The sequence below is a fragment of the Cupressus sempervirens genome, chromosome 2 (assembly GCF_028749045.1).
Source record: "Cupressus sempervirens isolate cs-2001-9-10 chromosome 2, ASM2874904v1, whole genome shotgun sequence".
In the NCBI taxonomy this organism is placed as follows: Eukaryota; Viridiplantae; Streptophyta; class Pinopsida; order Cupressales; family Cupressaceae; genus Cupressus; species Cupressus sempervirens.
In genome coordinates, this window is record NC_143119.1 from 371,912,809 (window position 1) to 372,056,987 (window position 144,179).

Below are 144,179 nucleotides of genomic sequence, written 5' to 3' on the forward strand. Positions count from 1 at the left end.
TACTTAAGAGATTCCATACTTATCGGTTACAGAGATTATGAGTAGTGAGAGATGTACCATGGAAAAGATTACATATGTATGTAGAAGACATCCAACAGACAAAATCTTAGCAAAAATTTGATCATGAAAACATTTCAGAATGAGATGAAATAAAGATTCAGAATTGCACCTACAATTGTAAAAAGATTAAAAAATGATATATGTGTTATGGTTGATATAGATTTAACTCATATTCAAGCAGTACAACTTCGGGAAACATTTCTTGATCCCTTAGGTTATGAGTTAAGTGATGATGTAGCAATTGGATATATTGATCTATTGTCAAACTCCATAAAGGACCAAGCTAAGTACATATTTGGGACATATGAAGAGATTACCAAGTCAACTTATCAAGCATTCTTAGAGAAAGCATCTCACAAAAAGATTGAGACAATAATGAAGAAAGCTCTAATTGAGGCTGATATGGTAGAAACTGAGTCACAAGCAATTAGGTAGACAATGAAACAAGGAATAATGTATGTGCAACCATTATCAGTTGGGCCACCATCTGGTGTGTCAATTGTAGAAACACCTTCAAAAAAAAGCATTAAATATGTTGTAGTATTAGCTGAACAACCATGTGAGTTGAAGAGAAAATCTAAAAGATTAGTAGACGTTGTGACTACTAAGACTAAAAGAGTCAAGCAACAGGCTACTGGACCATGAAAAAGACAAAAGTCATTGTTGACAATTGTGGAATCCAATGAAGAAGAAGAAGAACAGGAAGTAAAACAAGTGGAAAATGTTATTATTTCTAATAGACAATAGGAAAAGTAAGACAACCTTGGAAGCCGAAGATTGAGAAGATCAACTCAACCATTGCAAATGAAGGAAACTTTGTTCAGATGAACAAATCATATGATTTATATAATGATATTGAGAAAGGTTATATTGATATCTACACTGTGAGATATATGATTACTAACAATCTAAAACTTGAGGATATTGAAGGTATAGTAAATCAAAAAGTCTATGACAGACTTATAGAGAAGAAAGCACCAGCCTGAGAAGAGGATATGGAACTTTAGAAGTCCATGTTAACGACTATATGCAAAATATATGATGAGGAAGAAGTCAAGAAATTGTTGGACAAGATAGCATCCTACTTGAGGAACAAGATAAGACCATTTCTAATTATGGCAGGTGATAAGAATACAATAAGGAGTGAAATAGCTACAACTATCAGTCAGATGATGATAGAATCAAAGGAAACACCTATAGAACCACCTAAATCTTCAAAAGTGTTAATAAGTGGTGATACTATGCAGATTGACCAAACCAATGTTACTATCAATATTGATGACACTAACCCTTTTGAAAGTTTCAATCAATTTGGACCTCAGGTTGAGGTCATTCAAGATCAGTTGAAACAAATTGAAGAAGAAAAGAGGCAATTAGAGGTAGAAAAGAGAAAGATTAAAGAAGCCAAGCAGAAATTGCTTGAAGAAGAAATGAAAAACAGAGTAGAGGAAGAAAAGAGTAGAGGAAGAAAAGAAAGAGAAGGAAAGAAAAGAAAAGGAGGAGAAAGAGAATGAAGAGAAAAGAGCTAAGGACGTAGCAAAGAAGAAGCAAAAGGAAAATGAAACTAAACCATCTAGTTCATCTACTCCACTTTCACTTGCTGGCCTAACAAGTGATGATGATGATCAAACTAACTTGATCTCATCTCTGACAAAACTAATTGAGAAGAACATAAAAGTAAAGAGCTAACAAAGAAACTTAATGGAGGTAACTGACAGATAACACAGTACTCTGCCAATCAAGCATACAGAGGCAGATCCGAACAGAGGGCACAAGCAGTGTTAAATTCTTTTGATGAGGAATTAAAAAATTTGTTGAATGTTGCAGAGTCCAATGCCCAAATTTCTCATGATGCTAATTTATTTAGCACCATTTGTCATAATATCAAGAATGATTTTCTAAGTCTTGATACTTGTATCAACGAACTTCAGAGATGTCAACAAGATGCAAAAGGTATTGTACATGAAGTGTGCTTTATCTCATAAGTTGACCAAGGATTTTGACAATAAGATTTAAGGAAAGTTGAGTGAACTAGAAGCTCTAACAAGCTAGATACAACAACCTTCCAAAAAAGTTGATGACTTTGAAGGACAAGTGGCTAGTGTTCATAGTGATATCAAGAAACTGGAACTTGAGAAAGAACAAATTTTAAAGAGATTATCAAAATTTAGAGAGTTTATCGCTCTGAAGATATCAACTATTGAGAGACAGTTGGAGGAATGTGTCAAAGTCAAGGACACCTATTCAAATTTCTTATACTTTGATCTCAATGCAATTGAGATTGCATCATATGCTCTATGTGAAATTCTCACTTCTACTGAAACAACCAAGGACACTTGGGTAAAAGGTTTGAATAGTCTCAAGGAAAGTTTTGGCAATTACATGAAGGTGTTATCAACTTAAGGTAGATGAACAAAGTTTTTGACAACAGATGAATAGTTTTGATAGTTTTTGACATTCCGACCTTGGTCATTGATGTCAAAGGGGGGAAAAGGTGCATAATAAAATTGTAAGTAAGGTAAAGTACGAAATCATATCAAAAGGGGGAGCATGTGTAAGATGGAGCAGTTGTAAAAGATGATTAATGTATTGATATTGTAATGTTTTGGACAAGTTTTTGATATTTAGCCAATTTTCCCTATTTTGTTGCCATCAATGCCAAAGGGGGAGATTGTTGACAATTGGCTAATGAAGATAAGTAATTTTTGCCATTTATGGAAATACATAATGTACATGCTTGTAAAAAACCTTGGAAATAAAGATACTTAGCTTTTGGTACCCATTAAATTGTCTAAGTATGAAATTGGTTTACAACAATGTATTGTTTCATATGTAAAAATTTTCTAACATCATATTATGATTAGCGAAGTTAGATGGAGATAGTATACCAGTGAAACAAAACAATGAAATTAAAGGTAAAGAAATTATTTTGTTTACAAAATAATTACTTGACCAATTAGGGCCAACATCCTAAATGTTTACTCTAAGTTGGAAAAGTGTATTGTGGTCTTAGTTGACCCGACATCAATTTGTGAAAAGGCATGGTATTTATGCAAAGACATCTTGCAAGTTTACTTAGAGAAGTAGTGTGCAATTGTATTGTGATAAGTCATATGCAAACTTTTTGTGAAGCGATATATGCGAAGTTTTTGAGAACCTAATTTTGTGATTTGAGATTGAGCTCAGTTTAGAGATTAGTGAAGAAAGAAGTTACAACACCTATATACCTAAGAAACAATTACTTGTTTGGGCGGTGAGTTCTTTTTGTAATTAGAAGTGCATGTTTGGGCAGTGAGCTCTTCTTGCATCTACTATACTACAACTCCTAACAGGGTTGGAATCTCCTAATAAGGATTCAAAGTCTCTTAATAGGGACTCTCTATACTAAATTTTCTCATTGACACCTAACAAGGAACATATATATCAGTATATCAATTTCTAGGTTCAGATCTTTGTTCTTCTCTATGCTCAATAGATACATCATTCTACAAGTCATTGTTAGTTTCAAAAAGAACTTCAACATGATGTCTAACAATTCTAGAATTATCCTCTTCTTCGTTAGAATTATAATCTACCATCTTCTCTTGTCTTATTTCTATAATTGAAACATCTATATGCTTTACTTTTTAATGAATAACCAAGAAAGATACCTTCATCGCTTATAGGATCAAACTTACTAATATCATCATCTCTCTATATGGAACTTACTTCCAAATAATTTGAAATATTTGACTGATGGTGAATGACCAAACCATAGCTCATAGAGTGTCTTGCTCATCCCTTTTATGATTTGTACTCTATTTTGAGTGTATACTGCAATGTTAACTACTTCTCTCCAAAATGTCTTTGAGACATCATTCTCAAATAACATTGCTTTTATTGATTCTGCTACTAATTTGTTCCTTCTTTCAACAATCCCATTATGTTCAGGTCTTCTAGGTGTAGATAACTATCTTTTGATTCCATTCTCTTCACAAAACATGTTGAACTCTCTGGAGGTAAACTCTCCTCCTCTATTTGATCTTAAACATTTAATCTTGACACCAAATTCAATTTCAACTCTATTCTTGAATATCTTAAGTTTCTCAAAAGCTTTAGACTTCTCTCTAAGAAATGCTACCCACATCATCCTAGTGAAGTCATCAACAAAAATCATATAGTATGTTTCACCGTAGAATCCTCTGGTTCTTGTAGGACCACTTAGATCTTTGTGAACAATCTCTAGTTTCTTTGTAGTAGAGAACTTCTTGCTAGGAAATGACACTTTCCTCTGCTTAGCCAAGATACACTCCTTGCAAACAACATTAGTAGGCTTAATAATCTTAGGAAAATCTCTTACTACAAATGTACTACTAACCTTCACAATGTTATCAAACTTTATATGATAGAACCTTCTATGCCATGACCAACTGTTATCAACCTTTGCAACCAAACATGTTATTTCAATAGGGTTCAATTGAAATAGATTACATTTGGATCTCTTTCCAGTACCAATAAGCTTACCATCTTTGTCTTTGATAATGCAAGTCTTCTCTGTGAACTGCAATAGATAACCCTTGTCTATCAATTGTCCAACACTTAACAAATTATGTTTCAAACCATCAACAAAGTAAACATCATTAGTGCTAGTTTTACCATCAAGAGTAATAGATCCAATTCCTATGATATAAAAGGATGCATTGTTACCAACCCTAACAATACTTCCATCATGATTTCTAAACTTAACAATTTTTTTCATATCACCAGTCACGTGATGTGAACATCCACCATTAGTTATCCAATTTAATTTCTTCTCAACTTGGGTAACTAAAGCTCTTTGTTCTCTAATTTCTCTATCAAGATCATCTTCCTTGATAGCCACAAATCCTAATTTATCATCACTTTCACTCTAACTTATTTCATCAGATTCTTCATCCTCATTTGCACACAAACAATTTCTATCTTTATCTCTTCTATAATTTTCCTCTAACTTTCTCTCTCGTTTAGAACATTTAGATGCATAATGACCATATTCATTACAAGTCCAACATTTAAAGATTTTCTTACCATCTTTTTCTCTTCTTACCAGTAGGGCTATTCCTTCTTCAATCTTCTTATCTTCTTCAAATCTACTACTACTAGCAAAATCTCCTCTTGCACTTGTACTTCTTGATAGATTAGGTTGAATGTTTAGGGCACTAAAAGCTCTCTCAATTCTGGCTAATTCTCTAGACTGTCTCATTTCTAATTTTACTGATTCTAATCTTCCAAGCAGTGTTTCTTTAGTGAAATCTTTGGTGTAGGGCATTACTAGTTGAATAATTTGAGTTGTTTGCTTGAATGGTGGTATCAAACTTTTTAAGATCTTCCATATAACTTCATCATCTTGCTTAGTTCCACCAAGAGACTGAATTCCTGCAACAATTTTTGATATTCTACCAACATAACTTCTTATAGATTCATCTTCCATTATCTTATCATTTTGAAATGCACAAATCTAATTTTGCAATTTCATTCTTTTTGCATGATCATCACCTTCAAAAGTAACTTCTAATGCTTTCCAAATTTCATAATAAGTTTGAAATGTCTTTACCTAATCATGTTCATTATCCGGAAGAGCTGATAGTAGGGCTTCTTTGGTTCTCACATGAACAAATCTCTTTCTCCCTCATTGCATTCTTCAAGCTTTGATTCTTCAATAATTGTCTTCTTAGCTTTCATCAGAAGCCAATATCCTGGACTCGTACATAACAGATGAGTCTTCATCTTCTCCTTCTAGCTATCATAGTTGGTCCCATCGAATCTTGGACTATCCTTCCTAAACATATTCGTCATTGATCTCCCAAGGTTGTTAAACCTTATCTTTAAGGACATGAAGTTTTGATACCAATTTTTAGAATACATAGTCCATTGATATAACTGAGAAGAGGTGGGTGGGGGGGGGGTGTGAATAAGTTATCCAACTATTATCTCAATCATTAACCCTAAAAAAACTTATCTATGTGAGTAATATAAACTGAAAGCACAACAAGATACTCATACACAATTAACACTAGATATGTTAATGAGGAAAACCCTTGATCAAAGGGAAAGCCCCAGTGGGGATGGTACCCACAAGATGATGTATTAACATAAATATTCCTTGTTAGAGGGTAGACCCTGCGAGGAGTTTGTTACAACACTTAGTACATATGAGTCCCTGTTAGGAGACTTTGAATCCCTATTAGGAGATTCCAACCCTATTAGGAGTTGTGGAAGACAACTAGACCCACTACCCAAACAACTTCAAGGTTAAGATCAATGAACCCACTGTCCAAATGATCTCTATATTATTCCTTGCACAATAATAGAACTAAAATGTACTTCTTCCTTTATCTCTTTCCTGTCAACCAGACTTCTATTCCTTTAGATCTTGTAACCAAATCTCATACTAGGCATTTAATGATCCCTTGGATCGCTTATACACATTCAACAAGTATTATGCTCATTCTCACTCTACACACTAATACTTCACATACCACTTGGTCCTCTAATCCAAGTTCACATTACAAACAAGGAAAACAACTTTCCTTTATACTGTATCTTCATAATAATTCCTTGAATTGACTTTGAGGCTTTCCCAATTAATTAAAATAAGATAATTAATTAATTCACAATTACAATAACACTGTTGGCTCACAGTCTATACAAATCTTCATACGTGTAAAACTATGTCTTGTGCACATGCTAGCGTCACCACATGACTGTCCTCTATCACATATGTTTGCGCATCATCTTCATTACATCTCAGATGAAAGATAGTGATAGATCATCTAAACTGTGTTTTTTAATGCTTTGTTTCTGCACTACTTCTAGTAAATCAAGTGTAACTTCCATACACCATCGAATCAAACTTAGTCCTTTGATCACATCATTAGGACAACCTCATGAACATGTCCTCCACTGTGCATCATCTAACACTTCCTCAGCTTCTGCGCATCATAAGATTACTGACTGCTATTCTTCCAATCTTTATAGAATTACTGCTATGTTGACATCAATGACAAACACATTCATGAATGCAACATATCAATACTTTCCAATGCTTAGGACTATCCTCTAATGTAGTATCATCAAAATTCATGCTAACAATTTGATCATAATCATCCGCTTTTCTATATCCCTAAATTAGATTATAGGTTAGAATGTAGTAGAGAATGAAACCCTCTACATCCTTGCCACAAAGACCGAGTTCTTCAACTTGTGTAATTACGAGAGAGAGTACTCCCATGTCAACATTTTCTCCATTACTTGATCCTCATAGATAAGAGAAAATAGAATCAATTTAAATTTACTCATAAATACACAAATAACACAAGCTCGCTCTACTTTCTTTTTTATCTTAAAAGGAAAACACAGAAAAAAGCATGAGAAACCCTAGGTTTGAAGCCCATGTCATGCATCAAAAAGAAAAAGCCTATAGGATTTTTTTATTATGATTTGCATATTATAGAAACCCCTTGACAGTACAAAGTTAAGTAGCGCTACAAGTAACACAATTAATGATTTATAATTTGCATAAATTGTCTCATTTTGAGACATCTAGATACAAATATAAGGAACTCCAAATTTCTCATGAAAGCTACATTGACGTATGAAAGAAAATACAATGAATATTGTAACCAACATAGCTACAAATGTAAACAATAGGAAAACCCTTTTAAATGTGTACATAACATATGCAATAGCAAAGAGGCAAAATATACAAACATATTGTCCAAGTTTCAATAGTGTTCAATCTCAGGGATAGAAAAGAAAAAGTATTCATTTTTTATTGGTAAGGACTTTATGCTCAAAAGCAATACAACACCCATATTTATTAGCGAAGGGCCATGTAATTCAAAATGCTTAGTTGAGAGTCAAATCTATAAAGTTCTCATAAAAACTAAAAAAAACCTCATTTCATTTTTAAGGAAGAGGGCTTTGTTAAAGAATAAAAGAAACCTACATCTCTGAGGTCATAATAGAAAATATTATATTTTTAATTTTTTTTTATAAAAAAATAAATATTGTGAAAACCCTTGTTAAAGATTACAACATGTAGGTATAAGAGATTTACTCTACTGACAAAAACATATCAAGCATAGTTTGTAGAAAAAAGGAAAACCTCCGATGCGATCACTGAGCATTAGATATAATAAAGCCATGAAGATTGCTGTCATAGATAGTTCATAATTTTACACATAAGTGAATCATAGTATCAACAGTTTTCCAGATACAAAAACTTCCAACCACAGTTTGTTTGTGCCCAAGTGAATTGATCCTTGCAACATGGATGCTAAGAATACAAAAATTGATGCAATGAAATGCTAATTTGGAAAACTTCTCATTTGGCATATTGAACTTGTAATCTTGTCAATGGAGAATGTCCAGTACTAATTTATAGTGGGCATTAGAGAGGTCTAGAATGTTAGGGAGAAGCCTTGTAATTTCTTTGTTTCCTTGGAAGGTTATAAATAATAATAGAAATTAATAATTTTATGATTGTTCTAGATTGTGTTCTATTGTTAAATGAAGAATTTCTAGAGAGTTCTATATTTGGCGATCAATTCTTATTAAAGAACATGGACAAGATATTTGTAGACATTGTCATACTAGCTGGTACAATTTTCATTTTATTTATCTCATCTTTTTTGCAACTTGAGTTTTGTGAACAAAAAACTAGATGTCTCATAGACTACTGCAACATGAAACAACAAATATTTTTCTTTTAAATTTTCAAACATGCAATATATATTAAAAATTTATAGCTGAAAAACATTATTGAAAAATAGAGTACTATGATTGGACAATTAAATTGAAAAGTTGCATTTTAATGAATGCTATAGTATCTTGCCTACAACATGAACTAATAAATGAGGCTACAATTTTTGTATGTGGACAAAAAAATAAATATAGGAAAAATAGTAAACATATAAATGCAAAATAACTTCACAGACAATAGTAAACCACTTTTCTAAAAGACAAAATTGATGCAAATGCTAATAGATACTAGATAAAAGAATAATTGTTTTAGATCCTAAGGTTACATAAAATTGATATCATTCAGTTAATTTTTAAACTATTAGTTCGTTGCATCAAATGAAAACAATTCAAAATGTCGATGACATAAGAAATCAAGATTCACAAGTTCAAATGGAAGCACACATGACTACAACATTTTAATGTGACCCTTGATACAAAATTATTTATAAACATACATAATTATGCATATATATTTAGGCATGGATAAATTATATTTTTAGCCCTAGAAGCATAATTTATCATTTTATTGTAACCCTTTATGTATTTATATAATCATTTAACAACAAATTGAAACCATCAGTGACATTTGCAAAATAAAAAATCATTTAAAGGAAATGGAACACTTTCAACAAATGACATCAAAAGTTACCAAGTTGTAGGAATGCGGAAGAATAATACATCATTTTACTGTACCGATTAATGCATATAGATAATCATTTAACAACAAACCGAACCCTTAATGACATTTGCAAAATTAGAAAATATTTATAGAAAGTTGAATACATTTCAACAAATGATGACAAAATATACCAAATTACAGGAATGCAAAAGGATAACACATTATTTAATTGTAACCCTTCATGCACCTCAATAATCATTTAACAAAAAATCAAAACCCTTGAGGACATTAGTAAAATTTGAAAATTAAAAAAAAACATTTAAAGGAAGTAGGACACATATCAATAAAGGATGAAAAAATGTACCATATTATGGGAACACAAAAGTAGAATACATTATTTTATTATACCCCTTTATGCATATGAATAATTATTTAACAACAAATTGAAACTCTCAATCACATTTGTAAAATAATTTTTTTTGAAGGAAATGGAACACATTTCAACAAATGATGACAAAAGATACCAAATTGGAGGAACATGAAATCAAAGTACATCATTTTATTGTAACCCTTTATGCATATGAATAATCATTTAACAATAGACAAGAGTGTACAACACAATAATAAATTGTGAGCCTCTTATTTGAGAGGTCTTGGGTCGAGTCTACTTGAGCTTAATAAATAATAATAATAATAAATCTTGGCTTTGACCTATTACCAATAAAATAAAATAAAACAATGATGCAAAGCGTCAAAGTTCTTGCCGAAGTTAAATGTAATATGTTGAAAACCAATGAATATGAAATTATAGTAATTTAAGTGTATTTTCAAGATAGAAAATATTAATTATAGTTGAACACTTTGTGATTGGACATTATCATACTATAATATTTAATAAGATTGAATACAATATGTTGAAAACTAATTAGTAAGAAATTATGGGTAGTATAATTAAAGATCTTTAAAGATTTTACAAACTTTCTAAAAGTAAATTTGGTTTGTAGATTTTTTAATTGTCTTTTTCACAAATGTGTATTGCATAAAGTTGTCAAATGAAACATTATTGAACAACAATAAAATGCATAAAGTTGTCAAACAAAACACTATTGAACAACAATAGTAGTATGCATAAAGTTGACAAAAAACCATCTATCAAATAAAGTTTCTAAAATAAATTCTTGATTTTTCTCAAGGAAAAGACAAAAATTCACTCACGACTATAGCAACAATCAACCAATAATACTAGAGATAAACATTTTCTATTAGATTATGAAAAAATGAAAAAATATTAAAACTATATAGTTACAAAAAGTTCTTGAAAAATTTAGTATTGTGATTGGACAATTAAATCAAAAAGTTGCTTTTCAAACACGATAGTTTTGTGCCTATGACAAGAACTAATAAATATTTAACAACAAACTGAAACCCTCAATGACATTTGTAAAATAATTAACATTTGAAGACATGGAACACATATCAACAAATGATGACATAAGATACCAAATTTGGGGAATACAAAAGCATAATGCATCATTTTATTGTAACCTTTGTGCATAAGGATAATCATTAAACAACAAACTAGACATTTGTAAAATAATTACTATTTTAAGGAAATGGAACACATTTCAACAAATGATGACAAATGATACCAAATTGCAAGAACATGGAAGTATAATGCATCATTTTATTGTAACCTTCTATACATACATATAATCAATTTACAACAAACCAAAATTCTCAAATACAATTTTAAAATAATTAACATTTAACGAAATAGATGACATTGAGACAAGTCCATCACTACACATACAAGAAAGGAAGCATGCTTGAACGACATAATGTCACCTAGAATTTGTAGAGGAGAGCCAAAATAGTTGTAGTTAAATAGAGGTTTGAAGTTGCAAAGCTAAGTCAATGCAAAATAGCAAGAAAAGAGGGAAAACATTACATAAAAGAGGGAAAATATTCCATTTTAGGGTTCGAGAATGTCAGACATGCATTCGAAACATAACCCTGACATGGCCTAAGGCGAGTTGACATGTGGCCACATGGGATTAATTTGCCCCACATTCCTTACACACATATGAAACATGCGAATGGGTCCATAAACTTAAACACTTGTAAATAGGTATTTATAAATTTTGAAATTGGTATTTTTTAATTTATCAATGCATATAATATGAACCACTATTGGGGTTATTAGTGTTTAGTATTGATTGACACTTTAGAGTCACTTTTCGACCTATATGCACATAATACTCTCTACATAATGGATGGTTTTTGGTGAAAAAATGTAAATTGAGATTTAAGTTAAAACACCAAAAGTAATCATAAAATTTTGACATTTAATAGCTCAATTAAATGCCCAAAGTTAACTATAACGATTAATGTCCTTTCCCAATTTTGATACCCTATAATATAGACTCCCATATTCTTATCAAATTTAAAAATAAATAAAAAATAATCCCCTTCTAAACCCCTCTTAGTACCCCACATTCATTTCACTTGTCGATTGAGCAATAAGTTAATCTCATAAGAACGCTATACCTAGACTTCCATATTCCTATCAAACTTAAAAATAAATCATAATCCCCTTCTAAACCCCTCTTAGTACCCCCAACTTCATTTCACACGTCTATTCAGCGAATAAGTTAATCTCATAAGGAACGCTATACCTCGGAGCGACCCTCCGTAGAGGAATTCCTTTTATTCTCTTTCTGGAATTCAGCGGATGGGCGCTGGGAAAAAGATAAAGGTTTTTTATTGGCAGAACCATTAAGTTTTCTCAGCTTAAGCAGCTAGATCTAGTCTGTACCAAACTGCTCCAAACCCTAGTTATGTCTTATATTATACAGGCGCCTGCATTTTTGAACAGGAGATCCTTCGCGGGGCATGTTGCTTGTATCTTTCCTGTTGGTCGTATGAGTAGGAGATGGACTAGAAATGCGTATTATGCACTATGTAGGCGTGGAATCAGTTGTAGAGTAATCAATAGTAATAGTGTACCAGGTTCGAGTATATCGTCTTGGTTGCCGATAGATCCTGTCCCGCAGAACGACGATGCTGCCTATGGCGGGTGGTCTCATGGTGGAATGGCTATTCAGACTGAAAAACGAGAAGGTACTTTCCTTAGCTTTCGCATTCTTAAGAACTGATTGCCTTCACAGCGAAGCCTTATTTTTGTCATATTCTTATTAATTATTAATGCGAAAGTCTTGGTAATTTAAAGGGATGACAGTTTCTTTGGTTGATGAGTCTTGTTTCGATGAAAATTAGGAAATATATGTTTTACATGCTGAACTTAATGTTTAAAGTTGAAAAAATTGAAATCCTTAATATTAGCCAATTCTATAAGCTCATGTAGATTTTGTCCAAGGCTAGTGTGATTGTGATGGGACCACTTGTTTGAGCAACACAGGGGTTTCCTCTCTTTATCAAAGATGGCCAAGCAAGATAGGGGTGAGGAACTAGTAGTTGTGCTAGGGTTCAATATTCGATTACCCTCTTGTGAATATGTAATGACCCTGCTCAAATCTGATTGAAAACTTCTTATTGAAGGCTCAATAAATTTTGTCAAACACTTTGCATACAAGGGTCATATGACTGATATAACTTCAGTTTGCCAAAATGACTTTTTTCTTCAATTTGCATCAATAAGAATGCTCACAAGAAGACTCTAGATTGTCTAAACAATGACCTAACATGAATGTGCAACTAATTTTGGCAATATCCAATGCATATATATGATCTAAGCATGAGGAATGAACACCTACAGCTGACTAGCATTTTTACAAATAGTTGGTATGCAAACTAACTAGCTGATAATAAATGATATTGAATTGCTCAAATGACACCAGCAATTATTATCTCCTTAATTGCAATGAAATTTCTAATACAGTGCTCATGAAATATGGCCAAGACTCTTGGCATTTACATGGATTACAACAATGACAATGTTGGTATAATGCACACCTACAGCTGAAACTTATAACACCTAAAGTGCAATGCTAATAAAGGAACTTGGTTGTAGATGGCTGTAATAATTTTCATCAATGCTGTCTTTTTGCTTTGCTATTTCGGATTTGGTTTTTCGCTTTGCTTTTTCGGATTGTTTTTTTCGGACTGCTTTTCGGATAGCTTTTTCAGATTGTGTTTTTTGGATTGCTTTTTCGGATTGCTTTTTTTGGACTGCTTTTTGTATTCAAATATTTTTTCTCAATGTAGCACAAATAGAAGATTGAAGTATCTTCCTCCCAGCTGCGATAATTCAAGTGATATTTCACACCCTCAAAATTGCTATCAATAGGGAGTTTTCGTTTCTTATGACAAAGAAGTAATTTGCAGAAACCCTAAGCTCCACAAAGTGAAACAACAACAGCAATAACATCAAATCTGCTTGCTGAGAATGAAGCCCAGGGTGCCTATTTGTTCTTTTTTCTCCACTTTCTCCATAAACTTCTAGAACATTATTTTATTTATTAAGTGACTTTATAAAATATTTTATAATTCAAGTCACTTTATTACATTAATTAAATATAAAGTTACCTTTTTATATTTGTTTATTTGATAATTTTATAAATAATAAACTTAATACCACTTATTTATTTAATTAAAATAATTAATTAGTCATCCTCATAAAATATTCATTATTTTGGACAACTTAATTAATTAAATTAATTAAATCAAATTACCTCCAAAAAGGGGACATGGCAGTCCGCCCCCCTTGAAATTGCTTGTCCTCAAGCAATTCACCACCTGGATCCCACAAGAAGTACTGCATAATGTCCCTGTCATCACCGAACAATCTTTGCAACATTTTCCCAAACTGAAACTGTCGTACCAACTCAATATCATCATCAAGTGTTGCAGAAGTATTAGCCTCAAGTGGGAGCAAGCCAAGAGACTGATCAACCTTGCCTCCAAACTTTGTACTATCATCCCAACTATTCAACACATGCACTCCTGAATTGTGTATCATGAATAGGTCATGTACATGAGAATAAAAAATGAAGCTGTGAGCATTCCTCACCATGTACACCTTTGCAATCTCCTCTGTGAGCCCCGTTTGCAATCCCGATGCACTAGTAGGATCACTAACACTATCAACAATGCTCATCTCAAGACTGGAATCAAGAGAGCTATCATCATCCAAGCCATAGAGTGGATTGTCATATGACCAAGCAACTTCCACTTCGAACAATGGATTGAGAATCATCTCATGTTTCTCCTGAATCACTTTTTTCTTTCTCTTACTGTCCAGCCCTCTGATAAAATGCAAGCCTCCATCCGTAATCCCCCTCAATACATGCCTCCTACCATCAACCTCAAAAGACATTTCCATCTTAGGTACATTGAGGGTAAATACTCCCAAGTCTTGGAGCCACTTCATTCCCAAAATTATGTCCATCTCTCCCATGTTGACCACATAAAAATCTGAATTTAACTCATAGTTGTTCAATCTCAAGGTTAGATTAGCAACATTTCTAGTGCATGCAAGAGTATATCCATCTGCTACTCGAACTCTGAATCCACCAAAATCCTCAACCTGAAGTCTGCACCGAGCTACAAAATTTCCATTAATAAAGTTATGCGTCGCACCAGTATCAAGCATAGCGATGCAATTCTATCCATCAACTGTCCCCCTGAGCCTGAATGCAGTCTCATCCTGAACATTGGCAATATATGCCATGGGAGCAGAAGTCTCCTCACCCTGATTAAGTTCTGAAGCAACCTGCTGATCAATTTCATCAGAATCAGAGTCCTCATAATATGCCCACATGAAACGGTTCGCCTTGCTCTTCGGCCTCAAAGGGCAATCGTGATCCTTGTTGTAAGGCTCCTTGCACCAATAGCATAATTTCTTCTTCCTCAACTCTTCTCGTGTCTCCTCTTCCATCATAGGTGCTGATTTATTTTTCTTGTTTGATTGTTGGGGAGTCTCATTGCTTGTTGAAGGGATTTCCTTATGCAAGCTCTTGCTCTTTGGTGTTGCAAACTCCATGCTCCTAGCCTTCTTCATCACCTCCTGAAGAGTAGGAGGATCAAAGGCTTTTATCCATCCTCTCATAGGCTCCAATAAGCCTTCCATGAATAACACCACTAGTCGTCTCTCTGAGATATTGGGAACCATTACTGACAATCTCTGAAAGTCCCCAATGTAGTTCTCCAAACTCCCAACTTGCTTGAGTTGTGCCAAATCTCTGAAGTATGATTCTGGGTCTTTCTTGTCAAAACGTTCCACCAATCTATTCACAAACTCTTGATAAGATGTAATCTGATTATGCTGCAATGTAACCAATCCATAATACCACCATTCGTGTGTTGTTCCTTCCAGGTGCAAAATGGCAAACTTGATGGCTTCCTCTTCTGTCATGGGTCGAAGAGCCCAGAAAGTATCCAACTTATGAATCCATGACTGTGCAGTAGATTTGCCACTTCCATCAAACATTGGTAATGTCAGCTTATTAGTAGCTTGCTTGATATCCTTATTCTGATTCCGAGGTCTCCTCTCCTGTCGAGATCTGTAGTAGTCCATCCTCGTTTGTACAAAACGATCAAAATGCATGAGCTCTCGAGCTCCTGGTGTCAATCATTGCCATTCATCATGAGCAGCCATATATACATCAACAAAGGTAGGCTCCTCAACATCTTCATCATTCTCTTCTATTGTACATTCTTCTCTCAATAAGTTGGGTCGTGTAGGCCTATTTGCTGTTATGGAAGGAGTTCTATGAACTGTAGGTGATCCCACTGCACTCCTGTTATCCGCTCTTGATTTTGTTTGTTATATGTGTTCAGGCGCTCAACCACAGTGATGAGTGCCTGCAAAGCCTCAGCCATCCGCTCTTGTCCTGTAACCATTGCTCTGTAAAATTCCCTTGTTTCCTGATCCTCATTCCTATTGTCTCTTTGTGGGCTATGCTCTTGCCTGTCACCCATGTTGTCTGACTGCCTGTCAAAATCTTGTTCTTTGTCAAACCAAGCTTGCCTGCAAGTGTAGAATCTGGGTGGCTGCTTGTGATTGCTAAACCCTCAGGATGGCAGGAATGTAGCTCTGATACCACTGTAATGACCCTACTAAAATCTGATTGAAAACTTCTTATTGAAGGCTCAAGAAATTTTGTCAAACACTTTGCATACAAGGGTCATATGACTGATATAACTTTTCAGTTTGCCAAAATGACTTTTTTCTTCAATTTGCATCAATAAGAATGCTCGCAAGAAGACTCTAGATTGTCTAAACAATGACCTAACATGAATGTGCAACTAATTTTGGCAATATACAATGCATATATATGATCTAAGCATGAGAAATGAACACCTACAACCAACTAGCATTTTTACAAACAGTTGGTATGCAAACTAGCTAGCTGATAATAAATGATATTGAATTGCTCAAATGACACCAGCAACTATTATCTCCTTAATTGCAATGAAATTTCTAATACAGTGCTCATGAAATATGGCCAAGACTCTTGGCATTTACATGGATTAGAAAAATGATAATGTTGGTATAATGCACACCTACAGCTGAAACTTATAACACCTAAAGTGCAATGCTAACAAAGGAACCTGGTTAAAGATGGCTGTAATAATTTTCACCAATGCTGCCTTTTCGCTTTGCTATTTCGGATCTGCTTTTTCGCTTTGCTTTTTCGAACTTTTTTGGATTGTTTTTTCGGACTGCTTTTTCGGATTGCTTTTTTTGGACTGCTTTTTGTACTCAAATATTTTTTCTCAATGTAGCACAAATAGAAGACTGAGGTATCTTCCTCCCAGTTGCAATAATTTAAGTGATATTTCACACTCTCAAAATTGCTATTGATAGGGAGTTTTTGTTTCCTATGACAAAGAAGTAATCTACAGAAACCCTAGGCTCCACAAAGTGAAACAACAACAGCAACAACATCAAATTTGCCTGCTGAGAATGAAGCCCAGGGTGCCTATTTATTCTTTTTTCTCCACTTTCTCCAGAAACTTCCAGAACATTATTTTATTTATTAAGTGATTTCATAAAATATTTTATAATTTAAGTCACTTTATTACATTAATTAAATATAAAGTTATCTTTTAATATTTGTTTATTTGATAACTTTATAAATAATAAACTTAATACCACTTATTTATTTAATTAAAATAATTAATTAGTCATCCTCATAAAATATTCATTATTTTGGACAACTTAATTAATTAAATTAATTAAATCAAATTACCTCCAAAAAGGGGACATGACAAAATATATTATCTTGTCTCACCACACATTTTTACTATATATTGTAACTAAATAATCTACATATAAACATTTTTTTAATGTTGATAAAAATAGACCAATACTTGAACACATGAAAACTAATAAATGTTATAGTAAAAACAAATAAAAAATTCATTAATAAGTGAAATAAAAACTTTTTCTCTCACATAAAATATCATAGCTATCTATTATATGTGTGTGACTTAAAAAATAATATACCCAATTGATAAAATAACATACTCACTTAAACAAATATTGTTATCTTAGTGTACAAATACTATTTTTATGTGTACAACTACTGGGGTAGCAATGTATATGCATTAGAGTATTTCATATTAACAATTTGTCTTATCACAAATATAAAAGGTGAATACAATAAATGCCTTGTATTTTCCTATGAAATGTGTGGGATTATAAAAAATAATTAGTGTTCAACTACTGGTCCCTTTGTGTTGGATATAAGTTGTATTTTATACTAAGATACCAATTTGTCCTAGACCAAGTGGATTTGGAGGCAGATACGTGCAAATTCTAGATGCGTTCGGATTCGTTGTGAATTCTAGTCGGAAGCCACCCATAGGACTCCGGATGCGTCTGGAAGCCATCCAGAGGCTGTGGATGGCTTCTGATCAAAATCCACAAGGATTCCAGACGCATATGGAGGAATTCACGGGCCTAGTGCCCAAAAAATTAATAAAAAATGTTCCAAGCTTATAATGTTGAATAAGCACATATTGATATCATATGAATTTCGAAATATCTTCAATTTTGATAGAGGGTGAAGTATCATAGTCATACTATCAAATTATTTGTTTTTGTATATTTCTTGCATTTCTTTGGAGTTTGCAATACACACACAGATGCTTCCCGCATCTGCATCCAAATTTGTTTTTCCCCGGATCTCGTATTTGCTTCCAGAATTTGCTTTTGAATCTGCATTCGAATTGGTAACTTAGATTTTATGTAATAATGTATTATTTTTATAACAACTAATTTTCTGTGCTGAAGTATTTGTCTTTTTGTGTTGAGTACGAAAGTTATATATAACAAATATTTATGATTACTGTAAGAAATGATAATATTGAGCAAGGAACGAGAAACAATCCGAGTAAGTTAAGTGTGAAACAATGTTACCATAAGATAAGCAAAATCCAAGAGCATACACCAAGATGGTTCAACAATGGAGACAAGGATTTATAAGGGGAAAGCAAAGAAAACCCCTTGTGAGTATTATGAATGAAGGCAAATGCCTAGAAAAGAGAGAGAGAGAGTGTTGGAGCAAAATAGCTCAATACAATAACATCAAAGTGATAAGAGTGAAGAAGAAAGAAGGAGGAGCATCTCTTATATAGAGATGAGAAAGGAGTTGCATTTGTAACTCCCATTTCTATGAATGCGACATTCATAATAGGTGTGTGCAAAGTGTCACAATCCTCTTAAGGAGGATAAACTAAATAAAGAAATAAACAAGAGTTGTCCTTACATGTGGAATAAAGGACAAACAATGACATGTCCTCCACATGTGTACAAGAGGACAAACTACATTTAGGGACCCTTGGAATATCCCAATTAATATATCCAAGGAAAGATTAACCTTTCTAACACCCCCCCTTAATCTTTACTTGGGGAGTTTACATCAACGGGTTGTAAGCTCAAATTTTTACAATGGAACTGAAATCGCTCTTTAGAAAGTGGTTTGGTTAAAATATCAGCCACTTGATTTTCGCCTTTACAATAAAGAAGAGTAATTTGCTTGTCTTCAACTTGTTCTCGAATGAAGTGATGTTGAAGTGAAATATGTTTGGTTCGTGCATGATAAACTGGATTCTTTGCCAAGGCAATAGCACTTTGATTGTCACAATGTATAGGTGTAGGTGATTGTTGAGGTAGACCCAAATCATCAAGAAGTCTTCTAATCCATAAAGCTTCCTTAGCTGCATTGGTACAACCTTTGTATTCAGCTTCAGTTGAGCAAAGGGAAATAGAGTGTTCTTTTTTGCTTTTTCAAGAAATTGCACCTGAACCAACAAAGAAACAATAACCACAAGTGGATTTCCCATCATTGGGATCTCCACCTAGATCGGAATCAGTATAGCCATGTAAAATAAATTCAAAATTTGCATCATAAAATAATCCCATATTAATAGTTCCTTTAATGTACCTTAAGATGCGTTTAGCAACTTTAAAATGAGTTTGTTGAGGTTTAGACATAAATCGAGAAACTAAACCAACACTATAAGCAATATCAGGTCTAGTAAGAGTTAAATAATTTAAACTTCCTACCAACTGTCTATACAAAGTTTCATCAACAAAAGGAGTATTCATATCATTCATTAATTTAGTACCTAATTCACATGAAATTGAAACATGGTTAGAGTCATTCATCTTAAATTTGTCTAAAAGATCATAAGCATACTTGCTTTGAGAAAGAAAGATACCCTTAGGAGTTTGGCAAATTTGCATACCTAAGAAGTAATGTAAGATACCTAAATCAGTCATCTGAAATTTCTGTTTAAGTTGAAACTTGATATCAGAAATCAAAGCGTCTGAACTAGAAGTGAGTATTAGATCATCTACATAAACAATAACAATGATAATATCATCGTTAGTATGTTTAATATACAAATTAGGATCATTCTGACTTCTAGCAAAACCTTGAGAAATAAAGAAAGAATTAATTTTAGAATACCATTCTCTAGGTGATTGTTTAAGACCATAAATAGATTTGTTCAATTTGCAAACCAGATTTTCACTCCCTTTCTTAACAAATCCAGGAGGTTGAGCCATATAAATTTCTTCATGTAAATCACCATTTAAGAAGGCACTTTTAACATCCATTTGATGAATGGGCCAATTCATTTTAGATGCTAAAGCAAGAACTAATTTGATAGTAGGCATTTTAGCAACAGGAGCAAAAGTTTCATTATAGTCTAATCCTTCAATTTGTGAAAAACCTCTAGCAACTAGTCTAGCCTTAAATTTACTAATTTCATTATTAGTATTCAATTTTGTTTTGTATAACCATTTACATGAAACTATATTCTTGCCATGAGGTAATTTGACTAAGTCCCAAGTTTGATTAGCTATTAAAGAATCATATTCCTCTTGCATGGCTTTCTGCCAATGAGGTTGAGAGTTAGCTTGATCAAAGGACTTAGGATCATTAGAATTCATAATAGTAGTCATCAAAGCACAATTACAATAATTAATCCTTCTATGTTTAATTCCACCAACTCTAGAAATGTAATCATCACCTTCATTGATTAAGTTTTGAGCCCATTTAGGTTTACGTTTAGTTGTAATGGAATTATCACTAGAGGAAGAATCATTAGCAATAAAAGCATCATTAGTAGCTACTTGAATATCATGAGTTGTAGGAGCAGAAATAATAGGTGGTACTTGAGTTGAAGGGTTAAGAGGAGGAGTAGGGTTAAGAGAAGGAGGTTGGTCCTCCACCAACACAATTTTAGTGCCACTAAATTCTGCATCATGTGTAGTAGAGCAATCATGGGCTCCATTTTTTGCAATACAAACATCTCTAGCAACTTGAACTTTGTTAGTAGTGGAATCATAAACACGATAACCCTTAGTGTTTTCATCATAACCAACAAACATATAAGGAGATGACTTAGCATCTAATTTATGCCTTTTCTGTTTAGGGGTATGAACATAAGCAATAGAGCCAAAAATCCGCAAATGATGTAAATTAAGTTTCCTACCAGACCAAGCCTCTTCTGGAGTAATAACCTTGAGAGCTTTGGTAGGAGTCCTATTAAGAATATAAGTTGCACAAAACATGGCTTCAGCCCAAAATTGATAATGCAGATTCTTAGCATGCAACATGCTTCTAGCCATTTCAACAATGGTCCGATGCTTTCTTTCCGCCACACCATTTTGTTGTGGTGTATAAGGAATAGTAAGCTCGTGTTTAATTCCACATGATTTCAAATAAGAATGAAAAGCATTATTCACATATTCCTTTCCATTATCAGTTCTAAGAATTTTAAGTTTAAAACCAGATTGCCTCTCAACATATAACTGAAATTCAATGAATATATCAAGAACTTGATCCTTGCTATGCAAAAAATAGATCCAAATTCGTCTAGAAAAATCATCAACAAAGGTAAGTGCATACCGAGAACCTTGGATGGAGTTATTCTCCATGGGGCCCAAAAGGTCACTATGGACAAGATGCAACTTATGAGTTGCCCGCCATGATTTTTCACTTGGAAAGGGCTCCCTATGCATCTTACCACTCATACAACCTGTACAGGCAATCTTAGAAGGAATAATGTGAGGCAAGCCATCAACCATATTGTGCTTTTGCATAAAAGTAATATAATCTGAATTTAAATGGCCAAGTCTTTCATGCCATATATTGAAATCAATAGAAGTATGTAATGAATATCGTGAACTAGCGAATTCATGGAATTTAAACAAATTGTCATTATCCATTTTAGCATGAGCAATCACTTTTTGAGTTTGAGGATCTATGACATAACATGTATCTTTGTAGAATTCAACTTTATAGTCCTGACATAATTGTGAAACAGAAAGCAGATTAGTTTTCAAGTCAGGTACATATAATACATCATGCAATTTACCATTAGGAATAGTAACATCACCTAATCTTTCAACTTTACAAGTCTGATTGTTAGCTAACTGAATAGAAATGTTAGCAATATCAGGTTGTAAAGAATCAAAAATTTCTTTATGAGAAGTTACATGTTGTGATGCACCACTGTCAACAATCCATTCTAAAGGTCTACAAAGAGTAAAGCTACAAGTAAAAGCATGACGAGAATTAGAACCAGTAGAGTTACCTTTTTTATGATTTGAGTTTTGATTATTGTTACTATTATTCATAGGTTTTTTATCATTTTGCTTTTTAAAACAGTTATTGACAATATGACCATCTTTGCCACAATAAGAACAATGAGGTTTGGAATTGGAATGATTCCTTTGATTATTAGTATTACGAGTGTTATTATGATTATTACTATTATTATTATATTTCGCATGAAATTTATTGTTGGAATTATTTGAATTAGTATTATATTGTTTGTGGTTATTATTATTATTGGAACAAAAATTATTATTTGAATTTCTAGATACAAATGCATGTTCAGTGGATTTAAGAGTACCAAACTGAATTAGTTTAGCTTCTTCCTGTCTTAGTAAAGTTTGAAAAATAACATAAGTTAACTGAGAAGTTAAAGTAGGAATAGCAAGCTGAGCATGAATATTAGCTATAAACTGTTGAAACTGTCTAGGAAGACACTTTTTAAGAATAAGATGAATTAAACAAATGTCCTCTAATTGAACACCTAAGGCAATAATTTGGCTTTTAAGAGAGTCAAATTTTAATAGACATTCATCCATACTTTTAAAATCTGCATACCTGAGATCTTCAAGTTGATCTTGCAACTGTATTTTGCGGTATTCATCTCCACTGTCATACTTGGTTTGCAAAATTGACCATGCATCATGAGCTTTAGAACAGTGAGCAATTAACACATATAAATCTGGAATAATAGAAATACCAATTAAACCTAAAGCTACTTCATTTTTTAGATTTCCAAGTATCTTTCTCGTCTTGGGTAGCCGCTGAACCAAGTTCAAGAGAGGGATCAGTGGCTATTTCGAAGAGGTGTTTAAAACGAAAAATGAATGAGATATGAGTTTTCCAAGAATGATAATTAGAAAAACTAAGTTTTATTTCCGGAATTAAGGTTGACATGATTACAAGAATGATGAATTTAAAAAAAAAAAAAAATTCCTTGATTAGAAAATCAAATTAATTGAAAGAAAAAACCTCGACTTTTATATATAAAATTAATAATGTATTGTTTTATTTATTTATTTCAAAGAAAACAAAAAAAAATTTAATGAAATAAATTTTTTTTTATTTTATAAAAAAATTGAATGTAACAACTCTTTTTTTTAAATAAACTTTTTAAGGTTTCTTTAAGGAAACTTCTAAAGAAATAAATTAAACAAGATTTAAAAAAACATCGGTGAAAGGGCGGGCAGACAGAGCGGAGTTTTTAAAAAAAACGCGCGATCCAATCGGAAGAAGATAAGGGGGGAGCGGAGCGCAGGCGGCGGGTGACGCGTGGCCTGAACGCAGGCCGCGGCGGAGGTGGTTGGTCGGGCCGTGCAGGCGGCAGGTGACGCGTGGCCAAAGCGGCGGATGACGGGTGGTCTGCACGCAGGCAGAGGCCGTTGCGGTGGGTCTGGCCGCACAGGCGGTGGATGACAGGTGATGTATTTTTTTCAGGCAGCGGCGAGAGACGCAGGCTGAGCGCAGGTGTTGCGCAAGCTGGGCGCAAATGGTGCGCAGGTGGCGCAGGCGGTGCGCGAGCTGGGCGAAGGTACCGCGCGGCGGTGTAGCTGGCGCGTCCGCCCAAAAAATTTGAATTGAAAGACTCGCGCTATGCGCGATTTAAAACATTTAAATGATATGCATATGGATAAGATTTCAAAAGAATTTAAAATACCAAATAGATATAGATTATAATATATAAAAAACAATATATTAGAATTTTTTTTAAAAGAGTAGGAAAATTATATACTTATTGAAAACTTAACCCATGTAAGTTCTAAGAGTATTAATAAATATATACAATATTTATAAAAAAATTGCACTGAAGAATATAAATAAGTGGACTGAAGTAATACTTCTTGTTTTGGCGGCACGCCTTCCAAAACAAGAAAAAATTGAAATTTTATAAGAAAACCCTTTGGCGGCAAGCCTTCCAAAGAGGGTTAGTAAAAAATTTAATATGAAACCTGCATACACAAGAGATGTTAAAATGAGCTAAAACCACAACACAAACTTCTTCTCTCAATAACGTCTCCAAATAAGGTGTGCTCCAATGAATGGCAACCTTCAACACAAAAACTTAAAACAAGGATTAGATAGCCAAGCTCTGATACCATGTAAGAAATGATAATATTGAGCAAGGAACGAGGAACAATCCAAGTAAGTTAAGTGTGAAACAATGTTACCATAAGATAAGCAAAATCCAAGAGCATACACCAAGATGGTTCAACAATGGAGACAAGGATTTATAAGGGGAAAGCAAAGAAAACCCCTTGTGAGTATTATGAATGAAGGCAAATGCCTAGAGAAGAGAGAGAGAGAGTGTTGGAGCAAAATAGCTCAATACAATAACATTAAAGTGATAAGAGTGAAGAAGAAAGAAGGAGGAGCATCTCTTGTATAGAGATGAGAAAGGAGTTGCATTTGTAACTCCCATTTCTACGAATGCCACATTCATAATAGGTGTGTGCAAAGTGTCACAATCCTCTTAAGGAGGATAAACTAAATAAAGAAATAAAAAAGAGTTGTCCTTACATGTGGAATAAAGGACAAACAATGACATGTCCTCCACATATGTACAAGAGGACAAACTACATTTAGGGACCCTTGGAATATCACAATTAATATATCCAAGAAAAGATTAACCTTTCTAACAATTACTAATAACTATTTGGTCCATTTAAGTTGCATGTATGTTATATTTCATATAGTTATACCATATTCTATTAATAACAAATGATATTTTTAAGTTCAATTATTAGAGATTTTTAGATTAAGTTTTGGTCAAATCTTTAAAAATCATTTCTTGGACATGTTTCACTAGGTGTGTTATTTTAATGATTTATGCAACGAGTCGTGCCTTCAAACCTTAGTTGGAGGTAGTTAAGTGCTCATTTTACGTACCTAAAAAAACCAAAGGTCTTACGATATTCCATGCAATGAGTACATGTTGACAAAGTTGGTCCTCACGACTATTGGTCCCTCTTCCCTAATTTGGTGTGTGAAATTGTCTTTTAACAGTTAATAGGGCCATTGATTTTTGTTTATTGAATATAGTATTCAAAATTATTTCCTCATGACTATTCTCTGTTGTAAACAACCCAAACTTACTAATCCACCTATATCGAGAGTAAATAAGATAATGTGTGGCTGCTCTATTGTGTAACAATTATCGAGATTTAGTTAGGCTTTATAGATCTTAATAATGTGGTCTAAACTAAAGGTGACCTAGGGCTTATAAATCCTAGGAACATGGTGATAAACAATCATGACCAAGTGTTTGTAATTAATTTAGCCCAAGCTAAAGGTGACCCAAAACTTCATTTAAAGAAAATGTAGATTTTGTTGTTTAATGTCCATTTTTTCTGAATTTTTTCTATTTTGTTAGCCTAGTTTGATAAAAGAACAGATTGGCTAAAGGAAGGAGTTTATAAAGCATATTCTTGTTCGATGTTAAATAAAAATATCTAGTAGGGTTTCCAAATTTACTTCTGAAATAAGATATAGCTGGCTATAAGGTTTTTTGGTTGTTTAGAAAATTTGATGAGTTTAAATCTATTGATTACATCGTTGAAGGAATTAAAATTTAACAATATCATTTCTCAAAGGTCAGCTGTAGTTGGAGACGTGCTTTTCATTTTTTACTATAATTTACTTGTGCGCTATTGAAAATAGCTCCAATTTTGATAAATCAACCTATTCAGCTAACTGAATTCTGCCACAATCAGTGAAAATGCTGCTGCTGATTAGGGAAGGAGAAGTCTAAATTAGATAACTGATAACTGTAGTACTCAATAACCTAGTCATGGACAAAACCTTGCTAAGTGCAAGCAACAATATTTTTCTGGAACAATGGAATAACATGTTAGCAATTTACAAAGAATAGAGGAAGGAATTTTAATATGTGTAAAATGATTAGGTGATGTGTATCTTCATGTGGTAGACCCTACATGATGTTGGGAGTACTATATAAATGGTAGGGCATTGATGCATTTAATGCCACAGGGGAGCTGCATCATTTCAATGACCGCTCTCCTAGGTTCTAAGTGACACATAAAAAAGCCATGTCTAACCATGACATCAGTTTAATACAAATGCATCACAAGCAATTGCATAGATCTGTTGTGAGGTTTGTAGACCATCATTCTATTGCAAATGGGAACCCCCGTCCTTTTTCTTTTTCTCCTATTTGCTTGGGTGTAGAGAGTTAGCTTGGCAAGTCTATTTGGTCAAATGTAGGAGAATTTAGTAAAGTTAGGGAGAGATAGAGTTTGAAATCAGTCAAGCTCTTGAGTAACATGGATCGTTTTCTGCAAATGTACTAACATGGCCATTATAATTGGTGTGTTTCAAGTGCAGATTTGGATCTCATATAAATATGCGAGAAGGAGACATATCTGATAAAGAGTGACGTTGCTAAGGTTCAATCATCGTTTAATTAATATATTAAAAATAATAATTTATATTATATATATATATATATTTATGTATAATATATATCTACTATATATAATATGTATCTATATGTAAATATATAATATGTATATATATATATTATATAATATATTATATATATTATAATATATATTTATATAACATGAATAAGTATATATAGGAAATGATGATTTACCATTAACAACAATGTATCTTAGATCGAATTAAGCTACAACTTTAACACTCCCTCTTAGCTAGGGAGGATTTATAGAACACATTATGCTTTCAAGCATATGGAGAGATATCATCTCAATATGATATTTTTGGAATGGCATATCAACATATATCCATGAACTTGGATGTTATCTTTCAATATAATTTGAAGTATGATTCAACAGGAAATGTCAATCATATGATGTTTGTTATACTTATATTCTTTTGGGATGTGCACTGGCACCAAATCCTTGATGCCTACCAAAATATCCTAGTAGGATATGAGTTATCCAGATTTCCGGCACTTCGGGACAACAACTTAATGAAGTCGATTAGATAACTTGAAATCACTATGCAATGAACTCTATCTTGACAAGTATCATGATATCCGACACTTTGGGACAAGAATTTAATGAAGTTTGATCATGATACGTTCGTTATCATGACTTCCAACACTTTGGGACAACAACTTAATGAAGTCTGTCGTGATAACAGGACTACCATTTATAAGATCGTCACCTTACAATGGCTACCTTCTGTTTATATATGTCAATGAAAGATCGTCACCTTTCATTACATATCATATGCAAAATAGTGACCACCATGAACCATGTCAGAGGGTGATATGAGGGCTTTCACCTCAATCCTCCCTCATAGAGAAGAATATATTACAATGAATTTCACTTAGAACCTCTCCCTCAAAGAGAACATATCATTCACAAAGGATTGCACCTCAAAAATTCTCCCTCTGAACAATGTTCTCGGGAAGCTAGGTCCTATAGTTACTCCCTTTTGAGACTCTCTTCACCCAAGGATGCCTATTGGACTAATCTTTCAACCTTCAGTTGACAAGTTATTACTTCCTCATGATACACTTGAGTAGGTCCATCACAATCATGTAGTCATACACATGTATGTTAGACTTCGTCTATGTATCAATCTTTTGAGCTCTGTGTATAAGGTTATCTCTGATGAAGTATTGAACTGCCTCTTGATATGAAAGGATACTCATAATCTCAATCATCAAAGATATTCGCTCCAAGAGCCCTACTTTATCCAACTTGATCTTCAGACGACTAATGAATTCTAGATCACAACTTCTTTGGAGCTACTGTCAAAAGGTTGAGTCTACACAATATTTGGTAGCATGTGTAGAGTACCAACCTTCTTTTCCTGGAAGAACATCCTTAGACATAAGGGAAAAGATCAAGGCAAATATCTCTTATAGTATGTCCAATTAAGAGAGAGAATAGAGTGAGAAGATAAATGTAATACTCAAAGCTAATGAATACTTATCTGTGCATCCTGATACAAGTTTCTTTAATGAATGTCCATATCATTCAAGTCATAAAATGCCTCCATATAAGCATTTGTTAAACCATGGGAATGGAACATTGGTTATTATTCCTCCCCATAATGTAAAATTCCCATTCTTATATCATTGAATGGTTTTGCATCACATCAAGTATGGAAAAACTTCTTGCTGTATGTTAATTCCTCCTCTTTTGAAGAAACTCATCACAATCTATACAGATTCTTTCTCTTTGACAAGTGTCTCAACTTAGTTCTTAAGACAACATAGGTAGGTCCCTCTCTCTTCAATTTGAAGACAACCATCCTTCTATCAAGTTTGTGTACTTCCGGATTAAGCTTGATGTGCTGGAGAATGAGTCCTTGGCATTGCAGATTCCTTCAAGAAATTAAATTAATTGCATGTGGTAATAATATTTTCTCTTGCTTCTTCTACAACATAATTCAAAGCTGTCATTCCGTTGTTGGCACCACTTAGCAAGAGTTTTAGTGAACTATCTATCAGGCTCATGCTTGTCTTATTTGTGTTTGAGCTGTAGGAGCTAGCATTTGGTTAATGGACTTTCTCATGTTTGAGAGTTGTTGTTTTGAGCTGTGTCTTTATGGTGTTCCTGCTGTTTCATAACGAGTTCGAGTTGTAGCAACAGATTGTAATCTTTCATCCTCTGAAGATATAGTGAACAGAAATGTTAATATCTTTCTATTCCGATCTTAGACAAAATTCCATATTAAATTCCCTACACACTATAACATCCATATTTTATAAGCTCATTCCTCAAGATGGTCATATAATTTCATCCACATATATGAAGTGAGATCTTCCTTGTTTGATGAGTATCAAATTTATTATATAAATTACTCTTTTCCATGATATATATTCTATTCGTTATTTCATTTCTGCGTAGAGACCATATCGTTTTTACCCATCCTATGGATTATGCCAAATGATGATAGTATGACACCGTTTAATTATTAATAATAGCCGTAGCATTACTTTGTTGACTGAGAAACTCTCTCTCTCTCTCTCTCTCTCTCTCTCTCTCTCTCTCTCTCTATATATATATATATATATATATATATATCAACTTTATGCTTCCACTGATTAATAATTTTGGAGATGTGATTTCCACAAACAAGGTGTTATCTATTCATTTTTGACATGGTTAATAAATATTATTCTGGGAGTTTAGCCTTGTTGATGGCAATGGGAGGTGATGGACACACAAATCTTTTTGAGAGCTCTCTAATATGTAATTCTCTATGCCAGAGGGCCATGATTATCTAGTCACGATAATTCCTTCCATTTGGGTTCTCTTCCTTAAGTCCTATATACTCAATGATTTTCCATAGTCCTTGTGTATGAATTACCCCATTGATTTCTCCTCTTTATAATTTGACGATTGTATTCTATGCTGACTAGTCTCCCTTCACAAACACCGAAATATGTGTATCACCACCATAACTCATGGCTGCCAAATACCAAGATAATCATGACTTTTCAATTACACCCATCATCGCTTCCTTATCGATATGAACAATGCTTCCATATGCAGATTGCAAGAATATCAATTGCTTCTGGATGACAGCGCTGCTCATGCTGTGACTTATTCAGATAGAAGCTTGACACACTACATAAGAATACAAGATCCACATTCTTGCAAAACCTCACAAGTTAACATGACAGTGTTGGAGTCCCTCCGCAGTAGTTTTGATAACATCGAATATTCCAATGAAACATTCATGAAAACTCCAAGAGGATGAATATAACTATGCGAATATCATTCATGGAAATGATTTAACATACTCAAATATTTTTAATAACAAGGTGATGCCAATAATGTTTGAATCCAGACCCACCGAAAAATTTGAAAAATTCACTATAGAGAAGAACTGCTAAGGCTTTGGCATTCACGATACCACATATTTGATTAAATAAAAACATTTGCCCATAATTTCCTCTAGGCAGCAATATTTCTTTGATCAATAACCATTAATGTCTCAGTGTATTTCACAGCTTTCATACAAGAACTTTGCAAGGACATCTTTGCAAACAGGAAGCTTCATATGCACAAATGATCTGTCAGTAGTTGAAGAAAGCAAATTCTGCATCCCAGGGGTCTAGAAATTTCTGTCAAGTTAAATTTTTAAAGATGCCCTTGCAAAATCTCTTGGATTGTGAGGAAGTGGAATCCAAAGATAGAGTTAACTGCCACGAAGCTCCTCTCTACCTAGAAGAAGTTGACGATGAATTCCTATTCAACAATAGCGTTAGCATCGAGATACCTCTGATCTAGATATATATAACTAATTCCTTAACAGTCTCATCTATCACAGTATGTTACCCATTGAATCCAAAACAAAAAAAAAATATCAATTTAAATTTCCTTCAGACTGCAATAACCTTTTGCACTACTGTCGATGGATTTTTATTCCAATGCATTGTGTTGTGTTCTTTCTCATGGAATCATGATCTTCAAAGACAATCCCCTGTCCAAGCACTCAAGTGTGATTCTGCTTTATGCCAACTGATCATGAAAGCTTCAACAACCTTTTTTTAAATTATGAACTGTCATGGGCAGGACTGAAATCTGCTTCAACATCTTTGCATCCCCCATTATTGATGTTGTAACAACTTTGGTATTAGCTGCAGTTGTCATGTGGAGATAGATTCACGCTTTAGGCATTGAAGTATAGTCAGACTTTAAGCAATGTGGATTTCAACATAAAACTGTTATTTATCTTTCATTGTTTCTTAAATAATTATTTAAATAATAACATGTTTCCCTGCTTTTGTATGCATTGATCCTGTTCCTTCCTAAAGTATCCATGAGTGTCGTCAGAGATGTATGAGATGATGGGTGTATAACTTTTGAGCTTGGCTGGAACTTCATTTCCTACGTCTACTCTGTAATATTCTTTTACGTATATCTTCATAATCTGATCTATTTTCTTTTCTTCCTTGTATAAATTCTTACATTTGCGGTCTGACTCTGATACCATGTTGAGCAATATGGATTGTTTTCTGCAAATGTACTAACATGGCCATTATAATTGGTGTGTTCCAAATGCAGATTTGGATCTCGTATAAATATGAGAGGAGGAGACATGTCTTTAAGGTTTAATCATAATTTAATTAATATATTAAAAATAATAATTTGTATATATATATATAACATGAATAAGTATATATAGGAAATAATGATTTACCAATAACAACAATGTATCTCTCAGAGTGAATTAATCCGACTGAAGCTACAACTTTAACAACTTTGGCAAGTGAGCATGATAGATGGATAAGTGGGGGTTGTTAGGATTCAATTTGATCAAGTGTAATAAATAGACAAAACACCCTTGGCAAATTCACCTCGAGAGAGCTTGGGAGAAGAGCAAAAATGATCTCAGGGAGTATGAGGCACAAAAATGTACAAGAGAGAATTCTCAGGGAGTGGTATAATCTAGACACCCTTGAGAATTCAAGATCCTCTGTTACCCCAAAATTCTTGCCTCTCCCATAAATCTAATCTTGTACTACCCTCAAATCCCACCTAGAGTTGCAAGCCACAAGGTCTTCAAGTTTGGCATAGTTTAAGGCCCAGATATCAAAGGGGATGGTAAGAAAAAAATTGAATGAGTCAAGATAAGCACTAGATCAGACTTAAAAATTGCTTGATTCAGATTGGAATAGTTAGCAATTTACCTTAGAAGCAAAACTGGGGACTTGACAACTTGAAATGTATGGAGTAGCTTCGAGTTACGCAAGCGATAAACTTTCAAGTCAATGAAATAACCCTCTAGAGGTGGCAGAATCCATCATCGTCCTAGGATTCTTTATCCTAGTGAGGGTCAGATCTTCACCATCTAGGTGAAGACAATTGGAGCCAAGATTTGTGGATGATGAAAGGCAAGTATAAAAAGGTAAAACCATAAGTTTCAAACTAATTTGCAAGTAAATATGAAGAGAATGAAGATGCGACAAAATGCAAGGTAATGATTGGATGAAGTTTTGAGACAAGGAAAATATCCTCAGGAGGTAAGTGGGGGTTGTTAGGATTCAATTTGATCAAGTGTAACAAATAGACAAAACAAACTTGGCAAGTTCACCTTGAGAGAGCTTGGGAGAAGAGCAAAAATGGCTAAGTATGAGTCAAAAAAATGTACAAGAGAGAATTCTCAGGGAGTGGTAGAATCCACACACCCTTGAGAATTCAAGATCCTCTGATACCCCAAAATTCTACCCTCTCCCATAGCTCTAAATTTGTACTACCCTCAAATCTCACCTAGAGTTGCCAGCCATAAGGTCTTCAAGTTTGGCATAGTTTAAGGGTTAGATATCAAACAAGACAGTAAGAAACAGATTGAATGAGTAGAGATAAGCATGAAACCAGCCTTCAAAATTGCTTGATTCATGTTAGAATAGTTACCAATGCACCTTAGAAGCAAAAATGAAGACTTGACAACTTCAAATGTATGGAGTAGCTTTAAGTTACACCAAGGGATAAACAAGTCAATGGAATAATACTCTGGAGGTGGCAGAATCCACCATTGTCCTAGGATTCTTAATCCCAGTGAGGGTTAGTTTTTCACCATCTAGGCGAAGACAATTGGAGACAAGATTAATGGATGATGAAAGCCAAGTACAAAAGGGCATAACCATAAGTTTAAACCTTAGTTGCCAATTCGTGACACGAATCCGATTAGGGCACGTGAATCGGATCCGTAGATTCAGGATTTTTTTCCTCCCGATTATGATTTGTGGAGGATTCGTGCATATATATATATATATACTAAAAAAAAAGAGAAATGTACATAAAACTAAATCATTTCATAGTATGAATCTATGATTCTAGTATGCCTCTATGAATCTAGTGTACTTGAAAATTAGTCTATTTTCACGATTATAAAGAAAATCAACACATTCACATTGAATTACTGAAAGTGAAAGTTTGTAACATTCAAAATATAGATCATTAAACTTAAAGTTTGTAACATGATTTAGTCATAAAAGAGTCAAGAGTCAAGGCTAAAGTTTTTGATTTAATCGTCAAATGAATTTTCAAGAAAATCTGCATCAGAGGGGTACTAATGAGCTGCAAGTGCTGCATCTGTATTAGTAGAGGAACCCAAACCACTAGTAGTAGAGGGGATTGTGAACTCATAATCCTCCTCATCATCCACATCAATCAAATTGAATCTAGCAAGATCCTGGAGGGTCATATCTAAATCAGGAGTCTCCGGTGCTACATCCCAAAGCTTTTTGGGTCCCTTCTTGTACATTGGATCCTTCTGTGACAACAAGTGCAAATTGTTGTGAATGAACACAAAGTCTTCTGCTTTTTTCGGAGCTAACCGATTGCGTTTGACTGAGTGGATAAAGGAGTAAGTACTCCAATTTTGCTCAGCTGCAGAAGAGCTAGCAACCTAAAGAGAAATAAAAAATTATCAATACAACAATCAAGATAAATTCAAGGAATTGAGAGTGTTAAGCTTAAGAAATCAACTTTAGGTGCTAAATTTTACAAACTTACTTGGGATAGGACCTTTATGGTAAGAGGTTGGAGGTACATGAAGGCTTGCCCATGAAGGTACCACCATTTGATGACATCCATCATGCTTTGGTCTGCTATAGCAATAGGGTGGAAATTCTCACTTGAGATGAAGGCAACAAATTCACTCCTCACAATTGCCCCAATCTCTGGTTCTTGGAATATTTTAGCTAGTGCTTTTTGATACCCATTTGCAACCTCTGCATCTCTAAATGGTGGCACTCTATTTGGAAGGCGAAGTACATCTGCACTATAGTACTTGGGGATGACAAAAGACAATTGAACACTATCAAATATCAATAGCACAAACACTTCATAAGCACAAGCATTTGATAAGCACTATAGTACCTCGGGGATAGAACATATGCAAGGAGGTGCAAAGGTGTGGTCATCTTGTTCCATCAATGATGAACAATTGTTTCCACCTTGTTGTAAAAGGTGTCTTGAGGATCATTCTCCCTCCTCTATATGACCTAGGATATGAGATATGAATAATAATTATAATTAGTGATTATGTCAATTTAAACTTTAGAATTTAGATATCTCTCAAATAAACAATTGTTGTAAAAGAGCGTAGAACTTACCATTTTAATTTTTTCTAACATAGTGTCCATGGAATCATAAATATCCTCATGGCATGGCTCTCATCACTGTCTGCAAAGCAAAGCATTGCCATTATTGGTTCGGTGACTTCCAAAACATAAGCCACAAGACCCCACCAATCCTCATCTAGTATCATTCTTCTCACATTTAAGGCCCTTGCTGTATTGGAATTCTTCCAGCTAATGACCATCTGTTTCAATGCTTTCTTTACCTCCACAAGTTGTCTCAAGATGATTGTGTGAGAGGCAAAGCGGGTTTCAACAACCTAAGAACATGTTAAACTCAAGTTAGTAATACATTTAAAAATTAAATCAAGTTAATGTAAACAAAAAATAAATAAATATTATGGAATAATAATATATAATTGAATATTAAATATACAAATTTACCTTCAATAATTCCAAGTCTGAGAAATTCCTAAAAATTGCTTGTGACATGTGGTGATTTGTTACAAACATTTGAATCTGTTTAGCTTCCTCATATATCTTTTTCACCCAATCTATTTTGGTACCTATTGATTTCATCACCAAATTGGGAGATTGGACGGTGCACGGTGTTCAAAGGATATGATCATATCTAGACTCTCCAATTATCCCTGCAGCCCTGTAAACTTTTGCATTGTTCGTGACCACTTGGACAACATTATCAGAATGCACTGATTCTATGGCATCAATGAGAATGCGTGAAATAAATTCTGAATCTTTCACTTGCCCTTCACAATCAACTGCCTTCAAGAACATTGCCCCCTTAGGGCATACAACAATAACATTGATCAATGGACGGTTTCTACAATCTTTCCACCCATCTGAAATGATAGACACACCCGATTGAACCCAAGAATCTTTTATTGTTTGAAGTTCAGCCTCTGTAGATTTCTTCTCATCATGTAATATCAATGTTAACCCAAGTTTCCAAGACGAGGAGACGGGTAAACGGGTTTCCGCCACGATTATTTTTTTTTTGCTGGAACAAGGGATGGCAGGGGGCGACTTTATATATATATATATATATATCTGAATTTTCAAATATATTCATCAATCTACATTCATCACAACATAGTTAAAAATCATCAATTCCATTCATCAAATAATGATTCATCAATGATCATAGAGCATAGCAATCAGCATCTAATCGAATCATCATAGAAAATTCTAAATAGCATCATTTTCAATCATCATTTAAGTACTTAAAATACCATTGGTACATAATGAAATGAATCAAATAACAGAATGAGAAACATCAACTCCGAATAAAATGGAAAGGTTGAATAGATAAAGACCCAAACTTTAAAGTTTTAAACTTTTAAAGTATCAACTATAGTGTATCAACGATCATATTGATATATAATCATTCCATCAATGTATCAACTATCAATGATCATATAATATTATAATGTCAAGACAAAACACTTCAAAGTTTGAAACATCAAAGTCAAAATGAAAACAAAAGATACTAAGGTAGCTGCCCCTAATCATCCATATCAAAGTCACTATCACTATCGTCTCGAGCCTCAAAATGAAAACAAAGATACTATGACAATTGCACCTAATCATTCATTTTATAATATGTTTTATAAAAAAATTGACTTCCACAAGTGCGGGCCTACAAATGATTGGAAAATCATTTTTTAATGGTTTTTTTGAGTTTAATAAATTTTAATAGGAAACTTTTTATGCAGTCCCTGGGATGTTAGGAAACTTTTTATGCAGTCCCCGGGATTTTAGGAAATGGAAAAACAATCAATGTGGTTCGGAAACTCGTTGACCGTTTTCAAAGTTTCAGGGACGCATTTTGTATTTTCTTCTCTAGGTGGGGACATTTGGGAAACGTCCCTTGCCATTCCCCCGTCCCTAAAACCATCCCCGTTTTCTAAACTTAGGGTTTAGGGGTGGAAATGCGTCCTCAGGTAACATAGTGTAATATGGTAGTGCACAACTTCTCATAACCAATTGATCTGTAACCACGGGTGCTTCATTTATTGCTTGCACCGTCTCCCTAAAATAAGGTGATCTCACAAAATTAAATTAAACACCATTTGCAATTAAACAACGTCCAATTTTATGATCAGCAACGTCTCTCATTTCATTTTGGAATGCCCTCTCTAGTGGGCCTCTCTTGTGGGTGAGTGGAAATTGGTCGATATCTTCATCATTTGTAGTTGGCATAGGCAAAAAATGGTGTGTTCTTGTGCTTGTTTGATTGGATGGTGGTGCTGGTGTAATTGTTCTTTTGGAAGCACCACGTTTTGCTTTTGCAATTGTTCTATCAACATCTTCTTGCTTTTTTTCTAATGCTGCTATTTGTGCAGCTAGTACTCCCTTCTTATCTTCCCCACTACCCTGACACATGTTAATTCCTTCACTTGTAGGGCCCAAAAAATGTAGTTTCGCTCGGGAATAGGAGCTTCTATGTTGTACATAGCAATAATTACATTTCCATATGTATGCCCTACCCCCAGGACTTTGTGTGACTCTTGTTGTGTGTCTCCATAAAGGAGACCCCCATCAATTTTGAAGCTTGGTGATCCAGCCCCACCTACTGAGCCTTGACTACTCATTGTTCTGTTTTTGCAATCTAGAAAAAAAATGAAAGAAAACCATGCTTGACACTTACACAAAAACTTGAAAATTTGGAAAACTAGAAATAAATTAATAATTTGTGAAAGAATTCAAGAATATGGTTGAAATGGATACCTTAAATACTTCTTGCAAGGTATTTGAAGCTCCACAACCGATCTCATTCGAATCCAAGCACTTTACTTCAAACTAGCAACCATGAGAGATCAAAATAGAGAGCAAATGTGAGTGTAAATGAACTTGCATAATGACTTGAAGGGTCGTTTTTAGGGTTTGGACCAAAAAAATATTAAAAATTTCATTACACTCACTTTTTAACCTATTTTATGCTCCATTTCATGTGGATTCACGTGGATCCTTAAGGATCCGAGTAGGATCCTCGATCTTGCCTGTGGATTCGTTAGGATCCCGACGGATCCACAAGCAGGATCGTGGATCTTGCCCAAGACCTGAATCCAAATCTGGTGTCCGACATGCGAATCTGGTAACTAAGGTTTAAACTAATTTGCAAGTAAAGATGTAAAAAAATGGGAGGTAATGTTTTGATGAAGTTTTGAGACAAGGAAAATAATCCTCAAGAGGTAATGAAATCTGCCCACCTCCTAGGATTCCCAATAATCCGAGAAGTGAAATTTTGTGCCCTCAATCCGATCACCATAATTAAGACAATCTGGAATGAGAGTCTAAAACAAAACAATAGTAATCAACCAAGAATGCATTAAGAAGGAAAAACAGTGAATTCAAGAAAGTGAAGAAAGGTGATCAAGAAAATTCTCGAGACAACAAGATTTTTGTCCTCAAATGTGAGCAGTCCAATGACTTGCTCCATTAAGACAAGAGAAGATCAAGCAAAAGGGGAAGTAATGGAAGGTTGAAGGCAAAGGTGAGTTTGAAGAGAATAAAATCCTTGAGGAGTGGCAGATTCCACCATCCCCCAAGGATCCAAAATCCTCCTCCATCCTTAAACTCCACCTTGGATCCTTATCTCATGAAAGGCATTAAACTTGCCAGCTAAACAAAGCTAAATGAGAAGTAATGACAAGAGGATAGGTGCTTGGCTAGAAGGCAAGATCAAAATGCGAGGGAAGTTTGGGATAAAGGAAAATCCTTGTCCAAGGAATCATTATCCTCAAAGCCCTCCCTATTCTGCCTTGTATTCGTAAGAGCTAAAATATGTGTTAAGCCCCCTTAATTTGCATGATGAGAAGCAAAGTGGAGAAATGAGGAAACCAAGCTGTAAATAAAGTAAAGGATAAAAAATCCTCCCTCCCCTTCAATTTCTGCCTTGTCTTCATGTCAAATTAAGCACCCTAGATTGCACAATAAAGAGAAAAGGAAGATCAAGGAACTTGGAAACAGTGATTCAAATCAAATATTGGTTGAATTCTAAGAAGAAAAACAATGAGTTCAAAAAGATGTGAAAGAGAATTCCTTGAAGGATAGCAGAAGCTGCCATCCTCCAAGGTTTAATAATCCTCTATAATTGCCTAAATTCTGGCTAGAAGTCAAGAACATAGATGTAAAGATGAGGGTGCAATTTGATAGTTGATAATGATGAAAACATAAATCAATTGCCTACTAAACATGACGGCCTGCATAGGAGAAGTAAAGGAATCAAATAAAAATGTTTTATGGGTTTAAAAAACAAGGTGGCCCCTTTTAGAGACATGCCTTTTGAAATGGCTAATCGCCTATATAAGGAGAGTGACTGTGAGAAATCATTTCAACATCAAATGAGAAGCAGATTTATCTCTGGTAAGGCAGTGACTTTTGTTCTAATAAGCAATTTTTATCTTAGGGCAATGACTTTCATTCTAAAAAGCAATTTTTATCTTAAGGCAGTGAATTGTCTTCCTCATAGGCATTGAAGTATCATAGTAACAGAGTGAATTGCCTTGAAGAAGAGTAAACCATCTTGAGAGAACAATGAAATATCTTCTTAAGGTAGAAAGTTATCTTGGGGAATTAGTGAGTTGTATTGTAAAGACAACAATTACATATCTCTGTCAGCAATTTGAAACATCAAAAGACCTCAGTTTTGCATATTAAAGGCAGATTTCTTCCAAGAAGTCAGAAATAAGGGTGGTAAGAGAAGTAAAATCTGGGCACGCAATGTATTGAGAAACTTATTCATTTTTCAGATTTTTTGCAAACTTTCATTTCAAGTTACAAACCTAGAAGCTTTTTAGTCAGTAAAATGAGAATTTCAGGCAACTATGTGTTAATTCAAATTGGTCAAGCTTGTTGTCTTTACCAATTTTCTCGTAATAAAATGATTAAAATATCATAGGAAAGAAATTATGAATGCATAAGGTAAAATATAATTGTTTTAGGTTGAATGAGGTATTTGAAATGGAGACTTTCAAAGTGAAAGAAGTCTAAATTCTTTTATCAAAGTTTAAAATCCAAAATCAAGTCTAACTAATCAAAATTCAAAATCCAAAATCTAATCTAACTAATCAAAGTTTAATACTCAAAACTAATAGTGAAATTTTGATGGTAGGGGCAAACATGTCAAGAGCCAAAGATGGAAATTTGAAGAAGGACAACTAAGTTCACGCGAGGATGACATGAAAGACATGATGCTTGAGACATGTTTCACCACGAGGAACAAGAAGATTGGGGATACCAATCTAGGACCTATCGACATGCTTGAAGTGAGAGATTGAATGTATAGAGGTAATCCTTCTAGGATGGCTAGAAGAATGATCAAGAATGGAATAGTGTATGCAACTACTTTTCCTCCCACCATGCAATGCATTGAGCTAGTACTTGAGTGTGCAATACTTTATAATCCTCAAATGAAGAGAATACACTATGGAAATGAAAAGAAAATATTGACTCTCCTATCGACAATCAAAGATACTTTCATCATACCATATCACAATGTCGGAGCCTACGCCACGAAGGAGCAAGCCTTGAAGCACTACAGTGATCAAGTGGATGCATGTGCCAAGAGATGAATGAGGAGTGACTAGTTCAACCATGGAGCCACCATTCCAAGGTTTTGAAATTATCCAAGATAACTAGTTTAGATTTCAAGGAAGATTATGTTGACCTCATCATCATGTTAAGCTAGGTAGTGAGAGAGCCTCAAGGATTGATATTTCAACCTTGGACATTCTACTTCCCAGACATCTACAAGAGTGATGTTTGAATGAGCTGAGATAATTAGTGACAACCTTGATCTTCAATGGAGGATGGCAAAGAGCACCAAAGGATTGCACATGACATCCTATTTGGTCTACATTTTGGCTATGGTACTTAAATTTCAAGAATTAACAAGCTTGGGAAGATGTGGAGTGGTGATAAGAAAGTTTCTAGTCTCATGAGTGCCACCAGAGTTACACCTTCACAAGAACAAGCATTTCAAGATTTTCAATGATGCATTTACCATGAGAGTTGTAAGAGATCACTAGGAGGCTCCAAATGTGAGGCTATCCGAAAAGACTAAGAAATTGATCAAGAAGCATAGGTTATGGTACATCCAATACCCCAAATTCATATACATTCGAGTATCAGGAAGGACTTGTACTAAGAAGCTCCTGAGATATCCTTCAGACGAGATGGTGATCATGGAGGTAACTAGCAATTGCTTGCCTATGACAAGATTCAAAAGCATAAACACAAGGTAGGGATTGGATTCCACTATAATCTTGAAAGTGAGACTTGCCCATCAGAAGTAGTGGTTGAGGCTACAAAAAAGTAGTATTAGTTCTATGGACTAGGATATTATGAGGCAAGAGAAAACTTTGATCTTGAGAAGAAGATAAAAAAAGCACATGGAAATAGATATCTCCACATTCAACTTATAGAAGATTATTGGGCAAACGTGGAGGATGATTTGGAAATCAAAAAGAGGATGGTCTCACGGCTAATAATGGACATGATTGGAAAATACAAATGAAAGCAAATCAAGCAAATCCAAGTTTCTAACCAATTGGAGGAAGATGATAACATCATTAGGGGTGATTTCAAGATCACTACAAATCAAGAATTGGAGGTGATAGATTGATATGATGATAAGGCAATCAACCTAGAAGCATTGATGGTTCCAGTTACTCTTTTCACGCAAGAATGGTTAGATAGGACGATGGCAAGTTTAGTAAGAAGAGGAATCCCCTTGACATATGAGAAGATGGAGGTGGAAGGGGTTGAAGAAGAATCATCCAAGAAGCCTCAAGCTTCACGTGGACAACAAGGTGAACTCAACAAGAAGAGGAAGAGTGTGGGAAAAGCTCCACCAAATAAGAATTTGAAGGATAAGTGGACAAGGATTCAAGAACTACAAATCGACAAGCAAAAACAAATTGCTCCTCCATCCAAGGAAAGTGTATAATGTCTTTAGCTAGGAGGCTATCAATTTCCATCTTTTAACTCTCATTACTATGTAACCAAATTAATTCGATTTAAGAAAACAATATATAATTCATAATACATTTTATAAAAAACATATTTAAGCTTCGATTCCTTACCTCCCTCCTAAACTCAACTGTAAGGAAAGTGCGGATTTACTTGTGGGTTGCTTGACACCAATTTGTAATAGGTTCCCTTAAGGCTTTAGGACCTCATCCCTATCCTATCTTGGGATTCACCTACCTTATTGTGGATTTACTCCACCCCTCCCTACTCAAAACCAACCTATTACCTTTCGGGCTATAGCAAGAGATCAAGGAATAGGCTACAAATATTTTAATTCTTTTGTATTACAAATATATATTCATATACCATATAATTGTATAATTCTAATTTTTATTATGAGGTATGTGTTATTTATGTCTTGACATATCCCCATCTACGATAAAAAATGAATTTAATATATAATATTTTGTAGTTGAAAACAACATGGATTTTGTCAAAAGATGCAACAAAATATTTTGTAATAGAAAACAACAAAAAAATCACTGCTTATTTGTGAATTTGAAAAAAACAAGTTTTGGCTTTTTTTTGGTCTTTGGTGCATTCTGTTCGGAGATTAGCCAACACCAATATCATAACGGCCATAAAAAATATAATCCTCTCTATATGATGTAGTAAATTAGAAGAATCGGTGATATTGGGAGTAGTACTAGCATTCTCAATCTCATGATCACTAGGTGGCTCATAGTCATTATCAACTCCAATTGCAAAAAAGGTGGCAAACTGAAGCATCCAACTTAGAATGCTGGCTCCATATCCTATTGCTTTGTCTCCCCTTGTTTGTAGGAATTTTCTTTGTGTGTTAGAATGCACAAACACCAAGCCCTCTGCCTTTTTGGTTTGTAGTCTATTTTGCTTTAGTGAGGGGACAAAGGTGTATATGCTTCAATTCCTCTAAGAGATGATAATAAACTAGTAAATAAATATAAATATAAATAAAACAGTAATCTTAAAAGCACGATAGAAGATTTTTTTATAAATAAAATAAAACCAAGTACTTACAATGAAGTTTTGATTGCAAGAGGCTATAGGTGCTGGTATGATTATAAATGGAAGTACCACCAACTATGAGAATAAACATAATTTTTTTAAAGAGCTTAAAGACCACAATCTTTGGTGCTTGCAAACTCATATTCAGCCCTCGTTATAGGCCATATGTCATCGTGAAAGAGTCCGTGAAGTGCTTCCTTGTACCATTGAGCAACTTTTGGATCTATATTTGGGACAACTCTTGTGCCAGTAAGGGGTTGTTGACTACAATAGTTAGAACTCAATGCAAAGGCAAGAAGATACTTGTCATTTTGTGTGATGTCCCCTTCCTAATCTGCCCTGAAAATCTCACCAAGTAGAGATTCTTTCAATATTGTGATCTTGGATTTGTTCCCTGGAATAATTATATTAACAAATGTATATAATTATACATCTATTTATCCATTCAATGTTTAGGGTAGGTCACATCACAATCATAATCTATCAATAACATTATGTAAGCATATTAAAGATTGAAGGAAGAAACAACATGGGTCCACCCAAAGCCAATTCTACACCAAGTCCAAGAGTGGATGTCTTCCACAATCCTCTTGCGTGCAGTTTGTATGTGCTTCCCCAGCTATGTCTGACATCTTGTGGAGTTGGGTGGAGGTTGTAAAGGGTTAGTTGATTCTGCAAGTGCCCTCTTTGACCTTGGCCACAATGTTCTCTCTAGGATGGCCTTGTAAGTAGCCTGCTTGCCACCCTTCTCTTACCCTTAGCCCCTCTCTTTTGTAAGTTGGATTTCCATAGTTAGCTCCTAAGGAGTTGGTTGAAAGGGGTTACTTGACTTTGTAAGTGCCCTCTTTGCCTTATGCTGCAATGGTCTTTCTAGGATGGCCTACATAGAAGCCCACGGCCGCCCTTCCTATATACCTCAGGCCTTCTCTCTACAAGGTGAATATTGGATAATATGATTGTCTATTTCTATTATAGAAGCATAAACTACAAATTATTCTGACACACTAAATATGTATTTATATATAGAATTCACACATAGGATTATTTATACCAAGATGTTGTAATGCAATTCCTCAAGTACTGTCTATTGATGAATTGTATTCTCCTGTCCAATCTGAGACTATACATTGGTAGTAGGTACTAAAGGCTATGCTGGTGAGTGGATCTCGATGTCAAATGAATATTCAATCTGCAGATTCAATACTTTTATTTCTGCAGATGGAATGAAGTCTTGATTATGCTCGAAGGCTTGGATTATGCTGCTGAGATGAACTGTTGGGTGTATCTGATGGCTGGTTGATTAATACTTGATTCCTCACTGCTATTGCTTCCTTCTATTCATCTCCTATCTGATGGATTGATCCTTTGCCTTTTTTGATCGTACTCTATATATATGCCTTCTCTCAGATGGAAGAGTCATTTCTGTTGCAATACATATCTCTTCACTAACACATTCTTTCATTTGTCATAATCGCACTCCTCTGAAAACCACCACTGCTTATTAATATATACTCCCTAATGAATAGCACCCCTAAAGTTGAATTCCTTATTAGTTTGACAAAGTCACATCTTTTGGGGAAATGATTACCAATGCATTGTTTTCTTAGTGGACACAATTGTTGTCCACTACACCATTATGTTTTATTTCTGAACCTTAGTCTCCCTAAAGATAATCACTGTGTTTCTTAACCTCCTTATCCTTTATTAATTTTTCATGGAGGCACTAATGGATCTGTTATTAATGGAATTCTCTCGTCTGTTCCCTGTCTATATGGATTGCTCAACCAATACTGAGTCAGCTCATTTGGTTGTCCCAATATTATCAATATATATTTATGCTAAGATATTGCAGGTCTGTTGCCTTGGGGACATTTCATTTTGTTCCATCTCTCCACTGCGATTTGTTGTAGTTCTTTGAAGAAAGTTTCTTCTTGATCTTTGCCCATTTTCAGTTATGATGACTTTCATCTTCTCAGTCGTTGAGTCAATGCCATTATATACCTCACTCAATCAAGGCCTATCTATGTCAATATAATGAATCATGCTCAATATAGGCTTGGTAAAACTTAGGAGGTATGTAGCACGATCCCACCAAATGTTATCTAGTATCATTCTTCTAATATCTGCTGCCCTTGTGCTAATGCCTCTATATGTAGGGCTGATTACCATGTTACATTGTGCCTCATAAACCTTCAGAAGTTGGCTTAACACAATTGTGTTGGAAGCAAAATGGGTCTCACCAACGTATTTTAAAATCAAACTAATAAACATAAAAATAAAAATAAAATAAAAAATGTGTACTGAAGTAATTATCTTTTAATAATTTAATTTCCCTTCAACAGCTCCAATATTGAGATTTGTCTACACTCTAAATATGTCTTATGATATATGATGGTTGGTGATGAACATTTGGATCTCTTGGACATCAACTTACAATTGTTTGATCTTTGCTGCCTTGTGCTGAGTGAGTGGACAACACGTCCAAAATAATGTGTAAATAACTCTCCTCAACCGATAACCCAACAACCCTATATATTTTCCATTGTTATATCCTAAACAATATTTTTTTGGTCCAACTTCGTCGATGCTTGACAAAGAATGTTAGCAATAAATAGACTACCCCTCACCCACACTTCCAATCCACTACTATAGAAAAACATTGCCCCTACAGAGGACACTTAAATAAAATTGATAAATGGGGGATTTCTTGCATCTTTCATCCATCATATATGATAGATGCCCTTTTTTCACCCCATAGCTCCTTGATGGGCCTCAAGGAGTCCTCTACATGTTTCATCTCTCTGTCTAACAAGGTCATACCCACCTTTTCATAACCCAAACCCTTGAACCCCGTTGGAGCCTAATTAATGATCTCACTATTTTTTGTATGTGCCCTTTTTGAAATAAGATATAATTATAAACAATAACAATAAATTTAAAATATACAAGAAGAAAAAATTATAAATAACCAAGAGATAAGAAAAAATTATTAACGTCCAACAAAGGACCAACAAAAAGGTCTAAGGGACTGCCTGAATCAAAGCAACAATCTAGCATACAGTGGGAGCACCAAGCTGTGTTGGGAAAAAGACAGAGCAACATAGCAAAGAACCAAAAAGCCAAGACAAGACAAGAGGAAACCACCAAACCAAACCAAGCAACCTAGCAAACAAGCTGCTTCGATTGATCATGAAAATATCTAGAATTGACGGATAGGTAGTGGGATAGGAGATCTCAAGATGTCTCTGAGAGTCCTGAAGGTGATAAAAGAGGAAAAATGTTGTTGAGTGGAGGATCTACGTCATCTCGCAACTGTGGGAGTTCCCAAAGGGGGGTCCATCTCCAACTTGGTACTTCGCGTGGGGAGAACCACTGTAAAGAAAGAGGTGATGAGCTGATTGTAATGCAATTTCGGGGAAAGAACCCATTGCACGATATGGTCCTAAAATCTTCATGCCTCCGAAGATAGAACAAAGGACACCTCTAATCTATATACGTGAAGAAAGATGGGAGATTGAGCCTCCCTAAATAAGTAATAGAATCTCCTGCTAATTTCCTAGTAGACAGGACGACAAAAAATGAAACGAGTCTCGGTCTCTGCCTCCCCCAAATCACAAAGCTAACATATCCTATTCTCCCTAGCCAAATGGTTGTCAGTTTAGATGCGTAGCTGATGGGACCCCACTTTGAAAGAACGAAGACGGATACAAGGAGCGCACAATGACCCCGTCCTATAACTTGAGGAAATGCTCCACTTGGAATGCCATCTTAGGATGAAGCCCCTCAGGGGGCAGGTACAAATAGTACGAATATATTGCACAATGATCCCATCTTGTAACTCAAGGAAATGATCCGCATAGAATGCAATCTTAGGACGAACGCCCCTAGGGGGCAAGTCCAGGTAGTACAAATATATTGTGAGTAGATGTCTGTCTTGATGTGCCTATGAAGCTCTCGTTGGGGGGGCAAAAGATTAGCCACAAAGGGAGCATATGAATTAAGGGAGGACGAGTGGAGGAAAGGAATGGAATAAGGAAGTGACCTTTTAAAGGACAACAATGGTGAAGAGGTCCCTTTCACATTGGAAGATATAAAGGGGAGAAAAAAAGTTTCATTTGAGGACATCAAAGGGAGATCAATTTGGCAAATAATATATAACTCTCAAAGGCAACAATGAAAAATGGTAACTCAATACCTATAAAAGGTGGTGACCCTTTTGCTAATAAAGGTGAAATCTTTCCAAGCATTTAAGAATCACCTATCTATAATCACTCACCAATACATCTAATCAACAATTACTCAATCTCCATAGATCACTCTATGAATTTCACATTCATTCAATCATCATTCTTCGATATATTAATTTTATAAAAGAAAGTAGTTGCAAGGGGGCAATTAGTAGAATTAATAATCATACCTTAATTTCTTTTCTACATCGGAGGGAAACATTGTTCACTAGGCTCAAGTGCTAAGTGGATGCAAATTTCCTTTCGTTTGAGTTGAAAGTGGATTCAAATTTCCTTTCGTTTCAATGTGAATGATTTGCCTTGAATTGAATGCTTGATTGCTTTAATGCTTGCTTGGTGTAGTGATCGATAAATAGACCATGGATGCCAAGAGAAAGGAGGTTGTATTGATTTTATATTTCTCCAATCCATTTCAGGGCTCTAAACTCAAGGAGGGTTAACATACATTGCTTTTATACCTCTCCAATCCATCTTGGGGCTCAAAACTTAGAGAAGACTGATAGGGATTTGAATATCCCACTACAAACTCAAGTGCTTTCTTCAAATTAAATTTGGGCCACATTTAAAGTGCATATCACTTCTCGAGGTATGGGGAGACCAATTTTGCCCAATGCATTACGTGGTTCCTTTTTCCAGGCAAAATGGGTCAATAATTAAATTGGGAGCCAATTTGGAAATAAGAATGTTGAAACTTCTCATGAAATTGGGTTTGGAATTGAAATAAATACTAAAGGCCACCCAATTTTGAAATAGGGCCTTTGTATGCAAGAATAGGGAAATAATTGTAATAATAAATGGGACACACCCATAATTAAGGGGTCCCCTTAGAGATTTAATAACTTTAAATTAAGAAATCTATTTTATATTAAAATTAATTAATATACAACCCATTTCTTAAATTGAGAAGGCCACAACATAATTAGAGGTCTTTTGTGTAAATAAAATATTAATTAATTAAATGGATAGGAGCAAGACCAAACTCAAATTAATGCGTGAAAGTCTTGGATACCAAAATGGGATCTAGCTAAAGACTAAAATTGTATCACTTACAATTTAGGACACTACAACTAGTCATCAAATCAAAGAAAACTACTTGGACTTGGTTTGCCATGTTTTCATGTATACTATCTCCATTTGCATTTGGCATTGTGTTTTGTAGAATCTAGTCATTCAAGAAAATGGAATTTTCAGCAATATAGCAACACAACATCAAAGTCTTTTATTCTTTTGAATTTGAAATTCCAAAAGGAAAAGGAAAAAAATGAAAATGAACAACAAGGTTGAAAATAATAGAGTTTGTAAGCAACACAACAGAGCTGAAGTGAATAGAGAACAAAGCAAGCACACTAGGATTGGGAAGATTTGATGTTCTTACAACTTACTTGTGTCCCTTTTGACAAAGGATAGCTTATCTTTATTCAACTTCAATACTCTCTCATTTCTCATTTATTTTGACTACGTTCAATGATGATAAAATTGATTTAGAGACATAACTAAGCACTACCTACTTAATCCCCATTTTTGCGCCATCCTAAGCATGAGTCATTTTCAATGGCTAGTTTATTATCAATGGTCCCTATATGCTGATGTGGTTATTAGGGGGTCCTTTGATGACGATTTAGGGTTATTTAGCTAACGCTTTGGATGTTTATTTCAATACTCTCCATCTCAGTGCATTAGTTCATTTGTAGTTTGCCTTTGAGAGGTCTTTCAAGCTTCATTTGTCTACAATATTTTTAGTATGCCTCATTAATGGGGACCCACTACTTTTTGGTCCTTGGTCTTTTTGGATTTGATACCTAGCATTTTTATTTACAATCTCTTGAAGTTTTAATGAAATGGTTGAGTCTACAAACATTCTCGAAATATCCATAAGTGGGTAAAGCTTGAAAAATAGTTATTTTTGAAGAAGATTTATAAAAAGCACGTAAAAGAATGGGTTGAGAAAACTCGAAATTTCACAAGTATGGAAAATTCTTCATTACATGCTTGTCAACACCTAAAAGTGAGATTGAGTGTAAATGTGGAAAATGGTTAAGTGCTGATTAAATACGCAGAGGAATAACAAAAATGGCTTAGACTTTGAAGAGTCAAAGCATCGAACTTCAGAGGGAGGTGGAAATGTTGAAAAGATTTTGAAGTATGTGAAAAATTCTTGAGCAAGCTTTATATGTACTCTAGAGTGCTAATTTGCTATATGTGAGGAATTCTTAAAAGGTTTGAAAATCCATAAAGCTCCCCTCAATGCACTCTTGAGCAGATGTTCTCATGTGCCAAGAAATTCCTCTCAAGATTAAAACTTCTTTGCAAGGTCAAATCCATGCCCAACAATGCTAAACACAAATGGCTAAGGAATTTGTTCAAGTTCTAAAATCATCCATAAGGACTAATCTATGCCCATGTGCGTGAAATTGCACATGCTATGGAAATAGTTGCAAGGTATAAACTCCTTTGATAATTTTCATGTGCACCCATGAGCGCAAGTTAGTGAGGTCAAGGAATTGTTTAAAAAAAGAATCCCTCCAATAGGGCAAAATGGTGCTCATGAGCATTAGTTTGTGCTTTTCAAAGAATGGTGCTCTGGGTTGAAAATCTGTCACCTAGTTCAATATGTGCCCAAGGGCAATGAGCGATGCTTAGAGAATTTAGTTAAAGTCCAATTTTTTCCTCCCATGTTGAATGTGCTTATGAGTGCTTAATCACAAACGTTAAGGAAAAGTTGGAATGCAAGTGCTATGAATATTATTGCAAACTTCAAAATCTTTCACAAGGTCTAATTGTGATCTAAGGTGTTGATATATATCACCTAAGGAAATTTGTTCTAAATGTAAAAATCCTCGTCCCTTCCTAATATGTGCTTGTATGGTGGATTGTTTGTAGTCAAGAAATTTGTTTGAAAGGATGAAACCCTTCACCATGACCAATGTGCGCTTGAAGAAAAGGTTGAAAAAGATGTATACAATCTTTTAAATATTCAAGTTCCAAGTCAAGGATACATGAAACTTTGAAATGGGATGATTTGGCCTAAGTTTGTAAAATCCTCTTGGTTACTACATTCAAGCCCAAGCTATTGTGGTAAATAAAATTTGAAGATGGGTTAAAGATTATTTAAAGTCTGTGCCCATGTCTTCTTTGCACTTGTGGAGGAAATTGCAAAGTGTGATTTTTAATGAATTGTGGAAAATGAATCAAATGTTGGGAGTTTTTAGAAATTAGTTTTTTAGAATTTAAATTCCCCAATCTATTTAATTGGTGCATAAAGAGTTAAATTGCAAACATTGGAATAATTTAAATTATGTGCAAGTATTAAAATTCTAACCTCTATTGAGTGAAGGAAGTGCAATGATGGCATTAAATGCCTACAAAAGAGTCATTGAAAATCAAAGAAAGGTGGAGCAAGAATTTTCAAGGGAGAAGGTAAGTTATAGAGAGATTAAATTTATAATAAATTTTCAAATTTGAGGTTTCCTTTTTCAAAATTCGAAATTCATTCAAGTATAGAATGAAAAATATGGAAGTGCTTTTACATGTTTTATGTTAAATTCCTTGCATGATTTTAATGTCAAATCATTTTATTTTTCAAGAGAAAGAATTTTGCCTCCAAATATTCAAGGAAGACATTCAAATCCCAAAATTCTAGTTCTAGTATCGAAGACGTCCAAGTTTCAAGAATTTCAGTCAGATGCACCCTAGATTCAAGACCTCAAATATCTAAGTTCAAGTATAAATGAAGAAGGATGAATGTAATATCTTGAAGTTCCTTCGAAAATCCAAGATAAAAAGTTAGGTAGTTTTTTATTACCAAGGTAGTACATGGAAAGAAGTGAGTGATCAAGGAAAGGTAGTTTCAGAAGAGAATCAAAGGCAAACCTTGCTTACAAAATGATGCAGTTAGAAAATTCCTGAGCCTGCATAGCACCCATCATGTTGACATGGCACTTAGTCATCTTCTTTGGCTAATCTCAGGTCTTTAAGTCAACATGTTTAAATTCAGTGTAGTTGAAGGGAATTGAGCATAATCTATTTTGGGTAGATGATCATTTAATGCTTAGTAGGCATCTTGCCTCATTATGGGTCAACTTAGACCACTCTTGCCCTACGTGGGTGGCCCTCTTCTAAGTGGTTTATTTGGACCATCTTTTTTATGGAATCTCTCTTCTTAACCAAGCCTAATTATGGTTGAGGTTGCAAAATTTGGGCCCTCGATGTTGTTTCAATTTGAGCAGCACATTGTAATGTGAAAACCTATGTAAAGGCCTTGCCTTCTCATTTGTAATGCATAGGATGGATAGATAGTTAACTCATTAGAAGTAAAGAGCCTTTTCTCCTTAGAGTACAAGCAGGCTAGGAGAAAGAATACATTGTTATAAGACTTGGGGAAAAAATATTTTGTTCTTTCAGTTTCTCAATTGTTAGATAAAGTGCTTTAATTTCAATGGAGAATGTAATGGTGTTTGTTGAATCTCTTTGATTCATACTTTTTGTATCTTTTTTTTTTTGATAGGTAATATTTGTTTGTATTGATATTGATAATGAGAGTACATTATGGCAATATGGCTGAGAGCCTTACAGTATAAAACTACCCTTACTCTGCCCTTACATATACCATTAGATAAAACAAAAGCAGAGCATTAACACTCTGAAAGTACAAACCACCCACCCATACATTGACCTGAACTCTAAAACAAAAGGAACCACCACCACCTCTATTATCAGCTACTTCTTGAACCATTTTTTTGCTTCCTCATGAGTGAAAGTTGGGGTTGAGCGATCATCCTTCATTGAGAACCCCTTACTCATCTTGCAGCGCTTTCCACTGTTATTCCCCTCATCAGGAAGTAGAGAGGCATCTGCCCATATTCCCTTTGTTGTGGACGCGCCTTCATGTAGATGGTATTTCTTCGCAAGCTGATGGTGAAGTTGTTGTCCAGGGGCCATGGTGCTCTTCCTTGGTGTAGCCTTTATAAAGCATTGCTCCTCCTCCTTTGTCAACCAAATATGCTCAGCCAGGTATTCCATGATCATTCTCCACCCCTGTTCTGCTTTGGGGATATGTAGGCCTGGTGGATTTGAAGAAGCCTACACCACCAGTGGTTGAGTGGAAGAATCCCCTCCGCCAATCAGCCACCATGGTTTAGTACCCATCTCTATTTCTACACCCAAAACGACTCGCTCTATAATGTCATCCAGTCCCAGAAGCCATTGCCTATCCACGCTTGCGGGCACTACCTGACGCACCTCTTCTTTTGATCCCCCCACCATCAGTTCAAGTGCCACAAATAGCGATGTCACATCCAAATTCGACCTCTTCCAGAAATCCTCCAGATGCTCTGGCCCTAATAACTGTTGAACACCTTTCAAAAAGCTCGGGTCATCAATAACAAAAATATGTTTTAGGCGCCGTGTGGATATCCAGCCTTAATAGGTTTGTATTTGAGAATTTGAGCCAAGAGAAAAATTCGCCTCCATTTTTGACTTAGAGAGAAAAACTTTCCTTGCCTTCAGCTTGAATATAAACGCCTAAAAACTCTCTAGAACAAAGTACTGGAGCAAGCCGAACACACCTTTGACACACACGAGAGATACATTAGTATCATGAAAATCTCTGCTTGCCATGGGATGATTAATGTCATTGTAAGTCGAAATCATGATGCCATACTTTCCAGACTCCAAATTGAAGTACCATGGGTCAATTATTAAATCTAATGGCCAAACAAATTTGCTCTCTTTATTTAATCTCCAAGGTAGCAGAAGTCCTCAAAAATTTCATATTGAGGGTCCAATGCTGAATTGACACCTAAATTGGCTAGCCAATCTGCTACTCTATTCGCTTCTCTAAAACAATGTGAAACTTTAAAATCATCAACGTCTAGAAGCAACTCCTTGATTTGTTGTATACTTTGATCTAGATGCCATGCCTCTATCGTTCCTCTCTTAATGCCATTGATTATGATTTCTGAGTCTCCTTTCAAATGTATACGTGTGTATCCAATTTTTACTCCTAATCCCAAAGCTTCTCTGGCAGCAAAACATTCCGCTCTTGCCTTGAGTTTAGTCTTAACCATTTACTTTAATATAATTAATAAAATAAAATAATTGTAATGTCCTTTTTATAGGACATTAGAAATCAAATGACTACTTAATAAAGTATTAAAGTGACTTTATTGGAGTTTAATGAAAATTAATAAAATTCATTCTAATTTTGAAAAGGAGTTTTAAAAATAGACAAAAAAGAAAGGAAATGAAAAGACAAGGAGAGGGACAATGAAGTCATTACATTGGGCTTTTAAGAAGAATGATAGACTCATTCAGTTATGTTGGGTTTTATGTTTGTTTTTTCTACTGGAGAATTCTGGGAAGCTTTGGCTTTCAACAGGTATGAGGACAAAAACACTTGAGCTTGGAGGTAATGGACGGAAACCTATTGTCTGCCAGAGATATGGCTTAGGTATTTGTGCTTCACATTCATGCTTCTAGTTCTCCAATCTGGCTTTAAGTTTTGTGGCTACAATTGGATATTCTGTTGTTGCTCTATAGAAGATTTAAAGGCAATATTCATATTTTATTTCGAAATCTCTATTCAGTCTGATATTTTATGATATGCAGTGTAATTTGTTGGATAAATTGAAATCACTGATATTTTTGTGGTTCATTTGGTTGAAAAATCCAAAGATAATATCTTGGGGGGCTATTGCAATAACTTTATGATTAAAATTAAAAGGGGACATAAGAAGTCAAGTGTGCATTTAATATATTGATGTCATAAAGTATTTAATTATTAAGCCAAATGCAGTGCCAACATATGAGGTATAAGGATATTAAAGTGACTTTATGTCAATGAAGAAATCTTATGAGGGAGTCACTTATTATTATTTCCCATGTGCAAGTTAAATATAAAATATTAAAAGTGGGAAATTTCAATAGGGTTTCTCAAAACTTGATGTGAGGATTGTAAAAGGAGATTTGAGGAAATCATTTAATATACCTGGTTTATTTTATTTCTCTCTAGGAAGGTTGGGAGCTTGGCATTCTATATAGGATATCTGATGATGAAAACCTTTTGAGTTTCTTAGTGGTTTAGATGGAAGCCCTATTACATATTAGATGTGGATTCATCCAAAATTCACCATTGTGCTCATTATTAGGTTTTTGGAGGTCTCAACTAGAAATTTGTTTGGAGTGTTTGACAGGAATTAAAGATAATTGTAGTTTTGACTGTGACACAGCTATAGCATTCATTTGGCATTGTTTTCATGGTGTTTTGACAAGGTTTATGGACTGAAATGATTTTATGTTGCTAGAGCTAGGGACTCAAAAACCTATTTTGGTGATTGTTGCAATCTTTGGATAAGGATTCAACATGTTTTGGTAGTGTTTGGCATTGTCTAGCTAGGTTTTGGAAGATAGGTTTATATACTAGATTTTTAGGAGTCATTTGCTGCCTAACCAGGCAACCACTTCATATTTGGTCATCATTTGAGGCAGTTGTGCTTTCCACTTGATAACGGACTTCTTTTTTTGCATCTAGGTATGTGTGATCATTTTGTTTAATTATAACCTTGTATTTGAAGAAATTTGTTTGTTTTTGTAGTATATTAGACTCATCAGATCTCATGTCACTATATTTGTCATTGTTATTCAAGGAGAAATAATAAATTTGTGATGCATTCCTTCGTCATTTGTTTCCCATGTTTTTTTTTGATAGGTAATGGGCCGAAGCCGAGATTAAATATTATTATTTGTTGAGATTGATTAAGCTCGAGTAGACTTGAACCCAGGACCTCCCAGATGAGAGGCTCGCAACTTACCGTTGTGCTGTAGTATGTTACCTAAATTTGTTTCCCATGTTATTGTTTATCATTTATATATGCTTATCTATGATTTGGCATTGAAAACAAATATCAAACACAAATTCGAAATTCATAAATCAGGTTCCAAACTGTTTACTTGGAAAGATTGTAATGTCCCTTTTTTGGGACATTAGAAATATTAAAAGACACATTTATATGATATTAAAATTGACTATGAAAGTGTGGACTCCTATTATAGAAGGTCAATATAAAATTCAAAGTGGGCTAAAGATGACAAGGAGAGATAAGATGAAAAGCCAGGAGGGAAGTCGAAGAGTCACAGCTGTGAGAATAAAAGGACAAGAGACTTCATTTGGCATGCTTGATTTATTATTCCGATTTTAGTTCTCTCTTGCGAGAGTAAACAGAAAGCTTCAGCTTTCAGTCAGTGTAATAACGTAGCCCCTCGTGCCAACATAAAGTGGACACAAACCCATTGTCTGTGGAGACGTCATTTCAGGTGTCTCGTTATTGGGTGGGCAGTTGGAAAAGTAACAAAAACACAGAACAACACAATGTGCTGCTGCACAATAAAATATATTATATTTCATTCACCGTGATCTCAAATGAGTACATAGTGCCTTTTTATAGGCAAGCATACAATATTCTAGAGAAATCTAGCATTAGCCGAGAAGACAAAATATCTACAAACTTTTGAAAAATATTACAGCCGACTCAAACTTCTAGAAAATAATTTAACCAACACACCCTAAACCTAAACCTGATAATATAGAAGCATCGGATGATTTGTAGAAATTAATATATCTAACACTCCCCCCTAATTTCTACTATCAAAATTTGTAGCATACAAATTCCAATGTGCCATGTAATCTTCATATATGTTAATGGATGAGTAGTGTCTTTGAAGGCTATGGCCTTTAATTTCTACAAACATTTTGTCAACAATTGGCTGCCAATGATTTCCTCTTTTCATAGGATCCACTGATAATCTTGATAATCTTTCCTCATCTGTTACAAATGCCAATGACAGGATTTACTAATAACCTTTTGGCTCTTTGATGTCTTGCTCTAATCTGTTTCCCAATGCTGTTGGATTCCTTCTTACACTTGAACTTTTGTACCTAAATAAACCTTTGATCATTCTTGCAATTCTATGCCAGTTTGATCCATAGCTCCATCCACAATCCATTTTGATGCAACCTGCTATAAAATCTTTATTGCACTCTCTATTCCAACATGTCTTATCACAATGATTTTTCAAGCCACAAATATTACAAGGATTTATATCCCAACATCTATCCTTTGTATGCCCTTTCCTGTTACAATGTGAACATTGCACAATCTTTATGCTTTCAATTGATTCTCTTGAACCTTTATTCATTTTTCCACTGCTTGCATCATATCCAAGACCTGCATATTTTGGCCTGAGTGTAGTCTCAATCGGATTCTTTAATCCCTATTCATCCTTTCCTAAACCTTTACTTTTGAAACCCATTCTTTCCATAATCTTCAAGCCAATACTATTATTATCATAAGAAACAAAATCTGCAAACTTCTTGTCATTTATTTGCTTACACTTTTCATCACAAACACTTTCAGCTTCAGAAAAATCACATTTCTCAATCCCATAATCACTCAAATCATTTGTGTCACAAGATACATCACATACAAATGGTTCTACATTCAGACATTCTTTCTCTTGTTTCAAAGTAGACAAATCCTTCTCTAGCATACTATTTTCCTCTTCCAATTTCTTCACATTTTCTTCTAAAACTTTGTTCTTTTTCTCAGCATCATCAAACAAATTTAACTTTTTTTCTAATTCTTTATTTTTTTCTCTAAGCTCACATGTTTCCTTCACCTGTCAATTATGTACTTCTTCCACAAATTTTAGCCTATCCTCTAGCTCTTCAATTGCCTCTATATGGACACTAATTTCATTTAACAATTTAGACTTTTCTTCTCCCATTTCATTTCTTACTTTATCCAATTCCTTTTGCAAAATATCTTTTTCACACAATAATCTTGCATTTTCTTTTTTCACCATCACTAATTCATCTTCTAACTTATTTGTCTTCTCTTTCTGAACTCTATCAGCTTTTCCCATTGAAACAAAAGAGATTAAACACACTTTATCCTTTTTCAACAACTCACTATTGTATCCTTTCAAGATTTCTTTATGAACTTCTTCCAAGCTTTTGTCACAAATAAATATTTACCCCTTTCAGCAATTAACACATGAAACTTCATTCATTCATTTTCTGCAAACTAGTATAATAACACATCTGAAACAAATCAAGTCACGCATTTTCCTCTTCATAGAATTATGATTTTAAACAACCATTCATTTTCAGCCTTATCTACATTTCTATTTGCCATCTTAACTTCTCAACACAAAATATTAACAAAGCTTCACACAAGCTCAAATCTTACCATCATTTTTCAGCCATTGACTTTGTAGTCTTCAACTCTCTAGGATTTTGATCCTTGTGCTCTGAAATCTTTACCTTTCCATGATCTTTAACCTTGGGCTCTGATACCAATTTGTTGGGTGGGCAGCAAGAAAAATAACAAAAACACAAAACAACACAGTGTGCTGCCCCACAATAAAATATATTATATTTCATTCATCGTGATTTGAAATGAGTACATAGTGCCTTTTTATAGGCAAGCATACAATATTTTAGAGAAATCTAGCATTAGCCGAGAAGACAAAATATCTACAAAATTTTGGAAAATATTATAATTGACTCAAACTTCTAGAAAGTACTTTAACTGACACACCCTAAACCTAAACCTAATAATCTAGAAGCATTGGACGATTAGTAGAAATTAATATTTCTGACGCTCGTATGCACTTACAGGTTCTTCTCTGAGTATTCCAATCTAACTGTAAATTATGTGTTTGGGATTGGATTTTGAGTATTGGTTATTGTATTGCTGTTGTATAATGCAATAACGTTGTTTAAGGAATTTTATGAGAGTTTATCTGGTTTTATATTGTGGGTCTGTAATGCATTTTTATAGCTTGAATTCTGACTATCATTTTGAGAAAGAATGGTTTAATATCTGTTGGAGATTCTGCTGGTTTTTATTGTATTTTGTAACACTTCTGCACATGTTTAGTTCTCAACATATTTTGAGGAAAAATCGAGTAAATATCCGGTTTGGGATATTTCAAAGATCCACTTCCTTCAACCAGTCTGGAAGCAGAATTCTCATCATATAGTTTCATAGGTTTTTTTTTTATTGGTTAGTTTCTAAGAATTTAATTGTGCATCATTTCATGTGGATTATCTCTAAACCCATTGGACCCAGAATAGCTTTCACCGTGCACAAATTCATAGCTGAGTATTTAAAAATGTTCCTAACTTACCACTTGACATCAGGCCCCACCTTAATGGGCCTCTTCATTTCTGCTTGCTATCACACAACAGATTAGCAAATCCAAGTCAAAACTCTTGCAGCCATAAACCTAAAACAAGCAAAGTGTATGCCATCGGCCGTGGCATCCTCCTATTACCATTGTAAAAATATTGTATTGCAATCTTCACTCTCTTCAATACTTGATGATCACAGCCCTTTACAAACTAAATTATTTATTTCATTCAGGATCTCTGCTTTCAGGAACAAGAGAATTGTTTGAGAAAAGCAATGGTTAGCTAAGAGGTCTGTTGCTTGAGTTCATTCTTGAGTACAATTGCAAAATTGGAGTGGAGTCTAACTTTGCTGCCTCCACAAAAATTCTTTCAATATCGGTTTTAATTTCCAATTTAGACAGGGCCTTTGTTGATTGTGTCCACCATAATTTGAGTCTCCCTCAAATTCAATTTCCCTATACCCTTTTATAACAGTTTGCAAGCTCAACAAGGGCGGGTGGTTCTATCATATTATTGATGGTGTCACTCAAAATCTGAGATTCCCTTAGCAATAAAACTGCATACATCTTTAATAACAAAGTAAGCATTTTCCAAACTTAGATTTTCCCTTCAAAGACCATCTAAATTAATGGGGTTTTCCAGATGTTTCTAATTCTTAAGCCTCTTTTATCTGTCCTTGAATGAGATTAAACCAAGTGTTGTTATTAGTTGTTTTTGGGGATTTCTTGGCATCTTAATGATGTTCAAGGGACATTGGATGTCCCTAAATCGCCCCTGGGATGGCAAGATATCTGTTCTCAAAGGGGAAGGTCCTCTGAAATGTTTCATCACTGTACTGCCACATCCGGGATGTTCCTGTTTTTGAGGATGAAGAGGAGATGTTCTTTTCCTGTCCTGATGCATCTAGGACATTAGTGTTTTGGTGAACATCCCAAAATCCTTTGGGGGTACCCTGGATACCATCTACTCACCCTAGCCCAAGATGGATACTTCTATTACATTGTCAGATCATAAGTTGTTAAACTCTAATAATTTTCAATCGTACTGATGCTTTATTGCTACAGATATTTGGAACTAAGAGTTTTATTTGTACTCTTTGTGGTGATACATTTTAGCTCCCTACATTTTTAGGTTTTCTGGTCTACCTTGTTTGTAGTATCTTAATTTGTTGGCTCTTAGCAGTGCCATTCACTGGCGGCAGTCACTTGTGGACATTAATGTAAGTTATTTTCTCTTTCACTCTGTAGTACATAGTATGCAGGTGAGGAAGTCCTACTACCAGCCATGAAATACAGTAATCACATGTGGAAATTGATTGATTGGTTCAAGATTTGATGTAGCCAAAGTTTGAAATTTCAGATGAGTTTGGAAATATTTGGAAAGTGTTTTAAACATGAAGATCATAGTTGTCATATTGTTGAGAATAGGACCCGAATGAATCATCATCTTTTTAAAGGATCAAGTAAGTTTTCATTGTGACAATTAGTAGAAAAAAGTAGCTGACAACAAGCTGAACTCTTTAAAGGAAATTTGCCTTTATTAAAGAGTAAAACACACTAATTTAGTTGTCAATAATGTTGATGACGACATGAGATGAAATGACACATCAAAGGGGATTGGGATAAACAGTAGAAGATATGTAAACAACAAGATGATATTTTAAAACTAATTAGATTGACAATATAAATGAAGACAACTTGAGAGATACAATTGCATGTCAAAGACTAATCTGCAGTTGTAAGACAACATCTACTTTGTGTAGGAAAATATAAATGATTTCCAGTGCATGTGTATGTTTCTGTAGAGGAATATTTTTGTTTAATGTAATAAATTTTAAGGAGCCCATGAGATCTTTGCTTTGCATTTATTTGATTTCTCTTTGTTTGCTATTTATGGAAACATTGATTCATGCTGATATTTTGGCTAACCTGAAGTTTAAAGTTTGAATGGCGGCAGTAACTTTGGTGTACATAAGTTATTGCAACTATGCACTGTCACAACTGGTGTAATGTCCTTTTCTTAATTTGCACTAGAATCATGATTGGAACAAATTAGGGCGGGGGTTATATAATGAAATTGTAGATTTGAATCCTGCAATCATAATGCCATGGTAGGAAAGAGCAAATTCACACACACACACACACACACACACACACACACACACACACACATATATATATAGATTCAATTATTTGGGTTAGATAAGATCACATCATAACCATATACTATCAATAATATTATACAAGAACATTGGGGTTTGGAAGAAGGAACATGATAGGCTTAACCAAATCCATTTTATACTAAGCCGAAGAGCGGAGTGAATGGCTGAGTCCTTGGCCTCGGTGAGCAGTTAATATGGACATCCATTGAGATGCCTACTCGGTTGCTTGTACCTAAAGACAATTGCCTTTGCAGATCCAGGATGAGGTAGTAAGGGGGTTTCTTGGTTCTTCTATCTAAGCTTTAGAGCAGTATGAATGCCATGTAGCCCTCTTGGCCCTAGGAGCCAGTTGTATTTTAGTCTCTAGGGTGGCCTATTTCGATAACCCTCTTATAACTCTCTTCTTACACCCTATGTTCTTCCTACGAGATGGACTTCAGATAGGTTGGCATATGTTATATTCTATTATATGAGTATACACTAAGAAATATTTATTTATGCATAAAATTTTATTTATGAAATATTATCCATACACCCCCTTTCAAATGAGCTCTTCTCCCTTTTATATTTTATGTTGAGGAAATCACAGCTCTTCTTTACATGCCTCTTGATCTTTGATTAAACTTAACCAACTTGTGATTATATTTTATTATTATTTATTTATTTATATTTCAATAACTATCTATTATTAAATCCTATTTCAGAAAGGCTTTTAACATATTGAGTTTTCAGATATGCCAGAGATAATTGGGAAATATTTTGAACTATTTCATCTACTCAATAGTGGAACAAAGTTCTAGAATCTACAACATTTTCCCGCCTTATCAAGTCTGATATTGACATCATCTTGGCTTTTTCAAAACTGATAATTAAATCATCTGGGATTCTTTTGCAAAAATTGTATCTTAGGTGTTACATTACAATTTGTGAGAATGCTAAAAAAATATGAAATATAATGAATAAATTTGATCACCTCAAGTATGTTTGACAATACACTCTAGCTTGAGAATTTTTTTCTCTTCACTTATAATTTTATTTTAAAGGCTATAAAGATTTCTTATAGTGAAATTGAAATCTTAGTAATGTTCTCCTTTATTGATATGGCTATGAAACTATGTTGATCTTTGATAATGATATTATTATTGTAACTGTGATTGCCGGACTTGCAGGTTATCCATTTCTCATCTTTATTGGAGGAAGAAAATTGTTGGGAATCAGTCTTGCTATATTGTTGTGCTTGGCTTTCCTTAAAAAGGGTAACTATGTGTTCTAGTAGATCATTTTCGGAATGATTAAATTCATGAAAACATATACTTTGGTCATGTAAGAATATTTTTCAATTCATTATTTGCCTAGAAGGCTGATTCTGTACCTTATGAGATTAGCGTAGGAGATAACTGTTCTGCTACAGTTGTATTCTTTTATAAGTTCAATCTTAACACTATTTTTTATGGACTTGTTATGTTTTGCAGGGTTTAAGGCTCACCTAAACACTCCAGTTGCTCAGACTTATCAGTTATTAAAGCCACTAATTGCAAGATTTAGTTCGGATGGCCCTATAAAACCCTTTTACACAACTTCTGCTACTGAGAAGGGCATTTATAGCAAGTTGGAGAACAAAAATCTGGGAGAGAAGGATACTGACTATGATTATGCTGCTTCTAATGAGGTTATACCTAAAACCTTAGAGAATGAAGATCAAAGAGAAAGTAATTCTGAGGCTACTGAAACTGAGGTCAGCTATGATCAAAGAGAAAGTAATTCTGAGGCTACTGAAACTGAGGTCAGCTATGTGTCAGGTCTATTTCATACACCACATTAGAATATAATATAATGTTGCATCTCTAATGATCTATAACAGTGGCTACAGCTTACCATCTTAAGCTTGAATTGTTGGAATGTATTACTGTTTTATTTACACACTGGGATTACTGTTAATTTTAACATTGTTTATGTCTAGTCAAGAATTGGTACTTTACCATTCTCTCACGAAATGACAATTGTCTATAGAAGCAATGCAGTTATAAGCTGGATCTTAGTTACAAATTTATTAACTTCCAATTACTATGTCCTAATAACTACTAGAGCACACGAGGACAAATGTTCTAAAGTTTTAGTGGTTGAGTTACTGTTATCATGACCTGTGACATGCTTCAAATGTCTTCACAATATTTAAGTTAGTGTTAGAAAATTCTCATTTAGCTTTTAAGATGACAAATATGGGCCTTCTACAATATTCTTTTTAAATTGAGTTTTATCAACTTGATCATTCAATATTTTTGCCTCACAGGTAAAATATGGTATGTTTCATGACAATTCTAGGATGGGGATGATAGGGAATTGCTTATATATGAACTCATTTTTTACAAGTTCAACTTTATGATAGAACTGTGTGGAAATAGAATGGTTACCCTCCATTTTTTGCTTCTTGGAGCTTTGTTCACTAAACGTTTCCTAGATCATTACTCTTCGTCATGATTCTGTGGGTGGTCCCACAATAGCAGGTTACACTTTTTTGCCAACTTTGACACTGAAATGAATATTTTGAATTTTTTTTTTTGCTTTCAGACAGCTATTGCTGCAAAACCATTAGGAATTTCAAGATGATGTAAACTAGCGATTTTTAGCATATTGTGTTTAAGATTATAAATATATATATTTTTTTGATTTTCTGTAATTGATTTTTATCCATTTTTCTAGCTCCTTCAAAAATTATTTTTGAATGTAAATTAGCATTTATAATGAGTGACATTCATTTTGTAATTCAATTTTTTTTTTCTTGAAGGGATAAAAACCAAAAGGGATTTTTTTGAATGTAGATTTGTAGCAGCAATATCTAGTAATTTCAATTGGTCTCATTTTATTATGACAAATACATTATAGTTTTTCAAGTATTCATGTGAAGCTAACTATAATTTGGACGTATGTTCATACAGATGGATGACCTATGGATGAGTAGACTCTTTAAGTTTATATTTTTGCCTTTGTGTTTACTTGCAAGATAAATTGATCGACATAAGTTTATATTTTCTTCTACTGGACAGCGAATGCTATGTATGTGCATGTTTTGGTTTGCCTGGAAGAAATTGTAATTTTAGATAGTTTTGCAGGGACACTTTTTTAAATGTCTGTTTTTTTTCGCCTTTTTTTGCATCAGAAACAAAACTTTGGAGAATGCTTATTCCTGCTGTTGTCGATTCTGCACAGTTTGAAGCATTATCAGCATTGCAGAAGTTGAAGGTATATTATGAAAGTTTACTTTCTCACTACATTATGCAAATAAAGCTAGTTGTTTTTTAGGTGTCTGTGCAGGTTCCCAGGATGAAAATCATTGGTTATTGACAAAAGAATCTATTCCTAAGTATCTACTAATATCACAAGTTTTGTCCACTGTTTACTTTTTAGCTGTGAGAATGCTCTATTATGTCTCGAAAGCTCAATATTGTTTCTTTTTAAGTTAGTCAAATGAAGGTGTATCTCTCAATGCAGACATTAACATCAACAAATGTTTGTGGGTTGAAGGTTTGAGTCCCTAGTTTGGGATCTGTTAATTAAAACTTGAGTATGTATCACAAGAACTCAAGATGTAATGGAAGCTTCCACTGTTGTCCAGACTGAGTATCTTTAGGCCTGCTTTCTATTGTAACAGACTTATAGCTGTGGGTTATTCTGTTTTAGAAAGTAAGGGCACCTGTTGATGTGAGCTTTGTTCCACTGCATCATGCAAAACTGAATATTCCAAGATGAAATACCAAATTTCCAACTCTATCTTGAATAAGGATTCAAGAGAATCTTAATAAGTTTTCTCCACATTCTGAGAATCTTCTTATTGCCATGATTTTGAACTTGCTTGTACTCACAAACTTGATGCCTTCTTTGATGCCTTGACCTCGATCATCTTGAAGTGATGGAGTCTTTAACGTAGTTGGATCTTTTAAAGTGAACTTGGATTTCCAGAGAAAATTCAAGTTGGCGATGATTTTCTTTCAGTTGTAGGTTTACAATTTATTTTTTTTGCTTGGTTCTGTGATTTTGAACTCCATCTTGATCTTGTTCTTTGAATTTGCACTTTCAGCTTTGAGTATTAACTTTCTTGTCTTTGAGCATCTTTGCCTTGTTCTTGATCTCAAACCACATCTTTGTTTGAAGTCTTAGAAATGGATATGAAACTTTTACATTCTTATCCCTAAATTCTAGGATCATAGAGTTGGAATCAACTTGAAAATTAGCACTATTAGCTCAATTCTAAATCATTTTGATATATATTTGGGGAAAGGCATTTCGTTTCAAGATTGCTTTGGGCCTATATAACTTGGCATAGATTGGAGGTGTCTTGGTCATTAGCTAAGTTACCAATGCTGGTTCTGATGCTGACGTGTGTGCAGGGTGCTGATGCGTGGATGCATGGATTTTTTTTTTTGGGATTTTGGATGTGTTTGGGTATATATATATATAAATAAAGTTGTAAACTATTATTTATGTATGCAAAGAAATACAAGAAATGTTCAAAAATAAACCATTCATTGAATCATTATCATAATCAAATTGAAATAACAGTAATGTCTAATTAATAAATTACTCAAGTTCAAGATTCCAATGCAATTCAAATTACACAATCAAAACATAGTTCATGGTTCAATGTTGACCAATCGAGAGTTAAGGCTCAAGATTCACAAATCACATTCAGTCAATCAGAATCATAAGGATTCTCAAAAAAATTCACATTCTCATCATCTCCTCCTACTGCAACACTTGCAAGTTCATTTTGAACCAAGCATGGTTCCAATTGTGCTAGATGCACGTGCTATGATGTTATCAACATCATCATTCGTGATCACAGTAAAATCTTGAAGCATTGCATCCAAGTTTGCACATTCAGGGGCTATATCCCAAAGCTTAGTTGACCCTTCCTTGTATCCATCCTCCTTACGTGACAAAAGACGCAAGTTGGTATATATATAAACTAAGTCCTCAGCTTTCTTTGAGCCTAATGGGTTGCGCTTCATTGAATGGATATAAGAATATGTACTCCAATTCTGTGCAGCAGAAGAACATGCAACCTGAATAGTGTTCATAAAATTAAACATACAAATGAAAAGCAAATTAGAGAATGTTAAACAGTAAAGTGCAGAATACAATTGCTAAATCAGTAAATAAATAAATGAAAACTTACTTGTGAGAGGATCTTGATTGCAAGAGGTTGTAGATGCTTGAATGGTTGACCATACATGTACCGCCATGTGATAGCTCCCATGTCATTTTTGTCCTTTGATTGCATATGGAGTAAATTTTGATCCCAAAGCAAATAAGCCAAATTCTAGCCTCAACTTTTTGTGCATTTCATCATCTGGGAAGATTCTTGCAAATGCAATGTAGCACCCAGTAGCAACTTCTTCATCCGCATATGGTGCAATTCTATCTAGCATAGCAAGTATTTTTTGTCTGTAGTACCTTGGAGATAAGGCATATGCAAGGAGGTGCAATGGGGTAGTCATCTTCTCCCAATGATGATGAATGATATCCTCCACCTTTTTGTACAAGGCTTCACATCTTATGGGGTTAGTCTCGTGTGCTTGTATGGAAAGCTTTACCTTTTCAACCATGGTGTCCATGCCATTGTACACATCCCCCAAACATGGTGCATCTATATCGGCAAAGCGTAGCATATTCATGATAGGCTTAGTGAAATCCAATACAAATTGCACACGAGTCCACCAATGCTCATCCAAGATCATACCCCTGACCTTCAAGGCTCTCTCTGAATTCGAAGCCTTCCATATAGTCCATTGGTTACAGATAACCATTTGGCCCAATGTTGATCGCTCCTTGAGGAGTCATTTTAGAACAACATTATGAGATGCAAATCTAGTCTCAGCAACCTATAAGCAAGTTGACAATATGACATCAAATATAAAACTAAGTTATAAACAAGAAATAATTTGATAATTGAACATGAATATAAAATGAATTCAAAATAACTAAATAAATGAAATTAAGTAATTACAATTTTAAATCTACTTTCAACAACTCCAACTTGGAGAATGATATGAATATGGATTGTGACATGTGGTGGTCTGTCACAAACATTTGTATCTCTTCACCCTCACGGTATATTTGCTTCACCCAATCTATTTGGGTGCCAATTTGTTGCATGACCAAGTTGAGAGAGTGTATAGTGCATGGTGTCCAAAAACTATGGTTGTATTGAGACTCAACCAAAGCACCTACACCCCTACAATTCGTGGCATTATTTGTGACCACCTGGACCGCATTCTCACTACCCACTATCTCTATTGCCTCAATGAGAACTCTAGAAATGAATTGTGAATCCTTAACTTATGCTTCACAATCAATAACCCTAAAAAACATTGCCCCTTTGGGGGACATTGCAGTCACATTTATCAATGATCAATTTCTTGTGTCTTTCCATCCATGAGACACAATAGTTATGCTGGAAGTTTTCCAAGATGTCCTAATTGGTTGAAGAGCTTTGTCTATAGAAATATTTTCTTTTTGCAAAAGAGTTGTACGCACCTTTTCAAACCTGGACCTAATGTAATCAGCTGGTGCTCTAAGGATGACTACAATCATTTCCTTCCAATATGACAATCTTACCAAATTGAAAGGAAGACCATTGGAATAAAGGCAACGTGCAATTGCTTCATCAACAATCTCTCTTGCCTCCATTTTGAATGCTTGATCCAACGAACCTCTTTTGAGGGTAATAATTTCTACTTCATCATCCGCCTCTCCCACTTCCAAGAATGGATGTTTGGAGGATGCAACATGATCGGTGGGCACATTCACTTTGCTCTTTGTAGATGAAGGTTTGTACAAACTCATTTTTTATTTTCTCACTAAACCATCAGCAACTTCTTGTTCTTTTATAAATTTGGCTAATTGTGCATCGCTCAACCTTTTTCCATCTTTACTTCTCTCGTACAATACTATTCCTTTACCAGTAGGGCCCATAAATGAGCTTTGACCCGAGAATATGAGCTGTTGAATGGTTTACTATGACATACATTGCATTTCCAAATGTATGACCCACCTCCGGAAACTTGTGATGATCTTGTGGTGTGTCTCCATAATGGAGATGCCACATCAATATTGAAGTTATCACTTCGTTCAGCTTGCCCTGCTGCTGAACTTTGATTACCAGTAGTGGCCATTCTTGCACAATAGAAATTATGAATCTAATAAGAAAATAGAAAATAATTAACTTAGAAATGTTTAAAAAAACTATGAACAAGTGCAAATATACAATACAATACAAAAATACTAAAAAAGGATGGCTACACTAGTGCATTTCTTTAAAAAATTAAATCGAAAAATCTTGAAAAAATTCTTAATGTTGATAGATAAGATAATAATATTAATGTCCAACAAAAGACTGCAAAAGGGTCTGTGGGATTGAGAGCTTACAACAAGATAGCAGAGAGAATTACTGGAAAATTACAAGGTCTGCCTATGATCTCTCAACAATTTCTATACAAAAGTGTACTAGACGGTTAAATAAGAGAATCATTTCTTTCCTTTCTTGTCAATGCTTGCTTTATTTGGCAATATCAAACATTTTTTTAATTTTTTTCAACACAAACAGCATTTTCTTTTTAGCAGCAGCATATTCTTTCCAACAACAATTTCTTATATCTTTTTGCATGTGTCAAGTTTTGACATAAATGACAATTATCTATCTATCTACCTCTTTGTCATTGATGACAATTCAAGCTTACAAAACTGAAAATGCAACCCACAATCTGCTCCTCCTCCCCGACTCTGATTCTGTCCTTGACATCAATGGCAGTAGCATATTACCAAACCAAGAAAATAAGACATCTCACCAAGTATTGGCATTTTGAACTCATTCTGCATGGTAGTGGCAAATTCTTTGCATATTGGCAAACCAAGAAAATAAGACATGTCACCAAGCATTGACATTTTGAACTCATTCTGCATGGTAGTGGCAAATTGTTTGCACTTATTTTCACCGGTGCCTGCAAAGATGATATCATTTATATAAGCAACAATGATTACCATGTTATTGCCTTCTTTTGCTGTTTGCAAAAGCTCTTTTGTAACCTTGCTACTTCAAGTATTTGTCTAGTCTAGAATACTAAGCTCTGGATACTTATTTAAGCACACACAAAGCCTTCTTCAACTTGCAAAGATAGTTCCTATTTTCTGAAATAGTAAACCATCACACTGTTCCATGTATTTTTTTCCTCTAAATTTCCATTCAAAAAGGTGGATTTTATGTCTGTTAAACGACTTTGGAATTCTTGAAGCTTGCAAAAGCTAGTAACTTTCTTGTTGCTTCTAACTGGCAAGTGCTAAAGTTTCTTCAAAGTCAACGGCTTCAACTTGTGCGATTCCTTTGCACACAAGTCTTGGCTCATTTCTTACAATTTGGCTAACTTCATTTAATTTATTCCTGAAGATCCATTTAGATACAGTGACATTCTTTTCTTTAGGTTTTGGAACAAGTTCCTAAGTTTTATCCATTTAGATACGGTGACATTCTTATCTTTAGGTTTTGGAGAACGTTCCCAAGTTCTATTCTTCTCAATTTGATCAAGCTCTATGTCAATTCCTTCTATCCAATCTTCTCTTTACTTGCTTCTTGAACAGTCTTTGGTTCAATTTTGGATAGGAAAGACAAATCTTCATTTTTATGAATGATCTATCAATCGTTTTGTTGCTTTTGGTCTATCATCTCTTATTATCAGATCTTCTAGATGATTTCTTTGTATACATTTAGGTTGTGTTTCTATGGAAGCTCTTCACAATGTCTCTGAAAGTGTCTTTGATGGTGTCTTCCATGCAACCGTTTCAACTGCATCTCCTTCTACACTTTGTTTATCTTCTTTAAAATCCTCTGGATCTATGATCATCTACTTCTTGCCTTTGTATTGGAAGATTTCTATCTTCATCAACTTTTACGGTTGCGTTTTTAGCAATTCTGTGCAAGCCTTTACTGTAGGATCTATATACTTTCCTCTTGGAAGATTATCCAAGAAATATTCACTCATCTATTCTCGAGTCAAATTTACCCAAATTGTCTTCATCTTTTCTAATATGATATGGACTACGAGCACTTTGAATTACTTTTCAATTGCTGGCCTATCTCTTATAATCATAAAGAGTATTGTTGCTATTTTTATCCATGATTCTGAATGTAAATAACAATATAAACTACTTTCTAGAAAGAATCAGGGACTTAGGACTCATTCAGCATGATCCAATTCATTCCTTGATCGGTCCCACTTTTCCATTCCACTTTACCATTTTGCTGTGGTGTTCTTGCAGCTGAAAATTGTTGCTTTATTCCATGCTTTTTGTTGAAATATTGTTATTCACTTGATGTGAATTCTTCTCTTTTGTCTAATCAAAGACATTTAATCTTCCTAAGGCTTTTAAATGCCTTAAATTTGTTAAGAGCTTCTATTTTTTTTCTTAAAAAGGCAACTTAAGTCATTCTTGTAGAATTGTCAATTAAAATCACAAAATATCATTTACCTTGCTTGCTCCTTGTTCTTGTTGGCCCACATAGATCTGTATGAATAGGCTCTAGAGGCTCTGTAGTAGGATACTCCTTAGATTTGAACCTTCCTCTAGTTTGCTTTTTGGATTGACATTCTTCACATATCATGTCTGAGGGTTTTGAGAGCTTTAGAATATCTCCCACTGCTTCTTTGTGGCTGATTTTGACAAGGTTGTCAAAATTTAGGTGACCCAACCTCTCTTTATGCCACAATCAACTTTCATTTTGTTGTGACATGCAACACTTATCACTCTTGGCATTATTAAGAATGTAAAGATTATTGCTTACTCTAGTAGCCTCAGAATTAGATCTGCCTTCTTTGCTTATTTCATACTCTTCAGAATGGAAATAGTTTGTCCTTGGTGAAGCATCTGACTCAAATTCAGAAGATTGTGTTTCAGACTTTCATTAAATAATACATTTCTATTGTTCTTTCTTCCATCATCAAGAAGACTGCCTTTTTCTGAAATTTTGGCTGAAGCATTATCACCAAATCGTATTGTACCTACTACCATCATTTGTTTTCTTTGAAGTAAGAAACTTTTGTCACTTATATGCCTTGAGCAGCCACTGTCAATAAACCATACTTCGCCTTCGTTCTGTGTATGCAAGGCAGTTTGAACTATAGAAGCATAAATTGTTTTGGGAAAAATTGGAAAACCAGAGTAAGAATTTTAATATTGAAATCGTTTACAAATCTTGTGTTCATTCAAACAACAACATGAGAATTACAATCTTATTCAAGCGCCTTTTGAGCAACCACACTAGAAACAACATTTGGAAGACCAAGAGTCACAACTTAAAATCCACCTTTTACAATGAGACAAATACAACCAATAGAAGACCAAGAGTCACAACTTAGAATTCCACAAAGATGTCCCTCTTGGGATTTGAACCAGGGTCTCCACAATGAGAACTCATCGCTTCAACCAAGCTAAACCTCTTGGACTAAGCTAATTTGAGAACACTCTTTGGATCAATTTTGTAGAACTTTAAAAGAGAGTAAAAAGATTCTTCTTTTTTATATTAGAGGACTTTTCCACATTATAGATATATTAAGAGCCAATAAAGCATAGAATAACATATACAAAATATTTACAGAATATGCAGAAAATATATGGAATACATATAAAATATTATACAGATTCCAAAATATACAGATTATAGAATATGCAGGCTACAAATTATAGTAAATTGTAATATACATATTATACAGAAGATACATAATATAGATTCTTCTTCTAGAATATATAGAATATACTTAATAGAGAATATGCAGAAATTTTAATACAGATTCTTTATATATATATTTTTATTATTTAATATTGAAGATTTTTATACAAAAAATTTAAAAATTGAAAAAGTGGAGTTTCATTTTTTGTTTGGTTTCAAAACACTTCAAAGATATTTATTGGGCTAGCCTATTTTGGCTTTTGTTTTGACCATAAATTATGCAAAATTGATTAAGCACATAATGTGGTCTAGTCTTATAGTTTACTAGACCAAAATGGGGTGATTACAGTGAAGAGATTGAAAATAGTGGGGTTTCATTTTTGTTTGGGTTCAAAACACTTCAAAGATATTGATTGGGCTGGCCTATTTTGTCTTTTGTTTTGACCATAAATTATGCAAAAGTGATTAAGCGCATAATGTGGTCTAGTCTTATAGTTTACTAGACCAAAATGGGGTGATTACATTGAAGATATTGATATATGTGAGGGTCTAGATAAGAAGGGGTCGCCTACTATACAAATAACATGATTTATAAAAGAATAAGAAGATGCTGACAAATTGATTGGAAAAGGAAAACAAACTGGTTATAATTCTGGAAAGGAAAAAACAATGACATTACCCTTTTAAATAGTTGCAGCCTCCTAACATCCCTTCTTGCATACACCTTTTACAAAGATGACGATGAAGAACTATAAATCCCTGTTGAAGATTGTAGCTGCGATAGAGATCTTTATCTCTGATTTTGCCATTTGTTGAAATAGAGATAATATTGTGTCAACAGTTGGAGAATATATTTATGATAAAAATTTGAGATAATGCTATTTGGAGAGACGTGTCATGCGAAAACTCGTGTTTGGAAACATGAAGAGTCATTTCAATTTATATATGTGATTGCTTAGTGTAATGATATATCACATCAAGTGTAACTCCTCTCCCTTTTGTTGATTACTCAACTAACTTTCGTGTAAGAGCTTATTCATTTTATTGTCGATTCTATGTATCTTCTTGAGAAGTTATTTGTCTATGTATAGAACTTTCGCTAGCCGAATGCAACTGTTCTCAGTTTTGTGTATGATCTTTACATGCGTTTATTGGGCTTGTTTTGCTGATAATGACTGGTGTGTGTTGTTGACCTATGTGCTATCTTTACATTTGTTTTGGAATGCTTGTCTGGGATAATTGTCTTCTCTTCTTTGGATTACTATCAATTATGTTATGATTAACCCTGTGAGATCATTCAAGATTTTATGTCGAGCTACCTTTTTTTCTTTCCTTTTTCTTATTTAAAAGAGTTTTTTTTTCTTGTGTCTATAGCTGATGTCATGTCACCACATTCAACTTTTCGGCATCTAGTGAAAAGTTTCCTATCAAAACTCAAAATATAGCAGTTAGCAGTTCTATTATCTCCGTGTTTATTATTTACTGTTGCGTGATATGTATTCTATCCTCATATTGTGCATGACTTAGAGTTGGTGTCGTGTGTGTGCTGAGATGGTATCATGTGTGTCTCAATGTTTATGCCTATACTTTTGAAGGTGATCATTTCATTTATGGAGCTTAACCATTCACCTTATGGAGCTCAACCATTTGCCTTATGGAGCCATCGATTCTTATATTATTAGTTGGCATGTGTGGTTAGTGATTGTCGATGCTTGATATTTGATCAACTACCTCAGTTTTGGTGGCATCAATTCCCTTTACTTTAATCGTGATCAAAACGTTGGTTGGGGATTTGTCATTTAGTTTGATATTTGTCATTTAGTTTGATGTTTGTAGTGTTGTTCTCTTCAATTAGAGGTTCAAATTCTTGCTCAAGGCACTTGAGACACGATCTATTTGCATTTTGGTCGCAATTTACATATGTGATAGTTTTTGAAGGCCGTGCATACCATAGTTTAAGAAAAGCAACGATTTCACTTGATTGGAGGTGTCTATATATGTGATCAGCATGGTGTTTTGGCTTTACGATTTGTGTGGCCTTTTTTATCACTGTATATTGTATAGACACTTTAATTCTCTTTTGAAGCTTCCCTTAAGTAGGTCGCGATTCATAGTCTTGGGAGAAGTTTCAAGTGAAAGTCCTCATTCCACCCTCAGCGAGTAGGTATGGTGGATCCATCTTTCACAAGTAGACGTGATGGAAATGTATTATTCTCTAGAAGAAGTCTGAAGTGAAAGCCGTCATTCCGCCCTCTATGAGTTGGTTTGGTGTGATGGAACCCTAATTTCTTGTAAAATTTAAGGCATCAATTTGAGCAAAAGCACTAGAAGTCAATTATGTCACAATATGTGATGTATGTGATGAAATATTATCATTAATCAAAAACACTAATGTATATGATTAACAGAGGCTCCCAGGGGTCACATCCAACAAATGCACATATAAGGATATCAAAGACACCACGAAGACTGCATAAATATTATATGTGAGCTATAGAAGACAAAGGCATGAGCAGTAACAATGTGCTATTGATATAAGAAAGATAAAAAATAATAAAATCGACAATGACTTTCAGCAACACAACAGTAATAAGGAGATTATGTTAGGCAAAAGATATGATACATGTATCAGGAGTATGCAACAATCATCATGTTTGGGAGAAAGTAACAATTAACACAAACAACAATGAGCATATTCTTATTTCAAACTTTAAATCAAAAGAAACATCCTAAGTTGTGAAATAATGAACATTGAGTGACTTGCCTTGTGAACAGTGAGGCTATACACAATTTAATATATGAGAGATTGGTTGCGAGGCATGGAGTAAAGGTAGGGGATTTTCTTCATTTCAATGTGCCAAATGCAGATGAATTTACCTTGTGGTACACCGGGAGAGTATCACAACTGAGTATACTGATTCATGCTTAGACCTTGACAGATGACTTCTTGATCCTATGTTCCCTTTTCTAGGATGGTATGTAGCTGTTAAGGGTTGGCCTATTACTAGAGTTCCCAAAGGCCAATAGAGTGTGTAGGAGACTCATATAGGGCATAACGAGCCTAACACGAGCTTTTTTAGGTAGTTTGGACCAGTTGACAATGAGTTCCTAAAATTTAGGAGGAACTCCTAGTTTATTGACAGACATCCTAGAGATGCACACAACATAGGAGATTCATTAGGACTTAGTTTTAGGGTGACATGTCTAGTCTCCTACTTTTTAGGAGCATCACTAGATTTTAGGGGAAGACTGTTGATTTTGGAGTATGCTGCAAATGTATTTGCATTGTCATGCTTGGTATGTGTGTTCCAAGTGCAACGATCTCTGTTTATATTGTGGATGAGATATGGATAGACATGTCCCATGAAGGGACATGTCTATTCATTAATATTTAATTAATATAATAGTTTATTATTTAACTACATGCACACACACACACACACACACATATCCAATTGAAGCTACCAAACATTAACAGAGTGCTCGTTGACTCAGATAGTTTAGGCATCATCAAGAGTTGGGTGGTTTCAATTGTTTTCTAATTTTGAGCTTGTAAAAATGGATCAACAAGATATAGGTGTATCATTTTGACATTAACTATCTCAAGGGAAGAAGAATGTTGCTCATACACTTTCTAAGAGGCTTGGAGTTGCTAGACTTCACTCCTTGAGCAAGCTTTCAGTAGATTAGAAGTCTCAACTTTTAGTTGAGTATAACAAGAATCATTTTGCATGTGAGATTATGGATGGTTTGGTTTAGGATGACAAACGCTCAGTGATTGATATATATTACAAGAACATGATCTATTTGGTATTCATATCAAAACATAAGGAGCTGTTTTTATGAGACATCCATGACACACCACTTGCAAGTCATTTGGGGTACTTCAAGAGATGCAAGTAGGTCATAGAGAGGTTGTCATGGAAGGGCCTCAACGGTGTTGTCTTGCAATATGCATGTGAGTGTGTGACTTTTTACCAGAATAAGCTAGTGCAACGCCCCGCCAAGGGATCCAAAGAATTAACCTAAAGTTTCACTAAGTTTGGTAGCATTTTTTTTTTGAAGCATGAAAGTAACCATTCATAACATAGTAGCGAAAGCAACAACAACATTCAACTGAAAGTAAACATAAACATACATAACAGGTTACATTCTTTAAGGATCCCTTAATGTTGAATCACATCTAATTTAACTATTAATGTTTCCATCTAACATCACATCCTCATGGAATAATAATGATAAATCCAATATACTTTGTTCCAAATGTTCTTTTAGTAAATTACATTTCAGAATGCTCAATCATCCAATGTACATGTCACAGGTATGAAAGGCTTAAAAGAATATACATGTGTGAAAATAAAGTACATCATCATCTTTATTCTAGTCCATGATGCAATAAAGTAAATGTAATCACATGTCATACATGAGACATCATCATAAAAGATATAAACATTCATCATAAAAGTTAACCATATATTATCAAACATAATTGACTAAGTGCATGGTTCCTCCCAACCGTAAATAGCATCATTAGACCATTGTGGGCCTTAGCCATCCCTCCGTGCGTAACATTCCAAATCACCGAAGAGATCACCGATATTAACATAGTAGGAATGTCACTCCTAAATCATACTCCAACATATGCAGAAAGAAATCTAACATGTAGAATAAAGCATAAGATAACATCATGTAACATGTGCAAATCATCAATATAAGGATACGTGTCCACCATCAAAATCAAAGAATGCATCAGCCACGGTGTCTCAAACGGATCTCAAATGGTAAGAATGAAAAAGCACTACCACCCGACCGCGTGTAACCTAAATGGTCCACTCCCACCGCGTTGAGGAGATAATCTCAAGTCCCAAACAGGTTATCAAATCACATAGCACAAATACTCTCTAAGTCCAGGAATCTTAAAAGTATACTAACTCAAAGGTTCCAACACAAACCGACATCTAATCCCAGAGGCACACAAAGACATGTAGGAAACCTACATTGCAAGCGGGAAAGTGTCATCGCATGGATCACGCTAGAGTTACCCTGGTAGTCTCCCTATAGACCTTGGTCCCCTTGTGATCCCTATGCGGCCACTAGTATCCTCTCGTACTGACGAGGCATACTATGGAATGCAAGGTTGCAACCAAGCGTTCTCTCTACTCCCATCCTAGTCTACACTAGCACTTGAGGCATGGACGAGAACAAACAATTATCTTATTAGGTTCATTTAAGTCAGTATTAGGTGTAATGTTTTCACTTATTAAAACAACTTACAATGAGTTACCCTGGCAGCCTCTTAGGGCCCCGACCCCCATTGCAAGCCACTTCTCGACACTACAAGCAGATAACCTACCCTAAGCTTATGGAATCATAAATCACAAAATCACCACAGTCCTATACAAGCGACTGGAAAAATACCAAAAGATAATCCACAATAAGAGTATCAAATCTCCATGAGCAACTGAAAAGCATCCATAGATAATCATGACCACACAGTTCTCTATTGACAACTGAAAATGTCAATTATAATCACTATATCCATTGGTTCTCAACAAGCAACCAAAAAGTATCTCAAAGTAATACTGATCGAGACTCCAAAATGGTCGAGTCAAAACATGTCACAACATGACATCATCAAGATCAAAACAAACACTTTAGTCGCATTAAGGCGACTGGAAAGTAACCCAAGTATAATTGATCGATGACTCAAAAATGGTTAAGTCAAGTATCTCAAATACATACACCTCAGCTTCATACAAGAAGACTGGAAAGCAATAACAATCAGTAAATACAAACATCTCGTAGAGCATACCATCACATTACCATGGTTGGGTTTAGAAAGATCGAGATCAAATAACATCAACATGCCATCACAATCATAACCCCCGAGCCTCTGGTAGACGTCCTATTACTGGTCAACCAACTAGTCAACCCAAGAACCCAAACAAGAAGCATAGAGAAAACACAAAATGCAAGCACATGTTTTGGTTTGCTAAAATTGCATAGTTGAATTAAGTGTGGAGGTCTCAGTTTTCATTTCAAATTTAGATTTCGAGTGGAGAAATTTGTACGTTTTACCTAACCCATGTATTTGTTTGATAGATAAAAGTATTTTCCCCATAACCCATTAAATCTATATTTTAAAATGTTTCTAAGAGTATACAATATTTGAAAAAAAAACACCATCGTGTTCCATTAAGACACGTAGAAAATTCAATGTAAACAAATACAATTCATTTACATTTATCTATCCTTCATTTAAATCCGATTAAATTAGATTAAAACATTATAAAATGATTATTATTAAAAGAAGTAATCTATTAATCAAATTTTATTTAATTAATATATTAATATATTACCAATTATTATTAATTAAAAACTATTATTAAAATCTATATATAATAATAACATATATGTTTTAAATAAACATAATGTTAATATTATATATTAATACAGTTCAATAATACATATCAAACATTATAACTTTAAACAATTATACTAACCCCTTGCATGTACCGTCGAACTGCAATGATTGCAGACCGTACCTTTGAAAATTACATATATTAATAACTTAATAATTTTTTAATTGCGTGATGTATTAAAAATGGAGGCAATCTTTAAATTTTTTTAAAAAATTTTAAAGTGGCATTAATCCATTGTCGGTCCTTTTAAAAGGGTCGTGCGGCCCTGTACCCTATTGCAGGGCCTGTGACAGCGGTATAGGCGACCGCTGGCCGTAAGGCTTAAGATGGAAGGTGGGGGTACGGGGTGGGTAATCCCGCCCCTCCCCAATTAAATTGTTTTGTTTTTATTTAACGTTTTCAAAAATGTTTCTCATATATGTTATTCGGATTTTTAATAATGTTTCTCACTACAATTTTAATAATCAACGTTTCAATGAATATATATATATATATATATATGTGTATATATATACACGCAGAATGTTATCAGACACTACAACATTTTAATAATAAACATATATATATATATATATATATATATATATATATATATATATATATATATATATATATATATATATATATATATATATGTACGCAGATCTGTATATTTAAAAAGAGAACATATACATAGTTTTTAAACAAAAAGGGCTTTCTAATTGTATAAGTTAAAATTTTTTCTTTAAAATAATTGTTTTCTAAATTTACCCATTAATTTCTTTTAAATAGGTTTGTCCATATGCATTTGAAAACCCTAACCCCATAGTTTCCTCAGATCTACGCATATGAGAGTTTCTCAAATAGAATTTAACTACCCATAACAAAATGCATACAACCAAGATATTCAATATATGAAAATCCTCAGAAAGCATTCAGAAGACACGAAGAAGACAGGAAGTGCGAGAAGTGAAAATAACATATGCAAAAATCACGAGTGTCTACCTGGACACTGATGCTAAATCACTTCTCCTCAGAATTTGCAGAGCAAGCTTCTTCCTTCTCCAACGTTCTCGGATCCTCCAAACATGCTCCCCGAGCTTCTAAGAGTGCCTGAATATAAAGAACTCTCAAGAAGCACCTAGAATGTCTTTAGAAACAACCAGAAGGTGTTGACAACTAAGCACGAGTCTTTTCCAACCTTCTAGATGAGTCACAAGGTTGTAGACACCATGTGCTTAATTTGTGCGCTAACTCCTATTTTGTTGACAAATGTGCAATCAAGAGAGGCGCTTACTCCTAGGTAGACTTATAACTTTTATTTTAATTCTTTTTCTCAATTAATTCCCATTTAATTAATTAAAATCAAAATATCTAAAGATTGTGATATTATATTAATCTTCCAAAATAATTAAATCATTAATTAATTTTTTTAATTTAATGACTTAATTAATAGAAATTTCACCATAGACCTCCAAGATAAAATATGAAAACCCATCAAAGAAAAATCCACATAAAATCATTCTAAAGGGTTAAAATCACGAATTTGTCATCCGACACATTCGGAAGGTAAAATATCTCGGATACTTGTCCTATCTTTCTAGGGCAAATGGTTTAAGGGCTTAGGATTTGCAGTTGAGAATTTATCTCCCCTCTCTTCCATTGAGATAGTGCGATAGGGTACGCTCATCTTAGCAATTCAGAGAAGTCGATACCCGGTACCTACAACCTGCATAAAAACCATGCATGTACATACAATATATATATATATATATATATATATATATATATATATATATATATATATATATATATATATATATATATATATATATATATATATATATATATATACACACGCGCTAAGCTAAACAGGCAATGGCAGGAAGTGGTGCATTGTGTAGATCGCGACTAGCTGGTGACTACGACTCTCTTCCTTAACCACATTAGAAATGCCATACAATAAAAGAACAAACACGCACACCATACACATGCGAGTATGGGGTAAGTATCCATAAGAAAACACATGTGATAATAAACCATCTAACTAATCATCATCAATAATTAAAATAATGTAATAAGCATTATGCATACATGAAATGCAGAGTCTAAATAATCACATCATATATCAATTGAATCTGTAACACAATATCTGATAGTCTCAAAACAATGCTACTAACCATCAACACAAAACTAGTCTAATAGAGTTCGACCATGATAACAAAAATGCGACCTAGGGGCAGGCACTACAGCTAGAGCATACTTTCTAAGTAGGCCTTTTGCAGCCATTGCCCATTCTAGAGCAAAAATGGGAGAGTATATCAATGGACTTTATTATATGTCTTTCAAGAGTCTAGGGGAAGGATTGTATTTATGTGTTTGTGGATAGATTGATGAAGCATGTGCACTTCTTTATTGTAGCCGACATTACAATATCTCAGGTGGCAAAGCTATTTTTTCATTACGTGTTTAGACTTTCTTCATGAACTCACCTAATCATTGTCAGTGACCAAGACAATGGATTTGTGAGTATTTTTTGACAAGAGTTGTTTCATTTTGAAGGTACACAGTTGACCCCTAACACTAACTACCACCTTGAGACATATAAACAAACAAATGGAGATAGTTAATAATTGGGTTGAGGATTTACCTATGCAATTATGTTTTGGGTCAGCAGAGAGCATGGGTGTGTTGATTGTATTTGGTCGAGTATTGTAATAATACTACATATGACATGCCTAGTGATATGACTCCCTTCCGAGCTTTATATGGCTGTGATGCATTATCATATGTGGACTCAACGTTAAGTGATAGTAGAGTTCCTAGAGCTCAGGATTGATTGCAGGATGGTTAGGATGTCCTTAAGACACTTGAGGATAATGTTCCGCATGCACAAAATCAACAGATGATGTATGTGGATTGGCATCTGTCCGAGAGGTCATTTGAGGTTGGAGACATGGTCATCTTCTTGCACTTACAACCCGACATGAAGAGCACACTTAAGAGAGTTGTGTTAGAGTTTTGGCAGATATGAGCAATAATCAATATTAAGATAATACAATAACACAGATTTAATAAGCTCATCCAATATTGGGCTACATCCACTAGAGAAACAACAATCCACTTCTTTTATTATCCAGTGTTGAGCAAATTGCAATATGATGATTTCACATTACACAACTGCTTATTTATAAAGCCCCTTTTGAGGTGGTTTACTAGGTCGTCTAACAAAAAGTTAAACCTAACCCTAAATAAATTTCTCGGGGGCTATTGTCCTCAAACCCCTACTTAGGGAACAACAAGGATAAATGACAAGTATACAACACTTGCCTGTTCAAGCGCCACATAACAGCAAAGTGGGGCAAACAAACTTAAGCCTTGGTTTTATGGCCCATATAGAGTATTGAGGAGGATCACAAAGCTAGCATATGAGCTTGAATTACCACTTGAGAGCAAAATATATAATGTCTTTCATATGTTGTTTCTTCACTCGAGTTGCTTTCATTGGATGAGGAGGGCAGGTTGATCTTGATTCCTGCTGAGATTCTAGATTATGAGGGAGAGGAGGTTGAGCAAAGTGATTAGAGAGTAGTTGGTTTGTTGGAGGGACTTGCCCTTGGAGAATGTCACGTGGGAAGGAGAGACTATATTGTAGCATCCAGCTTTGCAATTGCATGTAGGCATGCAACTCCCAGAAGATAGGATTGTAATGCCCCTTAGACCGTTCATTAGATGGCAAAGGGTTGACCTATTGCTTGAGTACCTATAGGTCAGCAATATGGATAGGGGACCCTTTCAAAGGTTTGTGGAGCTACGCAAAAGCTTTATGAGCCACTTTGGGTAGTTTGAGACAGTCTCCTAAATTTAAGCTGGGATTCCTATTTTTGGGGGTTTATTCGGAGTTGGCCGAAGCACATAAGGGGACCTTTGAGATCAATTTGGAGATCTTGGTTGCATTTCCTATTTTTCAGGGAGGATTCCTAACTTTTTGGCGGGGACTGTCAGTTCGCTACAACATTCAAGAATCATCCTTGGACTGGTTTATGAATAAATTGAGAATAATTAAATAATTTCCAAAGTTTGATTTAAATAAAATAGTAATAAAAAGGTTTAATCATGTCACTTTATAATTTAAACAAAGTATTATAAAATAACACCTTGGCTCTCTTTCCCAGGTTAAAGGATAAGTTGTTTGTAAAAAGTGGTTTCTTTTCCCATGTGAATAATACCCCAAGGGGATCAATTCATTAGAGGATTGATTATTTTAGGAAAGTTTATGAAATGAAATAATGGGAGAAACCCTAAATGGTTCAACTTCAATCTGTTTGGAGAGGAGAAAATTCAATTCATAGTGATCAGAATTGCAGATCAGGAAGTTGGCATCAGGTTTTATACATTTCATTCATTTCTACCTTAGCCATACAGCTACAGGCAGAGATTATATTCATTCCCAGCTGGGCGAGTCTTGGTTAGCAGTGGTTGGCATAGAACTTCAGATTTTTCCTTGGAGGCATCAGTATTGGAGACAAAACAAGAAATCAGAATTTGTATGACAAATCATTATACCTCATCTGCTGTTTTACAGATCTGATCCATACGGTTGGGGTGCTGGTATGTAGAGTTCAATTTTGAGAAATAAAGAATCAGAAAATAATTAGTATGAAGTTATTGATTTATTGGTTAATTCATTTCCTTTCAGCACTAATTATCAGACTCAGCATTAGTTATCAGATTTGTGTGTTTGCAATCAGCAGTATAAAAAATTACAAAAAAGTCAGAAAACAACAAAAACAAAAACACTAAAAATTAGACAATTTTTTCCTAAATGCTGGTCAAAGTCAATAAAAAACCAAAACCATCAGAAATTTACCTTAGACTCTAGTTGGGGATCTTTCGATGCTTCTATGCATGTCTCTGAATTTATGAAGTCCCTAAATATAAAAGCTAGGAAACATTTGACGTGGCAATTTCAGTGTGACCAGTTTGTTTTGGATATGCAGATAATAGAATCAGATATTCAGCCTGGCGAACTATGTACCAGACGGGAATATGCCCGTTGGCTTGTTTCTGCAAATTCTGTATTTGCAAGGTACAGCAAGAATTTTACTGTTTATAATTAAGGGGAATGTGCAAAGCTTGGTGGTTTCCAGGAGACTTATGTGATCCTCAAAATATTTCATCTGCAGAAATCCAAGTGAATTGGTGTTTCCTTCAGCATACAGTGAAGGTGTTACTGTACTTGCATTTGATGACATAGCACCAGAAGATCCTGATTTTCCTTACATTCAAGGTTTCTTGTGTTTTGTTTTTCTCTGTTATATCAGATAAGGTAGTTAGTGTTCTGATTACAGGCATCAATAGTAAATTTAAATGGGCACACAGAATTAACATTCACTTCAAAGGAAACTTTTGACTGATCCAGGTCTAGCAGAAGCAGGGATCATATATAGCAAGTTATCTTTCAAAAACTTAACTTTTAACAAGGACCACACAAAGCAGAGTCATAACTGGACCATGTTTTACCCTGAGAAGTAAAGTATAATTTTACTAAGCTTTCTCGTTTCCATTTCAAAGGTTGTTTAGATAAGCTATGAAATCAGATACATTTCTCCTTTTACAAATTTTCTACTTCTGTTTCTGTGCAGTCATTTATTGCGAGTGGACCTTTTGACCTGGAAAATGTTTGCAGAACACAAGCATCTACCAGAAGTTAATAGTACGGTATGGCTACTTTTAGCATGCAGAGTTATAAAAAGATGAAACATGCACATTCTTTTAGCATTTTTTAATCAAAAGCAATTAACCTATTGTCAACAGAAAATTTTAAAAATGACCTGTTTGCAGTCCAGACATTAGAGAGGAAGCCAGGATTTTTGGATGCTAAGCAAATTTCTATAGATTCACTGCCTGCTGTTTATATGGACACCTTGGCTGGAAATAAAAGTGTAATGGCAAAAGCATTTGGTATGCCTTGTTACAAAGTGATGGTTTGAACTGTTAAATTGCCAAACATTCGAGTGATTGCTGCTTTAACATTATCTTTGTGTTGACATTGAATGTTTCTGTCCAGGATATAGCAGACGATTCCAGCCAGACAAGCCTGTTACTAAAGGGCAGGCACTGATTGCTATCACAAGTGGAAAAGTGGCTGCTATGGTCTCAGAGGAATTGTCTAGAGTTGAAGCTGAGAATCTAGCGAAGAAAGCGGTTATGAAAGAAATTTTATCAGAGATGGTAACAAGAGAGGAGATAAAAACCTTCTGGGATAAAGAGCTGGGTCAGGCAAAACAACAGAGAATAGAAGCAGAGAAAATTTTGGACTCAACAGTGTCTACACTAAATAGAGAGAAAGTGAAGGTTAGGAGTAAACTACCTTCACTCATTAGTGCCGAAGCAGTTTTAGAACTTCAACATCAACATGCATCAAAACTGACGCAGGCGGCTTTTGAAATACAAAAGTCTTTGTTAGAAGAGGAACAGCATACTCAGATTGAGGAGGAGGAACTTGAAAAACTTAAGAAAGAGTCTCAAGCTGAAATTGAAGCCTTGTCTGTTGGAAAATCTTTAGTAGAAACAGAGAGAAAGGCTCTAATTCTTTCCAGGTGAGCTTATGATATTTCTTGCAGAAGTTGAGACTATTAAATTAATATTATGGTCATGATGGTAATGCAATTATTGTTTCTGTAGACCATTTTAACATATCGACCTTCTTTCATAAATTTTGATATTTTCCCTGAGAACAGGTTGTATGTAGAGGATGAAATGAAGAAAATTCAAGAACAGACTGAAATCTTGAAAGAAGCTGTGAGCAGATGGAAGTATACTTCTTCTACATGCTCTTGCTGGTGTCACCAACAGGATGGGACCAAAGATGTACCAGAGGAAAAGGGGAAATCTTCTCACGCAAGTTCCCATGAGTTTGTGCCTTGTAATAAACATGGGGTGTGCAATTTTTTTGAGCAAATCACTGTAAAATCGATTGGAGGTTTCGAGGATGGAGCTCAAGATCTTCAAGATGTTATATTTTTTAATTTAAACAAAAAATCAAACTAGGGGTCTAGATTATTGTCATTAATGTCTACCCATGCCAATCTTTGAGAGGTGGAGATAGTTCTGCCTTACCTAGAATGTAATGGGGCAATCTCTTGTCGGTTCCATTCTTATTCCAGTTTCTCAAAAACTGGTGAACATTTTGAATTTTGAGTTTTAAATCTTTGCATTGATTATGTGAGAATATGTGTTGTATCAAAATCCTGTTTTATAAGCTTAGAAATTTAATTGTGAGCCAATGAATCAAAGATTCTTCTGTACTTTTCATAAACATTGGATAATTGTATTGAGAGTTTGATACATTTCTGCCTAATAAGATGATAGTTTTTTAATACAGGACCTCCAAGGCTGTATTCATACAACAGCTATCCTTTTGCATCTTTTGGTAAGCATGTTAAATGGAAGGCTCTACTGTTTGGGGAAGAAATAAATCCTTCATATCCAATTTTAGAATAAATTGGTTATAAATATTGTATCTTTGATTTTGCCTAGGATAAGCATCTCAATATGGATGTTGTCTGAAGTTGGTACAAAATGTTAGAAATCAACAGCGACAAATGATACCTATTTGTAAGTAATAGTATGGAATGAGAAAAGAGTCCGTTCAAATCACTTGTAATCCTCTTAACAGCAAGCCTCTGGATGAGTAGCGCCTGTTCCTACTTGCTGGAGATAGCGCACATACCGCAGAGTCTCATGTTAAACAGATGACTGGACTTTGGTATATTCTCTGTACAAACATATAGAATTCTTATGTGAAAATAAAGAGACTGCTACATGTACAGATGCATCTTTTTCATGTCAAAACATATAGTATTCAAACAGTCAGTATAATCAATATTCAGTTATATGGAGGCGGAGATGGTAAACATTGGAATGCTGAATATTTCAACATACGACATTATAATCAAAATCTAATTTTTATTATGGAAACAGTTTATTATCAGGGAGTCTGCCATCGTTAAATACACGTCATTCATAGCTCAAAATGAATAAATTGTTAGACATACATATGCATCATTTTCATGTCAAAGCATACATGTTCTAGTGACTGAAGAGTACCTAACCTCAGCAGACTGAAAACAATTGCTTTATTACAGAATTACAAAACCCTTCATATAAGAGTATGTTATGTACAGCTGAAATTCATCCCATTCATTCACATTATTAGAAAATGATTTGACCTATAATACCATACAATAAAGCTTTTCTGATATACTTTCTTATGTCAGAGTAACAACTCTGCATTCACAACTACTCTTCCTGAAACCACAAGTTCATCATGGCTATTAAAAAGTAATTGAGAAAAAGAGACCGGTGGATAGAAATCTGAAACAAAACCACTTCATCAGGCTGTTCAGGTTGGCTATTCGCATCTGCCCTCCAAAGCCCGCAGTACTTTCTCATCAGGGCTGTCCATCATACCCTTTCTCATTTGCTTCTTAAAAATTCAATCAACCAACTTATCTAACTTCGTCATCATACGATGCATTCATTTATTTCAATTGTAACCTGTGGCCTACACAATGGAGATGAACATTTCGTATTGATCTCTCTTATTTTTTTTCTCCATAAGCTAAGGACTGTGGCTACATTATATTCTTGTTATACATGTATTAAGATAAAAAAATAATACAGCTTATGACAAATTATTAAAATATCATCAATTGTTTATTTTTAAAATATTATTAACTTTAAAATTGAGCACTACAATTTATTTTTGATTATAAAGCCTGTTTATTCGATTAGCTAATATAGTTCATAAATATTTAACCTAATTGAAAATGATTATTATATAATCTTACTTTAGGGGAGTGCATTATAAGAGACAATTTTTTAGTTAAATAAATGAAACAAATTTGTGATAATGTTTTTACACCAGTATTCAGATTGAGATGTGGGTGCACATATGACCATGATTAAATGAAATGAAGGAATAACAATACTTTTGAGGGACAACCTCTCAGAGGGCTTTAGGGGCTCTTGGGTAAGAATAGGGTAAATGCAAAAGCTCTTTTGAAGATTACGTTTTGAACATAGGTTAAATAATTTCACAATATTGTTGTAAAATTAAAAAACTTTTTTGATTTGAGCAAGTGAATGAATATTATAGCTATTAGGATATTATCTTGATAAAAAGAATTGATTAATTGTTGCTCCAAAGGTATCTATATGACTTAGCTTAATACTCAACCCATGTTATTTGGGGTTACTGTTAAGTTGGCGTTGCAAGGGGCAAGTTGGGGCTAGACCAATTGTCATGAGATTTACCATGTCTCTTGCAATCCATGTGCATTAGGTGAATCTCGGCTCTAGAGTTCAACTCGAGACCAATAAGGAGCGAACCTAAGGCCCAAGTCAACTCCACTACTTATGTGAGCTGCCAAAAATTTGATTATTACGAATAAATATTTGATTAATCAGTTGATTTTGAATTTTATAATAAAATTTCTGAAAATTGTATTGATTTTTCTTTCAAGTTTTGACCAATTAGTTGGTTTGAAGTTTGATAGTTTGATTAATTACCCGATTTCAGTTAGTTTGGTTAACTTACATTTGATAGAGAATGGTGGATCAAGTCAACTAGGGAAACTTTGAAATACAATAATTTTCACATTATGCAATAAGTAATTTAATATGCTAATTAATTATATGTAGGCTATTTATCATAAAATATATGTCGAAATTTGCTGATATTTTTCGGTGAACCTTCGTAGGTGAGTGAAGAGCTTAAAGCTAACCTTTTCGGCTTTTTTGCATTTACGGAACTCTCTGTATAACTTGTAGAGTGCGAAGTGGTCTAAAAGAGCCATTTAAAAATGTTTGCCCGATACCACCACTAAGACCCCCCAATAGGCGTAATAAGACTTTTTGTACAAGTGGACCAATCAGCAACCAAGAAAACTAAAAAATGAAAAAAAAAACAAACGATTATTGGTGTTCATGGTGATTTGTTTTGGTATGTTTGTGTGCAAGTACCGAGGTTTTTTTGGGTGGTAGTTGAGGGGCAAAGGTAATGGTTGACGTGGCGACATTGCGTACATGGGCGACAACTGGCTTGTTTCCCCTAATGTAATAGCGGGAAATGGTGATCAATGATAGGCTACCACCGTAGTGCCTCCCATGTTTGTATTCTATTTCATGGTTATTTTGACCTCAGAGTAACTCTAGTTGTTATTATTTGATTATTTGAATGATGAGATGCATTGATGATTGCTCATTATTTTGATTACTATTATCATAGATGTTAGATGTTGGATTACGTTACTATTTTGGCTCGATCATATTCACATGATGATGCAAGTGATGTAGCATGATGAGTTATGACAATATCTGGGTTATTTTGTATTCAGACTATAGATTATGAATGATGCATCTAGATGGTGTTTTATTCAACTCATGGTTATTGCGTAGATATGTTGTGGGTTCCAGTCTTTAACTTATAGTTGGTAAAAGCTCAAAATAGCCTTAAAATGATTATTTCAATGTTTTCTGTTTAACACATTGTTATAGGATTATATGTTGTGTATTGTTGTAGTGCACCATTACTATGCATTTTATTCGTTGGTGTTGGTACAAAGTGAGATAGAGTCATAGTCGCTTGTGAGATCTACACGATGTCTTGTTCTCCTTTACTACGATAATGTGCATTATATGTACTTTGACAATTTTTATATTGAGTACTTGTACTTAATATTTGTGTTTTTGTGAACAAGCACCAAGTACATTCATCTTGAGTTGCAGGAATTGAGTGTGTATCTATATACACGACAACCACACCAAGAGATAGTCACTTTGGCCACTTTGGCTTTGCATAATGCACTAGTGTCATCCTTGTATGGACGACGTATCCATGCCATTGATATTGTTATCCCTCATGTACTTGTAAATGCAGACTTCATAATGCATTATATGATTTGATTTGTAAGTGTGTGAGTGCATTTAGAGTTTCGTAGCTATCACAAAAGATGTTTATTTTAATGGTGATTTTATTACATTTGGGGAGATTGTAAATTTTTAATTTTAATTTAATGATTAATTTGTCATAGTTGGAATTCATATGCTTGGAATATATTTATTGATGCAAGAGCATCCAAGGTGTAAGGGCAATCTTGCATTGTGTAATAATATTTTTTGGTTTCTCTTTTCAATAAGGTTTATCTCAATGTAGAGTCGCTATTTCTGGAAGCTTACTATTTTTAATAGGTTGGTCGTTTGAGCTTAGAATGTTCTAATTTCTTCCTGGAGGTTCACTTTGGATATATCAGCCTGTCAATAAAGTTTCATTGCTAGATCAAGTTAATTTTTTGTAGATACTAATTTTTTTTGGGTATTAACAGAAGGGTACACAATCTTTAAATTCAATTTTGAAGGCTTTAGAGGCCTTAAAAATGGGTCAACCCTTTGTTCACTGAAGTTTGTGCAAGTCAAGCATTGTAGAACACTTCATGGCATTTTCGAAATGAGGTCATAATAGCAAATTAAAGCAATTGGCGATGAGTTATGGCCTTCGGAAGTTGCACCACCTAAAATCAAAGAAAATGAAAATTCCTTTAAAATTTCTTTTGAATTCTTAAAGTTGTTGGGCCCTACTTTAATGTAATGAAATATGAATTATAATATCTTAGGGTTGGTGAGTCTTAAAATTTAGGATTCAAATTTCTAGAACCTTATTGAGCGGCTAAAAAATACCTATATAAGGAAGGATCGTAGGTTTCTATGGGATATTTCTAGGGGAATGTATATAGTGGCTCTAACTTGCAATATATTGTAAGGAAATCATCTCGTGGTTTTACATATTGTATTTCTGAATATTGTAATTATATTTTATTGGAAAAAAGAAGAAGCCCATTTCCTGTTTTTGCAATTTGCTATTATATGTAATCACACAGGTTGGCATTATGATGATATGGAAATTATATGAAAAATTATGTTTGGCTGTCATTGATGGCAAGTATGACAACTAAGTCAAAACAAGCTAACAAGCATAACATGTGAAGGCATAATACACAAGATATGATTGGTGAACATAAACATATGATCGATGACTATAACATAATGGTTGACAACATATAGAGCACCTTCATAGTGATCAAGGTAGAATGGAATCACAATATGTGATAATGTGATAATGGAATCACTATATATATATATATATATATCACAACCTAATTGGATGACTAGTGAAAGAAGATTGAATCATACCAATTATCAAGGAAATATAAGAACAACTGAGTTCTTGGAGACAATTAAAAGATTTGAGATCATCAAAAGTTATAATATGAGAAATCCTACTAGATGATGTGAAAATAAAGAGACTAGGTAGTTAGATATTGAGTTAATATCAATTGGCTTGTTGGATCAGTATAATGTAGTATGAGAACAATGCATTGGGAAAGGTAGTATATTTTACTATCTTAAGTAATGGACATGAAAGATCTTCTTGAAGGCCAACTCGGTCAGGATAAAACACATTGAGATGTCGAGATATGTGAAATGATTTAGGTGTGTGAGCAGGAAGCTTAAGGTTGGAATGAATGGTCAAGATTAAGAGACAAAATTTTATGCCTAATAGAACAATTCTTAAGAGGGCTTGTAATGAAGAAGAGTGTGAAGATTACAAAATGCTAAGGTTGTGATTGGGTTACAAAACAAAGAAGAGCATAGAACAGTTGTAGAAGAGCAAAAAGTAAATTGGATCTGACAAGCAAGGAGTCCCATATCTAAATCATAGATTTAATTGTTTCTGAAAGCTCACAAAAGGACTCTAAGTTGGGTGAGCCCTTAGAGGTTCTAGTTGTAAATCCCATAATTGGGTAAGCTTGTAAAAGAGTATTTAAAATCCTCTAACAAGGTAGATCTTAACAAATATGTTCATACTTCTAAAAGGGTACAAATCACTCCTAACATGTTGAACCCTCAAAAGGGGTATTATACCATCTTAAAATGGAGGAACCCACAATTTAAGAGCTTTTAGCTCCCACCCTTTAGTGACCTTATGGACCATGGATGGATTCATGCTCAATCAACTCTTTCTCATATTTTGTCATGCCTTCTTGAATTTTCATCTATATAGTTCCCTAGACCTTGAGGATAGCTCCTTTATGACCAACCCTAGAATAGGTCAGCCTAATCTCGAATAGATCAACCCAAGTTGACCTATTTTGGAATAGGGTGACATAGGTCAACCTATTGCCTAGGGACTTTAGGTCTTGAGGCAAGTTCACTCTCGGGGTTGAAAATTTGGAAATCAAGTGACCCCTTGAATTTTCTTCATTTTTACACCCATAAAATAATATAAAAGGAAGCCTAGACACTTTATTTCACATCACTAAATAGGCAAGGACATACACTAAGCAGATTTTCCTAAGGCGTTTCAAGCATTTGAGGCATTCAAGATGTAAGGATCCCTTATGAGCATTTCCTCTTCAAGATCTACCATTTTGTTGGCCATCAAGGAAGGAAATCTGCATTGTGGCATTCGTCATCTTCTTCATTGATGCACATTTACATCCATGGCTCCATGATGTGGCTTTAGTAGATCCATTGCATCTATGAAGATTTCCTACATCCTTCATTGCAAATTCAACATTGACAACACATAAGCATTGCAAAATCCTTATTGACAAGGGTTTCATCAATTAAGACAGATATTTTTATCTATATTTCTTTCTTTCATGTTTTACATCTCAATTTCAAGGTTGATTCCTCAATCTAGGGCTTGACCAAGACAAGCCCTCTTCAGACCAAAACAAAAACCAAGTTTTACTGTGTAGTAGTAGGATATCCGAATTGTGGCTACAATTTCGAAAACTACGTGTTGAGACCTTTCTAAAGAAGTTGGTTTGACTTTACTACTGTGTCCCATGAACATGTCCATCTTCCTATAAATTATTTTGACACTTCACAACCAAGTCAACCTATTCTTGGAGGACTGAGAAAAATAAAGTTTTATGGGCATTCTATTATGATCACACATTCACAATTAGAATTTCAGTAGCAGGTTTAGATCTATAATATTTAGAGTGAAAAGACATCTTCTCTCACACATGTCAAGGTAAGTCTTTAATCATTCATTTCACCTTTTACCATAGATAATTTTCATAATTTATTGGGTTGATTGCATATATTTAGCACCTAGATTTATCTTACACTTGTCATTACATCAACTGGTTCAATTTCACATCTACATTATACATCTTAAATAAGTTTACATTGCATGAAAGGAAACTTTATTGCATTCTTCCTTGATGTAATTTGAGTTTAGTATGCAATCCATTCATCCATTTGGGTTTTCCTAACCTAACTTGGATTATATTGAGAGTTATGTTTGGAAGCGCCTCTTGCTGTTGTATTTAATATTTAATGTGTGGAAAGTGGTTTGTTAATGAATTTAGCTCACATAGTTTACATCATTAATGTTAACCCCCATCACTTTTCACTACATAACAATTTGGTGAACTTGACACATATTCTCTTTTTGACTTTGGAGTTATATCTCTTATTTTCTTCTTGAAATGTGTGTTCCTCTTCTTGGGTTAACCCTCCTTGTGCCCTTTTCACTTTGGAGTTAGATCTCTTTTATGCTACTTGTTACATTGATATTCTTATGGTTATATCTCATTAGAGCCATTTTTGTGATCTCCCTTTGTATGAGCTTTTTACATTAAGTCCAACCTATAGCATTATTATTACGAGAAGTTGTAGATTCATGTGCCCTTTTGATCTTTATTCCATTTTTCTTCTTAGGACCCATGATGATATCAATATTTTTCTTCAAGATCTCAATCTTATCATGGAGAATAACTCTTCTCACTCTTCATATGATGAAGGTGAAGTGTCAAGGGTTCCTACTTTCAAAGTTGATAATTTCTCTCTAAGGGGGGAAGGGGAAGGGTAGCACTAAAACTTCAACTGTAATTGACTTGGATAACATAAATTGATAGTTTATAAATTACTTTTATCGATAACTCATATTTTAACCGATAATTTGTAACTTAATGTTAATTATTGAAATGTAAAGTAAAGAACATTCAATAAACATCAAACACATAAACTCATAAAACAATATTTTGGTCTCACAGAAAACCACTGGTTAGAGGGGAAAACTATGATAGGGATGGTACCCACAACTCATCACTACGATAATAAGGTGCTTGATTAAGAACTTACAATAATGTCATCTTCTGAATGACTACACCTAATTAAAAATATCTAATACCCTGTTAGGAGTATCTATAGTCCTTTCAAAAACACAGGGGGAGGGTAGCACTAAAACTTCAACTGTAATTTACTAATAACTCATTTTAACCGATAGCTTCATCTATAATCTGTAACTTAATGTTAATTGCTGAAATATAAAGTAATGAACACTCGATAAACATCAAGCACATAAACTCATAACACAATGTTTTGGTCTCACAGAAAACCCTTAATTAGAGGGGAAAACTATGGTAAGGATGGTGCCCACAACTCATCACAATAGTAATAAGGTTCTCGATTAAGAGCTTACAATAATGTCATCTTCTGAATGACTACACCCTATTAAAAGTGTCTAATACATTGTTAGGAGTATCTATAGTCATTTCAAAGCCTATACTATTAAGAGATTTTATCCCACTTATATAGTATTCGCCCTGTTAAAGGATTTATAATAAGCTCTAACATAGAACTCCTAAGTCCTATTAAAGACTACTCAGTTAAAGGATTTGACAATATTGTTGACATTAATATTGAGAACAAACAACAAAAAATATGACATGTACTAGCCTCCCTTCAATGCTTGATAGTTCCTTTTTTCTCCCTTATTATTCTTTCACCTTAATCATTTTGCTCGCTCCTTCCTTCCAATAACCACATACCTCATTGATCATTCATTTTCTTCAACTCCAACTCTAACAATTCTCTAACCTCTCTCTCTCTCTATTTTTTAAATTCTTTTTTGGTCTCATTTATTATCTTTCTTAACTTAATTCCTCACCATTTTCGTGACCAGATTAGGGTTCCATAAAAATTCTTCATCAATCTTCCATAGGTTACTTTTGACTTTTCAATAACGTCTTTGATAAGGTTCTCTATATTCTTGCTCCTTTTTCTCTGATAGCTCCTTCAATTTTCGATAGTGCTTTCAAATTTTTGATAGTTCCTCCTATTTTCCTATAACTCTATTAATTCCTTTCATTATTTTCTATTAGTGACAACCTTAAAAATCAAAACTAATTATGTCCTTGACCAATTATGTGTAGATTGATTTTTTCGGTTGGACCAATTTGGGTCCATTTAGATATCTTAGGACCATGTCATTTCCATTGTGCAACTAGGTGATTAGGCTAGTTGTAAAACAATGAAATTACACCATTTTAAAAAGAGGTATTAGGCAAGTTGCAAAACAATGCAACTTTGCACTTTCTTATGTGTAATGTGTGACCAATGGTTAGATATTTAAAATTTTCTTGAAGGAGGCTTGAACTATTTTAGGAGGATAGTTTAAGGTCCCATGAACAATCCAAAAAGTTGTTGAAGGATTATGTGAAGTTGAAAGCAACAAACTAGTCATTTTCCTAGAAAATTTAGTGTTGCATCTTAGTGTTTAATCTCATTTTGATTCATCCTTACAAATATTTGTCACGAGCATGTAGAGGAATGAGTTAGTTGTGTTTTGATTTTGGTTTGAGGATCTAAAGTGTCATATTTTTGTAAATTAGATGAATTTGTCTAAGAATAGTTAGGAGAGCGTCCATAACCTAGGGTTTGACTGATTTAATATGATTCATGGCACTTTCCATCATATGAAAATTGCAACCCTTGGTGGAATCTCAAGCCTAATGATGTACCATAGGATAGAAACTTCAACTATAATTGTCTTGCATAACATAAATTGATAGTTTTTAAATTACTTGGACGAACAACTCATATTCTAATTGATAGCTTCACTGATAATCTATCTTAATGGTAATTACTGAAATGTAAAGTAATGAATGCTCAATAAACATCAAACACAATATTTTTTGGAAGTCTATTGGGAAAGTAGAATACGAAGAGGTGGGGGTGGGGGGTAAATTAAGGTCTATAAATTTGTTATCTTCTTTGAAACAAATCAAATGCATTCACCTTTAACCCATCTTATATCAACATCATGAATCATATAACCATTAATTGAAATAGATATAAATACTCATCACATCAATAGCATTTCATGAAAGTAAATAAATATAAACACATAACACAAAAGATTTGGTTACCCAGAAAACCTCCAAGGTGAAGGTAAAACTAGGGCCGGGATGACACCCACAAATCTTTACTACTGCAGAAATAAAGTGTTTTTGTTAAGTCTATAATGTTTTATCACTTCTGGTGATCTTCTCCCTTGATGGCTAAAACTATGCTAGATCTTGAAGAGGAAATGCCCAAAAAAGATTGTTGAATGATTGAAGAAGACTTGCTTGCTTGAATGCTTGAATGTTGGAACTCCTTGAATGCAAAAGGAATCACTAGATCTTGAATTACTTGAGAATTGATTGAGATGAGACATGAAAATGAAGCCCCCAAACCTCCTTTTATACTAGTTTTTGGGTGGGAAAACAACTCAAGCTGACAAGGAAGTAGAATTAAATAATTGGAAAACTCAAGGATTTTTAGGCCCCAATCTCGACAGTCATCGAGGACTAGGTCAACAATCTAGGAGGATTGGCTCAATGACCTGGGAGGACTAGATTGACCTGGTTTAACCTTGTCTAGACCAGGTTGACCTGGTTTAATCTTGTATAGACCAGGTTGACCTGGTCCCAAAGGACAGGTTAGACATACCATACAAAGTGTTAAGAGAGCTTAGGAAGACAATAGAATAATTTGGTGAAAAGGGTAGAAAAATAACTCTTGGAAGACCATGTCAAAAGGGGAAAGATGAAAAAGAAGAGTAAAATGAGAGGAAAGGAGAAAAAGAGACATTGAACATAGGTTCATCCATGGTTTGAGAGAGGAGTTATGGAAAAGGGTGCTAAGATGTCTTAAAATGTAAATGCATCTATTTTAAGGCACTACAGTCTTAGCTTAATTCATCTTATTGCATAGAATTTTTTTAAAAAGAGCTTAATTTGCATTCAAACCTTCATTTCAATAATGTCTATAGTCACTAATAGCTTGAAAGATCTGAGAGAAGTTATACTTGTATTGAGTAGGAGATAATAGGTCATCTTGTTTAGTTAATCATATTTATTGATTCAAATTATTTTATCAAATTATCCTAGCATATAATGGCTTATTGAAATGTTGTGTGATTATTGCAGAATCAATTTTCACTCACTTTTTTCTACCTATTGAGGGACTTGAATTTATAATTTTAGTCCTGCTTATTTTAATTTTTAGTATTATTCCTTTTTTTGTCTTTATAATTTTCCTTATTGTCATATGGAATTTGAAAAATATTCATACGAGCATTTGTAAAGCTACATGTCATTGTTTTGTATTTGATTATGGATTGTATGATCATTTTTAGTTTGGTATTTGATCACCCTAACCCTGGCTGCAATTCATACAAGATTTTGACAAAAAGGTGTTAGAAAGTAAAGTCCACCAAGATAACTAAGAGTGGTTGGTGGGGTGGGGGGGGGGGGGGGGGAGCGCGGGGTGAATCAATTATCAAATCAATATAACTTTTTTCAACCTTATTAAACCTTAAATATAATAAAAAACCATAAGAAGATATACATACATAATAACACCATATATGTTAACTAGGGAAACCCTTGATTAGAGGGAAAACTTGAGTGGGGATGGCACCCATAATTTTTTTTACTGATATAAATGTTCCTTGTAAGAGTATGGACTCTGTTAGGAGCCAATGTAATACATTGAATACATATTAGTCCCTATTATGAGACTTTGAATCCCTATTAGGAGATTTCAACCCTGTTAGGAGTTGTGTCATCCCTGTTAAGAGTTGTAGAAGGAAGATGGACCCACTATCCAAACAACTTTAGGGGAAAGACCACCAAACTCATTTCTGAACTAGCCTCTATATTATTCCTTTCAGAATAATATAGATGAATCTGATCTTCACAACTCAAACTCTTCCTCTCTCCTCTTACTATGCTAATACCACACAAAATACCTACTCATATCTCAACACTAGATCTTCAAATTTGTATCACACTTATCCCTTTGATCACTTACTCACATTTATCAACTTTGCATATCAGTTGTACAATTCACTCTTGTACACACTTTCACACAACATCATAAGGAAAATGGCCTTCCTTTATACCATGTCTTCAACATAATTCTTTTAGTTGGCCTTAAGGATTTCCCAATTAATTATAATAGGACCTCATTAGGATAATACAATTCATTACATCTTTTCGTAATTACAAAACATTGTCAGCTCACAATAATTACAAATTTTTATACATGTGACATCAGACCTCATGCTATCTACTATCACTTTCTAACTTCTTTCATCATACAATCTGAACACCAGAAACCACTTCTTGGGTACTGCGTTTGCACTTTATTTTTTGTAAATAATAAGTAACTTTCACATATCTTTGACTTTTTGTATACTCACTTATTCATGTCATCGGGACACATTGTAGTACATATTTTAAATTGCACTTGACCTAATCATCAATACATAGTCCGTATGACCTCATTCTCTGTCTACTACTCTGACAATCTTTACAGAAACAATACTATGTTGACATTAATGACAAAAACTGTCATGAATACAACATGTTAATCATCTTAACAATATCCGCAACTGTTCTATCAATGCTTAGGATACTCCCCCAAAGAAATACCATTAGAATTCATGCTAACAAAAGGTATAGTATCTTATGGTAAGAACATATTATCATACAAGTTTCTAGTGCATTGTGAATTGTGATTTCATTTTTGGAGAGCAAAATTTTTGGATTTTTGATTAATTTTTGGATTATTACTAATGCTAACTATTGTCTGATCTTTTGTTCTTTGGTAATTTTCATATAGAGTAACACAAATTGTAGGATGTTTGATGAAGGAAGCCATCTGATAAATTATCTATGAAATTGTACTATAGATTTCCATGGGAGGCACACACAAATATACTTTCTTTTACTACTTTTCATTTCTAAGAATTTTAAGAGGTTTTTCTATCACATTTGGTTTGGTGTTAGGGGAGTATACGCTTGGTCATTTAGGTCTTGTATATGCAGAAATGTGACCTCAGACCTTCACATACACTTCAACATGGTCCTTACCCACAAGATCATCTCAGAATGAATATTGAATTGTCCATCCATGAGGTCCAACAAAGTGACTTGTTGCCTTCCAATTAGAGGGATTTTGTGCCTATTCGCTCTCAGACCAAGAAGGTTGTGACCAGACCCTTTAATATGAAGGATTTTATGCAATAATATGAAAGTGTATTCAAGCTAGATGATGTGCAGTTTAATCTAATGACAAGTAAAAGAGAATTAAACTAGATGGATGCATTTTAATCTAATATGACATTAATGCTAAATAGTTCAAAAAGCTATGACAAGATTGAGTAATTGAGTATGCAATTTGACAGTATTTTGATGCAATTCAAATTCCAACCTCCTAAATGAGGAATTAGAAGCTTCTTAAATAGAATTCCTAAAATCAATTAATGGTTGAGATCAAATCAAATCGATGGTCAGGATTGAAGTAGAGATTGAGTCAGGATGGAAGATTCCCAGTGTAGGTGAGGTTAACTAACTCAGATCTTGAGTGTAATGAAAAGTTAACTAGAATTCACACAAGTGTGAGAATAAGTGGATTAAGCCAATTCTAATTCGAGAGGCACATCACTTGGAATTCCCATTCCTAAACTGGAGAGATGAAATTGGAAGGTTATTTAATTTAATAAAAGTGAGATATGACCTCATAAATGCATATTCCCATTAATTGAATAATTACATTCAATAATTAAAATGAGAGCATTATTAAATTAAATAAATTTAATTCCTTAGAACATTATCCTTAGGAGATAATTCAATTTAATTAAAGTATAAACACTTCAAATTAAATCAAATCTTAATCAATAAGTTTAATGTAGCTAATTCAAATCAATACTTTAGGAATTAAATAAATAGCATGATTAGTGCAGGTTAGGGTTTTCTGCATTTAACAATTAAGTGAAGTAGCGAAAATCAGAATGAAAACTGCCTAATGAAATAGGACTTTAGGGTTGACCAAAATAGACCAGAATTGTTTGAGATGGCAATGAGCCAATTTTGAAATATTACATTTTGCCCCTCTTTGAATGAATGTGCAAGCAACACGTTCAATTCAAAGAAAATCAGAGAGCATAATGCACAGATCAAGAAATGAGATTGATTCTGCAATTTGATAACACAGAAACCAATTGATAAGCTTTTAAAGATTATCTCCAGAATGGAGTTTAACTTTAAGGGATCTAGATAGAACACCTAGATACCTAGATTGAATAAGCTTTTAAAGATTATCTCTAGAATAGAGCTTAACCTTAAGGAATCTAGATAGAACACCTAGATACCTAAGTTGATAAGCTTTTAAAGATTATCTCTGGAACAAAGCTTAACCTTAAGGAATCCAGATAGAACACCTAGATACCTAAGTTGACGAGCTTTTAAAGATTATCTCCAGAACAAAGCTTAATCTTAAGGGATCCAGATAGAACACCTAGATACCTAGATTGAATAACTTTTAAAGATTATCTCTAGAACAGAGCTTAACCTTAAAAAATCTAGATAGAATACCTAGATGCCTAAGCATAAAAGATTAAAAGATCCAATCATGAGTTATAGAATCATTCTCAAAACGAGGCTTGATCCTTAGGAGTCAGGGTTTAGACCGTCCCGATACCTGTCCATTGAACTCTGATAAGAACTGTTATAAGATGTGATCAACTGATGAAAAGATGAAATAAATGACATAGATGTCAAATAGAATGGGGACAAGATGCCCCAAGCGAAGAAGATTCAGATCGATTTGAAATTCAAGTCCAATGATGTAATCATCCTGCCCCCTTGAGAGCGAAATCGAAAGATGACACACCATAAATATGATGTAAAGCAATATATTAAGAGATATGGAAGAAATTTGTGATTGAAAGAAGAGATTAGAATGATCAAAAGAAAATTCAGAGTTGATTCAACATGATTTTGAGGTCCAAAAGGCCAAGTTTGACCAAAAGTTGACTAGATTTTACCACAATTGACTTGAGTTGACTTTTTCTTGAATTTTTAGAAAAAATTGAAGAAATTTTAATTTTAAAAGATTCCAAGATCCACAAAGCATCAAAAAAATTTAGACTGCACCAATGTTTGATCGTGTCAGTCCCAAAAATTTAAAATGCGATTTTGTGCTACTTAAGTGTGTCAAATTTGGAATTCAATCCCAAAAATGGCTTTAGAGAAATCAAATTAGCCAGGGGGTGATTTTTGTGCAAATCAGAGCACTTTGAATAATTAGGTCAAAACCTATATAAGGGCCCAAGGGGCCATTTTCAAATCATTTGTGCTTTTTGTCTTTAGTGAAGAAGAGAGCTCTGAGGCAAGAATGGCAATTCCCATGTGTATGCATTGATTTGAGTGCTCCTGACGACATAGCCGGTTGATAGACTATGGACCTTCAATGAATAGTCAAGATTCCCACTTTGCATTAAGTTTTTAACACTTTTCTAGGCATTTTTTGCACATTTTTTGCATGGTAAATTCTTGGTTTGTTGGTCCTTGCGCAAAAAAATTATTCCTCACACGGACCCAATCTTTCTTCACGCGAAGATACACCACACTAGCATTTCTTCATGTGCGCTGGTGAGGAATCTCGCCCAGGAGATACCTACCTCTCGCACGAGATGTGTGGGATATTGGGTGGATCTCGCTCAATGTTTCATCATTTCTCGTGCGGGGATATGTTTTCTTGCACGAAGATGTGAAATCTTGCATGAGAAAGTGTTTTCTCACACAAAAATCTGGTGTCATTTGCAACATTTTTAAGTTCAATTTTTGTCATTTCATCATTTTTTTGAGTAGGAACTAACCGTTTGCCTATTGTCGTTGGTTGTGTGTGCAGGTTGTCTTCGATGACATTGAATTCAAGTCCCATTACCTGCCATATGGAGCTCTGTTGTGGAGTCTTGATGATGCCAACATGGCTCATATAGACAAACTCAGGCTATCACATTTATGTCGAATCCCAGCAGTGCTGGTGAATCACAACTTGCTAATTGCATTGGTGGAGCGTTTCCATTTGGAGACGAACATCTTCCACCTACCACATGGAGAGATGATCGTCACCCCTGAGGACATCTATAGGATTTTATGCATAACTTTCCATGGGACGAGGGTAGTGTATGATACAATACCAAAAGCAGGTACAAAGGAACTACGAACCATCTTCTAGTGAGAGTTGGCTATAGGGCGAGCCATCACATGGGACGAGCTTGTCCATACATATGGCCCTACACACAAATTAGCTTCAGTCTTGGCCATCTTTATTAGCTATTTCCTTGTGTCAGACAGAGGGAAACATGGATTAGAGTGCGGTTGGGGATAGATGTTGCATTGGATGCTAGAGACTCTTGAGAGATTTGGGTGGGGATAGTGCATACTTGCGCACATGTTCCACAAGATGCATGAGATTGTCTACCATGAGCAGAAGAGTATGGTTGTTGGAGTCTATATTTTGTAGATCTGGGCATGGGAGCATCTGCTAATCACTAGGCCCATTTTTTATGATGCACAAGAGCCCACAGAGCCATACATTTGTAGGTACAGGGGCCAATTCACCTAGACAGGTCTGGGGAAGACTGAGCAGTGGAGGGCCCGTCTCCATGACCTAGTATTTGTCATATGGAAACCCTGGAGAGAGACCAAGGACTAGGATGACACTCCTCAGGAACTAAGCTAGATGTTTGCATTGTAGCCACTAATAGGCCAAGCTATATAGATCATTGAGAGATTCCTCATCACTCGTGTATGGCGACAGTATAGGTGGCCATAGGACATTTCTCAAGAGTATTGCTCATATCCCTGATTGGCTAGAGATCTGGAGTGAGGGTGGTCAGCAAGGCTAGACCCAAGGAGGTCTATGAGAAATGTACACAACCTAGTTGCGACACAATGGGACTATCTACCAACTGTAGTAGATGCCGAGATGACGCCTACTTATCAAGCATATTTTGTTAGCATCCCTTCCCATGCTTTATAAATCCATTAGGGATGGCAGCTCGGGGACTACAAATACCTCAGTAGGTACCATCACAGGGACCACTAGAACAACCACCACAATAGGTGAGATAGGTACATATTCCCCCTTGACAGATGGGTTTAGATCTAAGTGCTGGTGGCAGTGGGACACTACATAGTTGGCAGCAGAGACCACATACTTAGGAGCAGGTGCAAGCCGAGCAGCTAGACAAGGAGATGCAGGTTTAGCCTACTACTGGGCCTCAGAATGCATTGAGGCGAGCTAGAGAGTAGATGCGATAGGCCTCTTGGTAGCTAGGGGAGCTATAGATTTAGGTTGCTATGAGAGACACTCGGATAGCTGAGCGAGATCACGAGATCCTTAGACTATGAGAGCAGCTACATGCAGCTGAGTGGAGGGTAGAGAAACTACAGGATGAGGTCCAATTACAGGTGACCTGGGTGGCCTATTACTTTACAACTTATTCCACAGTTGTGCCCGATGAGGCTCAACAGGTACCCCAATTCTCACAATATGTGCGGGAGTCTAGAGGTGCACGACCACCAGCGAGGCCAGATATGCCTTCGCCTCCTCCTCCTCCAGGAGGTGAGGGAGCTGGAGAGAGTTAGATTGGTTTTTTCTTTGTGTTTGTGATCTAGCTATGTATCGATTGGTGTGCCAACACCATTTTGTATCATTTTTTATCAATGGTGTTTGAGTAGCACCCATTTTTTGTACTGACATATTCCTTGATATTGACAGACACACACACACACACACACACACACACACACACACACACATATATGATATTTTTAGTCGAGTACCCTATGTACATGTCATTTTCATTGTCCGTCTTTTAATTTGATGTACATGAGATATTTATGTTGTGATTATGAGATACAAACATTGATGCAATGTATGGGTGCATAGTTGATTTGATTTAGAGATGTTGTATAGATGAGATAGATGCTGAAATTATGTATGGAATGCAAATGTGAATGGACTGACACCTCATGTAGTGTTTCATGTTTTTTGCTTGATAGCGATAGGTATGCCTTTGAGGAGCAAGAGGATGAACCAAAGAACCAAATGCTTGTGTAGCCATGAAGAAACATGATACTTTGAAGAGACCAACAATCCCGCATCACGAAGGATGGAAGCAGATTTGCAATCAAATCATGTGTGTAGCCAAGTGAAGAATGCAATCTCAACCTATTGTAGATACAACCCTAGGTCTGGCTACCAAGCCTCTTCAATTTTCATCACTGAGCATATAACAAAACTCCATTTGTCATACAATTCCCATTGACATTACAATCATGGTAATATGAGTAGGACATATGTTCTAATTTTTTCAGGATGAAATGTAAGCATTCGAGGCACAAGAAGTGAGAATGACCAGAATATTTGTCCTTTTTAATATAGCAAGCTTACATAAGCATCAAAGCATAAATGCTAGGATGACCAGAATGTTGCTGGTGTGAAAACACACTAGACACACAAGAGATCCATCTTAGACTAAGTATTCAATAAGTATAATGTCCACAATGACCCTTGCATTCATAACCTGAGATAGAAGTGTGCTAGATATACTTGCAGTGACCCATACGTTTACTTAGAAAGACGAGTATTAGTATTTACTATAGCATGAAGAGTTCACTCCAACAAGTAAGGAGAAAAACCTATGTTATTGATGTATCCATAGAAGAGGAGTCAAGGTACACATGGCCATCCAATACAAGATGAAGGCTATTACAGTGGACACCCATCTTATATGGATGCTTCAAATTATTGGAACTAAAACACAAACAAAAAGAAAAAAAAAGATCATGCCCCTAGTCATTGCTTCTCTAGTAAAAAATGACATCATCGAGTTGCTCAAGGAGACATGATGAAGGGAAAGCAAAACAAACGAATAAAAAGCTTAGCATATCCAAACAAGTATATCATTTTGAGTTTTGTGTTTTTGATGTCAAGGGTCAATGTCTAGAACATGGATGAAAGAAATATCTTCAGTAGGGTGACAAAAATAGACAGACGTAGTTAGAATGACTGGTGATAGAAATCAAAGAGGAGTCTTCATGAGGAAGAACCTTAGTTGGAACTGAGTGATAGTAGACAAACACAGTCAGGACAACTAGTGACTGACACAAGATAGATCTTCCATAAAGGGGAATCTTAAAAGTGACATGAATGATAGTAGGTAGATGCAGTGAGAACCACTGGTGACTATAACGAGAGAGACTTCATGAGAGGAATCTCAAAAAGTGACACGAACAATAATAGACAAATGCAGTAAAAGCCACTAGTGACTGTCGCAAGAGAGACTCCATAAGAGGAATCTCAAAAAATGATATGAACAATAGTAGGTAAATGCAGTGAGAACCACTGGTGATTTTTGCAAGAGAGACTCCATGAGAGGAATCTTGAAATGTGACACAAATGACAGTAGGCAGACACAGTGAGAACCACTAGTGACTGTTGCGAGAGAGACTCCATGAGAGGAATCTCAAAAAGTGACATGAATTATAGTAGGTAGATGTAATGAGAACCACTAGTGACTATCGCAAGAGAGACTCCATGAGAGGAATCTCAAAAAGTGACACAAACAATAGTAGGTAGACTTAGTGAGAACCACTAGTCACTATCGCAAGAGAGACTTCATGACACTATAGGGTGGTGCCCCTGAGTTCTGTCAAGATTCAATCCATGGATACATGAGTGAAAAGAAGGAAACTAAATCAAGAAGTGAAATTAGGAAAACAAATGTACAAGAAGCTAGAAGATGCATTGCAAGATGGAGCATTGGGAACAAGAGGCGCCTATTTACTAGGTTTTCACCTTCTTGGTAGAGATTCTATAATTTTTTAAAATTTTTTTTTTGTATTTTTGAAATATTTTTGATATTACCAGGGTACCTATTGCTAGGTTTTCACTAGGGTAATGATTTTTTTTAGGACTTTTTGCAATTTTTAGAATTTTTTCAGGATATTTAAGAATATACAGAGAGCCTTCAAGATCAAATCAACTATAGAACCACTTCAGGTGGAGAGTGTTGATGGGCTCCTTAAGAACCTCTCCCTTGGCTATAGAATGTTGGTAAGCACCAGATCCGTATACTGCAGTGATTATGTAAGGACCAAGGCAATTAGGTTTGAACTTCCCTTTTTGGACCCTTTGTTTTTGATTCTTAGGGTTTTATCTTAGAACAAGATCACCCTACAGGAAGTCACATGGCTTAACTTTCTTATCATAGCTTCTGGACATATGCGACTGATAAGCTTGAAGATGATTGCATGCCACTTGCCAATGTTCATCTAGTAACACTAGCTTTTGAAGCCAAGATATTCTATAATCTTCATTAGTAATGATGCCCTTCATGGAGATTCTTAGAGTGGGGATCGCAAGCTCAATTGGAAGCACAACATCTACTCCATAGACCAAAGCAAAGGACATTGTACCCATTGGAGTTTTGATACTTGTTATGTATGCCCATAAGGCTGGGTTAATCTAGAGGTGCCAATCCCTTCCATATTTACTAACTGTGCGATGCAAGATCTTGAGTATCACCTTGTTGGATGCCTCTACTTGACCATTACCTTGGGGATAATAGATAGAAGACCAATGTTGCATTATTATGAAATTTTTGCATAACTCCTCGAGGTCTTTGTTTTTAAACTATCCTCCATTGTTAGTAATAATGGAGGATGGTACACCATACCTGCAGATGATGTAGTTTATGATAGAAAGAGCTACAATTTTTCCATTTTCTATTGTGAGAGGTACTACCTCTACCCACTTTGTGAAGTAGTCTATAGTTGTAATAATGAACTTATGTCCATTAGAAGAAGATGGGTGAATCTGACCCACAAGATCAAAGGCCCATTGTTGAACTGGTCAAAGTGTGGTAGATGGAATCAACTCCTTGGTTGGAGCGTGAATCAGATTCCCATGGAGTTGGCACTGTTTGTAGGACTTGGCGTACTTGATTGCCTCTTGCTCCATATTTGGCCACTAGTAACCAGCTCTAATAAGTTTACAAGCCAGTGTTAAGCCGTTTGAGTGAGATTTGTATATGCCCTCATGAATGTCAATTAATGTGCGTTTGGAATCTTTGGGTTTTAAACACCTAAGGAGTGTTTCGTCGAGACCTCTCCTAAAAAATTCATCAACAATAATGACATACCGTGAAGAATTATGTATCAAGTGACATTTTTCTTTACAAGTTAGACTATCTAGAATAATTTGGTCATGAAGATAGGAGTAGATGTGGTGGTAGTGAGATGAGTCTTGTCCTACAATAGAATAGATTATCCTAGATTTAGGGGTACCATAGGCAGGGTAGAGTAACATTTCCACCAAAAACTCATGTCAAAGATCATTTTCTTGCATTTGTAGCAAGGAAGCCAGAGTAGCCATGGAGTCAACCACTTTGTTGTCTACTCGAGGAATTTACTGAAAAGTGATATGAGCAAAGTATTTCTTCATATCATCAACCATGCATTTTTAAGGAATTAATTTCTCATCCTTTGTCTGATACAAATCATTAACCTGGTTGATTATGAGTTGAGAGTCCCTAAAGATGTTCAACTGATCCACTCTCCATTTAGCCACAATCTTCATTCCATTAACTAGAGCCTTGTCCTCTGCAATGTTTTTTATACAAGGAAACATAATCTTATATGTCTTGGGGAGAAAACACCTTTGTGGTGTTATGAAGAGTAAACCAACACTAGATCCTTCTTGTGTGAAGGACCCGTTGAAGAACATCACCCATGTTTGGTGTGTGAGTGTTAGAATTGACTCATTAGGAAAATCGATGTTCATTGGGAGAAGACTCTGTATAGGTGCATCTACTAGCTAATCCAAAATCACTTGTCCCTTGATAGCTTTTCATTCAACATATTGAATGTCAAACTCACATAGCATCATGACCCACTTAGTTAATCTCCTTGTTAGAGATGCCTTACTGAGTAAGTACTAAACAATGGATCAATTTTAGCCACCAATCTTCTAGTGTGGGCAAGCATATAGCGTCTCAACTTTTGGAAGTAAAGACAACTGCCAAGCAAGCTTCCTCGATGATATTGTAATTCATCTCATAAGAGATCAATGTATGACTTAGATAATAAATGTCCCTTTCCTTGTTATCATTTTCTTCTTGAGAAAGTGAGGTACATAAAATAAGTTTCTATGGTAGAGATGTACAAAATTAGAGGCTTCCCATAAATAGGAGGCATCAAGATTGGTGGATTAGCGAGATATTGTTTTATTTGTGTCAAGCTTTGCTCACAATCCTCACTCCAATTATATTTGTTAGAAATGATTTAGAATAACTGAGAGGGGGGTAAATCAGTTATTCAAGGTCCAAATGTCAAATTAAAACTTTTTCACCAAATAAATTAAGCCCATTAAATTGTTCATGCGTCCAAGCTTAAAATTTTCTACTAAGCAAGTTACTGTAAAATCAATATGCAAGAATAACACATGAAGAATCAACACATAACCCATTGATTTATGTGGAAACCCAATTTGGGAAAAACCACTAGTAACATGCTACTCAATTCTCTCTCTTCTGAAGTGATGCCCTATGAAAGGCCTACCCTATTAAAGGCTACAACACACTATTAAATGTGACCTGGTTAAAGGATTTAACCACCTTGTTAGAAGTGGGCCTAGTTAGAGGACTTTAGAACATTCACTTGGAATGCCACTCTGTTAAAGGATTTACAAATGGTTGTTAAACCAACCTAAGTCCATAAGATTTTACCCTAGCTAGCACAATTGTTAGAGAGTAACAACAAGGGATTTTGACCTGATACAACTCACAACTTAACTTGCAGATTTTAGATCTCTATTTAGCTCACAACATTGCATGGCTTTCAATCTCTTTAGCTTTGATAGCTTGTCCTCCTTTCAAGCTTTGTATCCTTGAGTCCCCATGCTTGATATACCAATGCAATCTCCTATATGGCCACTTATTGAAGTAGAGTCTCTGTGCTTTGTTCTTCCTTCTCCTTGACGTCTTCTCCTTTGACACCTTTCAACAACTTCAACCTAGCAACTCTAGCTTCTTGGCCTGTGACTCCTTAAATAGAAGTCTGTAATCCTTTTTCTTGCTTGATTCTTCCTACTTTTGATTTTAGTTCGAATGGATTAGGTAGGATTCAATGAATCTACCCCATATCTTGTTCCTTCTAGAAACATCATGAAGAATCCTTCTGAATTCGCCCAAAAATGGTTTAGCTAAAATTTTGTGCCTTCAACTCATCATCCTTATCCTCCATCTAGTTCAAAAAATTCAAGGTAACAAACTTGTTGGCTCAAGTTTGGAAAATCTTTGACTTTTCAAATAATGCAGTAGCTTGAAACTATTGAAATTCTAGTGCTCAGTACATATTGTGTTACTCAGCACCAACTACATTTTCTTGATGTTTGACACCTACTGTGGATTCACTCAACATCCACTAATTTTTTCTGATGCTCAACACCTATTACTTGCTTAGCACTTGAACTTGCTCAACTCCTTCTGTATCACTCACACACACTAGATTTTGCATTCGCTCAGCACTAACTAAAAATCTGCTTGGCATGAACTAGCTTGCTTGGCACTCACTAATGAACTCAATCAAGCTTTGCAGACAACCTTGTTACAACTTATTCTTCTAATGTTTCTAAATGTGGCCAACCTCTATCTATTCAAGTGTATTATCAATACATCATTTTTTCATTTTCTTAACTGATCCTTGCACTCCATTACAAAACCATAACTCAACCTTTCCCTTAGGTGCTTTTGTTACATCTTGTTGATCAAATCCTCTTCATCAATCAACTAAGTGATAGTACTTGGATCTTAAAAGCAATTTTTATTCCAAAAAATAGCAGGTTTGACATCAGTGACAAAAAATGATTGAAAACATTCTTTATCAACAATCTCCCTCTTTGCAAACAATCTTCCTTCTTCATCAATGATCTTTTCAATCAGATTTCCAATAATCTCCCTCTTTGGCATTGATGGCAAACCAAACTGATCAACCAACTTATCAAAATACTAACTAGGTTAAAATAGTAAATCAAATGACAAAAAGAAATTGTGTTACCATTGATTTTCACATCTCCTTCTCCGATCTGCTATCTTGATTTCTTTGCTTCTGCTTCTCCCTCTGAGCTATTATTTCCCTTTTGCTAATTCTTCTCCCTCTGCATGTCTGATCAGTTCCTATATCAATTCCTCTTTTTTGTAGCTTACCTCTTTGATCAATTCTGCTCTTCTTAACTACTATTTCTCCCTCTTACCTTTTTTCTTCCTCAGTTTCTACTATTCTGGTATCAACTGCTTCTTCTTTTGTCCATTTGATTTTGTAGATTTGATTAGTTTTTGTTATTTCTTCCTCTTTGACAACAACGCCAAAGACATATTATTTCAACATCTTAAAATGTAAGTGTAGCATTTGTAGGTACTCCAATTTCTCCCTCTGTCACCTTACTTGTGACTTGTTTGGAATTTTAGTACTTTGATTACTTCATGCAAAATCCTAAAGTAAATATTGTCTACATTGATTTGTAATGTTTCATCATTCAACTCATTTGATGTAGGGAAATCTTGTTGGTGCTTAAATAGCCTTGGATAGGGGTATCACCCCTAACTTACCCCTAAGATACTCAAATTCATCTTTAGGTAGTGCTTTTGTGAAGATGTCAATAATTTGTTCCTTTGAGCTAACATATTCCATACAATAGAGTATAAAAATTTTAGTTACCTCTTCCTTCATACAATATTGGTGTAGTTGATAGCAGTAGGAACATATTTAGCTTCTGCTGTGGACTGTGAGGTACAAATTTTCTTTTCGCTAGTCCAAGCAATCAATCTTTTACCTAAGAAAAGTGCTCCTCCACTGGTGCTTTTTTGTCATCAGTATTACCTCCCCAGCCTGCATCAGTGTAGGCTTTTAACTCAAAATTTTCACTCCTTTTGTAGTATAATCCAAAGTCATTTGTTCCTTTTAGGTAGACCTCAATATTCTTTTTACTGCCATAAGATGATTTTCTCTTGGGTCAACATAAAATCTTGCCACTATTCCAATAGCTAATGCAATGTCTGGTCTACTATGCACAACATACTGCAATTTTCCAATCATTGATTTGTACATTATATGATTTACTTCAACTAACTCATCATTCTTGGATAACTTATGTCCTATTACCATTGGTGTACTGACTGGTTTTGAATCTTCTAAACCAAATGTCTTGAGTATCTCCTTGATATATATTGATTGGGTCACAAATATGCCATGCTTCAGTTGATGTACTTGCAATCCAACAAAAAATTTGATTTCTCCAAACATTGACATCTCAAACTCATGTTTCATTTGATTAGAAAAATCTTTGCAACGGCAATCTTTACCTCCAAATATTATATCATCAACAAAGATTTTAGAAATCAGAATATCTTTACCTTTTTTTTCGTTGATATACAAGTTTTTGTTGTCATCCATTCTCTTGAATCCTATCTTCACAAGATATTTGTGCAGTCTCTCATACCATACTCTAGGTGCTTGCCATAGAGTACTTTATGCAGTTTGCAAACCATATCCTTGTTTTCGTCAACAAATCCCTCTGGTTGTTCTATGTAAACTTCCTCTTCTAGTATGCCATTCAGAAAAGAAAACTTTACATCCATTTGGTAGACTTTGAAACCTTTTTAAGTAGCATATGCAAGTAGTGTTCTTACTCCTTCCATCCTTGCAATAGGAGCAAATGTTTCCCCATAATCCAATCCTTCTTCTTGTGCATAACCTTTGCAAACTAGTCTGACCTTATTTCTTGTGATCTCACCATTCTCAGCTAGCATTTTCCTAAACACCCATTTGGTACCAATCACATTCTTATCAGCTAATCTTGGAACTAAGGTCCAAGTTTTGTTCTTCTCTATTTGATCTATCTCTTCTTCTGTAGCTTTATGCCAATTATCATCTTGTAGTGCATCTTTCACTGTTTTGGGCTCAATCTTTCTTAGTAGACATGATTCATTCCTTAGTTTGTTTCTTGTCATTGGTCTAGCTCCCTATCTCCAATGATTTGTTCAACAGGGTGATGTCTTCTCACATACTTGGATATTCTTGGTTATGTCCTTCTTTCCATGTTTGATCTTCCAACTTCAGAGTCACTGTGCACATCTCTTTCAGGTATTTCATCATCTCTCTCATGTGTACTAATTTTATAATCAAAAAGTGCATTACCTTCATTCTACAACTTGACTTTTGAATGCAGCTTTACATTCACTAGCTGTGACTCAGCTGATACTGAAATTTATTGTTGATTCCCAACTTGATTGACAACCTCATCTCCAGTAGGCATTCCTTCATAAAAATATACAAAGGATTTTTATTCTTCTGGTTTCTTGATTTCATCAACCTAAGCTTCTACATGCTCATCAAAATTTACATTTGTACTCTCCACAATCTTGTTAGTGTTAGTATTCAAACACTTATATACTTTACTTCTAGTGGAGTATCCAAGGAATATGCCTTCATCCCTCTTTGCATTAAACTTTCCATTTTTAGAATCTTTAAGAATATAGCATTTACAACCAAATACTTTGGAAATTTTTACATTTGGTGAGTGTCCATACCATAATTCAAAAGGTGTTGCATTTGTACCCTTCTTGACTTGGACTAAATTCAGGGTGTAGACAATTGTACTTACAACTTCTCTCCAGTACTTTAGAGCAACATTTTTCTCCATCATTAATGTTCTGGCATAGTCTATCACTGATCTATTCCTTCTCTCTGTAATGTCATTCTGAGGTGGAGTTCTTGGTGCTAATGTTTGTCTTTTAATTCCTTTGTCATTGCAAAATGTCTCAAACTCTTTTGATGTAAATTGTCCTCCTGTGTCTGATGTTAGGCACTTTAGACTCTTTCCTGTTTCTTTCTCAACCCTAGCCAAATACCACTTAAACATTTGAAATGCATCAGATTTTTGCTTTAAGAAGATGGTAGCCATCATCCTAGAGTAGTCATCTACAAGAAACATTATTAGCTTTGCACTTCTATTGTACCACATAAATTAGTATGCACTAACTCTAGTACTTCTTTGGAAGTGTAGGTTTTGCTTTTGAAACTTGATTTAGTCATCTTTCCTAGTTGAAATTATTTTCATATTGTATTTTCAAGTTTCTTCAGCTTAGGAAAACCTCTAACTTTCTTCATTTTGTTGATGCTAATCAGATTATCAAAATTGACATGACATAGCCTTTTATGCCATAACCACACATTGTCAAATCTAACAAGAAAGGTTTTCATCTTCCATATCTAGGTAAAATAGATTACTCCTAGTCTGTTCACCTTTTCCTATCAGATTTCCATCAATGTCATAGATTTTGGCAGATTTGTTTCCAAATTCTACTTTCTAACCTACATTGCCTAATTGTGACACACTCAGTAGATTGTAGTTCAGTCCTTCAACATAATATGCATTATCACATGAAATTTTCTCTATAAATTTGATTGAACCTTTTCCTTTGATTTTGCATGGAGCATCATTTCTAAATCTAACACTATTTTCATCATATTGAGTAAAGGTAACAAACTTACTTTTGTCTCCTATCATGTGATGTGAGCATCCACTGTCTATGATCTATTTGTCATTATTGTTCACATAGGTTATCAATTTTGTTGCCTCATCTTCATCTGATTCATCCTTCATGGCTACATAGACTACCTCATCATCATTTTCATCAGAATCCTCTTATTCAACAATGTAACATTTTTACCTTTGTTTTTGTAATCTCTGCCATCATCTTCTCTTCTGTTCTTATTCTTATTTCTTTCTCTATAATTCTTCTTCTATGTGCATCTTGTAGAAATATGTCCTACTTCATTGCAATTCAAACAAATGATAGGAAGTTTACCTTTGAATTTACCTTTGCCTCTGTGAAATCTTCTAGCCAATAATGCTTCCAATTGTTTCATGTCTTCTTCATCTGTGCTACTGTCACTGAATGCATATTTTACCTTTTTCTTCTTCTTCTTTAGTTTCACCTCCTCAGTGTTTTTTAATGATATCTTGGCCTTGAAAGTAGATTCAAGATTCTCAGGTCTGTAGTTATCAAAGTTGGACAACTCAAATGCAATGAGTCTTCCTACTATACCTTCAAAAGTTAGTTGATTTCCTGGTACACACCTTAGCTCTTGAATGGATGAAACTCTAATAGCATAGATGGGGAGCAAGGTTCTTAAGTATTTTCCATTAGCAATGTCATCTTCTAAATGACTGCCCAAACTTCTTATTGCACTTACTATTTCTTCCATTCTAGAGGCATATTGAGCAGCATTCTCACCTTCTTCCATTTTCATGTCATCAAACTTTCCTTTGAGGCTTTCTCTTTTTGCTCTTTAAACATTCTAATCTCCTCCATAGATATCATTCAAGGCTTTCCACATCTTGAATGCAGAGTTACATTCCTTGATGTCATCCAATTCAACATAATTGAGGGCAGTGGCAATCTCCAGTATTGCCTGTGCTCCTTTTTCTTCATATCTTCTGTAGTGGGTACAGCTGGATCAACATGTTCTACTCCAATTGAGGTTTATGCATGATCACTTATTGATCCAAGGTGTAGCTTCATCAAATTTTTCCATGCAGTGAAGTTATCTCTGTTGAGCTTGGAAACTTCTCTCTTGGACATCTTTGATCTTCCTACTTCTAGTACCTTTAAACTAAATCAGTAGATGACTCTGATACCAATTGTTAGAAATTCTTTAGAATAACTAAGAGGGGGGGGGGGTTGAATCAGTTATTCAAGGTCCAAATGTCCAATTAAAATTTTTTCACCAAGTAAAGTGAGCCCATTAAACTTCTCATGTATCCAAGCTTAAACTTTTCTACTCAACAAGTTACTGTAAAATCAACATGCAAGAATAACACATGAAGAATCAACACATAACATAGTGATTTACGTGGAAACCCAATTTGGAAAAAACCACTAGTAACATGCTATTCAATTCTCACTCTTCTAAAGTGATACCCTATGAAAGGCCTGCCTTGTTAAAGGCTACAACACACTATTAAATGTGACCTGGTTAAAGGATTTAACCACCCTGTTAGAAGTGGGCCTAGTTAGAGGACTTTAGAACATTCACTTGGAATGCCACCCTATTAAAGGATTTACAAATGGTTATTAAACCAAACTAAGTCCATAGGATTTTACCCTAGCTGACACAATTGTTAGATAGTAACAACAAGGGCTTTTGACCTGATACAACTCACAACTTAACTTTCAAATTGCAGATCTATGTTCAGCTCACAACATTGTCTAGCTTTCAATCTCTTTAGCATCTGACAACTTTTCCTCCTTTCAAGCTTTGTATCCTTGAGTCTCCATGCTTGATATACCAGTGCAATATCCTATATGGCCACTTATCAAAGCAGAGTCTCTATGCTCAATTCTTCCTTCTCCTTGATGCATTCTCCTTTGACACCTTTCAACAACTTTGACCCAGTAGCTCTAGCTTCTTGGCCTGTGACTCCTTAAATAGAATTCTATAATCCTTTTTCTTGCTCGATTCTTCCTACTTTTGATTTCAATTTGAATGGATTAGGTAGGATTCAATGAATCTACCCCATATCTTGTTCCTTCTAGAAACATCATGAAGAATCCTTTTGAATTCACCCAAAAATGATTTACCTAAAATTCTATGCCTCTAGCTCATTATCCTTATCCTCCATCTAGTTGACAAATTTCAAGGTAACAAACTTGTCAGCTCAAGTTTGGCAAATCTTTAACTTTTCAAATAATGGAGTAGCTTGGCACTATTGAAATTTTGGTGCTCAGCACATACTATGTTACTCAGCACCAACTATGTTTTACTGATGCTCGGCACCTACTATGGATTCACTCAACATTTACTAAGTTTTTCTGATGCTCAGCACCTTTACTTGCTCGACACTAACTGAAAATCTGCTCAGCATGAACTAGCTTGCTCGACACTCACTAATGAACTTAGTCAAGCTTTGCAGACAGCCTTGTTACAACTTATTCTTCTAATGTTTCTAAGTGTGGCCAACCTCTATTTCTTCAAGTGTATTATCAATACATCACTTTATCACTGTCTTAACTGATCCTTGCACTCCATTACAAAACCATAACTCAACCTTTTCCTTGGGTGCTTTTGTTACATCTCGTTGATCAAATCCTCTTCATCAATCAACTAAGTGATAGTACTTGGATCTTATAAGCAATTGTCATTGTAGCAAATAACAGGTTTGACATCAATGAAAAAAAATTGATTGAAAACATTCTTTATCAACAATCTCCCTCTTTGCAAACAATCTTCCTTCTTAATCAATGATCTTTTCAATCAGATTTCCAACAATATTTCACACCTTTATGTAGAGTCTTGGTGAAAGGTTGTGATCGATCTGCCAGTTGTGAGATGAATCTATGAATAGATTGAAGTTTTCCTTGTAAGGCTCTCATTTGACTGATATTATGGGGTGGAGGCATATCCATAATTGCTTTAACTTTCTTTGGATCCACCTCAATTCCTTTTGTAGACACAATGTATCCCAACAATTTCCCTAATGTGATGCCAAATGCACATTTCTTAGGATTAAGCCTGGGGCTGAATTTTTCCATGCAATCTAGGATAAGTCCCAAATCTTGCAGATGAGTTTTGTGTTTTGCACTCTTGACCAAGGTATCATCCATGTAGTCCTCCATGGTCTTATGCATCATATCATGGAATATTGTAGTGACTACTCTCTGATATGTAGCACCATCATTTTTCAAGCCAAAGAGCATTACATTCCAATAGAAGATTCCCCATGCACATGCAAAAGTAGTCTTTTCCTAATCTTCTAGTGCAATTTTGATATGATTATAACCAGAAAATCTATCCATGAGTGAGTACATCTCATATCCTACTATCATTTCCACTACCATATCAATGTTGGGAAGTGGAAAATCATCCTTAGGACATGCTAAGTTGAGATCATGGAAGTCAGTACAAACTATGATAGATTTGTTGTGCTTGGAGACTGGAACAATGTTGGATATCTGTTCAACGTAATCAATAGCATGGATGAAACCATCTTTTAGAAGCTTCTCCAGTTTAGCTTTGACGAGCAATGCAACATGAGGATGCATTTTTTGAAGTTTTTGTTTAATTGGTTTAATGCCTGGTGCAATGGATAAATGATGCATAATGAGATCAGGATCTAGTCCTGGCATGTCAAAATATGTCCATGCAAAATTTATCTTCATCTCTCAGAAGAAGGCAACAAATTCCTCTTTTTCTTCTAGAGATAGTGACTACGCCAAATGTATCATGTGAGGATGCTCTTCTATGCCCAAGTTGATTGGCTATGTTGGCTCTATCAACATTGATGATCTTTCCTAAAAATGACTAGGAAGTGAATCAAATATCTCATCCACTGGTGCCTCAGAGAGGTTTTCACCCTTGGATACATCCTTTATTTTTACTTTTTTAGGTTCCAACATTGCCATAATGTGGTTTTCACCATTGGACCTTCTACTTTTTTTCTTTTTCATTGTATGATTGAGATATTTGATGTCAGCCTTAGTTATGTTGATGCTTTGTTCGTTGGTGAAAGACATTACTAGTTCGATAGTGTTTAAGTAGTAGGCAAGAGCATATTCATCCTAGAATGTGGGGACTTCACTAGATGTATTGGAATTCCAGACTATAAGCTTAGGATATGTGAGTGAAAGAGTAGTGGCAGGTTCGATTGTGTTCATTGTATAATCATTAAATGCTTGGACCAACAATTTGAGACCTAAAGCGGCTTCGTCCACAAGTGTTTTTGAATGCCTCTAAGCACTAATGTCACCAATCGAAGACTCAAGAACACTAGTTGGATCAGACCTATCCGACCTAACCCCAGGCACTTCACCTACTTCAATTTCGTTTTCATAGACAGGAACTTGGTTGATGTCTTTATCTATAGTTTCTTCTGAAAGGGAGTAAAATTCATATTCCTTAGAATCAGTGCTACATGCTGATAGGCTATAGAATTCCCCAACAGTGATAGGGACATACTCTCCTTCATCATCTAGATTTTTACACAAGTACTCAATGCATAACACCTAATTAGACTCTCCCTGTTCTGAATGTGGGGACTTTAGGGTTGATCATGTGTAATGAATCTAGTTAATTAGTAGTACCAAATTTTTTTTGCATGTCCTTGAGAAGTTAAAGGATATGAGAGTATGCTCTTAGCCATTTGGGTCCAATCAAATATCTAAGCCATTGAAGATTTTCTATTCTTATAGTGTGTCTTGTACCGAGCCTATTGTTGATTGAAAAGTCTCATGGGAATTACTCATGTGTGAACATAAAGACCTAGCCAATCCAACCTACTATAATCAAATGCCTCCTATTGAAGCCTCAAGAGACGTAGCTATTCTATTATGTTTACTTTGGTGAGTTTTTAAGGACTCACTTTCTCAATCCTATTTACGAGACTCCCCTCACCCATATACTCACAAGAAGTTTTTTATGTCTTAATCATATTTACATGATTGTAATAGAAAAGATCAATATTTGTGTAGGGTCAAGAGGTCTCGGCCTCATTTATGAGACTACCCTCACCCTTGTATTTATAGGGAACTCTTTTATTTCTTCATCCTATTTAAGGGACTACAAAAAAATACATTTGTATTTATGTAGGGATGATAAGTCTCCATCTCATTTATGAGACAACCTTATATTTTAGTGCTTATGGGTTTGAAAGGCCTTAATCCTACTTGCAAGAGCGCAGGGTATAATTGTGAAAAAAATACTTAGTAATAACTCTAAGATAGATGTGACCCGAAATACCTCTTAAAGTCTCATAATTTGCATACAAGGATCAATATAAGTAGTTTCCTATATCTTTAAAAGATCTAAACTCACCATATGTACTCCATAGAATGCAAATATGAATGGGGTATCGATGGATCTTTGTGATCCAACATACATGTCATTAAAAAAAAACCCAACTTATCAGTGCTTGCCAGGTAGTTAGTGTCAGCAAAAGTTTTGAGACTCAGCCAATTTCATTAGGTAGATCTCTGCTTGATTTGTCTTTGTTTGTGTTATACAAGTGGAAATTTCTTGAACATGCATATGACATTTAGCAAAGAGAAATTAGACATCCCTGTGCTTGTATTCCTTAAAATTGACCTAGTAACCTGTTTCTTTCAAAAGTTTCTCAAAAATTGTGCAAATTGACCAAATTTTAAAATTATCATTCTAGTCTACTAGAATTGGCATACTAGAAAATTGACCAATTTTGAATATTGCCATTCTAGTCTACTAGAATTGGCATACTGGAAAATTGACCAATCTTGAAAATTATCATTCTAGTCACTTTGAAAAGTAAAGTGGCATCAAAATCTAAAGATGGAAAACCTATCAAATTATTTCCAATCTTGATTCAAGGATAAACTTGTCTTGTCATCATTAATATCTGCTATCATCTACTATGGTGTCTAAACTTTTTGTTGTGAGTATCACCATCTAGGCTATTTAGCCATTACTTTGATGGAACATACCTTATTCAATAACACCCCTACTATAATCAAACTGTACTATTTTTTGAAACATGATTAAACACAATCTAGATCAGATTATATTGTTATCAAACATATTAATAATTAATGCATATTCAAACAAGGAGATCATTAAAAAAACCTCAAGAAAGACATAGGAAAAGAAAGAGTTTGAAATAAGAAATCACTTTTTCTGCATCTAGTGACAAATCATCTTCGCTATCATCATCACTTAAAATATGACAATACGTAAAGATAACTTGGTACCATAATTTTAAGAAAGCATTAAACTGCCTATTTTAATGACAAGCTACTAATAAGATCTTTGAAAAAGCTTCACCAAAACAAGAATTTACCACTAGGAGTAAGACTCCAACACCTAAGGAAAAAAAAATTGAGATTATAGCATCCACATCGACTGTAAATATGTCTAGACAACACAAAGAGATTGAGGAGTCTCAAAGACCCCTAAAGAACAACAAGATATGATAATCCCTAGAAACTCATCTAGTGGATCCACTATTCATCTAGAGGACAAAAAGAAAAATTAGATTGAGAAATATTTTCAAAAAATGATGGAACTTTTAATTAAAGAGGAAAAAGAGAGATATTTCCTCAAACTTTCTCTATAATGATGAAGGGTACTCCTCTTAATACTACAACACACAATAGAAATTGAAAAATGGCACAAATTAAGACAAATAAAATATAGGATTTTTATTATCGCCACAAATATGGAATTATAGAATTTTAATATGAAAACCCACATCGGCACCTTCCTTACAATAGTCTACAAGAAAGAGCTATGACTATCACCCAAAACTACCCTAGACAACCTATGGACCTTCAGGATAGAGGAACTTTTTACTACCCAGGAGGGTTCTAGAGACTAAGCCCTGACCCTATTCCCCCTCTAACCTAAGCCTAAACACCTTATTTAAACTTTCCAAAATGGCTTACTAAAGATTCTAGAACATTCCATGAGAGAAAGGCCAACCTAAAAATGGTCAACACTCATCCCAAGACAAGATCCTATTATTTAATTTATGATCCAAATTAAATACAAAAGTCAGATTCAACTAAGAACTAAAACATAAAAAAATTGATCAAAGAAGGAACTAAGCATTAACAAATATCATGTTCACTTAGTGCATGAAGGAACACTCGACCAACACTGTACAACTCGACATCAATTGGAACTCAGTAGTAACTAGAACTCAACAACAACTAGAACTTGGCCAACATTGGATAGCTCAGCCAATACTAGACAACTTGGCAACAACTAGAACTTGGAAGCAACCCAGGATGCTCCTGCATCAAAAAATCTAACAACCACCATAAATATTGAACCATGCCCTCATTTTATCCTTTGTAAACAAAGAACAAAATCCATGATGACATATGTTAGAAAGAATAGTTCACCAAGATAACTTGGGGGGGGGGGGGGTGGGGGGTGGTGAATTAGTTATCCAACAATTAAAACACTTATCTTCTTTAAAAAAACTTAACCATTCAACCAAAGTAATCAACAACCATACAAAGATGCACATAGACAACTATACTAGATATGTTGACTAGGGAAACCCTTGATCAAAGGGAAAACCCGGGTGGGAATGATGTCTACAAGATGATGCACTAATATAAATATTCCTTGTTAGAGGATGGAACCTATTAGGAGTTGATTACAAAATTTAGTACAATGAGTCCATGTTAGGAGACTTTGAATCCCTATTAGGAGATGCCAACTTTGTTAGGAGTTGTGGTACAATGTATGCAAAATGAGCCCACTGCCCAAACATGCAATTTCAACTACAAGAAGAGCTCACTACTCAAACAAGTAATTTACTATTATTTTCTTCTTTCCTCTATCATTTCCTCTATCCTATCAACCAAACCAATCACTATTAAACCAGGTCACAAACCTTATATCCAAATACTAAACCTCAGATCACTTAGCAAAACCTTGGCAATGAAGTTTCCTTCACTTCCACATTGCTCTGCTCAACTTTGCATTCTGCACTCTCTACTGCTTATCATCAATTCAAATTAAATTCATTCCATACCATGATAAAGGAAAATTCCCTTCCTTTACGTTGAGTCCATAAAACAATTCCCTAAGTTAGTTGTTAGACCTTCTCAATCAATTATTATAGGACCACATTAAGAACACATTACACTTAGCGATAACCTTACTCTTCTGCCTTGCAACTTGAATAAATCTTTGTACATGCAATATTATGATGAAAAATCTTAGTCACATCATCCTCAACATGTCTTCTCCATGTCCTTGACCTTGATCCTCAAGATATCAAATCTGTTAAGAGATATAACAAGTTTACCAGAACATGCCTCTATAAACTCTATCACAAAATAGATATCACCAAAACTTACATAACTTATTCTAGACTTATCCTTTCTAATTCTAACATTAATTGCATATGCTATATACTTAGAAGTATCTCCCATAACCTTAAGTGGTTATCATTCTCAAGTAACCATTTGTACCAACTTGATCTTTCTATTGTTCTTCTATCAAATACCACAGAAGACATCAAACATGCTACGTTGACATCAATGACAAACTCAGTCATGAATGTAACATATCATCATCAAACCAATATTTCAACAATCTCCCAACAATGTCTTTCGATGGCATCTCAAGTATAGTCAATGACTAATACAATCTTGTATTCTTCTTTAATCCTTTTGCCATATGACATACTTTGCAACTGTATACAAACTTCTTCGCATCTTATTGCAATTATGAGAAATAATAATTCTCAGGAACCAAATCTATGATTTCATCTCTACCAAAGTGTCCAACCATTCCTACACTATGCTTCTCCTTCATGAGATTCTCTCTCATGGAAATTCTAGGGATGCATATTGACTACCCTTGAACAATATTTCATCTTTGATTATGAAATCCAACCACTTTATCCTATCAAGTGTAACAAGTTATGTACAACATTTCTAAGCTTTACCAAAACTAGGATCCTCTAGATGCAAATTCTTGAGTTCCTTGAACCCAACCACCTCAATCTACATCTCTATCAACAAAAGTTATCTTCGACTAGCATCTACAACTCTATTATACTTCCCACTCCTATGTTTTAAAAAAAAATATAATTCTGCAAAAAATCAACCAATTTCAAATGCCTTTTGTTCAATTTTCATTAACTATTCAATTATTACAAAGCTTGATGATCAATATACGAAGAAAAAAAAACTCCTTAAGAAGAAGATAGTGCCTCCACTTCTTCAATGCCTAAACCATAAAATAAATTTTTTAATCATAAACATAATACTTCCTTTTGGCATAACTCAATTTCTCACATAAATAAGAAACATGTCTACCTTCTTGGCTAAAAATATCTCCTACTACAATACCATTAGCATCACAGTCTACTTAAAACACCTTTTTAAACTATGGAAGTGCTAAAATAGGCTACTCTATAACTTTTTGTTTTAACAGATTAAAAATGTTATCTTCTCCTATAGTCCACTTAAATTCTTTCTTATCCCCTCTCATTATTTCAATCAAAAGTCCACAAATATTGCTAAAATCTCTTATAAACTTATTGTAAAAACTACTCAATCCATGAGAAGATCATACCTTTGTTTCAATACTTGGAGTAGGTCATTTAAGGATAGCTTTCACTTTCTTGGGGTCCATTTTCAGTCCTTTTGCTGATATGAATCCCAAGTACACCAACTCCTTCAAAAAACTACACTTCTTCAAATTTATCAGCAACTTTTCCTCCCTCAACTTATCAAACACCTTATGAATGTGTATCAAATGCTCCTCTAATGTCTTTCTATAGATCAAAATATCATCTAGGTAAATAGTGACAAATTTACCCATAAACTCCTTCATTGCCTCATTCATGAGCCTCATGAAAGTGCTTTGTGCATTGGTTAGCCCAAAAGGCATGACTAGCCACTCATACAATCCTTCCATTATCTTGAAAGTAGTCTTGCATCTGCTTCTCTAATGTGAATCTAATTGTACCCACTCTTTAGATCTATCTTTTGTGAAATACACAGCTCCATTCAAATAGTCCATAATATCATCCATCCACAGTAATGGAAAGATGAACTTGATTGTGATTTTGTTGATAGCTCGATAATCTATGCACATCCTCATTCTCCATTCTTCTTAGGTGTTAATATTGTTGGTACAAAACATGGACCTAGACTCTCTTGAATCAACCCCCTCTATAATAATTGATGAACTTGTAAGTTCAACTCTTCATTTATGTTGGTGTCATTTTGTGCATTGCCTTCTTTAGCAAATTGGCTCCTGGAATCAAGTCCATCTGGTAACTAATCTTCCTCATTGGTGGTGATCCATTAGGTACATTATTTGATACAATATCTAGAAACTCCAACAAATATACAACTCATGCAAGAACCTCCTCTATGTCTTATTTACCATCTTTTGGAATTATAGAAAAATACATATGGTCATGCCTCGTACCTTCTAGGAACTTCTTTCCATCAACAAAACATAACCTAGCAACATTACATACCTTTTCATTCGTATCTTTCAATGGATTTAGCTTATGTTTCACTCCATCTTTTGTCAGAGATAGGTATTTGTATATCCATCATGTACCACATGCTCGTCAAACTACCATGGCCTACCCAACAACATATGACATATGTCCATAGGTATGATATCACAAAGCATCTCATCCTAGTAGCTTCTAATCTTGAACTTCACTAGGCACTTCTTGTTGACCATGACCTTGTGATCATCTTGCACCTAGGCAATATGGTATGGACATAGGTATTTCTACCTCTTAAGATTTAACTTCTTGACCATATTTTCTGACACCAGATTGTCATTACTTCCTCGTTTTATCAAGTTCATTCTCACCACTCAACAAGACTCTTCTATTAATTAGGACTTCTCCTATTTCTGCATCTTTAGAATGTGGGGATTTGGCATCCTCATCAACATGTGTAACTCTTACCTAGCCTTTAATTATATATCAATCCTTCCTTGGTTTTGAGGACACTATAATTCCCAGTAACCTTCTTCTCCACAATGAAAATAGGTTCCATCAAAACCTCCTCTGTCAAATGCTTGCCCTCTTCCTCTTCCTCTCTGATCTCTATTATTCTAATCATGGAAATGATTTTTTCCCCTCTCATTTTGATTATTATTTCCAATCTCATTCTTCTCCTTTTGATCATCATTCCAACCTCCATAAGACTATCCCTCATATTTTCCACCACGATGTTTACCACTATTTTTTTTATCAAACCTTTTGTTCAACTTTTCCTCAACTCTTAGGAAAACTGGTATGCCTCCTTAATACTGGTCATTTGAGCCAAAATTGGTTCCTCCTAAATGTTTGACCTCAACACATTATGATAATGAGAAACATTCTCCTTATCAGCTTTTGCATGGCCAATTCTAATGAGAACTTTATAGAACTCTCTAGTATACTCTTGAACAGATCTTCCTGCTTGCTTCAACTCTTGTTTTTTTTTAGTAGGTCAAGCTCATAATCCATGGGAATGAATTTTCATTTTAATTTATCTATTACCCAATCCCATTTGATGATTTTATATTTCCCTCCCCTATTTTGCTCCAAATGAATCTCTTTCCACTAGATATTTGCATAACCCTTCAATTTGGCCTTCAAAAATTTGACCCTATATGGATCTTCAATATCCTCATAATCAAAGTATTCTTCTAATTCATTGATCCAATCGATCAATTCCTCTAGGTTAAGATTTCCAAAAAATGTGGGAACCTCAAATTTAGGTCTTTTTTTGAGCTTGGAAATGACCCTAAAAATATTTTCTTCTTCTAGGTTCAAAACTTCCTCTTCTCCCTAGTCAATATGTCCTTCTCCTTCTCTTTCATCCTCACTTGTATCTCTTGTGGTGAGATCCATTCCTTGATGCATATGTTCTTACAATACTTGAATTTTCCTTTAGAGAGCTCAAACCTTAGGTGTAACATCTTTAGCACCACACTCTCATCATAGAGGCATTTTCATGCTTCCACTGAAATCCTAGTGCAAATTGCCTCACAATCAGTATTCTATCCACACACGCATCCCAAACCATGGTCCTAGTGTAACTGCCTCCTAGTTGATGATCTGTTTACACACTTAGGAACTCTTGCTTGGGTACCACTTGATGGAGGGTGCTCCCTTTAATACCACAACACACAACATGAATAGAGAAACAACACAAATTGAGAAAACAAAAATATGGGCTTATTACTATCACCACCAATGCAGAATTATAAAATTACAATATGAAAACCCACATGGGCATCTTCCTTACAATAGTCTGCAAGACAAAGTTGTGACTATCACCCATAATTTCCTTAGACAACCTATGGGACTTCCTTATATAGGCATTTTTTACCACCTAAGAAGGTTATAGAGACTAAGCTCTAATCCTCAAGGCCAACCAACCTCATATTATATTATTTTGTTACACTTTATTACATAGGATCAACTCAAGACAATTTACAAATTATATTTTTGGATGGCTCTACTTCTAGAGACCATAACTAGAAAACCATTGACCCAATGAGCTATTATAACCCCATTCTAGAAGCATCAACTAGCAATCTACAATAATTAGTTATGCAAGTGTTCATGTGTTAAGGTTTTGCCTGATTTTGGAGCCATTAAGGCCTTCATCATTGGACCTAAAGTTTGGATAGCCAAAGTTCATACCAATTTTTTTTAATAATTCTACTAATAAATATCATATGACAATGGAACTCATTTGGAAGATTGATATACCTAAGATAGACCTCCACATATGAGATTAGAATAATCTGAGCACATAATATCAAATGATTGAAAATAGAAAACTCCCTCAAATAGAAACTTTGCACAAAAATAACCCTTATTGAAAATACAAAATTGGAAAATCGAAAATAGAAATGTTTTTGGGTGATGCAAGGTTTCCCTTACACCCAAGATGCTCCTGCATCATATAAGGATCCAAACTACCACCCCAATTTAATGTGAAAACTATTGTAATGAAACATGAAGAAACACCTATGTCTATTCTCACTAAGAAATTTCAAACATTGTAAGCTCAAATTCAAGAATGGTGAAAAAGGACAACTCAACTATTAAGTATTCTTTGGACACCATTTTTCCATTTCCTTTCAATAAAGATCTAGTAATGCCTCATTTCCCTAAATAACTAGAGATCTCTAAATTTGATAAATACTTAGGTGCCTAAAACCCACTAGACCACATTCAAGGGTTTTTTCCCTCTTTCTATAGAATTCATACAAGGTTAAAAATACCTTATGCATCTATTTCCATAAAGTTTGGGTGGACACACTATAGAGTGATTTTCTAGATTACCCATAGGAATTAAGACTTTTGATGAACTCCTTAACCTATTATTGCAATAGAATTCATACAAAATTTAACATCCAATAATAAGGATCAATATTTGTAATACAAACAAAAAAGTGTGGGACCCTTTCTTAAGCTTCCTTTATAGATGGAGATTTTGGTATTGGGCCAACATCCCTTGTAGGATTTGTGGTATGGCTTAACTACCTCGTGTGGTTTTATAAGACTATTGGTTGTATTGGGCATTGACAAGTTGATCTTTTGGTGCAATGGAAACCTTAGCCTTTTTAGCAATTGGCATTAGAGTTTGGTCGTAGGTTTGAATCTCATAGGCCACAATGAGGATGTTGGGAGGGGGATTTTTGGTAGTGGGCCAATGTCTCTTGAAAGATTCATGACATGGCTCAATCACCTCCTATAGTTCTATAAGACTATTGGTTGTATCGAGCATTGATAGGTTTATCTTTTGGTACAATGACAACCTTGGCATTTCTAACAAGAGAAGGGTCTTGGATTGAATTATAATCATCAACTACAAGGACCACCTTAATATGAAAAAATGGTGAAAAGTGTTATAAAGATATAATATGTAATATTGAAGAAAGGAAACATATCCTTATATACAAAGAAACCAAACAAGGGTTTAACTCAAACACAGAGAAAAACAAGTATTGGAATAAAAACAAGGATGTTGTAAATTAATGTTGCACATCCTAAAATAATTAAAATTGTATTTAATCTAATAAGAAATATGCAAGTGAACAAAGTTATTGAAATGTTACATCCACACCCCAGAAATCCAAAAATATCTTCAAAGAAAGACCATGGGCAACAAGACCTAAATGTGATTTCACACCTATGGGAGAGTCTCTCAAATCATCTTTTAAGACACTTTTCTAGAACAAAATTATCACTCCACCTAATAATTTATGATCATATGAACCAAAAGTCAAACCAAAATGGTGGAATGATAGTGACTACTATGTGTATGCATTAGAACCAGGATTCAAAAGATATAAATTCAAAGCCAAACATCCAACAAACTAAATCAAATAAAAAATGTCTATGATAAACCAATAAAGAAACTAATTAATAGAACATGCAAACTTGTGTCTCTGTGTAGACTCCATGATATGTGGATGTAGTCATGATCGTGGATGTGTGCTCAAATCTAGTGCTAAAGCTTTAACAATGAATGTACTTGGTATATGAATCAAAACATGAGTATCACCAAATAATGCTTTGAAAGCAATCAGCTCTCAAAATGGTATAATAATTATACTCATAAGGTGGATGATTTCTAAGGAGTAAAGGGTTTAGTTTATAGGAGAATGGGTGTAGAGGAGATAATAATTCCCAATGGATAGTTAACTTAATGAGGTGTGAGATAGGCTTCAAGTGATTGAGATGGGTGGAGGAGATGGACTTTTGTGTTTAGAGATGGATGAGGGAGATGTGGCATGAGGGTGGACTTGAACTTGAGTTAGAGGGAATAAATCATAAGTTAATTTATGCAAGTGATCTAGAGAGGGATTTTAGACATGGAAGAGGAGGTGATGTGTTTTAGTTAGGGTGGGTGAAGTGACTTAGTTGACTGAATGATGTGGGAGGTGAATGGATTTGTTAGACAAAAGGTTAGTGAGTGAGCTTAATTAAATAAATGAATTATTTAATCAAAATGGGAATTATTGGTGCATGAGATTTAATTAGATAAATGAGTATTTAATTAAAAGAGGAATATTTGATGCAGGAGTTAAGTTTGGGTAATTGTTGGTTTAGAGGATGAGTTATCTTTTAGAGGGATTTAATTAATTTAATTAATTAAATGGAGAGCGAACACGGGATTAAATTAAATGGGTTATGCATTTATTTAATTTAATAGAGGAATGGGGTTTTTATTAATTAATTAGACTATTGGTTATCTTTTAATTTATTAATTGGGCTATAATTAATTAATTTAATTAATTAATCAAGGGATGACACTAAAATAATTTAATATTTAATATTTAATTAGAATATGCTTTAGAATATGACTAAATTTGATTATGAATTTATGTGATCAAATTTAGGTCGTGTCTACATTTTGTCCCTCTTCGATATAGTATTGGTACAACACTATTTCAAATAATTTTTTAAATAATAGATGACATGAAGAAGGTTTTAAAGCAATTAGGTTGCCCCAATCTTGATAAAATACTGTAATGTATAATTCCCCCTCAAGAAGACAAGGAGGAGAGAAAACAAGACTAGATGACATCTCAAAAAGTAGATGGAGGGCGCACAAAGGATGAAAGAGGTTTAGAAGTAGCTCACACTCTCACTGCGGGAGTACAAGAAAAGGGGAGATTAGTTTTATAATTTAGACAATTTTTGAGGTAGGATGGAGAACATGAGGGATTTTTCTTTTTAAACTAAACCCTTAAAATGTGGTGGATGAATGGGTGGAATTTTGGAAACTTTGTAGGATTTTTCTGGGATTTTTGGATAGGTTTCAAGATGGGATAAGGATGTAGGGTAGATGTTGATAGGATGATTTTTTTAAGGATAAAAAATGACTCTCTTTGATGTTTCCTTCTTGTGAAATGGGGGGATGAGATGGAACCCATTTGAAGCTTTGAGCATGGGATTCTCTATGAGGAAAATTGCTATGTAGTTCACTTACTTTAATATAGCAATATCAATGACTGGCCAAGGTTACCAAGAACATCAAGGCCATTTTACCATTTTTGTATAGGACTTACTCAAAACAAATATGTAAGGATTACCCTAGCATTATGCATGAAACCCAACAAGAATTAGAGTGGAAATGACACTAGGTAACCCACAAACAAGCAATGTTTCTCAAGTGCACTATTTAATCATAAATGATCATTTGTTTTGATATGCAAGGGTTATACCCGACTAACTCATAGGTAGAAAAGAAATTTATAAAAAAATGAAAAACAAATCAAGACCTTTCTCATTGATTGCCCCATCCATAACACACCATGATATGAATGATCATGGTAACCTCAAGGAGGGGATAACCAAATTGCTCGAAAAAGATAATTGTTGTGATTCCACAATGCATGTCCCATTTTGACTAGAAGTGGGGACCCCCTATTTCTATTTTTTGGCTTTCTGGATCCCTAATTTGGGGTTCAAGTCTTTTTAGGGTTTTTTGTCAAGAGCAGGTCCCAAATGGAAAATTGAGAAACCAAAAAAGAAGTTCTGGAGGAAGAAGACCTTTTTTTGTAAAATAGAGGGCACACCATCACACCTCAACTGGTGCACTAGTACACCAAATTACATAAGGGAGAGGTATTTCCCATTTGGTGATGTGCAGATGCACAGCAACGCACCTACGCACCTGTACAACACCAAAGGTGCGAGGGGTCTATATAACCCCCCTGCCTTATCCTTCTTATTTTCCTTCATTTTTTCTTCAACGAGCTTTATGCTTCCACATCCCTACATCTCCAATAGTGTGCTCCTACTTTTCTTTCCCTCCCCACTCCTCCACTTTTTCATATGACCTAACTAGGTGTGCAGTAGCTCACCTAATCAAGTACATAGTAGCTCACCTAATCAGCTGTGTTACTACATATTTTTGTTTAAAAAAAAAAAAAACAAAACACACATTTTTTGCGTAGTAGTACACCTCTATAGTGTGTTGATGCACATGTATCATTAAAAGCATTTCTTATTTGCACTTAACTTCATGAAATGCACATCAGTACACTCATGAGATGCACTGATGTGCCTTTTTTACATTCTAGAGGTATAAAATTAGGGTTTTGGAGGCTTTTCAAATAATTAGGTTTTAGGGTTTTTGTTCGTGTTAATCTAGGGTCTAAATTAATAGAGATCTCTTCAACTCAGAATTGATGAACATCTTTTTGTACAAATTCAATAGAATCTTCATCATCCTCCCTTGCTAAGAAAATGATTCCAAACCTGGTGGTATTCAAGTTCTAGGTGTGTCGACAAAATCAAGATTTTAGGATGAGTACTCAAAGGTCTAGGATACCAAGTTAGGACACACAGATTTGGGGGCATTCCTAACACTGTGCAATAAACCAATAGAAAGGTCTCCCATGATATCTACCTTGGTCTGATCTAGATTGGTCAATGTAGCATCACATCCAGTTTCAGTGTAGTCCTTAGAATTGGTTATGACACTGACAAAGAAATATGTTCTTGAAGAAAGGGTCATAAAAAGTATAACCAAAGAGATCTTCCTAGATCTCTGACCCAACAATAAAGAGAGGGTATTCCATCTTCCAAGGATGGATCAATTCATCAAATTAACCTATCACCAAGCTAAGAGATGGTATAGGGAACATGTGGAGGAAGCTTCCAAGATCATACAGTTATCATACCTCATTGAGAAGACTCCTCTAAGGAAAAAAGTAGGAAAAGTAGATATGACACGAGGGTACATAAAGGAATATATTAGATACTTGATCATACTTTTGAGTAGAGTCATGGGTTTGCCCACTTATAGACATTTGAACATTTGGATGGTGCATTTTATCAAGACCATCAAGACAATGAAGATGTCACTTGACTAGGCCTTCATTCTCAGCAAGAGCTTAGGTGAGCAGCTAATGGCAGTGAAGAATAACAAAAAATTCTATATGACATCATACTTGGTGTGCTTATTAGATGCAAGGGAAATAGATTACCCTGGGCTGTATAAGAAGGGTAGCATAGAAGATGTAAATGCATGGCCTTACATTGTATACCCTCAACTGGTAAAGAAGAAGCTTTCATAGCAAAGCAAGGAATATAGGATTATGAATGATGCTTTCATGTTTGCAATACTCCAATTCATAGAAGGGGATTGTGCAAAAAGAATGTGACCAGAGGTAGCTGCCAAGATATTAGAAGTTGAGGCCTATTACATCCAATTTTGCACATTCACATATTTGAGGCTAGTGGGTACAACTATCAACCCTAATAATCTCTCTAGGTATCCCAATGACAAACTCATTTTACTAGAGATTTCTCGACAACTCTTGTTTGCATATGATAGAGCTAGAAAATAACACAAAATATGTTGGATATGGCCTATTGCAATAGGACCATTTAGTGTGGATCATAGACAAGACATTTCATCTTTTAAGTGTGAATGGGATCAATATCCCTTGGATGAGTATAATTCCCCTCGACCCTATTTTGATAACATTGACATAGTGCAATACTTAGTGGGTATAACATTTCAGCATGAGGATGCAGTTAAAGATCACTGGATGAATGCAACAAATGACTATGATATCCACATAAAGGATGATTGTAGGATGACTTTATATCTAGTAGAAAGGGCTTTGAAGATCAAGATCCCATTAAAGATTGTGCAACAAGATTTGAAGAAGCTGCTTGATCCATTATTCAATAGGGACAAGATTGGTGGCTAGTCTATTATGAATGTCAAGATAGACAAAGAAGAAAACTCAGACATCCACCACAGGGTAAGGCATGTCATCAAATTGAAAAAGGATTGGATCAAGAAACCTTTCAAACTTGATCCAATTCTTCAAAAAGTAATATTTCACACACAGGCCCGCCCAACCAAAGGTCGAGGAGCTAAGGTCATAGAGCCTACATTCACTGCTCAACCACCAGTAAGACCTGAGATAGTAGACCAACTAGATAGACCAGTTGGATATTATAGGGCTTAGAAGAGTAAAGGTAAAGGCAAAAGGAAGAGGAATTCTCCTCAACAAGCTGAGCCAAAAGGAGTGTTAGGATTAAACCACAGACATAAATAAAAATTACATGCAAATATAAGCAATATTAGAAAAAAATAGATCACATAGAAAAGAACACAAGACACCAAGATTTAATGTGGTTCACCCAATCCCTGGGCTACATCCACCAAACAACAAGTTTGAATTATTACGATTCAATGATTATAACCTGATTACAATCTGTAATCCCTTACAGCTCAATACCACCGCAAGAACCAATTTTTGCATCACCACTATGAAACAATCCCTAACCCTAAGCCCTTTTATACAAGTATTTGTACCACTTTAGGGTTATAATTAATAATTAAATGTCAGCCCAAAATCTTCATAAAATAGGGCACAAAATAATTTTTTTGGGGCGATGCCCCAAAGAATTTATGAAGTATGTACAATACTTTCCTGATCAGTCATAGAAATAACAATTACATGCAAATATAACCAAGGAAACAACAAATAACATATTAGTTAGGGTTTAGCTACTTCCCATGTTGGGTATATCTTATTTGGGCCTAGACCAACTTAACAAAGCACTTGTGTTTTCTACACTTTAGGCTCTACTAAACCAAGGTGGGTCAACCTAAGGATCTAAAACTTTCTATGAATAATGCTTTGTAATACGAACCCTTTATAGTAGATTTTGGCCTTAAAACTTCTTAAAATTGCAAAATAAATGACAAGTCTATAATAGCCAATGATGAACTTGACAGACTCATGCAACAAGTAATGACCAACTTTAAATTTCATTATGACAATAATACTTTTTAAAAAATTATTTATAAAAATGTGTTCATGCTAAGACAAGATTGATACTTCTTGATTTACTCAACTAAAAATCCAATTCCTTAATCCATTGTAAAAAAGAGTCGTATCAGTTAACACTTAGATCTATTTAATTGACTTGCAACTAAATGTATCGACTATTAATCTCCAAATCCTATACTTATCATATCCCTACCATACCCTGAATGATCTTATCATTCCATAGAGAATTTACTTAATTATTTGAATTAAAAGAAACTCTAAAATGATATACAACTCATTAAATTGCATTTGAATAAAATTAAACTTGTTCATTCATTCTCAAAATCACAAAAGTATGTGTCATGCCCAAATTTTTGAACAAGACAAACACACACATACTACTTAATAAAAAAATTTGAAACACCCAAACCATATCAAATCATTTATATATTATTTCTACAAATTTTAAATACATCTTATCATATTAAAGGAAATATTTAAAGTGAAATGTGTACACAACTTTGACATATCTCTTCTAATATAAAAGGAAATATTTAAAGTGAAATGTATACAAACGATGGGCTTTCAATCTTGTGGGTCAGATTCACCCATCTTCTTCAAATGGACATAAATTGATTATTACAGCTATAGACCACTTCATTAAGTGGGTGGAGGCAGTCCCTCTCTCTATAGAAAATGGAAAAATCGTAGCTTTTTTTTATCATGAATTACTTTATATGCAAGTATGGTGTACCTTCATCCATTATTACTAACAATGGAGGATAGTTTAAAAATAAAGATCTCAAAGAATTATGTAAAAAGTTCAAAATCACACAACACTAGTCTTCTATCTATTACCCCTAGGGTAGTGGTCAAGTAGAGGCCTCCAACAAGGTGACTATTAAGATCTTGCATCACACAGTCAACAAATCTAGAAGGGACTGGCACCATCAGATTAATCCAACTTTATGGGCTTACAGAACAAATATCAGAACTCCAACGAGTATAATGCCCTTTGCTTTGGTCTATGGAGCAAATGTTGTGCTTCCAATTGAGGTTGAGATTCCTACTCTCAGAATCTCCATGAAGGGCCTCATTATTGACGATGACTACAAAATATCTCAGTTTAAAGAGCTAGTGTTGTTATATGAATGTTGGCAAGTGGCATGGGATCATCTTCAAGCTTATCAATAGTGTATGTCCAAAAGTTACAATAAGAAAGTTAAGTCACGTGACTTCCAACTGGGTGATCTCGTTCTGATAGAAAACCCTAAGAATCAGCAACAACAGGTACAAAAAGGGAAGTTTGAACCCAATTGGCTTGGTCCCTACATAATTACTATAGTATTTGGATTTGGTGCTTACCAACTTTCTATAGCAAGGGAGAGATGCTCAAGAAGCCCATCAACACTCTCCATCTGAAGTAGTTTTATAGCTGATGTGTTTTCCAAAGCTCTTTGTATATATCTAAATGTCCTAAAAATATCAAATTTTTTTTTGTAAAAGTCCTGAAAAAATTATTACCGTGTGAAAACCTAGTAATAGGCACCTTGGTAATACCAAAAAAATTGAAAAACTAAAAAATACAAAAATACAAAAAAAAAAGAAAAAAAGAAAAAAAATGCCCTTGATGAAAACCTCATAAATAGGAATTATGGTAGCAAAAAAGGAATATCTACTAAGAAGGTGAAAACCTCGTAAACAGGTGCCTCTTGTTTCAAATGCTATATGTTGCAGCACAACCTTCTGGCTTTATCTACAATTTCTTTCCTACTTAAGTTTCCTGCTTTTGCTCATGTATCAATGGATTGAATCTTGTCATTACTCAGGGACAACTCCCTATAGTGTCATTGGAGTCTCTTTCACGATAGTCACCAGTTGTTCTAACTATGTCTACCTACTGTCACTAATGTCACTTTTCAAGATTCCTCTCATGGATAATCTCTTGCGATAGTCACTAGTTGTTCCAACTACATCTACCTACTATCGCTAGTGTCACTTTTTGAGATTCCTCTCATGGAAAATCTCTCACGACAGTCACCAGTTGTTCTAGCTGCATCTGCCTACTATTGCTAGTGTCACTTTTTGAGATTCCTCTCATGGACAATCTTTTGTGATAGTCACCAGTTGTTCTAGTTGTGTCTACCTACTATCGCTAGTGTCACTTTTTGAGATTCCTCTCATGGAAGATCTCTCTTGTGTCAGTCACTAGTTATTCTAACTATGTCTATCTACTATCACTCAGTTTCCTACTAAGGTTCTTCTTACTGAAGATTCCTCTTTGAATTCAATCACTAATTGTTCTAACTTTTTTTATCTATTGTTGTCACCTTACTAAAAAGATTTCTTTCATCCATGTTTTGGACATTGACACTTGACATCAATCCTATAACACAAAAAACTAAACTAAAAATGATAAATTTTCTTAGGATATGCTAAAATTTTCTTTGTGTGTTTTGCTTTGACTTTATCATGTCTCTTTCAACAACTTAATGATGTCTCTCTTGACTAGAGAAGCAAGGGATGGGGGGCATGATATTTTAATTTTTTTCTATTTGTGATTTAGTTCCAATGAACTGGAGCATCCATGTAAGAGGGGTATCCACTATAAGAGCCTTCCTCTCATATTGGATGGTCGTGTGTACCTTGACTCCTCTAATATGGACTCTTCATTGAATTTGGTCCTTCTCCTTGCTTGTTGGAGTGAATTCTCTGTGCTATAGTAAGTACTAATACTTGTCCCGCTAAGTGAACGTATGGGTCACTATGAGTATACTTAGCACACTTCTATCTCAAGTTACAAATGCAAGGGTCATCACAGATAGAAAACTTACTAATTACTTAGAATAAGAAGGATCTCTCATGTGCCATGTGTGTCTACACATAGAAATATTCTGGTCATCCTAGCATTTATGCTTTGATGCTTATGTTAATTTTCTACATTAAAAGGGACAAATGTTTTAGTCATTCTGGCTTCTTATGCCACAAATTCTTACATTTAATCTAGACAAAAATAGAATAGATGTCCTATGATTGCAATGTCAATGGGGATTGTATGACATCTTGGATTTCATGATACACTCACTGCTGATAATTGTCATAGCTTGGTAACCAGACCTAGGGTTGCATCTAGCCTAGGAATTGCATCTAGTATCGACTTGCATTGCATAAGTACATGGCTCAATGAATAATTCACTTACATCCTTTGTAATATAGGATTGTTGGCTTCTTCAAAGTATCATGTTTCTTCATGGTTGCACAAGTGTTTGGTTCTTTGGTTTGTCCTCTTGCTCCTCAACATATACCTATCACTATCAACAAAAATATGGAACTCTACATGAGATGTTAGTACATTCACATTTTGTATTTCATACATAATTTGATAATCCATCTTATCTACACTACATTCATACATTAAATCAAATTTTCATTCATACATCACATCATATTTAGAATTAATAATCATAACATAAAACATTTCGTATACATCAAATTAAAAGACAGTGACACATGCAAATGGTACTCGACTCAAAATTATATATATATATATATATATATATCAAAAAGAGTACATTAGTGCAAAAGTGGACACTACTTGAGCACTGTTGATTAAAAATGATACACAATGGTGCTGGCACACTAATCAATACAAAGCCATATCAAAATTGGAGTAAAAAAGTATCTAACTCTCTCCTTCCCCCTCACTTCCTGGTGGTGGAGGAGGAGGAGGAGGTAGAGGAGGAATATCAAGTCTCGTTACAAGGTGTGCACCTCCTAACTCTCAAGCATATCATGAAAATATAGGCACTTACTCTACCTCATCTAGCACAACTACTGAATAAGTCACAAAATAGTAGGTTGCTCAAGCTTACTATAGCTGGATCTCATGCTCTTGGTCTATGATCTAGGAGTCTCTAACAGCTACCTAGATCTGTAGCTCTCCAAGCTATCACTATGTGACCCATATCCTCTCTCTAGCCCTCCTTAATGCATCCTGGGTCTATACCAGAAGATCTCCACCCTGAGCTCCCATAGCAGGTCGGTACATCTCCTCATCTCCTTGCTCAACTAGCTACTGCTCCTCTGTGCAAGCTCTCTACTGTCACCTCTAACCTATCCTACTCCCACCAACATCTAGGTCTAATCTCATCTATCTTGATAGAATCTGAACCTATCTGGTCTAATGTCTTGCCTATAGTGGCTACTCTGGCTACTATGGTGGTGCCTAGGGAGCCTGCACTGGCTATCTATGAGCTACCATCCCCACTATATCTATAAAGCATAGGAAGGGATGACTCATGATATACACCTGGTAAGCTGGCATCATCCCTCCATCCACTATGGCTGATAGATAGTTCCATTGTGTCATAACCAAGTTATGCACATCTATCATCAATCTATCAGGATCTAATCTTTGTGACTATCCACAGTCCACATCTCTTGCTAGTTGTCAATAGGATTAGTACTCCTATCAAATATCTTGATGTCGCCCATATTGATGCCACATGTTAGTCAACAAGAATCACTCCACTATTTGTACATATCGACCCATCAGTGGTCATAGTGCGAATATGTGCCCTAGCTTCTAAGGTGCATCATCCTAGTCCTCAGTCTCTCTCTAGGGATGCCATACTATAGACACCAAGTCATCAAGATGGGCCCTCCACTATTTAGTCTTCCCTAGAGCTCTCTAGGTAAACTAACATCTGTATCTACAAATATAAGGTTTCATAGGCTGCCTTTCATCCTAAAAAATGGGCCTTGTGACTAGTAGGTGCTCTCATGCTCAGATCTAAAGAACATAGACCCTGATAGCCATGCTCTTCCTCTCATGATATATCATCTCGTGCATCTTGTGATACATATGTGTGAGCATATACTGACCCCACCCATATCTCTTTGGGGTCTCTAACATCATCTAGAGCATCTTGCCCCATCCACACTATATTTTTTGTTGGCCTCAGTTAGGCATCGAGAAACATCTCATGAAAATCCCCAAAAATGATGCCAGCCTATGAGTAGGACTATAGGTATGCACAAGCTCATCCCACATGATTACTCTGCCTATAATCAAGTCCTATTGAAAGATGGCTTGCAGTGCCTCTGTACCTACTCATAGAACTATGTTATAAACCACTCTCAACCCATGGAATGGTATGTAAAGAATCCTATAGATGTCCTTCGATATCACTGTCATCTTCCTCTGGGGCAAGCGGAAAGTGTTCATCTTTGAATGGAAACACTCCACTAGTATTATCAGCAGGCCATGATTCACCAACACTGGTGGAATCTGGAAAAGATATCGTAAGCCCAATCTATTAATATGTGCCATATCGGCATCATCAAGTTGTCGCAATAAAGCTCCATTTTGGAGATAATCTTTAAAAGATTATCAATCTAGGTATCTAGGTGTTCTATCTAGATCCCCTAAGGTTAAGCTCTGTTCTAGAGACAATCTTTAAAAACTTATCAATCTAGGTATCTAGGTGTTCTATTTAGATTCCCTAAGGTTAAGCTCCATTCTAGAGATAATCTTTAAAAGCTTATCAATTGGTCTTTATGTCATCAATTGTCGAACCAATCTCTTCTTGATCTATGCATCATACTTTTGATTTTCTTTGAATCAAACATGTTGCTTACACATTCATTCAAAGAGGGGAAAATGTAATACCCCAAAATTAGTACATTACCATGTTAACCAATTCTAGTCTATTTGATCAACCCTAAAGTCCTATTTCACTAGGCAATTCTCATTTTGATTTTTGCTACTTGACTCAATTGTCAGATGTAGAAAAACCCTAATATGCATTAATCACACTATTTATTTAATTCCTAAAGTATTAACTCAAATTAGCTACATTAAACATTTTGATTAAATTTAATTTAATTTAAAGTGTTTATACTTTAATTAAATTAAATCATCTCCTAAAGCTAATGTACTAAGGAATTAAATATATTTAATTTAATAATGCCCTCACTTTGATTAATGGGTTTAATTACTCAATTAATTAAAATATACATTTATGAGCTCATATCTCCTTTTATTAAATTAAATAACCTTCCAAATTCTTCTCTTCAGTTCAGGAATGGAAATTCTAAGTGATCTATCTCTTGAATTGGAATTCAACTAATCCACTTATTCTCACACTCAAGTGAATTTTAGTTAACTCTCCATCACACTCAGGATCTGAGTTAGTTAACCTCACCTACACTAGGAATTTTCCATCCTGATTGGATCTCATCTTCAATCCTGACCATTGATCTAAGTTGATCTCAACCATTGATTGATTTCAGGAATTATATTTAAGGGGCTTCTAATTCCTCATTATAGAGGTTGGAATTGAATTGCATCAAATTAATATTGAAATACTTACTCACTTGCTTAGTGTTTTCATAGCTTTCATTGCTTAGAATTAAATATCATATAGACTAAAATGCAATCATATAGCTTAATTTGATTTTATCTATTATTAGATTAAATTTCATTTTCATTAGATTAAATTTCATTTTCACTAGTCTAATTGCATTATCATATAGATGCATAAATCCTTCATACTAAAAGGTCTGGTTGCCCACTTCTTATTCTAAGAGCAAAGGAAAAATCCTTCTAGTTAGAAGGCAACAGGTTGTGCTGATTAGATTACTCAGATAAAAAATTCAATGTTCATTTTGGGATGATCTCTCAAGTAAAGACCATGTTGAAGTGTGTGTGAGAATTTGAGGCCCACAATTCACATATACACTATCAACTAAACCAATCATTGTCATACCTTTTAGACTAGGTCACGAACCTCGGATCACTCAACAAAACCTTGACAATGAAGTTTCCTTCACTTCCATTCTTCTCTACTCAACATTACATTCTGCTCTTGTGTTTCTTACAAATTACTTTTCCATGTTATTGCTTGATAAAGGAAAATGTCCTTCCTTTATACCAAGTCCATAAAACAATTCCCTGAGTCGGCTGTTAGACCTTCTCAATTAATTATTATAGGACCACATTAAGAACATGTTACACTTAGCGATAACATCAATCTTCTACCTTACAACTTGAATATATTTTCATACATGCAATATTATGATGACTAATCTTAGCCACATCATCACCAACATGTATTCTACACATCCTCAACCTTGATTCTCAGAATAACAACTCTACTAAGAGATATAACAAGTTTACCAAAACACACCTCTGTAAACTCTATCTCAAAACAAACATCATCAAAACTTACATAACTTCTTTTAGACTTATCATTTCTTCTTCTGACATTAACTGCATATACTGGATAGTCAGAAGTATCTCCCACAACCTCAGATAGTTAGAATACTCAACTAGATATCTGTACCAACTTGATCTTTCTATTGTTCTTTTTTCAGATACCACATAAAACTACTATGTTGACATCAATGACAACCTTAGCCATGAATGTAACAAATCATCATAGTAACATATCTACAATACTTCCCCATAGGAATATCATCAGTATTCATGCTTTCAACAATCTCTCAATAAACTCTTCTTCTATTTTAGATTATGATATACAATCTTATTTCTTTCTTAACCACAAAACTAATCTCCCTCCTAAGAAGAATTCTCCACCATTAGTGCTCTTTCTATCATCAATGTATGCACGTAAAGTGAAATCATGTGAACTATCATACCATAATTCATAATCTAATGTACCCTTCAAATATTTGAGTATCCTCTTTACTACTACTACTACTACTAAATGTGTCTCTTTAGGCCCTACTTGGAATCTAGCTACAATACCAACTGCACTAGCTACATTTGGTCTTATATGTGTTAGATATTGTAGTCCTCCTATTGTTGATCATTAATTTTTTCCATTACACTGGGAGATTCATCCTTGCTTGACAATTTGCAAACTATAGTTGTGGGTGTACCGACTAACTTACAATTTTCTATTCAAATATTTTTAATAGATCTTTGAGATATTTTTCTTGTGATATAAAATTTCATCCTTATTCTAAGTTATTTACAATCCCAAGAAATGTTTCATTTCACCAATCATACTCATCTCAAATTCATTCTTTATTCCCTGTAAAAATTTCTCACTAGCCTCATTATTCCCTCCAAAGATAATATCATCAAAAAATTCTTCTATAATTAGTAATCCATCTAAATCTTTTCTTAATTACATGTTATTTTCTGTATTACCTTTCTTGAATCCCAAACTTTATAAGTGTTTTTCCAATCTTGCATACCAAACTCTAGGTGCTTGCTTTAATTCATATAATGCCTTTCTCAATGTCCAAATCATATCTTTGTCTTTAGTAAGTGGAAATCCATGTGTTGTTCAATGTAAACCTCTTCCTCAAGTTCTCCATTCAAAAATTTTGACTTGACATTCATTTGATATACCTTGAAACTTTTGTTAGATGCATATGGCAAAACTATCCTTTCTACTTCAAATCTTGAAACAGAGAATTTTTTTTTTCTTCAAAATTAATTCCTTCCTAGTGTGAATATCCTTAACATATCAACTTTCTTTGTTCCTACAACTTCTACTTGTGCATTCATCTTGTTTCCAAATACCTACTTAGTTCCAGTAATATTCTTATCTGAGGTCTAGGGACAAGTTCCCATGTCTTATTCTTTTCTATCTGATCAAGTTCCTTTCTCATAAATTTTGTCCAAAAATCATCTTTCCACGATTCATCTACACTCTTAGGTTCTACTTGTGATATCAAACAAATTTTATCTCTTATCTAATTTCTTGTCAAAAATCCTTTGTTTGTGCTCCCAATTGTTTGATTCTTAAAGTGATTCCTTGCCACATATCTTGGTGTTCTCTTTCTAGGTGTTCCTCATTCTTCTCTGACTTTAGGTCTTGGTTCCTCTATTTGTTCCTCAATCTGTACATCATTATTATTTTTATGGAATAATTATTTTTCTTCATTCTAATTGTTAGGCCTTTGACTAGTACTTGCTTCATTATTAGAATAATAATCAATTATCCTCTCTTGTATTCTAAATTTTTCATCAGCATCCACATTTTTACTTTCAACTATTGTTCTCAATATATAATAAAAATATCTATATGCTTTTCTTTTCAATGAATATCCAAGAAATATACCTTCATCACTTATAGGATCAATTTTTTTTTTATCATCCTCTCTTTTGATGTAACATTTTCTTCCAAGAATTCAAAATTATTTCATAGTAGATGTATGACAAAATAAAATTTCATTAGGTGTCTTACTAATACCTTGTCTTATTTTTAATATCTTCATGGTGTGTACTATGGTATTCACTACTTATCTCCAATAGATATGCATTCCTTTAAGCATCATAGCTCCAGCTTCTTTATTCATGATCTATTTCTTTTTTCTACTATCTCATTCTATTGTGGTATTTAAGGAGCATAAAGTTTCCTTTTAATCCCATCATCTTCACAAAAATTATTGAATTGATTAGATATAAATTCTCCTCCTCAGTCTGTTCTTAAACATTTTATCTTCAATCCTGATCCATTCTCTACTCTAGTCTTGAATAACTTTAATTTCTCAAAATATTCTTATTTATGTCTAAGAAATGCTACCCACATCATCCTTGTAAAATCATCAATGAAAAGAATAAAGTACCTTTCACCATAAAATGCTCTTTTTCTTGTAAAACCACATAAATATGTGTGCACAATGTCCAATTTGGTTTATGTAGTGAATAATTTTCTTGGGAAAGAGTTCTTCTTATGTTTATTCATCACACATTCCTTGTAAACCATGTTAGAAGGTTTCACAATCTTTGGTAGATCTCTCATTTCATTAGTAGTACTAATCAAGTCACAACATTATCAAATTTTAAGTGAAAAAATCTCTTATGTCATAACTAACTATCACCCACTTTAGCAACCAAACATGTCATCTCAGTAGGAATCAATTAGAAAAGTTTACCTTTAGTCCTTGTACCCATTCCAAGTAGTTTACCATCCTTGTCCTTGATTATGCATGTCTTCTTCGTAAATTGTGAAAGCTATCCCTTATCAACAAGTTGTCCAATACTCAAGAAGTTATGTTTCAATCCATTAACAAAATAGACATCTTTAGTGTTAGTTTTTCCATCAAGTGTAATAGATCCTTTCCCCTTAATAGTAAATGGTAAATTGTTACCAAATCTGACTACTCCACCATCATCATTATTAAATTCAAAAAATTTATTTATATCACGAGTTATATGATGCATGCATCCAATATCTACGATCCATTCTAGCTTTTTATTTCTAAATGTGATACTAATGTTTTTTCCTCTTTTGTACGGTTTTCTTCCTTAATAGCAACAAATCCTATTTCATTATCTTCATCATCACTTTCTAGGAAATTTATCTCTTTGAAATCAAATTCATCATCTTCATCAAGGAAGAAGAAATATTTTGTAATGTTTGATTTGTAGAACTTCTTGGGTTTTACCTTCTTTACTCTTTTAGGACATTGATATTAAAAGTGACCAAATTATTTACAAGTCTAATGAGAAAAATATCCTTACCTTTAGGCTCTCTTTTCACAATTAATGCAACACCTTCATTTATCTTCCTTTCTTCCTTTTGCATAGTTCTCATTCTTTAGCATAGTCTTGTTGATCTCTCAGCCTTGTTGCATATTAGTGTCCAACACTTAGTCATTTTCTAGGCAGTGTTGGTCATTCATCATTGTGACTAAGCCATCCTAAGAAGGCCGAGCTATATGGACTTGTTTATATTTAAATATATGTCAAGCAAGTCAAAGGTTTCAAAGCACCCCAGTGGAGACCATGCTACTATACATGCTGAGTGAAACTTATGAAGACCAAGTGATGTAAAGTTAACTAATGCTGAGAGAGTAAGAACATTCCAAGCCTATAAAATTTGAGAGACAACATGAATGTTAGTTATGACCAAGTGTCAAAACATTCAATTGCTAAGTAAACCAGTTTTTGCATATGCACTTGTAATGATAAAAAAAATTGTGTAAATTATTTTTGCCAAATTCTATATGAAATTTATGAATTATAGAGACAATTAAGGAGAAAATTACATGGTTTTTTTAAGGCATTAATCTCTAGGAAAGAGATTAACCAATCATAAAATTAGAAGGGCTAAATGGAAAAATAATGAATTTTGGATCATTGACTATGATCTAGAAACTTTCGTGATTGTTTATTTAAGAAGGGGTCTAACGCTAAATCATTATGGAAGCAAGAAATAGTGTGAAGGGATATGAAGGAAGATTGTGAATGAGCAAAAAGGGTAAGGACAAATAAATCTAGTAATGAAGGGTAAAACAAAGAAAATTAGATAAAGAGATCAGATTTAGGCATTGAAGAGAGGAGATCTAAAATAAGATTTATAGAGAAAATTGAAGGATCGAGTACTGACACATTCTAACCATTTGTATTAGGGAAAATCTCTTAATATAGTGGTTTTGATAGACCTTGTTAAATATCCCAACAGAGTGCTTACTTCATTGTATGTTTAAATCCTTTAATCAAGGTAGACTTAAGAATCTTGTCATTATTTTAACTAAGAAGACCCCTCCCAAGATAGATCATAAGAAGTGATCAAATTGTATCCCTAGCAAGAATATTTTTTGTTGTGGTAGTAGAGATTTGTGGGTGTCATCCTCACGCCAATTTTATCTTCACCTTGGAGAGTTTGAAGGTTACCAAAGTCTTTGTGTTATGTGTTTCTATTTTCATGGATGTTATGCATAGATAGATTTCATTTTATTTTTATAGTTCATGATTATATGGTATGAGATCTAGATATGAGATGGAATAGGACTGACTGCAGTTAATCTATTATTATTTTCAAGAAGTAAATTTTTTTATAGATCCTAATTCATCCCCCCTTCTCAGTATCTTGTTTCTCAATAAGACTTCCAACAATTGGTATCAAAGCTTCATTCTCTTGAAAGATGTCTAACAACTTGAGAGTTCAGATCTTGAAGATGGATGCTTATAAATTGGGAAAGATTATTGAGATCTAGATCATACTACAACAACTTGAAGTAGCAAAATAAGAGTTAAGGAAATCCTTAAAAGAAAATGAAAACTATGACCATGCATGAAAATGATAAATTATATAAAGAAATTGATACCAAGGGATTTCTTAACAGTGGGAACTCTAGTGAAAGTGATCCAACAATAGCAGACCTATTGGAGAAGAACAATATTCTGAGTGAAGAAGTTAGAGGATTGAAGAGAGGGAATGAAATACAATTAGTAAGACTATGTGAAGTAACTAAAAAAAAGAAG

The 144,179-nt window shown here is 34.6% G+C and overlaps 1 protein-coding gene across 1 annotated transcript; it reads left to right on the forward strand.

The window, feature by feature from the left end:
* The first annotated feature begins 12,103 nt into the window (after positions 1-12,103).
* Positions 12,104-84,706, forward strand: LOC149572688 (uncharacterized). The gene is made up of 11 exons (XM_089813772.1): positions 12,104-12,562; positions 61,376-61,462; positions 61,679-62,005; positions 63,364-63,446; positions 82,325-82,413; positions 82,511-82,614; positions 82,747-82,855; positions 82,970-83,045; positions 83,174-83,288; positions 83,395-83,926; positions 84,068-84,706. Exons 1-11 carry the CDS (start codon positions 12,280-12,282, stop codon positions 84,375-84,377), a joined length of 2,115 nt encoding a protein of 704 aa, XP_089669898.1. The 5' UTR covers positions 12,104-12,279; the 3' UTR covers positions 84,378-84,706.
* Positions 84,707-144,179: the final 59,473 nt, after the last annotated feature.

What these genes read in the sequence shown, in the direction of transcription:
- LOC149572688 (XM_089813772.1), top strand. Translation starts at nt 12,280, where the DNA reads ATGTCTTATATTATACAGGCGCCTGCATTTTTGAACAGGAGATCCTTC. An exon ending in TCAGACTGAAAAACGAGAAG is followed by an intron (nt 12,563 to 61,375) that starts GTACTTTCCTTA and finishes CCGGACTTGCAG; the next exon opens with GTTATCCATTTCTCATCTTT. An exon ending in CAGCATTGCAGAAGTTGAAG is followed by an intron (nt 63,447 to 82,324) that starts GTATATTATGAA and finishes TTGGATATGCAG; the next exon opens with ATAATAGAATCAGATATTCA.